Here is a 144,179-nt window from a genome sequence, read left to right as displayed (position 1 = left end):
GGTTGACACTCTGTACTAGACGCCGTGTCGCTGAATCATGGCCACATAGCCTAAAAGTGAGACATTTGTTGCTACAGCAACATTTTTGTGAAGTACCTGTGGATTCAAAATGCTTACTATACTCCTGAATAAAATCCAGTTTCCAAAATGGAGTCACTTGTGGGGGGTTTCTGCTGTATAGGTACCCAAGGGGCCCTGCTAATGTGACATGGTGCCCGCAATTTATTTCAACTTTTCCAGAATTCAAATGGTGCTCCCTCCATTCCAAGCCCTCCCATTTATCCAAACAGAGGTTTTTGGCCACATGTGGGGTATCCCTGTGCTCATAAGACATTGGATAACAACCTGTGGGGTCCACGGTTTGTTGTTGTCTCTTGAAAAAGTGAGAAATTTGATGCTAAAGCAACAGTTTTGTGAAAAAAATGAAAATTTTCAATATGGCAACCTAAGCTTATCAAATTCTGTGAAGTACTCGTGGATTCAAACTGCTCACTATACACCTAGATAAAAGCCTTGAGGTGTCTTGTTTCCAGAATGAAGTCACTTGTGGGGGACCGCCACTGTTTAGGCACCTCAGGGGCTCTCCAAATGCAACCTGGCGTCCGCTATTGATTCCAGCCAATTTTGCAGTCAAATGGCACTCCTTCCCTTCCGAGCCCTGCCATGCGCCCAAACAGTTGATTTCCACCACATATAAGGTATCGCCAAACTCAGGAGAAATTGCACAATAAATGTTATGCTGAATTTTTTCCTTTTACTCTTGTAAAAAAAAAAGCTACCTGGTTGAAATAACAATTTTGTGGTAAAATTTTATTTTTTTTTTTTCATGGCTCAACGTTATAAAATTCTGTGAAGCACCTGAGGGTTCAGGGTACTCACCAAACATCTAGATAAATTCCTTGAGGGGCCTAGTTTCCAAAATGGGGTCACTTGTGCGGGGTTTCTGCTGTTTAGGTACCTTAGGGGACCTCCAAATGCGACATGGTGCCCGCAATCTTTTTCAGGCAAATTTCCTTTCTAAAATTCAAATATTGCTCCTTTCGTTCCAAGCCCTCCCATTTGTCCAAACAAAGGTTTCAGACGACATGTGAGGTACCACCGCGCTCATAAAAAAGTGGGTAACAAACCTTGAGGTCAAATTTTTGGAATTACCTCTTGAAAAAGTGAGAAAATTGATGCTAAAGCAACATTTTTGAGAAAATTATTAAAATTTTCAATATGACAACGTAACGTTAACAAAATCTGTGAAGTACCTGTGGATCTAAAATGCTCACTATACCCCTAGATAGAAGCCTTGAGGGGTCTAGTTTCCAAAATGGTGTCACTTGTGAGGGATTTCTTCTGTTTAGGTACCTTAGCGGACCTGTAAATGCAACATGGTGCCCGCAATCTATTTCAGCCAAATTTGCTTTCCAAAATTCAAATATTGCTCCTTCTGTTCCGAGCCCTCCCATTTGTCCAAACAGAGGTTTCTGACCACATGTGGGGTATCGGCGCGCTCATAAGAAAGTGGGGAACAAGTTTTGGGGTCCATTTTGTTGTGTTATTTCTTCTAAAAGTGAATACATTTGGGTTAGAGCAACATTTTTAGGTAAAATTTATTTTTTGCTTTTTTTCATTCCACATTGCTTTTGTTCATGTGAAGCACCTGAAGGGTTAATAAACTTCTTGAATGTGGTTTTGAGTACTTTGGGGGGGTGCAGTTTTTAGAATGGTGTCACTTTTGGGTATTTTCTGTCATCTAGGCCTATTGAAGTCACTTCAAATGTGATGTGGTCCCTAAAAAACTGGTTTTGTAAATTTTGATGTAAAAATGAGAAATTGCTGATAAACTTTGAACCCCTCTAACTTCCTAACAAAAAAGAATTTTGTTTCCAAAATTGTGCTGATGTAAAGTAGACATGTGGGAAATGTTATTTATTAACTATTTTGTGTCACAGAAATCTCTGGTTTAACGGTATAAAAATTCAAAAGTTGAAAATTGCTAAATTTTCAAAATTTTTGCCAAAATTCAATTTTTTTCATAAATAAACACAAAAAATATTGTCCTAAATTTGGTACTAACATGAAGTCCAATATGTGACGAAAAAACAATCTCAGAATCACCGGGATCCGTTGAAGCGTTCCAGAGTTATAACCTCATGAAGTGACACTGGTCAGAATTGCAAAATTTGGTCTGGTCATTAAGGTGAAAATTAGCTCCGTCACTAAAGGGTTAAGCTTCCGGCTAAAATCACAACAATGTCATCGGCTCCACGGGATCACAGACAAATCAAACCTACAATAACCTAAAGTTTACAGCACAACTGGTAGACTACCTGGGAATTGGAAAGCAATAGGAGCGTCCAGACACTTTCCATAGGGGCTGCCTGTCTTCAGTCTATCCTTCCCCTATACTTACGCACATCAGGTTCAGATGAGCATCAATGTGTTTTCAGTATAAAGAGGGAAAGTTGGCATCAAACACCTCTGGTGCCATCTTATCTCCTCTTAAAACAAAACGATTGGGCATGTTCAAATCTAAAGGCCACGTCTCACTAAGCGACATCGCTAGCGACATCGCTGCCGAGTCATGGTTTTTGTGACGCAACAGCGATCTTGCTAGCGATGTCGCTGTGTGTGACATCCAGCAACGACCTGGCCCCTGCTGTGAGGTCGCCGGTCGTTGCTGAATGTCCTGGACCATTTTTTGGTCGTTGCTTTCCCGCTGTGAAGCACACATCGCTGTGTTTGACAGCGAGAGAGCAACGATCTGAATGTGCAGGGAGCCGGCTTCTGCGGACGCTGGTAACCAAGGTACACATCAGGTAACCAAGCAAAGCGCTTTGCTTGGTTACCCGATATTTACCTTGGTTACCAGCGTCCGCAGCTTCTAGAAGCCGGCTCCCTGCACACGTAGCCAAGGTACACATCGGGTAACTATAAGCAAAGCGCTTTGCTAGTAACCCGATGTGTACCATGGTTACCAAGCACAGTGTCATTACACAGGTCGCTGGTGGCTGATCTCTGATCGCTGTGGAGATCTGCCTGATTGACAGCTCACCAGCGACCATGTAGCGACGCTCCAGCGATCCCTGCCAGGTCAGCTTGCTGGTGGGATCGCTGGAGCGTTGCTTAGTGCGATGGTACCTTAACTGCCTAATCCTATTGGTTTCTAATGCCAGCCATTGTGAGACCTAAAACTTATTAGATGATTGTCCTGTTCCATAAAACCGGCAGGTACAGTCAATATAAATCGAATGTGTATAATGTCATAATTAACACCCTTTTGGTTTCATATAGAAAGGTCTGACCATGTAGTACAGGGTTGTAGAACCGGCATGAGCCACTGATCCGTGCAGAATAGATTCCCTCTACAGCAATGAATTATATATTAACAGGTATAAAAAGGTTTTGTCCCTCATAAATGCACCAAAATTAAGAAATGTGCTCCTCTTAATAATTTTCACCAACTACTCTTTTCACTACTAGTAAAAATGGGACAATAAGCATCAGAAAGCTGCGCCATGGTCAAATTCCTGTCTTGGGTGCCATGTTATTCACTGATGAAAAGACACAAACGTCAGACCTACATTTGCATAAGAAAACACAAATCTATAATGCTAGTTCAGACAGATCCTCCGGAAAATCATTACTTGCTTCACATATTTCATGTAGCTCTGGTTGGAGGAGGTTTACAGATAAAATGCAGACCTACACTATCGAAATGACCACAGGCCTTCCATAAACTCCAACATTTGGAGTTATATATATTTAAAGCACCACTCCAGTTTTTTTTTTTGCAGCACTGGAGTGGTGCTTTAAGGCCCTGTGCGCACTGGAAAATGGAATTTTCTCAAGAAAATTCCGCAGGTATTCAAAGATTACCGCACCCGCGGTAAAAAACCGCGGCAAACCGCACCCGAAAACCGCATGCGGTTTGCCGCGGTATTGTTCGCGGTATTGCCGCGTGTGGGTTGGTATGTGCTTTATTGCATTCAATGCAATAAAGCACATTGAAGAAAAAAAAAAAAAGTAATTTCATTCTAAGACAGAAGAATAGATAGATAGACAGACAGAGGGATAGATAGAAGGATAGATTGATAGAGGGATAGATAGATTCCCTGTGAGCACACTCTGCATTTCCCACGGTCAGCAGTGAGTTCACATTACCGGCCGTGGGAAATGACCGGTAATTACCTCTGCTGTCTCGCTGCAAGGCTGCATTCATTCAGCGCTGTGACAGTGCCAGTCGCGGCTGGATGTAAGCAGTGCAGGACCTGTGGATTACGTCGGAGCTTTGTTTCGGGAAGGGTTAATAAAAGGGTGAACGAGGCTTGTTTGTGTTTTATTTAGAATAAAGGATTTTTCGGTGTCTGTTTTTTCACTTTACTTACGGGTTGATCATGTCAGCTGTCACATAGACGCTGCCATGATCAAACCTGGAGTTAATGGCGGTGATCCGCCACCATTAACCCCTTGTATTACCTTGACTGCCACTGCTACACGGCAGCAAGAAGAGCCGGGGACACTCCGGTACTGCCGCATAATGCATGCGGCAGTCCCGGAGCAGCTGCGGCTGATATTCTCGGCTGCGGGAGGGGGAGTGAGGCGGGAGACATTAACCCTGCCCCTCGTCCTCCCCAGCCTGAGAATACCGGGCCGCCGCTGTGTGCTTACCTCAGCTGGACGGTAAAAATACAGGGGAGCCTACGTGTTTTGTTTTCTATATTTCCGTTTGATTTCAATGTGTATTCTATGTGTCTGTGTCCTGTGTCTGTGATGTCTGTGTGTGTCTGTGATCTGTGTGTGTTTACTCTCTGCTTTGCTTCCTCTTCCAGTAATGACATCACTTCCCTGAAAAACCGCAGGCAGCGATGTACATTACCGGAGGTAAACCGCGAAATACCGCAGGGAATAACGCAGGAAACCGCACAGAATTTGCTGCCTGCGTTATTCCCTGCGGGATTTCCCGATTACAATGCAGTCAATGAAGTGAAATCCCGCAGCGATGTGCGGAAAAGAATTGACATGCAATTGTTTTTGCTGCGGGAATCCCGCAGCAAAACATGCAGCTGTCAAAATCCGCCTAGTGCGCACAGGATTTTTTTTTCCCATAGGTTTTGCTGGTGATTCACTGCAGAGATGTTATGAACATTTTCTGCAGCGAAACATGCAGCAAATCCGCAGAAAATCCGCGGCAAAATCCGGTAAGTGCGCACAGGGCCTAAATGTCTTATACTCACCTGCCGCCATCTTTTATTTTACTTATTTTACGCACTTATATAGCTCTATTAATTCCACAGCGCTTTACAGAGGTTAGCATCACTGTCCACATCAGGGCTCACAATCTAAGCTCCCTATCTGGAGGTGTTTGGAGTTTCAGAGGAAATCGGAGAACCCGGAGGAAACCCATGATAACAAAGGGGAGGCTCTGCTCGCCCGATGTGGCCAATGGCTGCAATATTGCGAATCTTAATCTTGTGGCAATTAGCCATAGAGGTGGATGGAGTCTGGGTTACAAGCGGCATATGCACAGTCTGATCGGACCTTGCGTCTAGCGCTGCACGGCGACGTGTCACATTACAACATCACATCTAATGACTCGCTGTGGTGTCACACTGCCACGTCCAGCTACAGAGACACATGACTCATCTGCCATAGACTTCAATGCAAATTATATGTGACTAATTTTTTTTGAGAGATAGTCATATATATACACACACACACACACACACACACACATACCATATATATACCAACACATTTTGAGCAAACTGACAGCTCTAAAATAGCTGTGAGATGGCGAGTTAGGCCGGTTTCAGGTGTGTGTGGTGTGTGATATCCATTTTTAACTTGGATGTCACACATACCCATGTTATTCTAGGGTGTTACTCACACGACCGTGTTCTCACATGGACCGTGTGACCCCGCACGCAAACATGGAGGCATGTCCATTTTTTCTCCAGCAGCACTGATGTCACACGGCCCGCACACTGATGTGATCCGTGTGACATCAGTGTGACACGTACCGGAGAAAACACAGGTCTTTAAAATAAAAAGATTTTCTGTATTCACCTGTATCCAGTGAGGCTTTCCTCGGCTCTGCTGTCTCTTGCTTCTGACCCCCACTAATTATGCTCATAGAATATTCACTGCACTTCGGACCTGGAAGCAGGAGCATCGCCGGGACAACATCGGGGACTGCATTGCCAAGGACAGCATCACCGGAGACTGTGTCGCCGGAACAGGTGAGCATTCAGCAAGCAAGCAGTGTATGTGCAGTGACGTCCAGGAGGTCACCGGAGTTCCCAATGAACTCTGATGAACCCATGAAGTCACCATCGTGACACCCGCTGTAGCTCGGATGTCGCTGGGGTGTAATCAGGAGGTCATGAGAGTTGATTGGGAACTCCGATGACCTCCTGGACGTCAGTGCACACACACTGCTTGCTTACTGGCTACTCACGTGTCACCAGCGCCGTCAACGGCGATGCCGTCCCCGACTGTCTCCTGCGATGCTTCGGCTTCCAGGTGCATGGAATATTCAGGGAGTATAATTAGCGGGGGACAGAAGCGGGAGGCAGCAGAGCCGAAGAAAGCAGCTCTGGATACAGGTGAACATAGAATTTTTTCAAAGACGCATGTTTTCTCCGGTACGTGTCACACGTATGCAAGCACAGATATCACATGTGTGACACACATATGTATGACCATACCCATGCATGTGACTTGCACCTGTTTAAACACGGACGTCTGAAAGGGGCCTTACACTATTTTTTTGTCTGAGAGTTACAGTCGCCATACAGCTTTATTGCGGTTGTTAATCCTCATTAGTATGGACTTTTTTGTTTTTTAAATTCTTTCCCTCCCAACACACACAACTTTGGGGAAACTTAGATGCGGAGCACTGGGGGTAGAAATGTTCCCTGATTACACATGTGCCAGTCCAACCTAACAGTGCCCATTGGATCCTGCACTGAACCACAATGCAGATGTGATCAGAACAAAGTGAAGTATAGTAAAGTGGCAGACTGAGGATTTATAAATGACAGAAGATCAAGACGCTCTGATCAACCACACGTTATAATCTGCACGGCAATCATCAAAAAATTCTCAAAACAATGGTGCAGGGAGGAAAATTGGTGCAAATGACAATGGAATATGCTCCACACTACTGCCGGGCAGACGGGTGCAGCTGTGGACCCCAGGTACCTGGCTCTGTGGCCCCACGGACTTGCAGGGTGACTTGGGAAGTGCTCATGGTGCTGATTTCTTCCTATGACGTCCACACATAAAAGCTTCTTCTCTGGAGAAAAAAAACAAATAGTCATCAATACGATGGCAAGGCACGACTACGCGGGCAAGGCACGACTACGCGGGCAAGGCACCACTACGCGGGCAAGGCACCACTACGCGGGCAAGGCACCACTACGCGGGCAAGGCAGGACACCATGGCAGGCAAAGAGGGCAAGGCAGGACACCAGGCAGTATACACGGGCAAGCAGGAAGGGCAACACACCAGGCAGTGTACACAGGCAGGCATGGCAACGCACCGCTATTCCTAGACAGCTCCTATCGGGGTCACCTGGGGTCTTCTAGGAAGGTGACGGACTCCCCGGCCGTGACAGCAGCTCAGGGACACGAGCCTCTCACAGCGCAAACAATCCCACGTCCGTCCCCGCGTAGCCAGAACCGGTCCGGACCGGTATGAAGCCGCTCAGCTCCGTACAGCGCACTGAGCACCGGAAACTGTGACAGCATTGAATCACAGAGCCATACTCTACCCTGCCGCATCGAGCTCCGCCCAGCTGCAGCCCAGAGCCAATAGCGAAGCTCTGAGCTTCTATCCAATAATAGTGAAGCTACTGTCGCACTCTTCTAGTGAGGCATGAAAGAGCGTCTGTGATTGGCTGGATGCTGCTTCCTGGCTAGACACGGTCCCGGTTCCTCAGAAAGCGGTTTTCATAACTGCAGTCGTCACGTGACGCTCAGAATCGCGTCCTGCCGTCTGTGGGGAGTGCGATATATAACGGGTCTACATAAAACTAACCCGTCTGTGAAGCAAACTGTGTCAGAGCTGTAAACTGTGGTGTGACATGATAACTATTGTAATAAAGTGACCATTAAATGTGTCACTAGAACAAAGCTGTGTCATCACTACGTGCTACAAAATGACATTGTGTGTTGTGGAGCTGCGTTTTTTATAACAAAAGGGCCCAAAATGGCCCTTGTGACATTATGGCCAATACAGTGGATGCTTGGATTACGAGCAAAATTCGTTCCGGGAGTGAGCTCTTAAACCAAGTTACTCTTATATCAAAGCAAATTTTCCCATAGGAAATAACTGAAACGGAGACAATTCGTTCCACAACTCAAAAATATTTACTGTATTTATACAAACTTATTACAGTAATACAAGATAATGTTCTGTATTCATATAAAATTATTACAGAACACTAACACAAAATACTGTACAGTAAAAACATAAAAACATTAAACTGCACTTTAGCTTACAATAGAATTTTTGGCGTGCGGAAAATACACTATAGAGAGAAAAAAATGGTGTATAAATATGGTAATCTTTATTCTAGTACAATACACAAAAAACACACCCCAAACCTATTCTCCCCAAAATAAGGGCAGAACCAAGCCAAATGTGGGGTAGTGATACTGCACAGGCAGATTACAGTACAAGCAATGTGCTCTACTGGTTAGCAAAAAGAAAGTACAATACTGTATCTACAAATGTAAATTGATAGACATGCTATATAGTATATACTGTACAATGATATACAGTACATACAGTATGTATAGAGAGTTACCTCCAGAGCGGGTCAGTGCGCAGTGAAAGGATGGAACCGGAAGTATGAGCGGTGAGTATTTGCTCTTATTGCAAAGCATTGCTCTTAAACCAAGTTACAAATTTCTTTGTCGCTCCATTGGGAGACCCAGACAATTGGGTGTATAGCTTCTGCCTCCGGAGGCCACACAAAGTATTACACTTTAAAAAGTGTAACCCCTCCCCTCTGCCTATACACCCTCCCGTGCATCACGGGCTCCTCAGTTTTATGCTTTGTGTGGAAGGAGGCACACATCCACTCATGCATTCTCATTTTAGTTATATAGGTTGGAAGAAAAGTGGGCCCCCACGGGGCCCCCGGCATGTTCCCTTCTCACCCCACTATGTCGGCGGTGCTGTTAAGGTTGAGGTACCCATTGCGGGTACAAAGGCCGGAGCCTCATGCCGTCTCCTTCACCATCCCTTAGCGGCTCTGGGAGAAGTGGGATCCTGAGCGGTCATCCATTCACTGGGACCGTGCTCCCTCCGCAGCCCCTGTGGGAATCTGTCGGACAGGAGTCTATTTATCCTCAGGGACCGGGCCCTGCATCACTAAGGTACTCTGTGTCCCCATGGGGGATGTGCATGGAGCGCCTTCATCCCGGACGCTGCAGCAGCTGCTTATTTGTGACGGCCGGCGGACTTCCGCGCCAACCGCGCCTGCTTGTCGGCCGCGGTCTTAAATTTAGTCCCCGGCTTCAATTGCGGCCTAGTAGCAAAACTCCCGCCCCCGGGCCTGTCTATCAGGGGTAAGGGCGGGACTGCCGACCTGACGTCGGATGTGAGGGCCGGAGCATCCTGTATGTTTCCTCCCCCCTCACTGATCACTGTGGGGACTCCAGATTCCCGCACTTTTCTAGCGCCGCCCACGGCCCCACTCCTCCCCAGAGAGCTCTGGCAGCCATTTTTTTTGGCATTCTGCCGGTGGAGGATTTCCAGGAAAGAGCTCTGCAACGCTGGGAGACCTAAGGCAGGGAATCTGGAGGACACAATCTTCTGGTCAGGGCACCCTCCCAGATGGCGTGTCAAAACAGCCTTTCCGTCGCTCTGGCGACTCTCCAGCAGTTCGGGTGGATCATCAACTTCCCAAAATCCAAGTTGACACCGACCCAATCACTGACGTACCTTGGGATGGAGTTTCATACTCAGTCAGCGGTAGTCATGCTACCGCTGGACAAACAGCTGTCGCTGCAGGCAGGGGTGCAATCTCTTCTTCGGGGTCAGTCACACCCCTTGAGGCGCTTTATGCACTTCCTGGGGAAGATGGTGGCAGCGATGGAGGCAGTGCCCTTTGCGCAATTCCATCTGCGGCCACTCCAGTGGGACATTCTCCGCAAATGGGACAGGAGGTCGACTTCCCTCGACAGGAATGTCTCTCTTTCCCTTGCAACCAAGACGTCACTTCAGTGGTGGCTCCTTCCCAACTCTCTTTCGCAGGGAAAATCCTTCCTACCCCCAACCTGGGCTGTGGTCACCACGGACGCGAGCCTGTCAGGGTGGGGGGCGGTTTTTCTCCACCACAGGGCTCAGGGAACCTGGACTCCGATAGAGTCATCCCTTCAGATCAATATTCTGGAGATAAGGGCAGTGTATCTAGCCCTATTGGCCTTTCATCGGTGGCTGGAGGGCAGGCAGATCCGGATCCAGTCGGACAACGCCACTGCCGTCGCATACATCAACCACCAAGGCGGCACTCGCAGTCGTCAAGCCTTCCAGGAAGTCCGACGGATTCTGCAGTGGGTGGAAGCCACAGCTTCCACCATCTCCGCAGTTCACATCCCGGGTGTAGAAAACTGGGAAGCAGATTTTCTCAGTCGTCAGGGCATGGACGCGGGGGAATGGTCTCTTCCCCCAGACGTGTTTCCAGAGATCTGTCGCCGCTGGGGAACGCCGGACGTCGACCTCATGGCGTCACGGCACAACAACAAAGTCCCGGCATTCATGGTCTCAAGATCACAGAGCTCTGGCGGCGGACGCATTTCTAGTGGCAGTTACATCGCTCCGTAGAGTGTCGGAGCTGGCAGCGCTGTCATGCAAAGCCCCCTTCCTGGTTTTTCACCAGGATAAGGTGGTTCTGCGTCCTGTTCCGGAATTTCTCCCTAAGGTGGTATCTCCTTTTCATCTCAATCAGGATATCTCCTTACCTTCATTTTGCCCTAATCCAATTCACCAATGTGAAAAGGATTTGCACTCCTTAGATCTAGTGAGAGCACTCCGACACTACGTGTCTCGCACGGCGCCCCTGCGTCGTTCGGATGCGCTCTTTGTCCTTGTCGCTGGCCAGCGTAAGGGTTCGCAGGCTTCCAAGTCAACCTTGGCTCGGTGGATCAAGGAACCGATTCTTGAAGCCTACCGTTCTTCTGGGCTTCCGCTTCCTTTGGGGCTGAAAGCCCATTCTACCAGAGCCGTGGGTGCGTCCTGGGCATTGCGGCACCGGGCTACGGCTCAGCAGGTGTGTCAGGCAGCTACGTGGTCTAGTCTGCACACTTTCACAAAACACTATCAGGTGCATACCTATGCTTCGGCAGACGCCAGTCTAGGTAGGCGAGTCCTTCAGGCGGCGGTTGCCCACCTGTAAGAGGGGGTCGTTTTCGGCTCTTTTTATCGAGGTATTCTTTTACCCACCCAGGGACTGCTTTTGGACGTCCAAATTGTCTGGGTCTCCCAATGGAGCGACAAAGAAGAAGGGAATTTTGTTTACTTACCGTAAATTCCTTTTCTTCTAGCTCCTATTGGGAGACCCAGCACCCGCCCCTGTTCCCTTCGGGCTGGTTGTTCTTTTGTGTATACATGTTGTTCATGTTGAATGGTTCTTTTGGTTCATGGTTTCAGTTCTCCGAACATCCTTCGGATTGAATTTACCTTAGACCAATTTATAAGTTTCCTCCTTCCTACTTTTGCACCAAAACTGAGGAGCCCGTGATACACGGGAGGGTGTATAGGCAGAGGGGAGGGGTTACACTTTTTAAAGTGTAATACTTTGTGTGGCCTCCGGAGGCAGAAGCTATACACCCAATTGTCTGGGTCTCCCAATAGGAGCTAGAAGAAAAGGAATTTACGGTAAGTAAACAAAATTCCCTTCTTTGAAAGGCTTTGCTTGTCTTGCAAAACGCTCTCAAACCAAGTTACTCTTAATCCAAGATTCCACTCTACACATTTGACAATCACAAACCTGAACTTTCGCTTGTCAGAAACGTCTTATAATACGATGACGCTACATTCACAAAGACTTTTTCACCTCAGAAAATTGTGCTGTTTATTGACAGTAAAGTTCATGGTAAAAATACAAGCTGTCCCTGGCTTTTCTGCTACACATTTGCCCTTTGAACAGGTCCACGTCTCAATAACAGGAAAGGTTGTGGCCGGGTGCTCAGTGGTCGGGTGGATAGCTGACAATGATATAGGAAGGATCGCACTTCATAAAATGGCCAATGTTTCTGTCCAACCGGAGATTGGGCACGGCCTGTATACGTCCACGTGCACACGTTGAATATTTGGTGAGTTTTTCACCTCAGTATTTGTAAAACAAAACCAGGAGATAATCAATCAGAGGAAAAGTATAATAGAATCACGGGCACCACTTCTGAATTTTTCACAAACTCCTGGTGTTGGCTACAAAAACGGAGGTAAACAAACTGACCAAATACTCAACATGTGCGTGGCCTTATGAGAAGTGTACGCTCAGTGGAGGAGCTGATGTCATACGCTGTCAGCCTCTCCACTGAGCGCCCACCACAGTGCTCCGAACAGGCCGTGACCAAAGTCTGGGCGGACCGAAATATTGCCCATTTTGTAAAATAAAGTGCATCTGAAAATGACATGCTGACAGATCAATAAATACCATTTTCTTCACAGCAACTGAGGAGTGTCAAGGTCTTTTCTATGTCACACTCTCAATAAGGTCTCATTCACACATATACGTTTTTTGCTTATGAAAAAACAAAACCCATTTTTCATCAGTGTCTAGAATCTGATTTATTCCATTTTTAGTCCATGTACCATTTTTTTACCATCAAGGTGAGAAAAAATACTAAACTTCTCCAAGCAATTTAAGATTATAAATATACCGACGGCCATATGTATTTTGACTGACTCATTCCCTTAAATCCGAGTGAACGTGACTATAATGAATATGTGTTTTATCTGGAAAACACGGACTAAACATGTCTGTAAATTTAATGTTTGTGCACCTATATGCCTAAGAGGCTGTATGTTCGAGTCATGAGACCCATGGTCACTCTGAGCATTGTAATCCGTGGAATACGGATATCTGAATAAGGCCAGGGTCACACTATCATATAGCATTGGATGCGATATCCTAATAACACTCAGCTCAAACTCTGCTGCGAGTGTAATCTGAGATTCATTCACTGTGCTCCGACTCTTCCAAGAATCAGATCACAGGTGCGGAGAAGATGGAGAGATTAATGTCTCCATCTGCTTCATTTCCTGTCTCTGAGTGTATCAGGCTGCACTTGGATTACATCTGAGTGCAGTCCGATGTTTTATACGCACTCATAGACTTGTATGGGTGTGAATGAGCCCATGACAAATTGGCATGCGAAAAAAAAGTCGCAGATCTGCTCTGCCTCACATTGACTAACATTGGTCCCAGTGCAAAGCAAGATTTTCTTGCTAATGTGAGTGAAAAAAAGAAGAGAAAATAGTTATCAGCTACCGTGAAGAATCAAGTCCTGATAGAGAAAGGTATTGCACGGAAATGAAATTCAGCTGGTCACCAGATAAACATAGTCCAAGGAAAAGGTTAAGGTCTCTTTTCCACTTGTGTACCGCCTCCGACACAGGAGCATCGGAAGCAATATGCTAATGACCCTCTGCTGCGGTATCAGCCGAGAGTCACGCGGCTGTGATCTTGTGATCGCATCACAGGAACTGAAAAGATGGAGGGAGCACTTTCTCCCCATCTCCTCTGCTGCATGTCTATGGCGTGCACCGCACTGCAGTCGCATAATATGCGAGTGCAGTGCGATTTTACACACACATGAGCCAAGACTCGGTGAAAATCGCAGCATGCAGCGATTGTACCGAGAGCCCGATTCGTGTGGAGAAAAAACGGGACAGAGGAAAGTGCCTCATTGATTAACACTGGTGCGAGTGCAATCAGATTTTTATCGGATCGCACTCGCACAAGAAAATCACAGATGGAAAAGCGCCCTAATTCCAGCAATCCACTTGAATAAAATATGTGTTTATTTCATAATAATTAAGATCAAAATGGAACAAAAATATTAAAAATCAAGGAACAGATGGCACGTTTTAGATCTACTGTGATGTAAAGATCTACTGTGATGTAAGGACCACAGTAGATCTGAAACATGTCATCAGTTCCTTGTTTTTTTAATATTTTTTTTCCATTTTGATCTTAATTATTAAGAAATAAACACGTATTTTATTCAAATAGATTGCTGGAGTTAACCTTTTCCTTTGGTTAGTGTGAATGGCTACCTGCCGCACTTGACTGGCAAAATCTGTACAGAAACCACATACACTAGATATGTGACACTTTACTTATTGAAGCCGTTTAAATAAAAAAAATAAAAATGTGGTGGAAAAACATATGGTCACATGAGCAACAACACAGGTAAAAAATAATAAAAGACGTTTTTGAATAGTTTTCAACACTAGATTTTGGATTTCTGTCACAGATTTACAGTTTGAGCTGCCATATGTACTCACACAGATTGGTCCTACCTGGTAGGGTAATAAGTATATGGCTACTACCTGCTGTTTATACATGCCTAGCTATGTGCATGTAGCGCCCAGAGAAGGGGGTACTTGGTCCCGGGCGGTAACAAATGGGAATGTCACTCTGGTGGCCATTGCCCGGTCCCGTGCTCTGGGCCCCTTTTGTTAATGGGGGGTATTTCCAGGGGAGATAAGAGTTTTTGTCATGTGACACCACCTGCGGGTTGCGGTTAATGATGGAGAACCTCCGCTGCTCAATGTGGGTACTCCCAGGGCTGGTGGTAGTGGCAGCTGCGATGGTAGGCCCTCCACAGGAACGGCTGTGCCTGGGAGATGTAGCGGGGCAATAATGGAGACCACAACAGTGTCTACTCACTGTGGACCCAGGGGTTGCTAGTTCAGATCCCCGGAGGATCAGTGCCAATGTAATGACCCAGGTTGCTCTGTCCCCGACACTCTCTGTAGATTGAGTCTCCGTAGCGTGGAGCGTTCGGGGACCCCGACTGTCCTTGTGGGGTACAGTCTTCTTCTTGGTACGGCGGGCAGTGCGGACCCTGCGGGGAGGTAAGTGTCCGAACCCCGATCCTAGTTTACTGCTGATGTCCCCGGATTATTTGGTTTGGTGAAGTCCGTGAAGATGTCCTCACCGGGCAGGTATTTGCCAAACAGTCTAAAACTTGCGCTTGACCTAGGGCCCTGTGCCCTGTGCGTGCTCTGGTCCCAGCGGTATCTTGGTACCCGTCCTGGCGACCTCTGTCCTGTGCCCCTGGGTCACCGTTACACGGACCCAGCTCCGGCACGTCCGCACACCTCTCCTGTGTGCTACTCCACTCTCGACTCCTCTCTGACTGACTGACCCATCCCACCAGGCTGGCTATACCCAGGGACTCGTTCCCATGGTGACCATCCCCTTACTTGGTTAACCCTCTATTCCCAGTGTGGAGAAGAGAACTAGGATTTAGATTGTGTTTTGGTGGAAAAGGCACTGGTACTCTAGGTCCCAGGGGGTAGGTCCTGCATCCCCAAGAGGATGCAATTCCCTGTAGTGCCCTGAGGGTCTCAGGGGCGCTACATGCACATCACTTCAAGTGACAGAAATGTTACTTATTGAAGTAGTTTTCAAGTGCAGTGGAATAATCCGTACCTGTTTGGGTAGGTTCCAAAGGGGGGGGGGGCTTTCTATAGATGGCGATAAGTATATTTTAGTATTGCACACCTGCCCAAATCATATATATATATATTATATATATAAAAACTGTGAAAAAAAAACTTGTGTAAATATACCCTGATTTTATAGAGAATAACATTTTATTAAAACAGACATGTCAGGAGACATGACAGATTCTCTTTAAAGGGTTTTCAAAGCATGTGCTATTGTCCTACCCTTAGAATAGCCCCTCAATATCACTTCAACCCAGCACCCCTCCGGTCAGTTTATTTCCCACTCCGGCGGCGTCCTGATGAAAACTGGATGAAGCTGAAGCAGCACAGCTCTGCTCACTGCATAGTTGTAGTTGAGCTAAGCTGTATTCAGAATACGGCCGCTATACATTGAACAGAGCTGTGCTATTTGAGGTCTCTCCACTGTTTATATTCAGCCTCCCCTGGAGCTGTAAACAGCTGTCAGATATTGATGAGCTGTGGATTCCACAGATAGGTCATCAATATCATAAACTGCACACTTCTTTTAAATTGCAAGTTAACACTTGCACATTTGCTCATCTCTGTGGAGCTCATGGGCTCATTGACTCTTACCGATCATAAGTACAGGTGTCCTAAATTCTCATTTTAGGCTAATAGTGGTCGAGCATGTGCACTGCTAGTAGACTCAAAGACATTGCGAGTGCCAAATATAGCATAGAATAGAATCAATTAACCTATAAACAAAAGAACAAGCAGGCAAAGGGTTAATATTACTGGCAGCTCTCTGGTATTTGTTTGCCTGGCACCAAGTTTGTAGTGGTATTAGGGCGATCACACACTGTTCTCAGGATTATCCGGTCAGTAAAAGAGAAAAATCAAAACAAAACATGAGGTTGCCAGGGGTGGGGTCATATAAGGATACGTGTTCTTGGAAACTTGTTTAGCTATGTCTTGGCTAAGAAGGGATACATTAACGTCACTGGGAACTGGTACAAGACAGAAGGGAAATGGCTGTGCCTCAATTATGAGAAAGTCAGACTTGTCAAAAATATGATTACTCATCTTGTATGAATATTTTCCTGTTTCCTTAAAATGAAAACATTTGCCCATCATATTATTATTGTTATCTGAAAGAAATCTAGGCCAATTATAGGGCGCTTTCACAATGAATATATAGTATATACACACCCGAATGAAACCCGTATTAAAGTCATTCATTTCTGTACTGTTTCTATGCAATCACAGAAACTCCCTTAGGATACCACTTTTTAGGGGTCAGGGTGATTGCTATTCCAAATCAGGAAAGAATTAGTAACTGTAGGTTTTCTGAACACTTTTATCCTCAAAGTCCTGCCATCTATTTTGCTGATTAACGGTAAGGAGTTGTTGCTCATCTCAAAGGTGAATTCATGCTCCCAACAAAGGAAGCAAAATCTGGTGCAGATCCCTTCCAAATGACTAGAATGTCATCTATATATCGACAGCACATTTTGATCTTGTTCACCCTTTAATTGCCTTCTGTACCAAAGAATACAATATCCTCCGACAAGCCCAGAAGCAAATTAGCATACGAGAGAGCACAAGGGCTGCCCATTGCTGTGCCCCTGAGCTGGTGGAAGATCCGCCCATCAAACAAGAAGTAATTCCTTGTGAGACAGAATCACAGGAGCTTTCACTCAAATTTCTGCACCAAATCTTCATCTCCTGACAGAAAAATGCATTGCGTTTTTGGTGTGTTTTTCTGCCAGCAGACAAAAATTTGGTGCAGATTTCTGCTCAAATTTCTGCACCAAATTAGCATTTCCGGTAGAAAAACGGATCAAAACCGCATTGCGTTTTTGGTGCGTTTTTCTGCCAGGAGATGCAGATTTTCTACAACCAAATACTCAACGTGCGCACATAGCCTAAGCCAGTAATCCGGCATTGAGTTTATTGAATTCACATCAGGTGAGTTTATAGAGTTCACCTAAGGAGAGTTCACTGAGTTAATTGAGTTTACCTGCGGACACAGCTGGGATACCGTGGGAACAACCAGCTGTGACCTCAGGTGAACTCACTGACATCACCGCTCTCACAGCTGTGGCTCCATCAGTATGTCTCTCAGCAAGCAGTGATCAATCAGTCACATTTTCTAATGTGACCGCACACTGCAACCTCAGGATTTAGCAGAGCTGGGATGGTCATGGGACGTCGTGGTTTGGATTACGTCAAACCTGCAGGGGTGTTTTGGGGGTTAATAAATCAGAGAAAGAGGGTGTTTTTTGTTAGTTTTTTAAATAAACGATTTTTCTCTGTGTTTTGTGTTTATTTCTTTTTACTTACATAAATAATAATGGGGTTCTCCTAGAGCGATCCTAGATTTTGGCTCGTTTTGTAAAGGTAATCATTTGATCAGGGCCTTCCATTGGAGGTTTCCTGGAAAACCTGGGGTCTGGTGGTCCCTGCTTTGAAAAAGGGGTACTGCTCAATTCCTCCACTCACTGATCAGGGCATGATGAGCTGTTAATTGGGTGAGTGACAGCTCAGTCGTGCAACCTGGAGCTGTGGGCGTGTTGAGCTATCAGTGTTTTGAGTGACAGCTCAGTTGTCCAGTCTCATACTGGGAGGTGCTGGGTTTCTGCAGGTGTTCCCTTTTCACAGTATTTGCTCAGCTACTTAGCTGAGCAGTTTTTCCCAGAGCACTGCCAATCGTAGCTTTCTGTTTAGTGGTTCTTTGTGGCCTCAGTTCTGTGCTCTGTGGATTGATCTTTTGCTACCAGATCTCTGTCTTCGTTTGAGTGTCCTTTTGCCTTGCCCATTTGTTCTGATCTGCTACTCTCCAGGATCTGACTCCGGTCTGTGGTCTGACTACTAGAGATGAGCGATGTTCGATTCGAACCGTTCGCCAATTTCAAACTCGAGTAATTTTGGGTGGTGTTCAAGTCGTTCGACAAACTCGAACGATTTGCTTCAAGTTTGGCCGTTCGAGTTACCATTCGATAACGGTTCGATCACCAAAAGCGTGGCTTTTCACAGTAAGGCTATGTGCGCACGTTGCGTATCTGCATGCGTCCTGCGTCCCCAGCACAATCCCTCTCTCTTTCCTACTCACCGATCACGGGCGCGGCGCTGCACGGCTGTCACAAAGCTCCGGCGGCTTTTCCTCTTTTGAAAATGGCTGCCGCTCATTATTCAATCTGTTATTCCTTGCTTTCCCCGCCCACCGACGCCCATGCAGTCAGACACGCTCCCACAAAGAGTGACAGCTGTCTCACTGCAACCAATCACAGCCGCCGGCGGGCGGGTCTATATCGTGCAGTAAAATAAATAAATAATAAAAAAAAAACCTGCAGTTCCCCCCAATTTTGATACCAGCCAAGATAAAGCCACACGGCTGGAGGCTGGTATTGTCAGGATGGAGAGCGCCATGTTATGGGGAGCCCACCACTCTAACAATATCAGCCAGCAGCCGCCCGGAATTGCTGCATCCATTAGATGCGACAGTCCCGGGACTCTACCCGGCTCATCCCGAATTGCCCTGGTGTGGTGGCAATCGGGGTAATAAGGTTAGGTTAATCATGACAGGCGTCTCCCCGAGATACCTTCCATGATTAACCTGTAAGTGAAAGTAAATAAACACACACAACGAAAAATCCTTTATTTGGAATAAAAGACAAACACCCCCCCCTCTTTTACCACTTTATTAATCTCCAAACACGCATCCAGGTCCGAAGTAATCCACACGACGCTTTCAGCACTGCTACATCAAGCTGACAGGGAGCGCCGTAGAACACGAGCGCTCTGTGTCAACTCCACGCAGCAACGTAAGTGAGCCGCGGTGTCACCGGAGACTTGACTCATGTAGTGCCTGTGTGTGTGCGAGGATGATGATGGGGGCGGTAGTGCATGTGTGTGCGGTGATGATGATGAGTGCCGTAGTGCCTGCGTGTATGCGGGGATGATGATGGGGCGGTAGTGCATGTGTGTGCGGTGATGATGATGAGTGCCCTTAGTGCCTGCGTGTGTGCGAGGATGATGATGAGTGCGGTAGTGCATGTGTGTGCGGTGATGATGATGAGTGCCGTAGTGCCTGCGTGTGTGCGAGGATGATGATGAGTGCGGTAGTGCTTGTGTGTGCGGTGATGATGATGATGAGTGCCGTAGTGCCTGCGTCTGTGCGAGGATGATGATGAGTGCGATAGTGCTTGTGTGTGCGAGGATGATGATGGGGGCAGTAGTGCATGTGTGTGCGGTGATGATGATGAGTGCCGTAGTGCCTGCATGTGTGCGAGGATTATAATAAGTGCGGTAGTGCTTGTGTGTGCGGTGATGAGGATGGGGCAGTAGTGTCTGCGTGTCTCTCTCTTCTCTCGCTCTTCCCTGTCTCTTTCTCTCTTTCTCTCTTTCTCTCTTTCACCTGGCGATGATCAGCTGATGCGGTCACCTGACGGCATCAGCTGACACTGTAAGTCGAGCGGTGAGGCCGGCTTTTTACCGCCCGGTCGGCTAAACTGTCAGCTGATGCTGTCGTACAAGAGTCTGCACAGAAGTGTGTAGCTTTTGGGGGTTTTTTTTGGCACTGATGCATCAGCTGATTGTATAAAAGCCGTTTATACAATCAGCTGCTGTGTCATGTGATTCAGGCCCTTGAACCTGACACATCATCTGATCGCTTTGCCTTCCAGCAAACCGATCAGATGATATTGGATCCGGATTGGATGGCACGGGACCCTTGACCCAGGATTACTGCGGAGGAGGGGAGGGGTTATTTCAATAAAGATGGAGTCACTCATTGTGTTGTATTTTATTTCTAATAAAAATATTTTTCTGTGTGTTGTGTTTTTTTTATCTGTACTAAAAATTCATGGTAGCCATGTCTAATATTGGCGTGACACCATGAATTTCGGGCTTAGGGCCAGTTGAAAATATACAGCTAGCCCTAACTCCATTATTACCCAGGGAGCCACCCATCACCAGGGCAGCTGGCAACTTCAGCTGGAAGACACATGCCACCCACAGTCAGCCAGCGGTACTGCAGATCCCAAGATAACCCATACCAGTGGATGATCGGAGCCTGCGCCCACCGGTGCTGCTGGCATCGACTCCTCTCCTATCACCAGCACCATCCACGGCAGGAACACGGCGTCGCCTGGCGATCGGAGCAGAAGTCGCTGGAGTAGCCAGGTACAGCGGGCAGCTACGGGCTGCTCCCAACCCCCAGCTGCCTATTTGTACCCAGCTGGGAACCAAAAATATAGGGAAGCCCTTTTTTTTTTAATTATTTCACGAATTTCATGAAATAATTAAAAAAAGAAAAAAACGTGGGCTTCGCCCAATTTTTGTGTCCAGCCAGGTAGAACTAGGCAGCTAGAGATTGGAATCCGCAGTGCAGGGTTCCAAAACTTTCTGGGCACCCCTGCTGCGAATTGCAGTCCACAGCCACCCCAGAAAATGGTACTTTCATAGAAGCGCCATCTTCTGGCGCTGTATCCAACTCTTCCAGCTGCCCTGATGCCGGGTGGCTTGCTGGGTAATAAAGGGTTAATACTAGCTTTGTTTTACTAGTTAGTATTAAGCCAGAGATTCTTAATGTCAGGCAAGTTTGACCCGGCCATTAAGAATCTCCAATAAAGGGTTAAAAAAAGACACCACACAGAGAAAAAATACTTTAATAGAAATAAATACACAGACACACTTAGAGACTCCATGTTTATTACTTCCTCTCACCCCTCCATGATCCTGGTCTTCTGTCTTCTTTCTCCTTCAACCCATGCAGCTCTGCTACATCAGACAGCAGTGCATGGGAGGAAGACGCTGCTGCTCCCGTGCAGTCTACTCACTCAGTGAGTGAGCAGAGGCTGCGGGGGGTGTAAGCGGTGATGTCACCGCTGCCACCGTTGCTAAAGTCATCTGACAGGCGGGTTACTATAGCAACGGTGCTCCGATCACCTAAAGATTCCCAGTGCCGCAATTCACCGGCTGTGGCAGCCAGTCCTTGCATGTGGGCTGACTCTGTAAAGAGCGCCGACATGCAGGAAGGGGGAAGCTGACCATGTGCCAGAGCATCTCACCGGTACATGGAGATGCTCAAATGAGCACTGCGTACCAGAGAGATGCACTGACAGGACCTAGCATGACGTCTAGCCATGTGACCAGTCTGTAGCCAATGAGATAATAGACACGTGAGTGGTCACATGCTATGATGACGTCACGGAAGGTCCTATCATCAGTGCTGGTTACCGGGAGCACGCAGCGATGATCGGAAGGAAAAGCGGCGGGAGACAGAGTGCAGGACGCGTCGCGGGGACCTGTAAGTGTAATGGCAATGTTTAGTAACTGTATGTATACATGTATAATGTGTTTGTATGTGTTTGTGTTTGCCTGCCATTGTTTTCAATGGGGTTCGAAGGTGTTCGTTGAACGTTCGCCGAACTAAGCCGCCGTTCGACGAACCGAACCGAACTCGAACACTAGGGGAGTGGCTCAACACTAGTAATGATATTATATCTCACCTTGTCGTACTGGATTTTTTGATTAGGGTTTAGGTTATACTTAGCCCTTAATTTGTCCTTATCCAGCCATGTAGTTTCCAGGGGGTGCAGGAGATGGAAGACTGTCTGTATACCCTTCGCTCTCCACTTCTCAAACAGTTTGTTGTCGACCCTCTGTAAAAATTCAGTATTTCCCCAAATAAGTAGGTAGGTATTTATATCTTTTATGGGAGAGTTTATGCCTCCTCACCACTTTCCTTGTCGCGATCGTGTCTTTAAATAGGGAAGACTGTTTGATATTAAGTGGTAATTTGGCCTGGCTGGTATGAAGCAAAGCCTTGAGATCCCACGGCTGTGCATAATCTTGTTCAAGTTCTAGTGCTGCATACTGTTTAGTCTTTAATCCAATCTAGCATATATCTAGTTAAACAGGGAATGTTATATCCCCTAACATAGCGGTCCTGCCTAAGTTACACTCTGGCAGTCACTGTCACTTTCGTAGTACAGGTGGACTATGTGCATGGCCGTGGCCGTCACATCCCGCAGTCCGCCCACACTTTGAGGGTGAGTGCCCACGTTCATTAATAGCAGCATTTTGGACACAGAGTGGTTCTGCTGCGTCCAAAATGCTGCATTGTACAGCAGAAGTACAGTAGATAGGATTTATAGAAATCCCATGCAGACTGTATTTTTTTCCCACAGCATAAACTAACATGTGGCACGGCTCTTAGAGAATATACCGAAAGAGTGCAGCGCCCCGAACCCCAATCATGGGCACGGGCAGCTGCGGTCTCCTGCGGAGGACACTCACTGTCCCCCACAGAAGGACACGCTGCGTCAAGGACGCAGTGTGTCCTGAACATGTGCACAGACACTGAAAGTGAAAGTCAACGTCGGAGTGCAGGGCACAGCCGCAACTCACACTCTGGCAACACTTTCACTTTAAAGCCGCTGCCAGACTGTTGGAAAGCAGGTCATCTCCTGGCAGAAAAATGTGTTCTTTACTACTCTATCCCTCCCTGGGGAGTACTACAGTAGTATTTCTCAAGAGTATAGAAAGGCATAGGACTCTGGCGTCTCCACCATTAGGGGTAATTTGGAGATGAGTGGTAGCCTAGGGTTCCCTAGTGTAGGAGCCCGTGTCCCTTGCTATCCCACAGTAACATTGTGACATAGGACGAATTGCTTACAGTTTCATTAACCTTCATTGGCATTTCATGCTCACAGATTTTATTACTATAGCCACATGAAATTACATAAATTACATGAGAGAAGCAGGTCCCAATTTCTCCTGTTAATTTTTACAGCTCCCATACAAATGATTGGAGAGAGCCTTGCACCTGCAGCCACCACCACTACACGGAATAGTGTTTGATTGGGCCCATTCTTGAGATTGATATGCCAAAAATGTAAGATACAGTATATGCATGTTCCACATCTAACTCGTTAAAAGGGCCCTGTTTCGTGCTTGTCCCTTTTCATTTTGTGAGGAATTCACATTGAATGTACATTTATAGAATATTCTGAGGATGTGCTATACATGTACATGGAGGGACTAACCCTTTTATAAAGTTATGACATAACATGAATATTAATCTCTCATAAGTATGGAATAGATATCAGAGACATCCAAGTGTAACTGTGACTGAATACCTTTAAAAAATTTCATGAAGAAAGAAGCATTTCTGAGTCATACAGTTTCATCTTTTATTATCACCTCCCAGGCATCTTTCCAGCTCAGTCAATAGGATTTTCATTATCAGGTGCCTGGCACACATGATATGATATTAGCATACCTGACAAATATTGGCTGCTAGAATATTGTGTTTGCAGTCAGAATGAAGGAAACCAGCAGGTTCAATTCTTCAAAATACCTAAAAGCTAAACACTTACAGATGGCAGCCACATACTGTCCAAGTGCTGGTTGTTAAATGTGACGGTACAATTCCTGTCCACATGGCATACTGTCCACTACTTGAGACTCACTGCTTTGAGCCATTATTTTTTTTTCTGTGATTTCTGCAAAACCACTGCAAATATTTGCACCTGAGGTTACACAACAGTTGCTGGTTTTGACATTGTATAGCAAAAAACTGTGAAGCAAGTGTGTGCTGCAATTTTACAAAAATTATATTGCTACTGAAGACACATAGAGCAATTCTACAGTCATGGCCAAAAGTTTTGAGAATGACACCAAAATTATATTTTCACATGATCTGTTGCTCTCTGGTTTTTAATTGTGTTTGTCTGATGTTTACATCACATACAGAAATATAATTGCAATCATATTATGAGTACCAAAAGGTTATATTGACAGTTAGAATGAGTTGATGCAGCAAGTCAATATTTGCAGTGTTGACCCTTCTTCTTCAGGACCTCTGCATTTTCCCTGGCATGCTCTCAATCAACTTCTGGATCAAATCCTGACTGATAGCTGTCCATTCTTGCATAAACAATGCTTGCATTTTGCCAGAATTTGTTGGTTTTTGTTTGTCCACCCGTCTCTTGATGATTGCCCACAAGTTCTCAATGGGATTAAGATCTGGAGAGTTTCCAGGCCATGGACCCAAAATCTCTATGTTTTGTTCCATGAGCCATTTAGTGATCACCTTTGCTTTATGGCAAGGTGCTCCATCATGCTGGAAAAGGCATTGTTGGGCACCAAACTGCTCTTGGACAGTTGGGAGAAGTTGCTCTTGGAGGACATTCTGGTACCATTCTTTATTCATGGCTGTGTTTTTAGGCAAGACTGTGAGTGAGCTGATTCCCTTGGCTGAGAAGCAACCCCACACATGAATCGTTTCAGGATGCTTAACAGTTGGCATGAGACAAGACTGGTGGTAGCGCTCACCTCTTCTTCTCCTAATAAGCTGTTTTCCAGATGTCCCAAACAATCGAAAAGGGGATTAATCTGAGAAAATGACTTTACCCCAGTCCTCAGCAGTCCACTCCCTGTACCTTTTGCAGAATATCAGTCGGTCCCTGATGTTTTTTCTGCAGGGAAGTGGCTTTTTTGCTGCCCTCCTTGAAACCAGGCCTTGCTCAAGCAGTCTCCGCCTCACAGTGCGTGCAGAAGCACTCACACCAGCCTGCTGCCATTGCTGAGTTAGTCCCTGGAGCCTTTTTGGCAACAATGGAAGCTCTCTCCTTGAAGTTCTTGATGATGCGATAGATTGTTGACTGAGGTGCAATCTTTGTAGCTGCGATACTCTTCCCTGTTAGGCCATTTTTGTGCAGAGCAATGATGGCTGCACGTGTTTCTTTAGAGATAACCATGGTTAACTGAAGAGAAACAATGATACCAAGCACCAGCCTCCTTTTAAAGTGTCCAGTGGTGTCATTCTTACTTAATCATGACTGATTGATCGCCAGCCCTGTCCTCATCAACACCCACACCTGTGTTAATGGAACAATCACTAAAACAATGTTAGCTGCTCCTTTTAAGGTAGGAATGCAATGATGTTGAAATGTGTTTTGGGGGTTAAAGTTCATTTTCTTAGCCAATATTGACTTTGCAAGTAATTGCTGTTAAGCTGATCACTCTTTATGACATTCTGGAGCATATGCAAATTGCCATTAGAAAAACTTAAGCAGTAGACTTTGTAAAAATTAATATTTGTAGCATTCTCAAAACTTTTGGCCATGACTGTAGATAAATAATGGTGGAATCTCTTTTAGCTTCACCATGCCATTTCTGTCGGATATACTCTCCTCAATATTAAAGATCAAGAGGTAAAAGCTGTAGAATCATAGAAATGATTAGATGGATGGACATGTTAATGATATGCAAATGATGAAAAAAGGAAAAACTAATTTTTCAAAACATCTTGATTTATTAAAGGTGTTTTCCCATGACCAAACTTACTTTTAATCAATAGATCTTAGAATAATAAGTACCACAATTGGATGTGTTTTGAATAAATGTTCCTGTGCTGAGGTAATTTTATAAAAGTGCCCCTATGTTCTGTGTAATATATGGAGAGAAGGTATGAACACCAGTGACTATGTAAGGGGAATACATGTAATATCAGAAACTGCTGTGTGAATACTGGCCTGAAAAGTACAATAGCTATATGCAAAAATGAGAAAATGACAATGGAATCTGCATTACTGCTATGAAATATGAATAAAGAGAAATTTAGCTATTGAATTGATCAATGCAACAGAGCCCCAAAACCTCGTCATGGTACTCTCTTATTTTTGGGGTCCCTAGCTAATGTGGGTCCTCTCATGCAGTTAAAAAACTCACCGTGTATGGGAAGCTGAAACCCAGGCTATATATGTATAATGTGGACCGGCAATAGGTGTGGGTGGGGTCGGGTTCACAAACGAAAGAATACTAACAAATAAGGAAATAACGTTTGGAACACCATTCCAAGTCTAAACAGGGTACAAAAACCATTGTGTGCCAAACGTTATTTCTTTATTTGTTAGTATTCTTTCGTTTGTGAACCCGACCCCACCCACACCTATTGCCGGTCCACATTATACATATATAGCCTGGGTTTCAGCTTCCCATACACGGTGAGTTTTTTAACTGCATGAGAGGACCCACATTAGCTAGGGACCCCAAAAATAAGAGAGTACCATGACGAGGTTTTGGGGCTCTGTTGCATTGATCAATTCAATAGCTAAATTTCTCTTTATTCATATTTCATAGCAGTAATGCAGGTTCCATTGTCATTTTCTCATTTTTGCATACAGCTATTGTATTTTTCAGGCCAGTATTCACACAGCGGTTTCTGCTATTACATGTATTCCCCTTGCATAGTCACTGGTGTGCATACCTTCTCTCATATAGTGTATTTTTTTAGATTTTTGCACCCTGTTCAGACTTAGAACAAACGTTACTTCTTTATATGTTCTGTGTAATGGCCGTGTCTGACCATACAGGGACATGGTCTAATCATACCACATCTCCTAGGCCGGGGAGGAAGTAATAAAGTATACAGACATTACAGCATATAATCGCAAAAAATCCTTTCTTTGAGGTAAAACATTTTTTAAAAAACAGTCAGGGAAATGGTTTACCGCACAAAAAGAATCATCTATGATTCCCTGGTGTAATGTCTGTATACTCTCTTTTACGTCCTCTCCTACCCAGGAGATGTGATATGATCAGACCATGTCCCTGCACATTGCACAGTACATAGCAAGGGCACATATATAAGATTATCTGTCACGGGTGTGTCACTTGTGACAGACAGTCATGTGGTTTTTGATCATAGAAGGTCACAGCATCTGGCTGCACAGAATGCTTCCTGACTTTCTATTTTTCCTGCTGTCAGTATTCATTAGTATAGGTAGCTTTCCTGCTGGACTCATCTCTCTTCTTTTTGGACACAGCAGGAGCTCAACTCCACCCAGCCGTTGATCATATTCCCTTGGTGTTTAAATACTTCCTTCCTTTGGTCTCGTGCTGGTGATATTTTCAATCCCTTCAAGGCTAGGTTGCAAGCAGGTGGCTTGTACTCCTCTGTGGCATCGCTGCAGAAAATTCTGCTGAACTTCTTTCTGAGTTATCTTATGATAAGTAGTTCATGCTTTTCCCCTGTGTGTCACCCTTGTGTCTTCTATAGTTGTTTAGTGGGTTTGATGAAAAGCTCATCCCATCCGTTCCCTATTTAGAGCCCAGCACTTGGAACCTAGAGTTAGGTATCCGGCTCGGTGCATAGATGAAGAACCTATCTAGGGTGGTGAGGGACCCCAGGGAGCAGTTGTAGGTTTGGTCAGGGGTCTCATCTTCCCTTTCCCTAGATACAGGATTTCCCTTCTGTTTCCTTTCGCCGTGTGCTTGGTACTCCTCCGTACCTAGTGTGACATTATCTCAGCACATGAACATTTTTTTTAAACACATCCAATTGTGGAACCAATTATTCCAATACCTATTCAGTAAAAATACCTTTAAAATTATCTTTGTTCTTGGGAAAACCCCTTTAAGTATTGAGGATCAGCGTCACATGAAGAAATCCCCGTACTTACACTCTTTGGCTGCTGTCACGCTCCCCGGGTCCCCTGCTCTGCTCCCCGGCTCACCTGCCACGCTCCCCGGCTTCCCTGCGTCGCTCCCCGGTTCTTCTGTCCGGTCTCCGCCGCTCCCCGGTCTCCAGCCTCCATTGCCTGCGCTTCCCAGGCGTCCTGGTCCCCGCTCCCGGCGCCCGTCGGCTTCTCAGCCCCAGCCCGGCTCTGCTGCTTCCTCCTCACCGCTTCCTGCTCTGGCTTCTGGCACCCGGGACTTGCGCATGCGCATTAGGGCGCGCGCGCGCCGTCATTGACCCTTTCTTAAAGGGCCAGCGTCCACTGACAGGAAATGAAGCACACAGGTACAGGGTATAAAGGGGTTTAGTGTCCAAGTGGGCGGAGCCTGTTCTTCGTGTTTCCCAAGCTAGGAGTCAGGTCTCCTTGTGTTCCTGTGAGATACTCACCTCTCTCTCTTCTAGAGCCGATCCTGCCTTGCCATCCGGTCCTGCCGAATCCCGAACCCCGAACGCTGCCTATCTGCCATCCTGACAGTCCGTACCATCTCTGATCCCTGCGGTGACCCGTCATCTCGCTCCATCGGTTCCGGACTCCGCCTGACAACATCTCGGCTTCCGAACCTGAGCTCCGTCACCCGGACTACCATCAGTGACTCCGTGGTCCCAGGGACTTCTCCATTCTACTCTTGTGCACGGACTGTCTTGCTACCTGTAGTGCTCCAGCTACCGGACCCCTTACCATCATCAAGGAGCTCGGCCCAGTGGATCCACCTCCTGGGTCTGCCCGTCCACCTGGCCCTAACAGCTGCTATCAATTAGAATATTAATGGTTATCCGAGGAATGTTCTGCTACTCTGAATGCACTTAAGGGGGTGTTACACGCAGCGATATCGCTTGCGACATCATTGGTGAAAGCACCCGCCCCCGTCGTTTGTGCGTCACGGGCAAATCGCTGCCCGTGGCGCACAAAATCGTTAGGAGCCGTCACACGTACTTACCTGTCTAACGATGTCGCTGTTGCCGGCGGACCGCCTCCTTTCTAAGGGGGATGGTTTGTGCGACGTCACAGCGGCGTCACTAAGCGGTCGCCCAATAGAAGCGGAGGGGCGGAGATGAGCGGATGTAACATCCCACCCACCTCCTTCTTTCCTCATTGCCGGCGGCCGCAGGTAAGCTGTAGTTCGTCGTTCCCAAGGTGTCACACGTAGCGATGTGTGCTGCCTCGGGAACGACGAACAACCTGCGTCCTCTACAATCAACGATTTTATGAAAATGAACGACGTGTCAACGATGGACGATTTGGTAAGTATTTTCCATTGTTAATGGTCGTTCGTGCATTTCACACGCACCGACATCGCTAACGATGCCGGATGTGCGTCACGGAATCCGTTACCCCGGCGATATATCGTTAGTGTAACGGGGCCTTTAGGCAAATCATCAAGATCCGCTGTTGGCAGCTCCCTTTACAATTTCTGACCAATGATGTCCCTGATGTACTCAATGGGAGAAAAGTCCGGAGACAATGCATTCCAAATTAGTATGTTTAGGCCGTGCGGCTGCTCACAGTAGTACAAGAAACATGTGTACTGGCGTTGTTATCGAAAAATAGCTCCTTGAGATTTTTTGGATTATGGAAGTGAAGTAAATGTCTATTATTAACAGTTGTAGAGATCAATGTGTGCTCTGGTCTCCTTTCCTCTTGTTTATCTAAGAAATGCTGATTCCTCTGTGGACCTGTTTAGTAGTAACTTTCAATAATGACCCCTTTGAGACTTTTCTGCAAATAGTGTGCCCACAACCAGAATGAATTTTCACACATGCTATACAAACCAGAGAGTTAAATGTACAGATGGGAAGCGGTATTGTGTCTTATGTAATTCCAGCCCTGCAATGCAGTCCCCTGCCAACACGTTCTTGCCCTTTCCAACAGTAAAAAGGTTACAGTTAAAATACTCATTTTGTGTGGGAGATTTTTCCACTGTTGTCACCTACTTAATTAAATAAACTGAAATTTGTATAATAGTTCCCGACTAATGCCAATAAATAAGCACATTTTAGCCAAGAATAAATTTGTCACGTATTTATGTAACAGCCATGCTGTGTGCAGTAATGTGCTACATTGGAAGGATCACAAGAAATACATCAACCTTGAGGCTTCTTGAGTTCTTTTTTCACTGACTGTTTTAGGCAATTACCAGTGAGTAATGGTGTGAAGAAGTGTCATATAATTTTACATTCATTTTTACAGCCTTAACTAGATTTGTACAATAATTGTAACAAAAAAATGTGTTTGCTTTTCATGCTAACGAGGTTTGTTAATAATTTAGGAGCTATAACATATACAAATGTTTCATTTCACACCAGAGAAGTGGATCCTTTTATCCCAACCAGTGGCGGACATATCGCATGTGCAGCATGTGCAGCCGCACAGTGGCCCCGAGCGGGAGGGGGCCCCTAGGTCCTGAAAACATATGGAGATTTACTTTGCCTACGGTAGCTTGGACACTAACAGGAGAAGCAGAGGCTCGATCAGCTGAACGTATATCATTATGCTGAGCTGACACGGGCCCCTTCCTCACCTGTTAGGGGCCTGCAGGAGGGAGAATTCATGTCTTCAGAAGCTTGCGGCCAGCGCGCAGAGGATGATGTCATTTCTCAGAGACAGAGGAGACTCCGCCCACCAGCTCCTTCTTCGACTCGTAGAGCAGGGGCCTCTGTATACAGATATGGCTCCCTGCCCCCCTTATCCCTGAGCTGCTCTCCCCCTGCTGCTCTGGACTTATTGAAAGAAAATACAGAAGTTGTGTCCCAGGAGGAGGAGGAGGAGAGGCTGCACCACAAGAGAAGATGGAAGGACCTTCCCTCATGGGCCCCATGTGCAATCATCTGCAGGAGGGTGAGTCCATGTGTAATGTGTGCAGATCTATCTATCTATTATATGTGTATCTAATCTATCTATCCCTCTGTCTATCAATAAATCTATTATCTGTGTATGTACTCTATCTATTATATGTGTATCTAATCTATCCCTCTGTCTATCTATATATTAGCTATGTATCTAATCTATTATCTGTGTATCTAATCTATGTGTATCTAATCTATCCCTCTGTCTATCTATATATTATCTATGTATCTAATCTATCTATTATCTGTGTATCTAATCTATCTATTATATGGGTATCTAATCTATCTATCCCTCCATCTATATATTATATATGTATCTAATCTATCTAAGTATTATCTGCGTATCTAATCTATTTGTCTATTATCTGTGCATCTAATCTATCTATACCTCTATCTGTCTATCTATATATTATCTGTGTATCTAATCTATTTATTTATCTATCCCTCAATCTATTATCTGTGTACCTAATCCATTATTGGTGTACCTAATGTATCTATCCCTCTGTCGATCTATATATATATATATATATATATATATATATATATATATATATATATATACACATATACTAGCTCTAGTAACCGGGCATTGCCCGGGATAGTAATTGTCTCTCTGTCTCTCTCCCAGTCTCTGGCTCTGTGTCGCTGTCTGTCTGTCTCTTTCCTTGTCTGTCAGTGTCTGTCTCTGTCTGTCTGTTTCTATCTCTCTGTCTGTCTTTGTATCAGTCTATCTGTCTCTATCTCTGTGTCTCTGTATCTGTCTGTCTATCTCTGTGTCTGTGTCTAGCTCTCTCTATCTCTGTGTCTCTCTCTGTGTCTGTCTGTCTCTCTCTTTCCCCATCTGTCTCTTGCCCCGTCTGTCCCTTGCCCCGTCTGTGTCTTGCCCCATCTGTTTCTTTCCAGGTCTGTCTCTTTCCCCGTTTGTCTCTTTCCCAGTCTTTCTCTTTCCAGGTCTGTCTCTTTCCCCGTCTGTCTCTTTCCAAGTCTGTCTCTTTCCCCGTCTGTCTCTTTCCCATCTGTCTTTGTCTGTCTGTCTGTCTCTTTCCCCGTCTGTCTCTTTCCAGGTCTGTCTCTTTCCCCGTCTGTCTCTTTTCCCATCTGTCTTTGTCTGTCTCTTTCCTGGTCTGTCTCTTTCCCCACCTGTTTATTTCTCCATCTGTCTCTTTCCCTGTCTGTGTCTTTTCAGGTCTGTCTCTTTCCTCGTCTGTCTCTTTCCCCATCTATCTCTGTCTGTCTCTTTCCAGGTCTGTCTCTTTCAAGGTCTGTCTCTTTCCCAGTCTGTCTCTTTCCCCATCTGTCTGTCTTTTCCCGTCTGTCCCTTTCCCCGTCTGTTTTGTCTGTCTCTCTGTCTGTCTTTTTCCTCATCTGTCTATTTCCAGATCTGTTTCTTTCCAGAGCTGTCTCTTTCCCCATCTGTCTCTTTGCCCATATGTCTCTTTCCATGTCTGTCTCTTTCCCCGTCTTTCTCTTTCCAGGTCTGTCTCTTTCCAGGTCTGTCTCTTTCCAGGTCTGTCTCTTTCCCCGTTTGTCTCTTTCCCCGTCTGTCTCTTTCAAAGTCTGTCTCTTTCAAAGTCTGTCTCTTTCAAAGTCTGTCTCTTTCCCTGTCTGCCTGTCTCTGTCTGTCTCTTTCTTTGTCTGTCTCTATCTCTCTGATTCTTTCCCCATTTGTCTCTTTCTAGGTCTGTCTCTTTCCCAGGGCTGTCTCTTTCCCCGTCTGTCTCCCCGTCTCTTTTTCTGTCTCTTTTCCTGTCTGTCTTTCTCCATCTCTTTGTCTGTATCTTTTACTGTCTCTCTCTTTCCAAATCTGCCTGTCTCTGTCTGTCTCTATTTCTCTGTCTCGTTCCTCGTCTGTCTCTATCAAGGTCTGTCTCTTTCCCTATCTATCTTTGTCTGTTTCTCTGGCTGTCTCCTCTTTCCCTATCTGCCTGTCTCTTTTCCTGTCTGCCTGTCTGTCTCTTTCCTCATCTGTCTCTTTCCAGGTCTGTCTCTTTCCAGGTCTGTCTCTTTCTAGGTCTGTCTCTTTCCCCGTCTGTCTCTGTCTGTCTCTTTCACCGTCTGTCTCTGTCTGTCTCTTTCCCTGTCTGTCTCTTTACTGGTCTGTCTCTTTCCTGATCTGCCTCTTTCCCCACCTGTCTCTTTCCCTACCTGTCTCTTTCCCCGTCTGTCTCTTTCCCCGTCTGTCTCTTTCCCCGTCTGTCTCTTTCCCCGTCTGTCTCTTTCCTCGTCTGTCTCTTTCCCCTTCGATTTCTGTCTGCCTCTTTCCAGGTATTTTTTTCTCTATCTGAGATTATCCTATGTATTGTCTGGTGGTGTTACATACTGGTGTACTCAGGCCCTGATTTGGACCTTATCCTGTTTTTTACTGTTTAATGTATGGACATTCCATCACTCCACTAGCCCAGGGGATATACTATTGATATCTTTTGGTTACTTATATGCCCCCCTGAGATATAGTGAAGTGATGAGCCAGGGGAGCCTCCGGCCTTGTAGTCGTGGCGGTAGTTTTCAGGCTGGTCCCTGGCTGCACCACTTCTTCAAGGTCGGGGACTGACTTGGTGGGGCAGAGTGTGATAGTGCATTCGCCGGACGTCGTACAAACGATCTTCAGACAAAGGGTGCTGCTTACAAACGACATACTTTATTGCACGACAGGATCCGGAAGTAAAATCAGGCACTTTCGGTGGAGCTGGGGGCAGCCTGCCCTGACGCACCCTCTGGTGGGGATATGCCCGGGGTACTCCACTTCGCCGGGCTCCCACACTTTGGTTTCATGCACACCGGACCCACACCAGTGGCTTCACACCCTGAGGTTACGTTTTCCTCCTTGTTCTCCGGCGCCCCCTGGTGGTCCCGCTCACACACTCTGCCCCTCGATGTTCACACTCTGCCGTCCCGGATCCGACTCTCTCTCACACACACACACACTCCCCTAAGATTCAGCCGGCTCCTCCTCCCCGGTGGCGACAGCCGTCCCACCCGGCCACTAGGGGTGCCCTAACACAACATAAAACAATAAAAGTCAACATTTTTATTAACCACAATTCCGGGCCATCTATGCTGGTACCGGTAGGGGGTAGGCCCACCCACTACATGCCTCCCCTCTTAAAATCCGAGCCTCCCGGCAAGGCTCTATCTATAAACATATAACTAAAAACAATGAACATAGCATAAAAATACCCTTCAGCCCAGTCCACAACAGGCGACCCGTACGAGAAAAAGGCACCAGTTCAGCGCCCGGCGACTTAACAGCGCTCCCGGTCTTTGCTGGCGCCCGGAGGCTTAGCAGCGCTCCCGGTCTTTTGATGGCGCCCGGAGGCTCAACAGCGCTCCCGGTCTTTTGATGGCGCCCGGAGGCTCAACAGCGCTCCCGGTCTTTCGATGGCGCCCGGAGGCTCAACAGCGCTCCCGGTCTTTCGATGGCGAGCAACAGGCATATAAACTTGTATCAACTGTAAACTCTTTGCCCTGCGGAGGAGTTCCTGACTCAGTCTGACAGCGAGCTCTCTCCGGGCTTTATCAACTGAACCTAAACTTTTGCCGGTCGACCAACAATACCGGTCTTCAAACAAGCCAGCTCGGGTGATCTACTCCGGAGGCCAGGACCGCTTCCATTCGGCCGCCTGGGCCTGGATGTAGGCGCCCAGGGACTGCCCAGGTTGGCGGCGGACCCTCCGGAATGAAACAGGAGCGAAAGGCGGCTCCGATGGCGTGGCCTCTTTAGTTTCCGGTGGAGGCGATGGAGTCGCCACCCGGGGCGGTTGAGACACAGGTTGCGGCACGTCCAGGACTATTACCGGTCTGTTGGTGACACTTTGGTTAACCGCCACCACCGGGGTACCCTTTTCCGGGTCAGCGGTCGGGCCAGACTGCACCTCCGGTGGGACCGCCAGGGTGCGCCGGGAATGGGAGGCATCCATCGGCATCGGTTTCTGCTGGCTCCGGCGCCGTTCCTGATGCTCCTCCCACTCCAGCTCCTGTTGCCACTGGGCCGCTTCCCGGGCGGTCAGCGTCCGGGTCACGCCAACCGCGAACAGGCCGCAACTTCCCGCCTCGGGTAAGAATTGCACCTTCTCTCCCGGGTAAAGAGTGTGAAGCCTCTTTGGTAGGCCCTCCACGTCCAGGTGGACCCAATTATAAAAATAATCGTCTCCGGGGCTCGCTTCACGGATAAACCCGTAGCCCTCCTGCTGGTTGAACTTCACCACTATACCAGTGGTGAATTGCAGGGCCAGCTCCTCACCGCCGGGACCGGACATCATTTCCCGGACGATAGTCTCTGCAAGCAGCCGCTCCTGGACGGGGTCTGGCACCGGAGACGGAGCCCTTGGATATGAGGTAGAGGACGGGACTACAGGGTCCCAAAAGAAGCCCCGGTGATCTTGCTCCAGCCGCTCGGCATACACTTCGGCCGGTTCCCTCACGGGGACAGATGGTGCTGCGGCTGTGGGTGCTGCGGCTGTGGCGACGTGCTGAGGTGTCTCCACAGGGGAATAGGTAATCCCCAGGGGGCGGTTCCCCACCGGTAGCTGGGTGGCATAAGTTGCCCGTACCTCAGTGGTCGTGCCTCCGGTTGCCGCGTCCCAGGTGGTCAGCCAAGTCACCTTCTCCGGACGTGCTGGGTCTCCTGGCCCGGTCGGGATCTCTGGCAAAAACGCCCCTGCTGTGGCAGCGTGTTTGGGACGCTCCCGGCTTAGGCTGGTCAGGGCCATGGCGGTGGCGAGATCCTGCTGTTGGCCGGAAGTCTCCATCTCTTTCTCCTGCTGTGTAGTTAGAAATGGCGGCGGGGTCAATGCTGAGACTGGAGGAAGTGTAGGCGGGCCTATGTTTCCCGCTCTTGAACAGGCTCCACCCCCAGCCTCACACATCATCTTGACTCCTCCGCGGCGGTTCTTCTTTTTCTTTACAATACCGCCCACTTCATATTTCTTTCTTCGTGCCCGGGGACTGGCGCCTCCCCTCTTTAGGCGGAGTACTCCGTACCTCTTTCTCGGCACCGGCCAGCCCCAGGCTCTTCTTTTGGCGCCAATTTTTCGCGCCTTTTCTTCCTCAGCTTCATAGACGGCGGCCATCTTGCCGCCATCTTGTGCCCGGTCCAACGCCTTGGGCACTTCTTCCTCCCACCATGGGACTGGAAATCTTCTCTCATAGCCCGGATACGGTGCACTCGGCACCACTTGATCTCCGGCTTCTTGGGTTCCTGGCAGGGGAATCGCATCCTGCCGACTACGCCACATGAAGTGATGAGCCAGGGGAGCCTCCGGCCTTGTAGTCGTGGCGGTAGTTTTCAGGCTGGTCCCTGGCTGCACCACTTCTTCAAGGTCGGGGACTGACTTGGTGGGGCAGAGTGTGATAGTGCATTCGCCGGACGTCGTACAAACGATCTTCAGACAAAGGGTGCTGCTTACAAACGACATACTTTATTGCACGACAGGATCCGGAAGTAAAATCAGGCACTTTCGGTGGAGCTGGGGGCAGCCTGCCCTGACGCACCCTCTGGTGGGGATATGCCCGGGGTACTCCACTTCGCCGGGCTCCCACACTTTGGTTTCATGCACACCGGACCCACACCAGTGGCTTCACACCCTGAGGTTACGTTCTCCTCCTTGTTCTCCGGCGCCCCCTGGTGGTCCCGCTCACACACTCTGCCCCTCGATGTTCACACTCTGTCGTCCCGGATCCGACTCTCTCTCACACACACACACACTCCCCTAAGATTCAGCCGGCTCCTCCTCCCCGGTGGCGACAGCCGTCCCACCCGGCCACTAGGGGTGCCCTAACACAACATAAAACAATAAAAGTCAACATTTTTATTAACCACAATTCCGGGCCATCTATGCTGGTACCTGTAGGGGGTAGGCCCACCCACTACATGGTAATACCACTTTCTTCCCAGTTTTAGCTAAGGGTTAGTCTGTCTCCCTCCTTGGGACCTTTTTCTCTCTCTGTCTCATCTAATTGGATTTTAACTATGTATGTCTAACTACTAACTGTCATCACATGTGATTTTGATATTTGCACTTTTTGTAATAATAAAAACTGTATACTTTTTCACAACTGTGGTACAGTAGTTTTACTTCAAAAACATGATAAATACCCCTTCTTGTCCACAGGTTTCTGTATGTATTCTATGGGGTCTATGTATACTACAACAAATATGAGGTCCGCTCTACTTGGTCTTTGTTTTTCTCTCTTTCCAGGTCTGTCTCTTTCCAGGTCTGTCTCTTTCCTGGTCTGTCTCTTTCCCCGTCTGTCTCTTTCCCTTTCTGTTTTTGTCTATCACTTTGTCTCTTTTCCTCATCTGTCTGTCTCTTTCCCTGTATGTCTCTCTCTCTGTATGTGTCTCTGTCTCTCTCTGTCTCTTTCTCTCTCTATCCGTCTCCCCACCGACATCATATTACCTCACACATAAGCTTCTTATACTAACAATGTCTTTTGTTCCTATAGCAACCAATCACAGCTCCTACTAATAACCTGTAGTTCCAGGCTCCATTTACTTTAATGGAGGCATGTTTTTTGGAGAGTAACTGTAAAGCGCAGGGTTACATTTTCCTGTCAAAACATAATCTACGACATTCCCTGGGTCACATGAGACATCTCTGCAAAATTTTGTGATTGTAAATGCGACGGTGCAGATTCCCTTAGCGGAAATACACACATACATACATACATACATACATACACTGAACTTTATATATCACTAGCTGTACTACCCGGCTTCGCCCGGGTTAATAACTGCTGTTAACAAAATAGAATGTATTAACAAAAATGTATTCTGCACACAAAAACCACAAAACAAATAGATAGAAATGTAATTATTAAAAGGCAAAAACTAAGCTAATAGAAGCATTTCACAACATATATTTCAACATCACAGATATTCCACACAGATTTAACTAAATTGGCCAAGTAATGTGCTCCGTCTGTCTCTTTCCCCATCTGTCTCTGTCTGTCTCTTTTCCCTTCTGTCTCTTTCCAGGTCTGTCTCCTTCCAGGTCTGTCTCTTTCCAGGTCTGCCTCTTTCCAGGTCTGCCTCTTTCCTCGTCTATCTCTTTCCCCGTCTGTCTCTTTCCCCATCTGTCTCTTTCCCCGTCTGTCTCTTTCCCTGTCTGTCTCTATCTGTCTCTTTCCCCATCTGTTTTTTTTCCCGTCTGTCTCTTTCCCCATCTGTCTCTTTCTCCGTCTATCTCTTTCTCCATCTGTCTCTTCCTTTGTCTGTCTCTTTCCCCGTCTGCCTGTCTCTGTCTCTTTCTTTGTCTGTCTCTATCTCTCTGTTTCTTTCCCCATCTGTCTCTTTCCAGGTCTGTCTCTTTCCAGGTCTGTCTCTTTCCAGGTCTGTCTCTTTCCCAGGTCTGTCTCTTTCCCGTCTCTTTGTCTGTGTCTTTTCCTATCTGTCTCTTTCCCTGTCTGCCTGTCTTTGTCTGTCTCTATTTCTCTGTCTCTTTCCCCATCTGTCTCTATCAAGGTCTGTGTCTTTCCCCATCTATCTTTGTCTGTCTCTCTGGCTGTCTCCTCCTTCCCTGTCTGCCTGTCTCTGTCCCTGTCTGCATGTCTGTCTGTCTCTTTCCACATCTGTCTCTTTCCAGGTCTGTCTCTTTCCAGGTCTGTCTCTGTCTGTCTCTTTCCCCATCTGTCTCTGTCTGTCTTTTTCACCGTCTGTCTCTGTCTGTCTCTTTCACTGTTTGTCTCTGTCTGTCTCTTTCCCTGTCTGTCTCTATCTCTCTGTCTCTTTCCCTGTCTGTCATTCTGTCTGTCTCTCTGTCTGTCTCTCTCTATCTCTCTCTATCCGTCTCCCCACCGACATCTTATTACCTCACATATAAGCTTCTTATACTATGAATGTCTTTTGTTCCTATAGCAACCACTCACAGCTCCTACTAATAACCTGTAGTTCCAGGCTCCTTTTACTTTAATGAAGGCATGTTTTTTGGAGAGTAACTGTAAAGCGCGGGGTTAAATTTTCCTGTCAAAACATAGTCTACGACGTTCCCTGGGTCACATGAGGTGTCTGTGCAAACTTTTGTGATTGTAAATGCGACGGTGCGGATACACTTTTCGTTTCACTTTTTCCCCATTATGTAGATAGGGGCAAAATTGATTGGTAAATTGGAACGCGTGGGGTTAAAATTTTGCCTCACAACATAGCCTATGACGCTCTCGGGGTCCAGACATGTGAGTGTGCAAAATATTGTGGCTGTAGCTGCGACGGTGCAGATGCCAATCCCGGACATACACACATACACAAATACATACACACACACATTCAGCTTTATATATATATCTATGTATCTAATCTGTCTATTATCTGTGTATCTCATCTATATATTATCTGTGTATCTAATCTATCCCTCTATCTATATATTATCTATGTATCTATCTGTCTATTATCTGTGTATCTAATCTATTATCTATCCCTCTGTCTATCTATATATGATCTGTGTATCTAATCTATCTATTATCTGTGTATCTAATCGATTTATTGATCCCTCTGTCTATTATCTGTGCATCTATCATTGGTATATCTAATCTATTTATCCCTTTATCTGTCTAGCTATTATCTGTGTATCTAATCTATCTATTATCTGTGTATCTAATCAATCTATTTATCTATCCCTCTATCTATTATCTATTCCTCAATCCATTTATTACATATCTATCTATTTATATATTATGTGTATCTAATCTATCTACTATCTATGTATCTAATCTATCTATTATCTATCCATCCATCTATCCCTCTATCTATCATCTATTATTAGTGATGAGCGAGTACTAAAATGCTCGGGTGATCGAGGTTCGGGCCGAGCATCTCAAAATACTCGTGTACTCGGCCCGAGCACCGAGCCCAATGTTATCCTATGGGAGACCCGAGTATTTTTGTGAAATGACCCCCGGCAGCATGTAGAAACCATAAAACTGTAAATTAAAAAAAAAAACGTGCGTGTGTGTGTAAGCGTGCATATATATATACACGCGGAGTGGAGTGCGGGAGGGGCCGTAGCCGAGCGGGGAAGTGTCGGGCTAAAGGCACGGTCACGCTGTGCGGGCCGGCCAATCACTGCAATTCCACAACAGGGCTGTGGCATTGCAGTGGTTTGCAGCCAATCCCTGCATAAGGGATGGCTGTAAAAAGAGCGCCAACATGAAGACCACGAGTACAGCACGAGTATCGCGAGATTACTCGGTCCCCGCCGAGTAGCCCGAGTACAGTGATACTCGTGCGAGTACCGAGTAGTAACAAGCATGCTCGCTCATCACTATCTATTATCTATCTATCTATCTATCCATGCATCTATATGTCTATGTTTGTATATGTGTCATTGTTTACCCTGGTTACAGCTTACCGCAGCTGCCAGACGCCGGCTCCTGCTCCCTGCTCGCTTCATTTCGTCGCTCTCTCGCTGTCACACACAGCGATGTGTGCGTCACAGCGGGAGAGCGCCGACCAAAAAATGAAGCTGGACATTCAGCAACGACCGGCTACCTCACAGCAGGGGCCAGGTCGTTGCTGGATGTCACACACAGCGTCAGCGACGGGACGTCGCTGCAACGTCACAGAAAATGGTGATGTAGCGGCGACGTTGTTGTCGTCGTCGCTGTGTGTGACACCACCCTAACTGAGAATCTGTCCCTGAGCTCGTTCTGATAGTCTACCAGGAGAACTTGTAACTCTTTTATCCATCTTTCTCTGAGCTCCTCTCAGATGATTTATGGTCACAGACTGCATTAAGGCCATGTGCGCACGTTGCGTTCAGTTACTTGCAGAAGAAAACGCATCCTCTGGCAGAATTTGTCATTGTCAAATTTGGTTTTGACCACATAAATGCAGAAAATACGCAAGCGTTTTTATAGCGTTTTTATAGCGTTTTTATAGCGTTTTTGCCGCGATTAGACCGCATTTTACTTGCATTTTCTCTGCTTAAATTGATTTGCGTTTTCAATACAAATACACATCTAAATAAAGATTGACCATTCAAACAGTATGAAAAATTGTAAAAAAAAATAAAAATAATAAACTTTAATGCATACCCTATAATGATAATTTACCGCAAATAATTAATGTGTTTTATTAATAAAGTTCATAATTAAGTAAAAGTATTGTATGACTCATGTTTTGTTGTCGGAATGGATGTGTGGGCAAATGTAAACCTCTTGACAACACTATAATGTCAGAAACGCATGCTTTGTTTTTGTCAAACAAAGCATGCGTTCTGCATCAATAAAGCATGTAAAACGCTTCAAATTTCTTTAAGGATGTGTTTCTTTATCGTTCCTTTGGGAGACCCAGACCATGGGTGTTTAGCTTCTGCCTCCGGAGGACACACAAAGTACTACACTAAAAAGTGTAGCTTCTCCCTCTGAGCTTATACACCCCCTGGTGAGCAGACCCAGCCAGTTTATCGCTTTGTGTTCAGGAGGCATACATCCACACATGCATTCTCATATGATTTTTTCCTTTTGGAATGAGATTGAAGAAGTGCGGGTCAACGTCTGGACCCCCGGCATGTCCCTTCTCACCCACTGTGTCGGCGGTGTTGTAAGGTTGATTTCCAAGGCTGGAGCCTTACATGCCGTACTCCTTCACCATCCCTCCTGGGCTCTGGCTTGAAGTGGGAGCCAGCACGGTTTCCCTGCCTGGCAGGAGACCGGTCTCCATCCGCAGCCCTTCAGGACCCTGCTGGACCAGAGCACTCATCCCCAGGGACCTGGCCCTGCTTCTCAGCAGCTAAGTACCTGAGACGTTTATATTTTGGGGGTCCCTGTGATTGATTGTTTGGGGAGAGTGTGCTTACTGTATTTATTGGCATTTCCGGCGGGTTCTCTAGCTGTCGCCCGAGAACCGCGCCGATGGTGCCTGCGCGTCGGCCTCGCCGCTCAAATTTATGCCCCGGCTTTGCCGGAGGCCTAGTTTCTGTTCTCTGCCCTCGCATGTCATTCATGCAGAGGGACAGGCTCGGCTCCTCCCGGCGGCCATTCTGCACAGGGGAGGGACACTCCCCACTGCTGTGCGTGTCTCCTCCCCTGTAGGTCTCTATGGCCCTCCAGATCCCGCTCTCACAGCCAAGTCCTGTCCCCTCTCTTCGCTCCGGCGGCCATTTTCTCAGACAGAGTTCACTCGGCGCTGGTCTGCACTCTGCATCCCTGCTGAAGTGCTGTGCTTGGGGGTCCAGGCTTCGGGATCTGGAGGGCACACAACACCGCTCTAGCGGTCTGGTAAGTCACAACCGGTCTCTGGTTGTGGACCTCTGTATATACTCTCTGGGGTTCATTCTCTTGCAGAGCCCCCACTCCAGCAGCATGTCTCACACGAGGAGCAAGGGTCCAAAGCTTTATTCTGTATGTGCTGCATGTAAGCTCCTGCTGCCTGAACTGAGCACCTATCCTCATTGTGATGTCTGCTCTAACTTGGCGGTGCCACAGCCTGGAGTCTCACCCCCAGTGGTCTCTCAGGCTGCTCCTGCTCCTGTGGCTGAACCCCCGGCTTGGTTAGAATCCTTTTCTAGGTCTATCTCCCAGTCTTTTGCTGAGTCCATGGGACTTCTGTCCAGGACTTTGATGAATATGCATCAGCCCCCTTCACAGGGTGCCCCTACTGCTAAGGGTCCCTTAGGTTCGGAGCTCACAGAGGATTCATCATCAGGGCCCAGACCCCGTCCTCCTAAGAAGAGACGCAGGGTTCCCTCTCCCTCCTCCTCCTGCGGCTCTGATTCAAGAGCTGATTCGCAGGATGACAAGGATGCCTTTACAGGGGGCTCGGAGGCTAACTCCATGTACCCCATTGATCTGTCCGAGGGTGACTCAGATCTTAGTGACTTGATTGCTTCTATTAATTCTGTACTGGATCTCAATCCGCCAGTATCAGAGGAGCAACCTTCTCTGGCAGAAAAGCACCAGTTTACCTCGCCTAAGAGAGCAAAGAGTGTGTTCTTTAACCACTCCAGTTTTCAGGCCGCTGTGACCAAGCCCAGGGCCTGTCCTGACAAACGCTTCCCAAAGCGTGGTTCTGATGACCGTTTTCCCTTCCCACCTGAGGTGGTCAAGGAGTGGGCTCAGTCCCCAAAAGTAGACCCTCCGGTGTCTAGGCTCTCAGCCCGGACCGTTGTGTCGGTGGCTGATGGCACCTCCCTTAAGGATTCCACTGACCGTCAGATTGACCTTCTGGCCAAATCCGTGTATGAAGCGGCGGGGGCCGCGTTTTCCCCGACTTTTGCAGCAGTGTGGGCTCTCAAAGCCATCTCTGCTTCTGTAGAGGAGATGCATTCCCTCACCAGGGACTCTATGCCCGAAATGGTTGCCTTAACTTCCCAAGCTTCAGCTTTTTCATCTTATGCCATGTCTGCCATGCTGGAGGCTTCTCACCACACTGCGGTGGCTTTGGCTAATTCCCTCGTTATCCGCAGGATCTTGTGGCTTCGAGAGTGGAAGGCAGATGCTTCTTCTAAGAAGTACCTTGCTGGGCTCCCTTTTGCTGGGTCCCGGCTGTTCGGAGAACAGCTGGATGAAATTATTAAGGAAGCTACTGGCGGGAAGAGTACTTCCATGCCACAAACCAAAACCAGGAAACATGCCCGGGGTAGGAATCAGTCGAGGTTTCGCTCCTTTCGTTCCTCCAACTCGTCGTCCTCTAAGCCCTCGGCCTCATCCGCTAACTCAGCCAAGGACCAGAAATCCAACTGGCGCCCAAAAGCTCGTCCACAGAAGACCGCAGGAGGTGCTGCCACTAAGGCAGCCTCCTCATGACTCTCTATTAAACCAAAAAAGGAACCAAAGATCCATATCTGTCTAGACATTAAACAACGCAGATCCCACCATATTAATCATATATAGAATCGAAAAAAGTGTTTCTGCAAATAGAGGTTTTTCAATAATTCATAAAGTATCCATCATGATTAGAAAAAGTATCAAATTTTATTCCATCATATTCAAAATACAATATTTCTTTATTAGATGCTGGTGTACACAGAAATTTAAAAGAACCCTACCCCATAAAACCATACAATGAAAAAACTGGTGCGTTGTGGAACAGCCATAATATCAATAATTAATATATCATGTATACATATAAATTCCTGGGTATAAATGAACAAAGACACATCCGATGATCTCACACAGCTATAGTAAGGTGCCAATGTAGCTCAAAGGGTTGAATATTCAACCTGCAACTTGCATTTCATATTGCAACCAAATCTATAATCCAAACCGTATGGACGGAAGCAATAGTAAGGTTAAACTATTTTCCAAGTTACATGATAATGCATTATTCAAAGAAAGCAGATCACAGCATTCAAAGACAATATATATAACAGTCCAATATCAGCAGCACAAAGCTTCCTGTTAGAGGTTAAACTGTTTTCCAATATTTATGAAATTGCATTATTCAAGAAAGCAAATCCCAACATTTCAGAGACATTATATATCAAACTGGTGTCAACCTAGTATCAGGAGCAAGGAGGAAGGAGCTTCCGTTAAAGCTGGGAGAAGTCAGGGAGCCACAATTTGTATACCCAGATGGCGGACCACAACGCCCAGCACCTCGACGCGCGTTTCGCCTCTCGCTTCATCAGGAGGTGCTGGGGTAGCTGTGGGGCCACTTATATATACCAGAAGCCCACCTGATGTCTAATTTTCGGCGGGCGGCACGGTGGAAGATGAAGGCAGGGGGACCACACAATGGGACGGAAAAAACAGGGGGAAGATCTTATAAAAAGGGTTTAAAAGAAATGAAATCATTTAACCCCCTCGGCTTCTCCGTCTCCAAAACTGTGATCCACCTGACCTCCCTCTGCGCCAGAACTCTCTTAGGATTACCCCCCCAGGACTCAAATATACTCTATCAATACCACGAAATTTAAGAAGACGCCAATTGCAATTATGGCTCTCCTTGAAGTGCTTTGGGATGTTCAATAACTCAAGTTCCTCAGGTTTCACCACCCCAGCAGCCCTCTTTATATCCCTAATGTGCTCCAGGATCCTTACTCTTAACTCACGGGAGGTGAGCCCCACATATATAAGTCCACATGGGCATTTTGCCCAGTAGACCACATACGTCGTCTTGCAGTTGATGTTATGAACAATTTTAAACTCTTTATCATTCGCAGAATTGTGAAAAGTGAAAGTCCTCTCCATTTGTGAGCAAGCCCCACAATCTCCACAACTGGAAGAACCCCATCTAGGACCCCTAGTTCTCTCCAAAAAATTAGAGGGTGGTGGTATATAGTGACTCTTCACTATCATGTCCCTTAACGTTTTGGATCTCCGAGGGGTAATCAATGGTCTGTCTGACAAGACAGATTTCAGATCTTTGTTCGATAATAGTATGGGCCAATACCTCTCTACTACTTCTTTCATTTTGCGCCATTGAGAGTGATAAGACGTAATTAACCTCACTTGGTCATCTGTTTTTTTCTTTTTTGCTGAAGTCAAAAGGTCGTCCCTAGGGGTTGCTCTGGCCCTGTCATATCCCTGTTGGATTGCCCTATCAGTATAGTGCCTGTTCTTAAAACGTTTTTTCAATTCCAGGGCTTGCCCCTCAAAGAGGTCAACATTTGAGCATATACGACGGGCCCTAAGGAACTGACCTGTTGGGATTGAGTTGATAACCTGTGGCGGGTGAGATGACTTGGCACTCAGGAGAGAGTTCACAGCTGTGCCCTTTCTGTAAATATCCGTTTTGATGGAGCCGCCCTCACTCTTCACAACCCTTACGTCCAGGAACTCAATAGAATCCGTGCTGGAATGATAGGTCAAGTTTATATTTAAATTATTATCATTCAATGCCAACATAAACAAATCAAGTTTCTCCCGCTCACCCTGCCAGATAACAAAAACGTCATCGATAAATCTCACCCACATTAATACTGTACCACAATCCTCCTCAGGGAATTGTATCAGACGGTCCCAATACCCCAGGAAGAGGCACGCATACGAGGGCGCACAAGACGCCCCCATAGCAGTGCCCCTCTCCTGGAGGTAGTAGCGTCCCCTGAAGAGGAAGTAGTTGTGGGTGAGAATAAATCTGAGCAGGGTGAGAAGGAGATCAATTAAAGACCTATCGAGGAATGTAGTGCACAAAAAGAATTCCACTGCCCTTAGCCCATCCCTGTGAGAGATGGACATATATAGAGACTCTACGTCTGCGGTAAGCATTATGGTGTCACTATCCAGATGTAAATCCTGCAGACGGACCAGAAAGTCAGTAGAGTCTCTTATATATGAGGGCAGATCCATCATTAAGGGCTTCAAATAATAATCTAAAAAGACACATGTAGGCTCACACAGGCCATTGATGCCCGAAACGATGGGTCTACCGGGCGGGTTTTCAATGTCCTTATGGACCTTTGGTAAAAAATATATGGTCGGTGTTGTTGAGAGCCTAATAATCAATCCATCAAAAACTGATTGTGGTATGATGTTATCATCAAGGGCTTTTTTCAAAATCCCCTCCAATTCATTTTGGAATGAGACAGTTGGGTTGCTATCCAGTTTCCGATAGCATGATCGGTCATTCAATTGTCTGAATGTCTGAATCCCTCACGCTCATATTTTACAGTAGGCCAGACCACGACGTTGCCCCCCTTGTCGGCCTGTTGGGTAGTTTGCTTTCCTCATGGAGGAGTTGCGTGTCATTATTCCACCCATAACGGGTCTTTCAGGGGGGTCGTTAGATGGTACATAGTCTGAGTTGGGGTGTGGGCTCCTTGAGCGGTCATCAGAAGAGAAAGAGTTATTTCTCTGTTGAGATCTTGATCTAGATCTTGAACCGAATCTCCTCGTCCGATATCATCTAAACACATTATTAGTTTCATGGTCCGTAATGTCCCGCTGGAACTTTTTGAGTTTAAATTGTTTTATATCATTCTCCCATTCTGCACTTTCTTTATGTATGTCCTTCTCAAGGGAATCAATGGCCTCCTTATACATCTTAGATCTAATTTCAATATTTATTTGTTCAATTTCGGCTTCAAGAGATTCTATTTTTTTCTTTTCCAAACCGATCAAGAGTTCAAGCATAGTACGAGAACAAAGACTATAGGCTTCCTCCCATCTTTTCTTAAAAATTACATCCGAAACCTCGAATGAGGGAAAAACCTGAATTCTGAGGCCCCTGGGCGTGATCCCTCGAGATAAGTATTGTTCCAGGGATGCTTTGTTCCACCATGCCCTCTTCCGCCTCTTCAAGAGGTCTTTAATTTTGGTCTGCAACTCACGGTTTGGCAATGAAAACTGAGCGTTACTCTGTCCGGCGCTGCCACCAAATATCTCACCGATCTGTGAGGCCCAGCAACCATCACGACTTTTGTAGTCCATTTTAGGATCTAGATCCAAAAAAGATAACAGAATATTAAACCAAAAAAGGAACCAAAGATTCATATCTGTCTAGACCAGGGGTGGGCAATTAATTTTCCCATGGGGCCGCATGAGAAATTGGGATGGTTTTAGAGGGCCGGACTAATATAATTAACTCGGTTCTACATATATATATATATATATATATATATATATATATATATATATATATATATATATGTGTATATGTATATATATTGTGACGACCTGGGCCCTGAACGTCTTGGGGCACGCGTCTGGCAGCGGGATCAAGACACACACGAGCACTTTGTCTCTTAAACAATGTCGGTGATTTATTCACATTCTCATAAACCACGCAGTGTAACAGGTCACAGCCACTCTCCCGCAGGACCACGTCTCACTGTCTGTTTAAACTGCCGAATGTTCATACAGTTCGTTCTCTGGCATCAGCCAGTATAGTCCCCTTTCTGGGGTGTTACCTGCCAGTAGGTTTGCAGGCTGTCAGTCTGCCTCCATCCAGTCCAGGGAGACTCTCACACTGGGCTCACCATCCTGGCCCTTGTACACGTTCCAATTCCTCACAGCCTCAGTGGATTCTGCAGCTCCCTGACATTTCAGAGCCCTCACTAGCTCTGTATGCATAGGATCTCCTGCTCATGTGCTCCAACCAAGATGGCTCCCACCAGCACACAGAGAGCATGTGACAAACGACAGCTCCATTAAATCCCATGAGACACACCTACGTATGGGAGGTATGTGGATGGTCAGTCCCGCCCATCACTTCTGACCATCCCATGAACCCAGCCCTGAATGTGTACAACAATCCTCATGGAACTACAAGTCCCAGAGAAACATTCCAGGTTCAGATCACAGAGGATTTCCCCCTCTGTGACACATACCGGCCATCTACCACATTGCATCCTTACATATCCCCCCCTCTGTTCCAACTTGTAGGGTGGAACACTCGACAACCTACAGGGACCCTGAGACAGGGCATTAGGGAAACCATACCCTACCAGTCGAATGGGCCCTCTACGAAAACTTTGAGTTTCTGCTCCTGACCGACCATCTGCCACTGTCAACAAACCCTCCTCAGTGAACCCTCTTCTCAGACACGTCCGCCGGTCCGACATATCGTTCCATAACTGTCTCCAACGGTCAGTGTGGTAGTGAGACACCCCATCAGTCAAAACTACCGTGCGGCCTGACTCTGCGCTAACCAGTCCATTAGAGGGGCTCTTGTCCAGGTACCTCACAACCGAGCCGACAGGAGATCTCCCACAACTAGACCCTGCACACTCACTGTTTGCCAATCTACTATGGCCTCTTTTCTCATGACGTCTTAGGTCACCTTTCCATCTCCGCCTTTTCCCACCACCACTTTTGGCTATGGACCAGTCACTCCCTCCATCTTTTCTTTTAGATTTTGTTTTAGAGGGCTTGGACCCTTCAGAGTCTGTGCCATAGCCTGATTTATACGTAGGTCTTCTATGACCTAGGCTCCTTTCCCTACAGGACCTACTTCCCTTGCCAGTGAAGGCAACACGTTCATCAGGTGAACCACACTCACTTCTTCTCTGGGCCCTGGCCCGAAAGCGGTCGTGACCTCAAGCTCACTTGACAAAGTGTCTCTGCAATCTTCTGTCTTTCAAGATCCATTTGCTTTAGTTCTTCCAGGTATCCCAGGCGGTATTCTAGGAGAACTCGTACGTTTTCAACACACTCCTTTGTTCCCGCCATGACACATGGAACCATACCAACTTCACAGGGTAACCTGGCTTTATGATAAACCTTAAGTCTTACTCTCGTCACACCGGATGTATCAACCATCTCCTGCATGACTCTTCCATTTCTGCCAATCAGTTTCTTGACAAGTTCTCTGGGCACTTGTGTGACCTCTTCCACAAAGTCCAACAGCCTTCGAGCTGTTTTCACTGCTTCTTCAGTTTTCCCATAGATTTGGAATGTTCCACTGTGCTCTTCTAATTCAATCGCTGTAATACCTGGAACCTTCCTGGCTTGCTGAATGTTACTTCTCAGCGCTCTTAATGCGAGCCCAATTAATGATTTCTTCACCACCACAACTTCCTGAAATTCTGCAGTGAGCTGCTTCATACACTCCAAGCGCCCGGTGTCTTCTTCCATCTGTGCCGAGATGAGCCATTTCGTACGAAGACACTGCAGGTGCATGTCACTCAGGATAGCCACTCGCTTCTTTGTGACATTACTGGCAGAGCACACCACCAACTGACAAGTCTCTGGGGCAAAGTACACTTCACAGGCCCCTACAGCCTTCTTAAACGTCTTATGCATCGACTTATGGGCACAGGCTTTTCTTAGGTCTTCGGGCACATCTACCATGCACTTAAAGAATGGACAGGTTTCTTGACCTTCAAGGAAATTAGACCATTCCTTTGGTCTCTTGCATCTATCTTTTTCTCTCATGCACGGCTCCACCTCTTGAGTTACACACTCTTCCGGTTCAGCTCCAGCCTCAGAGCCTTTGGGTTTGCTATTGTTCTTAACCAAGACCATCTCTATGTCTTCCATCTTGGTCTTACCAGGCAGGTCACTCAGGCTATCAGTTCCTGATAAGACCTCGGGTCCAGACTTCACCTCATCAGAGACTCTTTTCACTTTTGCAGCACCAGCTGTCTCTTGGGTCCTCACTGCGTTACCTTCAACTTCCTTGCGGGTCTCTGCAGTGTCACCTTCAGTCCTCTTTTTTCCTGCCAGGGTGTCACACCCTTCAGCGTGGTACTCTGTTCCTCTTAGACCTTTGGCCCCGTTTTCACCCTTCATCACCCCAACACTGGGTAATTTACCGGTCAGCTCACCATGACCTCTATGGATTTGTACTTCACCAACTTTCTCCAGGATTCCTTGTCCTGTATTACCCTCTAGGATTTCACCTCCTACAGTGCTCTCGTCCGACAGACCTTCTGCTTCATGCTTGGAATCTATAGGAGACACCACCATTACTGCTTTGGTTGGCTCATTTTTTGACATTTCACCCTGCTGATGTCTGTCGTTACAATGTGTCAGTTCAGTTTCTGATACCTCTTTCTTGTGTAGGACATCGCTGTCTGACTCTACCTTAGCAGTTGCTACTGGCAACGTGTTTTCCTCGACCAGGTACTTCACTTTCTCTGCACCCTCAGACGGTATACCTTGCACGAGCTTTTGGCGCTTATTACGTCTCCGGCGTCTGGAGGAGGTTTTACCCTTCTCAATTGTCTGTACCTCACTGCACTCTCTTGTCCTTTTATAAGAGTCAGTGTCCATTCTGGAGTCATCGTCACTCCCCCTGGCGTCCTGGACTATCATGTCCCCACTTAACCAGATATCTGCCTCCCTTTCTGGAGCTACCCCGTTTTTAACGGTCACACTATTGGTTATTCCCTTAGTCCTTATGTCACTAAGTTGGGTCCGTCCATTTTCTTTGGTCACCCCTAACTTAGGACAGTCAATTTTAGAAGGTACTATCTCCTCCTTACCACACATAACTCCACAACCAGGACCCCGTTTCACCTCCCAATGTGGTAGGGTTTCCTTTGGGCTGTTCTGGCTCTTACACAAGCAACTGGATATGTCCCCCTGCTTCCACAAGTGCACAAATAATTTAGAGTCCCAACCTATAATAATTGGGTGCAGTAAATCTGAGACTACACCAACATCATGAGAACCACTGTCCCTGGCTGTCTTAATGACCACGCTGGATACCGGGTATTCTGTCTCATTGTTGTGGGTGCAGCCGACGTGGATCTTCCTTCCAGGAATCAAGTTGACATCAGAAGTGGCCCTCACCAGGGTCACCAAGCTCCTTGAGTCTACGACCCCTGTTACAGATTCCCCATCCACTTCCACGGAACACAGACGTGGCTTCTCGTCGGATGGGTGGTCTATACCGCAAACCGGACACTTGTGGCATGAACACTGTTGTCCCTGGCTACAGTCCATCTGCGCCACTTCACCCTTGGATTTGGGATGCTCTGCACCATTTTGGGGGACCACCGCTTTCTGGGACTCCTCCCCCTTTTGGGCATCCACCCGTTTATGGGACTCCATCCCCTTATGGGCAACCACCCCTTTATGGGACTCCACCCCCTTATGGGCAACCACCCCTTTATGGGACTCCACCCCCTTATGGGCAACCACCCCCTTATGGGCAACCACCCCTTTATGGGACTCCACCCCCTTATGGGCTTTCTGTGGCTTCCTTGCAGTGTCCTTAGATCCCAGTTCACACCGTTCCCCTTTATCTCCCTGGGTACCCTGTGCCCGTACTGGCCCCAGAAGGGAACTCACAAACTGGTCCACTGCTGCCACATCTCTGCGCACTGACAGCTCCTGCTGTCCACACACAAGGAACTGGTACAGCTCCTCCATAACGTCCAGGCTTGCGGCTCCACTCATGGTCGCTCAGCTTTCCCGGAACTTCGTGGACCCGCCGATCCACCGCAAGCTGCTTGAGTGCGCCGTCAGTTTTCGTGGACCCGCCGATCCACCGCAAACCGCTTCAAAAAAATTTATTTCGTGGACCCGCCGATCCACAGCAAGCAGTCCGTATCCACAAGAATATGTCCTAGGCCGTTGCCCTTAGCAACCAGGCTGCGTTGCCCCTAGCAACCAGGCTGTGTTGCCCCTAGCAACCAGGCCATATGCCCGCATTCTCCACCATAATGTGACGACCTGGGCCCTGAACGTCTTGGGGCACGCGTCTGGCAGCGGGATCAAGACACACACGAGCACTTTGTCTCTTAAACAATGTCGGTGATTTATTCACATTCTCATAAACCACGCAGTGTAACAGGTCACAGCCACTCTCCCGCAGGACCACGTCTCACTGTCTGTTTAAACTGCCGAATGTTCATACAGTTAGTTCTCTGGCATCAGCCAGTATAGTCCCCTTTCTGGGGTGTTACCTGCCAGTAGGTTTGCAGGCTGTCAGTCTGCCTCCATCCAGTCCAGGGAGACTCTCACACTGGGCTCACCATCCTGGCCCTTGTACACGTTCCAATTCCTCACAGCCTCAGTGGATTCTGCAGCTCCCTGACATTTCAGAGCCCTTACTAGCTCTGTATGCATAGGATCTCCTGCTCATGTGCTCCAACCAAGATGGCTCCCACCAGCACACAGAGAGCATGTGACAAACAACAGCTCCATTAAATCCCATGAGACACACCTACATATGGGAGGTATGTGGATGGTCAGTCCCGCCCATCACTTCTGACCATCCCATGAACCCAGCCCTGAATGTGTACAACAATCCTCATGGAACTACAAGTCCCAGAGAAACATTCCAGGTTCAGATCACAGAGGATTTCCCCCTCTGTGACACATACCGGCCATCTACCACATTGCATCCTTACAATATATATATATATATATATATATATATATATATATATATATATATACACAAACACGCATATATACTGTGCGTGTATAATATATATATACACATACACACAATGTATACATACACACACAATCCCCATATACTACATCACTACACCCGCCACATACTACACCTGTAATATACATCAGTATACACTACACCTGTAATAAACTACACCTCTATATACTATACCACTATATATTACATCACTACACCCCTATATACACCTGTAATATGCTACATCACTATATACTACACCTGTAATAAACTGCAGCACATCACTATATACTACACCTGTGATAACCTACATCACTACACCCCTATATACTACACTTGTATTATACTACATCACTACACCCCTATATACTACACTTGTATTATACTACATCACTACACCCCTATATACTACACTTGTATTATACTACATCACTACACCCCTATATACTACACTTGTATTATACTACATCACTACACCCCTATATACTATACTTGTATTATACTACATCATTACACCCCTATATACTACACTTGTATTATACTACACTCCTATATACTACACCTGTATTATACTACACCCCTATAAACACCTGTATTATACTACACCACTACACCTGTAATATACTACACCACTACACCCCATATACACCTGTAATATACTACACCACTACACCCTTATATACACCTGTAATATACTACACCCCTATATACACCTGTATTATACTACACCCCTATATACACCTGTATAATACAGGTGTATATAGGGGTGTAGTGGTGTAGTATAATACAGGTGTATATAGGGGTGTAGTATAATACAGGTGTGTATAGGGGTGTAGTGGTGTAGTATAATACAGGTGTATATAGGGGTGTAGTATAATACAGGTGTGTATATAGGGGTGTAGTATAATACAGGTGTATATAGGGGTGTAGTGGTGTAGTATAATACAGGTGTATATAGGGGTGTAGTATAATACAGGTGTATATAGGGGTGTAGTATAATACAGGTGTATATAGGGGTGTAGTGGTGTAGTATAATACAGGTGTATATAGGGGTGTAGTATTATACTACACTCTTATATACACCTGTATTATACTACACCACTACACACCTATAAAACTACACCACTACACCCCCCCCATATACCACACCTGTAAAACTACATTCCCATATACTAAACCAGTACACCCCAAATATTTGTCAAAAGTTACCCCTCTCCCCCAGCCCCCCGCCTGCCCGCCCCCATTGTCCCCGCAGGTTACTAATAACCACTCACCTCTCTTCTTATCGTTCCCGTCCTCAGACACCTCCGTACGAGCCCCCCGCTGAGCTGCTTCTCCTTCACATGGCCAGGCTGCGCCGACGCTGTATTCCTAGGAGCCCCCGCCGCTGCCTCTCTCCATACGGCCCCCGCCTCTGCAGCTTCTCCTGCCGGGCGGGAACTTTTCAAATGACACACGCGCGCCGTACTGACGATATCAGGGCGCGCGTGTGTCACAGAGAAAAGTGTCGGGCAAGGAACAGAGGAGAGATTCCTGCGCTCCGCTGCCTACACTGTGCAGAGCTTCAGGATCTGTCCTCTGTTTCCTACCCGACACGCAGCGTGTGATGAGGGTCAGGGCCGGCTCCAGGTTTTTGTGGGCCCCGGGTGGAAGAGTCCCAGTGGGCCCCATCAACACGCAGACACACATACGTACACATACATATTTAAAGACAAACTCACAAAAATACATATAGAATGGACACATCTATACAGCCATATACACTGACATACATAGATACACATCATACATGCATGCATACACACACAGCTCTGCTGCATACATACAGACACACATAGCTCTGCTACAGACACACATAGCTCTGCTGCATACATATACACATAGCTGTGCTACAGACACACATAGCTCTGCTACAGATACACATAGCTCTGCTACAGACACACATAGCTCTGCTACATACATACATAGCTCTGCTACATACATACACACATAGCTCTGCTACATACATACACACATAGCTCTGCTACATACATAGCTCTGCTACATACATACACACATAGCTCTGCTACATACATAGCTCTGCTACATACAGACACACATAGCTCTGCTACATACAGACACACATAGCTCTGCTACATACAGACACACATAGCTCTGCTACATACAGACACACATAGCTCTGCTACATACAGACACACATAGCTCTGCTACATACATACACACATAGCTCTGCTACATACATACACACATAGCACTGCTACATACACACATAGCACTGCTACATACAGACACACATAGCTCTGCTACATACAGACACACATAGCTCTGCTACATACAGACACACATAGCTCTGCTACATACATACACACATAGCTCTGCTACATACATACACACATAGCTCTGCTACATACATACACACATAGCACTGCTACATACACACATAGCACTGCTACATACAGACACACATAGCTCTGCTACATACAGACACACATAGCTCTGCTACATACATACACACATAGCACTGCTACATACACACATAGCACTGCTACATATATACATATATACACATTGCTCTGCTACATACACACATAGCTCTGCTACATACATACACACATAGCTCTGCTACATACATACACACATAGCACTGCTACATACACACATAGCACTGCTACATATATACATACATACACACATAGCTCTGCTACATATATACATACAGACAGACACACACGCGGCTCTGGGGCACAGCACATACGGCACCGGGGAGAGGGGGGGGCAGGGCATACACCTAGGGGGGGGAGAAGAGCCCATACAGCTCACCAGGGCCCATAAATCGGGGGGTGGGGAGGGCACATACCGCTCAGGTCACGGTGGAGAGGGGGCCCACACAGAGCCGGAAAGAAGCACTGTGCTGGGGGTCGCTGGCTGGCACTGCAACTCTCATCTGTGGGATGAGCAGGACGCCGGCCGGTAGCTCCGCCCACAGATTAAGTTCAACCAGGAAGTCTTTGCTCCTTAAAGGGACGGCGCTGCAGATTCCTGCCGAGGACTGCGGTCCCCGGGGGAAGCAGAACTAAGGCGAGTGGGCCCCGGCCAAGGGGCACCAGAACTGACGAGGCCGAGTGAGCCCCCCCGGCTCTCCAGGGCCCCGGCATTTGCCCGGGCACTGATGAGGGCAATCTGACCACGCGCCTCCCGGAGCCTGGAGCTCCGGACAACAGGTCAGATTCCCCTCATCAGTGACCAGCCAGCAAGGACGCCCTGAGCCAGGCGGGCCGGTCACAGAGAGTAGGCGGGCCGGATGTGGCCCGCGGGCCGCCCCTTGCCCAGGTCTGGTCTAGACATTAAACAACGCAGATCCCACCATATTAATCATATATAGAACCGAAAAAAGTGTTTCTGCAAATAGAGGTTTTTCAATAATTCATAAAGTATCCATCATGATTAGAAAAAGTATCAAATTTTATTCCATCATATCTAAAATACAATATTTCTTTATTAGATGCTGGTGTACACAGAAATTTAAAAGAACCCTACCCCATAAAACCATACAATGAAAAAACTGGTGCGTTGTGGAACAGCCATAATATCAATAATTAATATATCATGTATACATATAAATTCCTGGGTATAAATGAACAAAGACACATCCGATGATCTCACACAGCTATAGTAAGGTGCCAATGTAGCTCAAAGGGTTGAATATTCAACCTGCAACTTGCATTTCATATTGCAACCAAATCTATAATCCAAACCGTATGGACGGAAGCAATAGTAAGGTTAAACTATTTTCCAAGTTACATGATAATGCATTATTCAAAGAAAGCAGATCACAGCATTCAAAGACAATATATATAACAGTCCAATATCAGCAGCACAAAGCTTCCTGTTAGAGGTTAAACTGTTTTCCAATATTTATGAAATTGCATTATTCAAGAAAGCAAATCCCAACATTTCAGAGACATTATATATCAAACTGGTGTCAACCTAGTATCAGGAGCAAGGAGCAAGGAGCTTCCGTTAAAGCTGGGAGAAGTCAGGGAGCCACAATTTGTATACCCAGATGGCGGACCACAACGCCCAGCACCTCGACGCGCGTTTCGCCTCTCGCTTCGTCAGGAGGTGCTGAGGTAGCTGTGGGGCCACTTATATATACCAGAAGCCCACCTGATGTCTAATTTTCGCCGTGCACCGCACAGCGGAGGCCGCGTCATCCACTTCCGCCGGCGTCCCGGAAGGCGTCCTGCGCATGCGCAAAGAACACCCCACGATTGGGCGCCGGCAGAAGGGGAGAGGTAGGCTCCGATATGCAGAGCGCACTCTGACATCAGTATGGCCAAGTGGCCATATTGAAAGAGGGCACAAGTACTGGAAACATTCAGACAGAATACATAGCTTTCAGGACGGGATTATAGTGAATTTATTAAGCAAGATTGCATGCTAAGCAAGCTAATAGTATATGGGTAAGAGCACACACACTTTTTGGGATGTAATTAGCTCACTATAAATTGTTAGAATAAGGCAGTCAGAAGTATTTATGAGAATCTGACATCTAGTGGACAAGCCCCTATATAGCATTGGGATATACCCAATGATAGACAAAAGGACATAATACACAAGTAAGAGATCTCATATAATAACAGATATTGATTCCGGCAGAAAGTCTAGCCCCATATTACTGTATATAAATACATTCACAGAATCAAACATGGACATTGATTCCTAAGAGGTAATTCTTGCTTTCATTTCCTCCAAGATATAACTTTCATAATCCAGGGAGAACCTTCCCATGTTTTTAATGCTTCATCCCGTCCCTATGCAATATACATATATAAAACATTGCATAGGGACGGGATGATGCTTAGCATGCAATCTTGCTTAATAAATTCACTATAATCCCGTCCTGAAAGCTATATATTCTGTCTGAATGTTGCCAGTACTTGTGCCCTCTTTCAATATGGCCACTTGGCCATACTGATGTCAGAGCGCGCTCTGCATATTGGAGCCTACCTCTCCCCTTCTGCCGGCGCCCAATCGTGGGATGTTCTTTGCGCATGCGCAGGACGCCTTCCGGGACGCCGGCGGAAGTGGATGATGCGGCCTCCGCTGTGCGGTGCGCGCCGAAAATTAGACATCAGGTGGGCTTCTGGTATATATAAGTGGCCCCACAGCTACCCCAGCACCTCCTGACGAAGGGAGAGGCGAAACGCGCGTCGAGGTGCTGGACGTTGTGGTCCGCCATCTGGGTATACAAATTGTGGCTCCCTGACTTCTCCCAGCTTTAACGGAAGCTCCTTGCTCCTTGCTCCTGATACTAGGTTGACACCAGTTTGATATATAATGTCTCTGAAATGTTGGGATTTGCTTTCTTGAATAATGCAATTTCATAAATATTGGAAAACAGTTTAACCTCTAACAGGAAGCTTTGTGCTGCTGATATTGGACTGTCATATATATTGTCTTTGAATGCTGTGATCTGCTTTCTTTGAATAATGCATTATCATGTAACTTGGAAAATAGTTTAACCTTACTATTGCTTCCGTCCATACGGTTTGGATTATAGATTTGGTTGCAATATGAAATGCAAGTTGCAGGTTGAATATTCAACCCTTTGAGCTACATTGGCACCTTACTATAGCTGTGTGAGATCATCGGATGTGTCTTTGTTCATTTATACCCAGGAATTTATATGTATACATGATATATTAATTATTGATATTATGGCTGTTCCACAACGCACCAGTTTTTTCATTGTATGGTTTTATGGGGTAGGGTTCTTTTAAATTTCTGTGTACACCAGCATCTAATAAAGAAATATTGTATTTTGAATATGATGGAATAAAATTTGATACTTTTTCTAATCATGATGGATACTTTATGAATTATTGAAAAACCTCTATTTGCAGAAACACTTTTTTCGGTCCTCATGACTCTCTGCCCGCTCCGGCGATGTCCTTAGTCGGTGGCAGGCTCTCCCACTTTGGTGACGCTTGGTTTCAACACGTCTCCGATCAGTGGGTGAGAGATATCATCTCCCACGGCTACAGGATAGAATTCTCTTCCAGCCCGCCAAACAGATTTTTTCTCTCAACTCCCCCCTGCTCCAAGGCCGCCGCCTTCTCACAGGCCGTGGCAGCCTTGCAGGCCAACGGAGTAATTGTACCAGTTCCCGCCCGGGAACGGTTCAGAGGTTTCTACTCAAATCTCTTCCTAGTTCCCAAAAAGGACGGTACCTTCCGGCTCATCCTGGATCTCAAGCTTCTCAACAAGCATGTTCAGGTGCGGCACTTTCGCATGGAGTCTCTGCGATCAGTCATTGCCTCAATGACCCAAGGGGATTTCCTGGCATCCATCGACATCAGAGATGCCTATCTGCATGTGCCAATTGCAGTTTCACACCAGCGTTGGCTACGTTTTGCAATCGGAGAAGATCATTTCCAATTCGTGGCTCTCCCCTTCGGGTTAGCCACAGCCCCTCGGGTATTCACCAAGGTCATGGCAGCAGTGATTGCGGTTCTGCACCTCCAGGGGTTGGCAGTGATTCCTTACCTGGACGACCTTCTAGTCAAGGCTTCATCCAGCGTAGACTGTCAGTGGAGTGTCTCGCTCACTCTCGCCACTCTAGCCCAATTCGGGTGGCTGGTCAATCTGCCCAAATCCACTCTAACTCCGACCCAGAGTCTCACGTACCTAGGGATGCAGTTCGAGACTTTGCCGGCACTTGTGAAGTTGCCCTTAGTCAAACAGCAGTCCCTCCAGCTAGCGGTGCGCTCTCTGCTGAGGCCCCGCCGTTATACTCTCAGGCGTTTGATGCAGGTGCTGGGTCAAATAGTGGCGTCCATGGAGGCTGTTCCCTTTGCCCAGTTCCATCTGCGCCCCCTGCAGCTGGACATTCTCCGCTGTTGGGACAAGCGGCCTTCCTCCTTACACAGGTTAGTGGCTCTGTCGCCACAGACCAGGAGCTCTCTTCAGTGGTGGCTTTGGCCCCTGTCCCTGTCCCAGGGGCGCTCCTTCCTGACCCCGTCCTGGGTGATTCTCACCACGGATGCCAGTCTATCCGGCTGGGGAGCGGTATGTCTCCACCACAGAGCGCAGGGCACTTGGACTCCGTCCGAGTCAGCCCTTTCAATCAATGTGCTGGAAACCAGAGCCGTGCTTCTAGCTCTCCTAGCTTTTCACCACCTGTTGGCGGGCAGGCACATTCGAGTTCAGTCAGAGAACGCGACAGCGGTTGCCTACATCAATCACCAAGGCGGGACACGCAGCCGCCTGGCAATGTTGGAGGTACAACGCATCCTTCAATGGGCGGAGGACTCCAAGTCCACCATATCCGCAGTCCACATCCCTGGCGTGGAAAACTGGGAGGCAGATTATCTCAGCCGTCAAACCGTGGACGGTGGCGAGTGGTCCCTGCACCCGGCAGTGTTTCAGTCAATCTGCCGCAAATGGGGCACTCCGGACGTGGACCTAATGGCATCCCGTCACAACAACAAAGTTCCTGTTTACGTGGCTCGCTCCCACGATCCTCAGGCATTCGCCGCGGACACTCTGGTTCAAGACTGTTCTCAGTTTCGTCTGTCCTACGTATTTCCCCCTCTAGCTCTCTTGCCCAGAGTCCTGCGCAAGATCAGAATGGAGGGCTGTCGAGTCATCCTCATTGCACCGGACTGGCCCAGGCGAGCTTGGTATCCAGACCTGCTCCATCTGTTCGTAGAGATGCCGTGGCATCTCCCCGACCGTCCAGACCTACTCTCGCAAGGTCCGTTTTTCCGCCCGAATTCTGCGGCTCTCAAATTGACGGCGTGGCTCTTGAGTCCTGGATTTTGACAGCTTCTGGTATTCCTCCTGAAGTCATCTCCACTATGACTCGGGCCCGTAAGTCTTCCTCCGCTAAGATCTATCACAGGACTTTGAAAATTTTCCTGTCCTGGTGTCGCTCTACCGGCCATCCTCCTTGGCAATTCTCCTTGCCGACCCTTCTGTCTTTTCTACAGTCCGGTCTGCAGCTAGGACTGTCCCTCAACTCTCTCAAGGGACAAGTCTCAGCTCTGTCAGTTCTGTTCCAGCGGCGTCTCGCTCGGCTGGCTCAGGTCCGCACCTTCATGCAAGGCGCGTCTCACATCATTCCGCCTTACCGGCGGCCCTTGGATCCCTGGGACCTTAACTTGGTTCTCACGGTTTTGCAGAAATCCCCCTTTGAGCCTCTTAGGGAGGTTTCTTTGTATCGTTTTTTACAGAAAGTGGCCTTTCTGGTGGCCATAAGTTCCCTCAGGAGAGTCTCTGATTTTGCTGCGCTCTCTTCGGAGTCACCTTTTTTAGTTTTCCATCAAGACAAGGTGGTTCTCCGTCCGAATCCGGACTTTCTTCCTAAGGTGGTCTCTCCTTTCCACCTTAACCAGGACATTACCTTACCTTCCTTTTGTCCGGCTCCTGTTCATCGCTTTGAAAAAGCGCTGCATACTCTGGATCTGGTGCGTGCTCTCCGGATCTATGCTGCACTTAGGCGGTGCACTTCTCTTTTTGTGCTAACCACAGGTCGGCGCAAGGGCCTTTCTGCTTCTAAGCCGACCTTAGCCCGTTGGATTAGATCGACCATTTCGGACGCCTACCAGAGTACTCAGGTGCCTCCCCCGCCGGGGATCAAGGCACATTCGACCAGAGCTGTCGGTGCCTCTTGGGCTTTCAGGCACCAGGCTATGGCTCAACAAGTCTGTCAGGCTGCCACTTGGACTAGCCTGCACACCTTTTCGAAGCACTACCAAGTGCATGCTCATGCGAGCTTGGGCAGACGCATCCTTCAGGCGGCTGTCGCCCATTTGTGAAGTTAGGTTCTGCCTACTTCTTAGTTTTTCTGTTTATTTCCCACCCAGGGACTGCTTTGGAACGTCCCATGGTCTGGGTCTCCCAAAGGAATGATAAAGAAAAAGAGAATTTTGTTTACTTACCGTAAATTCTTTTTCTTATAGTTCCGTATTGGGAGACCCAGCACCCTCCCTGTTGCCTGTTGCCAAATTCTTGTTCCGCGTGTTATCACCGGCTGTTGTCGTGGACAGAGTCTCCGGTTGTTCCGGCTCTTGTTCTGTTCTACTTGTGGGTGGCTATTCTCCTTCAGCTTTTGCACTAAACTGGCTGGGTCTGCTCACCAGGGGGTGTATAAGCTCAGAGGGAGGAGCTACACTTTTAAGGGTATAACTTTGTCTGTCCTCCGGAGGCAGAAGCTAAACACCCATGTTCTGGGTCTCCCAATACGGAACTATAAGAAAAAGAATTTAAGGTAAGTAAACAAAATTCTCTTTTTTGATGATTCTCATTGACTTCAATGTTAGCAAAACGCTGCCAAAATGGCAAAAACAATTGACATGCTGCTTCTTCAAACGCAGTTTTTGACATATTTTAGGCAACTAAAACGCAGCATTTTAAACAGCATCGTGCGCACAAGAAAGCCCTATTTCCCATAGACTTTGCCTGGAAATCCAAACGCATGCAATTTTGCATTAAAACGCTGCAGCTCAAAACGCTCCGGAAACGCATGAAAAAACGCAACGTGCGCACACAGCCTAAAGGTGAATATGCAGAGAAACAAAAAGCCAGTAAAAGAAAAAGGGTGCAAAATGTGAAATGAAATCCAATTGCAGAAATGATTTGTGGCCCTACTATAATCATTTATTAAACAAAAAAGTGCCTTCAAAAGTGACCAACCCCACTATGTCTTTAGCAATCTCATCTTTATAGCATTAATGACAATAAAATGAGATTGTTTCAAAGAAGCAAATGTTTAAAGTCCAAATGTTATTTATAGTGCAATTCCTGGAAATATAGAGTTGGAACAAAATAATCACTTGTTAGGAGAAATCATTTGTAGATTACTTATTAATCACATGAAAGCTATTATATAATATTTTGTACACCATGCTACTGTATGACATCAGTCATAAAAATGAAAGTTATGATACAGGAAAATAAAACAGAGTTTAATGCTCATACTTTGTAAGGCCTCTGTCACACTCACATGAAAATCACGCAAGTGCTGCGAGACACGTATTTTCCTTGCATGTTGCGTTTGGTAAGTACGTGTCTCTGGTACGTGCAGGCCACGTGTGTTCTCCGTGTGCTATCCGCGATAACACACAGAGAACCGGTAATTTACATACTCACGTGGTCCTTGCTGCTGTCCAAGGTACTGATCTTCGGCTCCAGCCATGCCCACTCCCCGCTGATGATGCTTCCGGCCGAGCGGAGGGGCGTAGATCAGCGCCCATGACATCACGCCCACCTCCTTAACATGCTCATAATGAGCGGCGGACGGCAGCAACTGTTTACAGCGGAAGATTCTGTAGGGCTGAAGGAGGTGAGTATTTGTTTTTGTTATTTTAAAATAATGACGCGCGTGTCACATGGGACCGCATCCACACTACATCCGTGTGGTACGGGTGCGGGCCGTGTGACACCCGTGCTGCCGGAGAAAAACGGACATGCCACCGTGTGGAGCACACGGGCACATGTACAATCCACACGGACACACGTTCCGTGTGGATTAACGTTAATGTGCCATAGGATAACATTGGTGTACGGGTGTACGTGTCTCCGGTACATGAAAAAACTGCCAAACACGTACCAGAGGCACGAACGTGTGACAGAGGCCTCAGGTAAACCATGGTAAAATTAGCACTGAGACATCAGGTGAAGAGAGAGCCATGTTCATGCCCTATCCTTAGGCTCAAACTCATAAGTCTTATGGAACACTTTTTCGGGGCTGCTCCTCAATGAGATTGACCAGCCAAGTTATGTAATCCAACGCTCACATTTCCATTTGGATATTCAGTATATTTGTTCCATTTTGAGGAACAGACAAATGGAATTAAAGGGGTTGCCCACTACTTTACACATCCCTTTCATGTGAATTAACTGCCATAGGTAAGCATTTCACTAAATACTTTGCTTTGCCAAATCCTGTTGTAATTAAAAATAACCAAATATGAAGCATGCATTACGACTGAGAAATCTTAAAAATTAGTCTAGGGCCCCCTTCACACGTCCGTGAAGATCATGCACGTGTACCACCCAGCGATCGGCTGCAGCCGAGCCGCTCGGATCCGGGCTCGTTTGTGGGTGGCTCGAGCGCCTCCGGACCTGGGGTCACTTCGCTCTGAAAGGGGCTGGTGCTTTGAAGGGGTTAGGTTTATGGCCGGAGCCATGGTTGTGGGTTAAGTTCGTGACGCCACCCACGGGTTGTGGTGATTGTGGACACCACCGCTGCTGTTTACTAGGGACCCCGGGGGAGAGGTTGCGCAGCAAAGTTGTTAACCCCTCCGTGAGTAGGGGTGATGGCCCCGGGACCCGATTGGGATGGTATGTCGGTGCTTGGCGGTGCAGGGCGGTGTGCGGCCCGAGGGCACAGTTGTACTCACTATGATTGATGCACAAGAGTCTCTGGTAAACCAAGATGATGGTGGTCTCTGCCTTTCTCCTGGACCTTGTACTGTAGCTCTGGGCTGCCTGTGCTTCAGCAACGGGAGCCCGCTCCCCAGCGTTGTGTATGTTGATAAAGCCCGTTTGCCCGCAGACGCTGGCCCGTGGGATCTCTCTTTCTGTGCGGTGGATTTCTATCCTCCTCTGTGGCCTGTTGACTTCAGTCGGGACTTGGGTGGGAAAGGACCAAAAGTCCAGACCTCAATCACTTAATTGACTTGGTCCGGTAGTTTCGGGACCTAGTTTCAGGGTCTGAGTACCCCCTTTTTGCTCCGGTTTCCAGTCGGTTCCCCGGTTCGGTACCGGCGAGCCACTACCCTGTCCTGGTCCCTTACGGTTTCACTGAGCCATTTTCCCGGCTCCTGCAGGCTGAAGCCACCGTATGCCTTCTAGCCAGAGGTGGCTGGCCTCCGACTGAGACACCTGTTATTGTTAGACTGCGGCAGACCTGGGCACAGGTCTGCCTCTGCACTTGAACCTCACTCCTCCTCTCCTCAAACTAATCTCAGACTAACTTGTTTTTCCTGCCTCAGGGTGTGTGAACTCCTCGGTGTGCGTGTCCAACCACCTGGTGTGTTCATCAAACCCTGAGAGAGGTGACTAGGGTTTTAAGGTTGGCTGGTGACACCTTTTTAGGGGACGGGTGTTGTGCAAGGGCCTACCTGTGACTACCTGGCTAGTCCAGGGCATCACATTCCCCCTTGGTTTAATACAGACCGTCCGCGGGCTGTCCGACCACCACCGGTTTATTTATTTTTAAACTGGAAAAGATAAAAGGAAAAACATATACAAGTATAATAAACGTTTTACATTTCAAGTAGGTTGGTTAATCATCCCTTACGGGAGGCATTTTGCTTAAACGTTGCAAAAAAAACCAAAACAACATTTTTTATTAAACGGGAACGGGACCGGGTCCTTTCATTTGCCCACCCAAGCAAACCTACACATTGATGCTGCCTCTAAGAACAGGTCAGCACCCCTTTTTCCCCAGTCCAGGAATCGGGTTCAGGTCCAGGTATTGCCCACTACGGGCCGGGTACAAAGTTCCATACCCGGCAGTCTCTCAGAGGCCCCACGACCAGGGGACCCCTGGCTCCGGAGGGTAGTCACCGGTTGCCATGGTGACGGGACCCCGGCCTACTCCACCGCAGGCCCTTCCTCCAACCAGCCTCTCCGGAGACCGTAGGCATGCAAGGGTTGTTCTGGGGCTATTTACAAAGCCCAAAATTTATTGGGTGGCCTGCACGTTCTCGGCTTTATAAAAAAGAGCAAGTTGTGATATATTATTCATATTAAGACACTAGAATAGGGTCAATCATGATAAATAGGACTTAAATGATTATGGGCAAAAATCGCAGGACAAGTTAGAGAAAAAAGAGGAGAAAAAAGCGATCATAAAAGCCCAAAAGACCAACAGACAAGAATTACAGTACAATGTACTTTTTATTAGTATTTTATTATGTATTTTTCATATAAATACAACAAGTGTAAGTGTGGGCAGAAAAAACATACGCCAATGTATACATACAGCGGGATATATCATAGTTTGTCAATACAATTCATTACATAAGGCTGCACATTCCTGCAACTTGCATGAAATATTCAAAGGGAGGACTCTAGTACCTGTACATACAAGGCACTCCAATTAATATCATGTACATATACAAATCCAATAGCACGGTCCTTATGATGTGTATATATATGCCAAGGATACATAGATAACCATATATTTTATATTGGAGAACCTAAAAGCATGTAAAAGTACAGAGTCCCCCATCTCATTCATGGTTACAACTCATGGTTCATAAAGCAGTCATTTTACGGGACGCCACTAGGTGTCACTATAACCATGTGAGTGTATATAACTCTCACCTGGTTAGTAGTAGCTCCCTATCTAACACCTATCTAACCTATCTGATGGTGATAAGGCTCCCGACACGTGTTTCAGTTCACTACCTTCGTCAGGGGGCGTCCCCTGACGAAGGTAGTGAACTGAAACACGTGTCGGGAGCCTTATCCCCATCAGCGGGAATCTACTCATTGTAAGTAAATAGATTGTTTTTTATGGCTGCTCTTCTGTGTATTATCTAGCGGTTAGCTCGGTCCATATTGACTGATCGTATCTATTGATGCAAATACGCTTAGTGTTAGATAGGGAGCTACTACTAACCAGGTGAGAGTTATATACACTCACATGGTTATACTGACACCTAGTGGCGTCCCGTAAAATGACTGCTTTATGAACCATGAGTTGTAACCATGAATGAGATGGGGGACTCTGTACTTTTACATGCTTTTAGGTTCTCCAATATAAAATATATGGTTATCTATGTATCCTTGGCATATATATACACATCATAAGGACCGTGCTATTGGATTTGTATATGTACATGATATTAATTGGAGTGCCTTGTACTAGGTACTAGAGTCCTCCCTTTGAATATTTCATACAAGTTGCAGGAATGTGCAGCCTTATGTAATGAATTGTATTGACAAACTATGATATATCCCGCTGTATGTATACATTGGCGTATGTTTTTTCTGCCCACACTTACACTTGTTGTATTTATATGAAAAATACATAATAAAATACTAATAAAAAGTACATTGTACTGTAATTCTTGTCTGTTGGTCTTTTGGGCTTTTATGATCGCTTTTTTCTCCTCTTTTTTTCTCTACGTTCTCGGCCTTGTCTATAGCATAAAACTTTAAAACAGGAACATAAAATTTTAAAACTTTCGGCGGGTTCCGGCTCCTTCAAGCCACTCCCGGGGCACGCACTGTCAAAGTGCCCGGGCAGCTCACAGTGCCGGCAAAATGGCACCACCACCCCCCCGACAGCAGACAGGGCTTCATCCTCCGAGGTGGATTCTGCTTCAGCCTCATACATTTCCAACGCATAGCAAACACGGTTGGAGAGGACCATCCGGTATCCATTCCCGCCGCATTGCAGGATATACGTGGCTGCCGGGGCGTCGACACCGAGGCTGCTCTTACCCATCTCCTCTGATTCCGAGCTGATGGTCGCAGGATCTTCCAAACCAGACTCCGGTCCCGTCGTGGCCGGGCGGGCTGCCGGGGCCGACATCCTTCTTGCGGCAGGCGGGTCGCCGCCAGCTGTCGCACGGGGAGTCACAACCGGAACCTCTGGATTCCCCGCTCCTGCGATAAGAGCGGGAGCTGCAGCTTCTTCTTCCTCGCCGGTGGCTTCCCCGACGGGCGCCGCCGCTCCAGCGGTCGGCGGGGGCCAGCATCAGGCTTGAGAGCAGACATCCTCCATCTGCTCCCCCTTGGTCTTTTCGCGGCACGCTTCTTCTGCTCGGCAGTTTCGCTTTTCGACTGTTCGCTTTGCTGCACGGCTGAGTTCCCAGGGGGCGGGGCTTCAATTATCGCGCTTTTTTCGCGGTGAAGAAGGCTTTGGCGGGAATCTTTGCGCCAGAAGATGGCGGCAAGATGGCGGATTCTGAAATTTTTCAACGGGTCACCGCTGACTTCCACTTCAAGGCGCACTTCACCAGGTAGGTGATTAGGCACAGTCATATGAAAAAGTTTGGTCACCCCTATTAATGTTAACTTTTTTTCTTTATAACAATTTGGGTTTTTGCAACAGAAATTTCAGTTTCATATATCTAATAACTGATGGACTGAGTAATATTTCTGGATTGAAATGAAGTTTATTGTACTAACAGAAAATGTGCAATCCGCATTTAAACAAAATTTAACCGGTGCAAAAGTATGGGCACCTCAACATAAAAGTGACATTAATATTTTGTAGATCCTCCTTTTGCAAAAATAACAGCCTCTAATCGCTTCCTGTAGCTTTTAATGAGTTCCTGGATGAAGGTATATTTGACCATTCCTGTTTACAAAACAATTCCAGTTCAGTTAAGTTTGATGGTCGCCGAGCATGGACAGCACGCTTCAAATCATCCCACAGATGTTCAATGATATTCAGGTCTGGGGACTGGGATGGCCATTCCAGAACATTGTAATTGTTCCTCTGCCTGAGTAGATTTGGAGCGGTGTTTTGGATCATTGTCTTGCTGAAATATCCATCCCCTGTGTAACTTCACCTTTGTCACTAATTCTTGCACATTATCGTCAAGAATCTGCTGATACTGAGTTGAAACCATGCGACCCTCAACTTTAACAAGATTACCGGTGGCGGCATTGGCCACACAGCCCCAAAGCATGATGGAACCTCCACCAAATTTTACTGTGGGTAGCAAGTGCTTTTCTTGGAATGCCCTGTTTATTGCCTCCATGCATAACGCCTTTTTGTATGACCAAACAACTCAATCTTTGTTTCATCAGTCCACAGGACCTTCTTCCAAAATGTAACTGGCTTGTCCAAATGTGCTTTTGCATACCTCAGGCGACTCTTTTGTGGCGTGCTTTCAGAAACGGATTCTTTCGCATCACTTTCCCATACAGCTTCTCCTTGTGCAAAGTGCGCTGTATTGTTGACCGATGCACAGTGACACCATCTGCAGCAAGATGATGCTGCAAGTCTTTGGAGGTGGTCTGTGGATTGTCCTTGACTGTTGTCACCATTCTTCTCTGCCTTTCTGATATTTTTCTTGGCCTGCCACTTCTGGGCTTAACAAGAACTGTACCTGTGTTCTTCCATTTCCTTACTATGTTCCTCACAGTGGAAACTGACAGTTGAAATCTCTGAGACAACTTTTTGTATCCTTCCCCTGAACAACTATGTTGAATAATCTTTGTTTTCAGATCATTTGAGAGTTGTTTTGAGGAGCCCATGATGCCACTCTTCATAGGAGATTCAAATAGGAGAACTACTTGCAAGTGGCCACCTTAAATACATTTTCTCATGATTGGATACACCTGCCTATGAAGTTCAAAGCTCAATGAGGTTACAAAACCAATTTAGTGCTTCAGTAAAGCCTGCTTTACATGTTATGATTTCGCATACGAAATCGTATGCGATCGTAACTGCCCCCATCGTATGTGCGGCACGTTCAATTTTGTTGAATGTGCCACACAAACGATTAACCCCCGTCACACGTACTTACCCGTCCATACGACCTCGATGTGGGCGGCGAACGTCCACTTCCTGGAGTGGGAGGGACGTTCGGCGCCACATTGACGTCACGCGGCAGCCGGCCAATCAAAGCGGAGGGGCGGAGATGAGCGGGACGAAAACATCCCGCCCACCTCCTTCCTTCCGCATTGCCGGCCAGGAGCCGCAGGACGTAGGTAAGATCTGTTCAGTCGGTTCCCCGGTTCGGTAGCCGCGGGCCACTACTGGCTGGCTCCGACCCAGACACCTGTTGTTAGACTGCGGCAGACCTTGGCACAGGTCTGCCGCTGCACTTGAACCTCACTCCTCCTCTCCTCAAACTAATCTCAGACTAACTTGTTTTTCCTGCCTCAGGTCCTGTGAACTCCTCGGTGGGCGTGTCCAACCACCTGGGCACGCCCCCTGGTGTGCTCATCAAACTTTGAGGGAGGTGACTAGGGTTTTAAGGTTGGCTGGTGACACTTTTTTAGGGGACGGGTGTTGTGCAAGGGTCTACCTGTGACTACCTGGCTAGTCCAGGGAGTCACACACGTGTCATGTGGAACGTTTTTTATATTCGTGTTGCGTTTATGATATCCGTGTTTATGTTCCTTGTGTAATCCGTTTGTCGTCCGTATATACATATGCAATGTACGTCTGTGCGTGTGTTACGTCCGTATGTCATTCGTGTGTCGTCCGTATTTTATCCGTATGACCAATACGTGTAGTAGTAATCATGCTGTAATCAAAGGTCTTAATTTGTCCTAGGTGTGTTAAAATGCTTTAAAATTAATTTATAAGGGCCCAGACACGTGTTTAAACTCCGCCTAGGTATACTGGTGTATGTGTTTGTCCTTGGTGTATGATAATGTTTTTATCCAATGAAGCATTAATATTTTTGAGCTGGCTGGTGTCACGTCGCTTTGGCGTTCATAGGCATATGCTTGATTATGAACCACCCAGGCGGAAAAGATTCCGCAGATGCGCTGTGCAGGATGCCCCATCTGTTCACCAAGTGTACCCCATCTTAAATGATGAGAGGTCGGCCTGGAAGACGTCCGGTAGATCTGAAGATGGTGGTTGAATTGCCTGAGACCTACACGCCCGGAGAGGATTGGGACGTCGCCAAGCCCAGTACAAGCAGATTCAGAAGTGTGTTGAAGAGAGTCTGAATCAGACCCGGGAATGGCAAGAAAGGAACTTTAACAAACAAGCAAAAGCAACCCCCTTTGCCCCTGGCGAGATTGTGTTAAAAAGAAAGAGAAAGCAGCACAAGTTAGATGATCAGTGGGAAAAGGAGCCATATCTGGTACAACCGTCCAACTTTGATAACCAAAAGACCTGCCTAATCAACAAGGATCAAGGGAGGACTAAGGCTTCGCTATCCCGAGACCATCTGAAATAGTGCCCAGAACCCTTAAGAGTGGCAGATGTACCTCAGCCCCGAACTTCAGTGGTGGAAAAAAGAAAGAGCGTGATCCATACTATTCTGGGTGATTTTCCAGCAGATTGGCCTATGCAGAATGGAGCAGTAATAGTCCCTGTGTTAACATTCCCACAACCTGTGTAAGAACCAGAACAGGAAAGGCTTACTGACACTGCACCCACTCCAGCACCCAGAGTAGCGCCGGTCCCCTTGCCACGCACACGTAGGGTCCTACCAGCCACGCCTAGCACTGAGGGCGAGGAACCTGTAGAGAGTGTTGCCATGCCACCAGAGGGGGATGAGGGTCCAAAGTTAAGGAGATCGACCCGTGTGAATTTCGGTCAGCCTCCACAGAGGTACATTGAAGAGTATTGAAAAATACCAGTAGTTTAACAATGCCATAGAACTGTTAGGTATCGGTGTTTTCGTTTATTGTTTTCCATAGTTTGTTATTTTTCATATAGAAATGTTAGTAAACAAATGCCTATTAACCACAGTTTTAATGAACAGAGTGAAAATAACCAGATTTGCTAGAAAATTGCTAAAATGTGTACACCCGGTACATGGACTCCGTTAAGTTTTATTATATAGTAAACATGGACCATGGTCACAGGACTGGCGTGATCAACACAAACTTATGTATTGTATATAGTTGCACCTCATGTGCCCACCAGAGTCGTCTAAGACAACGTCCGGGACCTTAACCTGGTCACAGACCCACCATAGGTTTCCAGGGGTTCAGGTTGTTTGGGTGGCGGGTTAACAGGATCTGGGACATTGGGACTGGACTGTCGTGGATAGAGGCTGCAACGGAACAGGTTGAGTCTCCGCTACCACCAAAACCAGTAGCGTCCAACCGTTGAGAGATGAACTCTTTAAATTTGGTAATGTTTAAGAAAAGTGCCTCCCCTGCGTGGGATGAAAATACAAATAAAAATGTTAACTTTTTCTTACTTTCCAATAGTTAAAAAAAAAAATAATAATAACCCTCTGGTCTCCTGTAGCTTGGGGATGAGCTACGTTTAACCAAGGGGGAATGTGACGCCCTGGCCTATCAGATCTTCACAGGGTATTATGCAATCTGCCCTTCTGCATGATATCCATCTCCTCATCGGTTACGGGTCCCTAACCTTTGGTGTTGCTAAGAACAAGCTAATCAAACCCTAGGAACACTCTGCCCAACACCCACCAGACACACCAGTGGACAGCCTGAAGGGAATGGGGTTGGCCACTTGGGGGGTTGGTTAAGGGGAGGTCAGGAGTGTTAGGAGACAGTTAGTTGTAAAGTGACTTGAGAGAGAGGTCAGGAGCTGGGCTAGTACTAGGTGGCAGACGTTGGTCTGGGCCTGGTAGGAGCTTGAGCCCGGTCGCAGGGGATCGTGACAAGGGGCACGGACTGTTGAGGAGGACAGCCGGCGGCCTTGTGCCATTACCGGGCAGGGGCCAGGGCACGACGGGTACGTGGACCCTAGGCCAGGAAGTAGCTTCAGGCGTCCTGACAATTTACCCAACGAGGACGGAGCCTTCAAGATAGGACTTTCCCACTACATAGTCCAGAAAATCCCAAGCGTGAACCCTGAGAGCAAGCTCACTAGTTAGCCATACTGGTGAGCAGGACCCGACTAGTTTTATGCTAAAGGGACCAACTACAGACAAGAGGTGCCAAGGTTAAGGTCACAGGCTAACAAGCAACACCAACGGGCACGGGACCCAGGCGTGCTCCCTCCCTGCTACAGTGGGATCAAGAACTTTAGTTTACCACGACTGTCAGCGTCAGCGTTATTTCACTGAGTGAGTGCGCAATTAACCCTTACCGGCCCGACGGCACCACCCCGACACCATCACCGAGTCCTGGGGCATCCCCCTACCTGTGGAAGGGTTAAACACCTGGCTGCACACTCCATCGCCACCGGGTACTCCCAGCTCAGACATAGAATGGAGTTCCAAACGTTATTCCTTATTTGTTAGTAGTTTTTCGTTTGTGAACCCACCCCACTCACACCTATTGCCAATCCACATGATACGTATATATAGCCTGGGTCTCAGCTTCCCATACACGGTAAGTTTTTTAACTGCATGAGAGGACACACACAAGCTAGGGACCCCAACGTAGAGAAATACTTTGGCGTAGTGTTGTCTATTGCATTGATCAATTCAGTAGCTAAATTTCTCTTTATTCATATATTCATGGCAGTAATGCAGGTTCCATTTTTCCCATTTCTTTCTTACATATAGCTATTGAATTTTTCATGTCAGTATTCACACAGCAGTGTCTGCTATTACATGTATCCCCCTTGCATAGTCACTGGTGTGCATACCTTATCTCCATATAGTGATGTTTTTTTTTAGGTTTTTGCACTCAGTTCAGACATAGAATGGAGTTCCAAACATTATTCCTTATTTGTTAGTAGTTTTCCGTTTGTGAACCCACCCCACTCACACCTATTGCCAATCCACATGATAAGTATATATAGCCTGGGTCTCAGCTTCCCATACACGGTAAGTTTTTTAACTGCATGAGAGGACACACACAAGCTAGGGACCCCAACGTAGAGAAATACTTTGGCGTAGTGTTGGGGCTCTATTGCATTGATCTGTGAAGCCCCACAGGTGTTGTGTCGGTGCATTACCTTCAGGGACTCCACTCAGCTGGATCTGGTCACAGGTAGGAGATCTTCTTCTTGTCGTGACGCCACTCTCAGTATTGCGGTCAGTGGGGACCGCCACTGCAGGTTGAGGGACGCCTGGGGCTGATGGTGAGTGCAGTTAGTTGGAATAGCCTCCTGAGAGTGAGGCAAGCCCCAGGGCCCTGTGTAGGTGCGTAGTACCACAAGGCGCAGAATAACTCCACACAGGCAGAATGTCTTTCAGGGTTTTTACTCACTTCAGGTGGCAGGGTGAGTAACCCGGGCGTAGCTGGGATGAACCAGGCGGGAACCAGGTATCCTTCAGGCTGACTTCTGAGGGTGACTACTAACTCGCCTTCCTTAGCCCTTGGTGGTTTGGGGTGACCCCGACTTTTAGTCCCTATGGGGGTCACCCAGGGAAGTTGCTGAAGCCTCACTCCCCTTCGTTTGCCGTTTGCTTGTGGCCTGGACCAGCTCACTCCAGCTGCTTGCCTCCTGTGAGCTATGGGCCCTAACTGTGGCTACGTGGCTGCGGCTTTTGTGGTGTTGTGGCGTGGGCTTTGAGAGCCCCACACCGGCAGGTTTAGCAAAAGAAAGCTGGATCTATCTCCGCTTCGGGATCTGCCGCCCGTTTGGGCCTGGTACTCTCCAGCAGTCTCCTTACTTCCCACTCCGTGCTCTTCTCTCTAGCTGAGATGGGTTTCGGGTAGCACTCCTAGTTGACCGTTCTCCCCCGTCGGTAGCCACTGCGCGGACGCTGTCAGACTACAGCAGCCCAGGGGAAGGGGTCAGCTCTCCTCGGAGCTCCCTGGACTCTGCTCTGAACCGGCTCACATCTGGGACCTTCACTGCTGCTCCTGTCAGAGCCTCACTTTCCTGCTCCTCACTCTTCCACACTCTGCTGCAGACTCTAGACTGTTTACTCCTCCTTCTCTTTTCCCTTTTGTGCCTGCCTACGCCACCTAGCAACCAGACTCTCTTACCACACCCCTTGAGAGGAGATGGAGGCTTTTGGCCCCCTCCACTATTCCAGTGAAGGTGAAGGCTTTTCCCCCTCCTGGGATCCCCAGGGGTCCTCTCATGGGTACATGTGTGAGACCTGATCACTATGCGTCTGTGTACCACACCCCAGTCAGCCTTCTGGATTACCTGTATTGTACTGTCCCCAGCATGGGTGCAGTACTCAGTGGTGCCTGACCAGGTCAGGGGCGCCACATTCCCCCTTAGTTATCACCAGCACGTCCTCGGGCTGCAAGACAACATTTTAAAATGCATAAAACATTAAAACATGTTAAACATTTAAAAGCACCAGGTACCATACATCACCACCCTCCACCCACAAGTCCGTTAACCCACCCAAAACCCTTTCACGTTGGCCGCGGCTTCAGCCACTTCTGGCAGGATGTAGAGGCGGCTTACATGGGCTGGTGGTTTCAGGGTATACCTGGCCTGGTGGATCCGCGCCTTCAGCCTCTTCTGGCAGGATGCAGAGGCGGCCTCCACAGTTGGTGCTGACCAGGTACCCTCTTTGTGGTGGAGAGCCAGGCCCCATAAACAGGCATGCTCTCTGGTCGCAGGTGAGCCAAGGCCCTATATACGGACGGGCTCCTCCTGGTTGCAGACGAGCCAAGCCCCTAAACAGGCTGACTCTGGTGGCGGTGGTGCCCTCTGGTGTAACTATTTACACTGCGAGAGTTTGTGGCTATAGCCAGTTCATAGCCTTAAGGTTTATTTTCTCACAATAGTTTTTGTGGGCACATTCTTGAACTTTAAAACGTTGCAAAACAAACTTTCCAAACTGGTCAAAACTTGCTGTACTTTACTTAAACTTATGCAGACTCCTCTTCACCAGGGCTTGGGCCTGTAGGGCTGCGGCACCTGTTGGTTTCTTGACCTTTTTCCTCATCTGTAGTGGTCTCTTCATTAGGTCTTTGGTCTTTTCTTTCTTTATGGCTGTCTTTCCTTTCTTCTTTGGGACATGGCACTACATCTAGCGCATACCACCCTCTTTCTCCTTGGTGCATGGTGAACTGTACGGAGTCTCCCATCTTTAAGTTTCTGCCAGGGTGTCCTCTGGGCAGATTAGCTCTGACGTCTCTCCTATTGACAAAAATGCCTTCTTTGATACCAGGTGCTACGATGAACCCATATCCTGACTTGAGGCTGAAGTCCTCCACTACTCCTCTGCAAAGGGGTCCTCGGACCTGTGCTTTGGCTCTTCTCAGGAACCTTTTTTCTTGTAGGTCTCTGGCCGTGATGTCATCTCTCTGCTCTGGGGATGGCGGTGCAGGGGAAAACTGAGTTCTGCTGCGGCGCTGTGTCTTGCGGGCTGGATTCTGCGAAGTGCAGCTTACAAGCTCCCAGGTAGGGCGGTTGGGCAGGTCTTCTTCGTCAGCAGGAGGTGTCAGGTCTTCCTCGTCCCAGCGGGAATATGGCAGCATCTCCGGCTCTGGGACTAGCACTGCTGCTGGCTCCTGAGTCAGCTCCTCAGTTTCCTGGCCTCCTCTCCCCCTTAGTTCTTCTTGGCACTCCTTTGGTGGCAGTGCTGGGGATGGGCTTTCTTCAGCAGGCCCAGGCGGGGGACTCTTTGGCGTGGTTGCTGCAGGGGTTGCCGGAACCCTCTTGGGGGTGTGCAGAGGGAGCAGATACCGATCCACCATCTCTTGTGGGAACTGGGCCTCTAGGTCAGCCTTCAGCTTCCAGTATTCGGGGTCCTCTCCTATCAGGGACTTCCTAGCAGGGACCTCTTTGGACTGGGGAGCGGTGTCTGCTCTGGCCTTGCAGGCCGGGGTAAATGGTGATGCAATCTCTTTGCGGGCCGCGCCCTGTATGGCGGCGGCCTGGTCTTGGCGGGCCGCGCCCGGCATGGCGGCGGCCTGGTCTTGGCGGGCCGCGCCCGGCATGGCGGCGGCCTGGTCTTGGCGGGCCGCGCCCTGTTTGGCGGCGGCCTGGTCTTGGCGGGCCGCGCCCTGTATGGCGGCGGCCTGGATCGGCGTCGCAGCTGTGATGGGATCTGTGCAGGCTGGGCTGGGCGTCGCTGCAGGGACCGGGTCTTGGTGGGCCGAGCAGGGCATCGCTGCGGCGGCCGGGGCTTGGCGGGCCGCGCCTGGCGTGGCTGCGGCCTGGTTCAGCACCTCACTTGCGGCGCGGACGAGCGTTGCTGCGGCGGTGGGGTCTTGGCGGGCCGGGCCTAGCAGGGCGGCGGCCTGGGTCAGCGTTACGCCTGCGGCGCGGATGAGGGTCGCGGTGGCAGCCGGTTCTTTGCGGGCCGGGCAGGGCATCGCTGCGGCGGCCTGGGCTTGGCGGGCCGCACCTGGCGTGGCTGCGGCCTGGCTCAGCGTCGCCGCGCCGGGCGCCTCTTCAGGGACCGCGAGCGTGGCAGCAGGGGTCAGGGCATCCGGGCCGGCAGGGGTAATACTGGACTCACCCATCGGTGGCAGCATCGGGGTCTGAGTCGTCGCCGTCCGGTCTGGCACTCGTCGTGCGGTTCCCCTCTCATAGGCCTGAACCGCGGCAGCCATCTCCAGAAGTTCCATACGTTCTTCTCGGATCTGCTCCACGACCCGGGTCTCCAGTCGGTCGCAGAACTGGGCCAGCTCCCGATACCACCAGGCAGCGGAGCCCGGTTCTGGATTTCTGCGGTCAGACGCCATTTCTTCTGCGCCCTCTTCTGCACGACTCTCCAGCTGTGGACTCGCCGTTGCCTCTAATAGCAAGCTGTTCAGTTTCCGCTCTGCCTCTTTCAGCAGCTCCTCTCCCAGCAGCAGGCTTGTGGCTCCCTTTCTGTCCCGACGTCTCTGAACGCCTCCGCTCTCTTCACAAGCGAGGTCAGAACTCTGCAAGGGATCTCTGGGTAGCCACACCTCTTCGTGGGCGGTAACTTCTCCCAGCGCGGGCTGCTGTTGTTTTTCAGCGCGCTTTTCATGGTGGCAATATGGCGGCGCTTCCAATTTTTCAAGCGGACCGCCCAGGCACATGGTCACCTGTCTGAACAGGTCTAGTCCTTATCCTGTTCGTGACGCCAGATGTGAAGCCCCACAGGTGTTGTGTCGGTGCATTACCTTCAGGGACTCCACTCAGCTGGATCTGGTCACAGGTAGGAGATCTTCTTCTTGTCGTGACGCCACTCTCAGTATTGCGGTCAGTGGGGACCGCCACTGCAGGTTGAGGGACGCCTGGGGCTGATGGTGAGTGCAGTTAGTTGGAATAGCCTCCTGAGAGTGAGGCAAGCCCCAGGGCCCTGTGTAGGTGCGTAGTACCACAAGGCGCAGAATAACTCCACACAGGCAGAATGTCTTTCAGGGTTTTTACTCACTTCAGGTGGCAGGGTGAGTAACCCGGGCGTAGCTGGGATGAACCAGGCGGGAACCAGGTATCCTTCAGGCTGACTTCTGAGGGTGACTACTAACTCGCCTTCCTTAGCCCTTGGTGGTTTGGGGTGACCCCGACTTTTAGTCCCTATGGGGGTCACCCAGGGAAGTTGCTGAAGCCTCACTCCCCTTCGTTTGCCGTTTGCTTGTGGCCTGGACCAGCTCACTCCAGCTGCTTGCCTCCTGTGAGCTATGGGCCCTAACTGTGGCTACGTGGCTGCGGCTTTTGTGGTGTTGTGGCGTGGGCTTTGAGAGCCCCACACCGGCAGGTTTAGCAAAAGAAAGCTGGATCTATCTCCGCTTCGGGATCTGCCGCCCGTTTGGGCCTGGTACTCTCCAGCAGTCTCCTTACTTCCCACTCCGTGCTCTTCTCTCTAGCTGAGATGGGTTTCGGGTAGCACTCCTAGTTGACCGTTCTCCCCCGTCGGTAGCCACTGCGCGGACGCTGTCAGACTACAGCAGCCCAGGGGAAGGGGTCAGCTCTCCTCGGAGCTCCCTGGACTCTGCTCTGAACCGGCTCACATCTGGGACCTTCACTGCTGCTCCTGTCAGAGCCTCACTTTCCTGCTCCTCACTCTTCCACACTCTGCTGCAGACTCTAGACTGTTTACTCCTCCTTCTCTTTTCCCTTTTGTGCCTGCCTACGCCACCTAGCAACCAGACTCTCTTACCACACCCCTTGAGAGGAGATGGAGGCTTTTGGCCCCCTCCACTATTCCAGTGAAGGTGAAGGCTTTTCCCCCTCCTGGGATCCCCAGGGGTCCTCTCATGGGTACATGTGTGAGACCTGATCACTATGCGCCTGTGTACCACACCCCAGTCAGCCTTCTGGATTACCTGTATTGTACTGTCCCCAGCATGGGTGCAGTACTCAGTGGTGCCTGACCAGGTCAGGGGCGCCACAGATCAATTCAGTAGCTAAATTTCTCTTTATTCATATGTTCATGGCAGTAATGCAGGTTCTATTTTTCACATTTCATTCTCACATATAGCTATTGAATTTTTCATGTCAGTATTCACACAGCAGTTTCTGCTATTACATGTATCCCCCTTGCATAGTCACTGGTGTGCATACCTTATCTCCATATAGTGATGGTTTTTTTTTTAGGTTTTTGCACCCAGTTCAGACATAGAATGGAGTTCCAAATGTTATTCCTTATTTGTGGAAGGGTTAAACACCTGGCTGCCCACTCCATCGCCACCGGGTACTCCCAGCTGCAGCGGTGGTACTTCACCCTTACCACACACCCCGGGTGGCGTCATGAACTTTAACCAAACAGCCCCATGTAAATATTTCCCCCTTTTATTTAAGTGGCCACGCGACCCCGACCCCCGGGTCCGGAGACCCCTCGAGCCACCGCGGATCCGGATCCGAGCAGCCACGACTCCTGACGCGGGGGCGGCACTAAAACAAACCTTAACATTTTTGGCTATATGAATAGGCTTTTTCTGGCCACTCTTCCATAAAGGCCAGCTCTATTGAGTGTACGGCTTATTATGAGTGTATGGACAGTTACTCCAGTCTCTGTTTGGGAACGCTGCAGCTTCTTCAGGGTTACGTTTGGTCTCTGTCCCTTCATTATGCTGCTCCGAGAAAAAAAACTGGTGACAGATTCTTTTTAAAGGGTTATCTCTATTTCAGCCTTTTATGGCTAAGACAGAAATAATTGCTTCTAGGTGCCAGCCACCGGGGTCTGTGAAAGCAGCAGAGCACCACTAATATACGTAAAAGGAGTTACAGAAACTAGCTTTACTATGCAGTACTGTACTGTAGATCCTATTAATTTCAATGGATGTATAACTGTATTGTAGCTGTACTTGGTTGTTCTCATAGTCCTTGTAAACAGCTCAGCAGGGGTAGAATTAATTAAAAAATAACATTTAAAGGGAACCTGTCATCAGAAATTTAGCTTTAAACCTAAAAGTTTCCCCCTCTGGAGCTTGTGGGCTGCATTCTAGCAAGGTTCCTGTACTTTTTGTGCCCCTTTTGAAACCAAATTAAACACTTTATAAAGGGACAGCAACGGACGCCAGAGAGCCCGCCCCCATGGATAATTTACAAGAATTGCACAGAAAAAGGTACAACTTTATAAAGTGTTTAATTTGGTTTCAAAGGGGACACAAAAAGTACAGGAACCTTGCTAGAATGCAGCCCAGGAGCTGCAGAGGGGGAAACTTTTAGGTTGAAAGCTAAATTTCTGATGACAGGTTCCCTTTAAGGCTGGAGTCACACTTGTGAGAGACTCGCGCGAGTCTCGCATCGCATCACCCGGCACGGCCTGATGCTCTCCGGACAGGCGCTTCTCAGCTGCATAGAAATACATGCTGCCATCCCGCTCCTGTCTGGGGAGTGTGCGGCCATGCCGGGTGATGCGATGCGAGAATAGCGCAAGTCTCTCACAAGTGTGATTCTGGCCTAATAAGAAAGTTAAAGCGATGCAAATTTAATCAACCTCCAAAAATGCTTTCACATATACCACCAATTTCACATATTGCTGTATTAAACAAAAAAACCAAACAGCAAGGTGCAGAATGAGACAATATGTTACTTAAATAAATAGGGACATATGTGAAAGCATTTTTGGGAGTTGATTGCATTTTTGACAAACAGATGTTTGTTTGTTGGTTTGCCAATTAGGTAATTGTATGTGACCATTGGTCTGTTTTTATAACTTTCTTAGTAAAGGTTATGTTTTAATTAATTCTACCCCTGCTGATCTGTTTACACTGCCTTTTGGTAGATTTATTCACTCTGCTGAATTGTTCTCATAGTCCGGCCTCTAATGGCCAGTACCTATAAGCAGTTATTCCTGTCTTGGCAGGAGCTACACAGAACAGGCCCCTATGCAAGAACAATACATAGGCCCTCTGCAGTCCAATCACTTATCACATTGCACAATTCCACCTGCTTTGGAGGTGCTTGTGGACCTTCTTGCCTCTTGTGACCCTCTGCAGATGAAGGGATTGTGTGGCGCTCTGAGGCTCCAGTTACCACAGAGTATTGCACCTGATTTAAGTTGTAGTGCTGCACCCGGATCCAGAGGAGGTCGGTACCGGTTTCACCACTTACACACTCAAATACAAAACCAGGTTTCCCTCCCCAATGGGGACCAGGCTAGGGTAGGGTCATAAGATAGCCTTGAAACATGGGGGGCACCACAAACTAGTGACAGGGACCCGGGGGAGTTAGGAGCCAACACAACAGTTTAGGAAGAGGTCTCCGGCAGGAGAGGACAGGAGCAGATGTGGCTTGCCGGTGCTCTGGTGGGACACAGGAGTTCAAGCGGTTGCCAAAGGGAGAGCTTCATTGCTCTCTCGGAACCGGCACCACGCAGGGTGCAGGACCCTAGGGAAGACCATTCTCCAAGTTGTTTTTCCAGATTCTGCCAGGACGGGGAGGTTTCAAGCTTCCCTGGCCACACAGAGCCCTAAGGGTGGCTTTACACGCTACGAGATCGCTACAGCGATCTCGTTTGGGTCACAGATTTTGTGACGCACATCCGGCCGCTGTAGCGATCTCGTTGTGTGTGACTCCTAGGAGCGATTTTGGATCGTTGCAAAAACGTCCAAAATCGTTCCTCATTGACATGGGGGTCCTCTCCCAATTATCGCTGCTGTCGCTTGGGCGAAGTTGATCCTCGTTCCTGCGGCAGCACACATCGCTACGTGTGACACCGCAGGAACGAGGAACATCTCCTTACCTGCCACACGCCAGCAATGAGGAAGAAAGAAGGTGGGCGGGATGTTCGTCCCACTCATCTCCGCCCCTCCGCTTTGATTGGGCGGCCGCTTAGTGACGTCACTGTGACGCCGAGCGAACCGCCCCCTTAGAAAGGAGGCGGTTTACCGGTCACAGCGACGTCGCCGAGCAGGTAAGTACGTGTGACGCTGCCGTAGCGATAATGTTCGCTACGGCAGCGATCTTCACATATCGGCATAACGATAGGGGCGGGTGCTATCACGCTCACCATCGCTAGCATCGGCTAGCGATGTCGCAGCGTGTAAAGCCCGCTTAAAGCACAGTGTCAGATATAATCCGGGGCCTTGGACTGCACCAGGCCCCAGTGTGGAGCAGCGGCACCTGCAAATAGTACTACTACTCGAGACGAACTGGTGTCCCCAAGTAGCTTTAAGCCACGGGGATCCAACACACATGGTACTAGGAGGAAGAGACACCGAGCACCACACCGGACTGACCTTCATGTCAATTGTTTTTGCCATTTGGGTTTTGTACTGCAAAGTTGAGTTTTTGACCAAAGTTCTGCAACAAAAAGGCTGCAGTTTGAACTGCATAGTGCGGACAAGAAACCCAACTTCCCATAGACTTTGCTTGAAAAGCAGAACACAACCATATTGGCATTAAACGCTGCAGTTGAAAAAGCAGCAAAAAAGCAGGTAAAAAGCAACGTGCGGACATAGCCTTCAAGACATTTCTAGCATTTTACATGCTTTTTTGATGCTAAACGCATGTGTCACGCTCCCCGGGTCCTCTGCTCCGCTCCCCGGGTCCTCTGCTCCGCTCCCCGGCTCACCTGCCACGCTCCCCGCTCCCCAGCCTCCAGTGCCCGCGCTTCCCAGGCCTCCTGGTCCCCGCTCCCGGCGCCCGTCGGCTTCCCAGTCCCTGGCCGGCTCTGCTGCGTCCTCCTCTCAGCTTCCTGCCCTGGCTTCTGGCACCCGGGCCGCGCGCATGCGCATTAGGGCGCGCGCGCGGTCACTGACCCTTTCTTAAAGGGCCAGTGTCCACTGACAGGAAATGATGCATACAGGTACAGGGTATAAAGGGGGTTAATGTCCAAGGGAGCGGGGCCTGTTCTTCGTGTTTTCCCAAGCTAGGAGTCAGGTCTCCTTGTGTTCTGTGAGATACTTACCTCTCTGTCTTCTAGAGCCGATCCTGCATCGCCATCCGGTCCTGCTGTATCTCGAACCCCGAACGCTGCCCATCTGCCATCCTGACAGTCCGTACCATCTCGGTTCCCTGCGGTGACCCGTCATCTCGCTCCAACGGTTCCGGCACCCGCCTGACATCATCACGGCTTCCGAACCTGAGCTCCGTCACCCGGACCACCATCAGTGACCTCGTGGTCCCAGGGACTTCTCCATTGTGTTCCAGTGCACGGACTGTCCTGCTACCTAAAGTGCTCCGGCTACCGGACTCCTTTCCCTCATCGGGGAGTTCGGCCCAGTGGATCCACCTCCCGGGTCTGCCCGTCCATCTGGCCCTAACAGCATGCTTTTTTGTCAAAATCAAAGCATACGTTTTTGGCATTACAGCGAGGTCAAGAGGTGTACATTTGCCCACACATCCATTCCGACTTTAAAAAATAAGTCAAACAATACTTTAACTTTATTTTGAGCATAATTATTAAATCTCATTAATCATTTACAGTAAATTATCATTATTGTGTATGATTTAAGGGTTTGTTTTTTTTCCATTTTTTACTACTGTTTGAATTTTCAAACTTTATTTAGTTGTGTATTTGTATTGAAAACGCATCTCAATTTAAGCACTGAATATGCATGTAAAACGCGGTCAAAACGCAGCAAAAATGCTATAAAAACGATTGCGTATTTCCTGCATTTATGTGGTCAAAACCAAATTTGACAATGACAAATTCTGCCAGAGGATGCGTTCATTTCTGCAAGTTACTGAACGCAACGTGCGCACATAGCCTAAAGGGGGCTTTACACGCTGCAATATCGCTAATGATTTATCGTCGGGGTCACGTCGTTAGTGACGCACATCCGGCGTTCTTAGCGACATCGCAGCGTGTGACACTTACGAGCGATCTTAAACGATCGCAAAGCAGCCAAAAATCGTTGCTTTTGGAGAGGTCGTCCTAAAACCAAATATCATTGCCTGTTTATTAGCGATGTTGTCTGTCGTTCCTGCGGCAGCACACATCGCTATGTGTGACACCGCAGGAGCAATGCGGAAGGAAGGAGGTGGGCGGGATGTTACGTCCCGCTCATCTCCCCCCCCTCCGCTTCTATTGGCCTGCTGCTTAGTGACGTCGCAGGGACGTCGTGGTGACGCTGAACGCATCTCCCCCTGGAAGGAGGTATCATTCGGCAGTCACAGCAACGCGCCGACCATGTATGTGCGTGTGAAGCTGCCGTAGCGATAATGTTCGCTATGGCAGAGATCACCAGATATCACATATACGACGGGGGCGGGTGCTATCGCGCTCGACATCGCTCGCCGATGCCAGCGATGTTGCAGCGTGTAAAGCCCGCTTAAGTCCTGAATATTTTCTTTAAGAAGCTCAAACAACTGTTTGATCACTTCACATGACCAGCTCAGTAGCACTTTTTTTTCTTTGGTAAATGTAGTTTTCAATATTACATTTTCCCCTACTTTGATACTAAGAGGCTTTTCTCAGCTTTCTCATACATGGGGTTACTTTTTTTTTTTTAGCTTTCTCATATGCAGTAACTGCAATACCATTTTGATCATATACTGTAGATACATAAATATGTGGGAAGCGAGGGTGATTCAAGTTTATGTAATCACCTCACACAATGAGAATAGTAAAAGGCTACAATAATTCAAAGGGGTGGTCTGAATGTCAAAGGAATTTCCATCTAAATCCCTAGCTATTTAGTGCCATAATTTAAACTAATTTCTGACATGGCTGCATTAAAACTGTCCTACCCTTCCCTGACTACACTATCTAACTGATATTGATTTGTTCCCCACGTCCTGTCTGATGAGGTTTCATTGGAGAATCCCAGTGCATGCTGGGACATGTGGCACCCCTGACCTCGTCAGGCACCACTGAGTACTGCACCCATGCTGGGACAGTACTTCCAGGTAATCCTAAAGGCCAGAATGAGGTGTGTACGCACAGACACATAGCCACCAGGTCTCCCACATCAGTAGATGGGACCCTTGGGCAGTCTCTGGAGGAGGCTGGCCTTCAATTCTTGTCAAGGGGTGTAGTGGAGAGGCTGGGAGCTAGAATGCAGAGGCTTCCAGGAAAGTAGGAGAGTCAGTCTGGTGGTGCGCGGCAGTCGCGAGGTGGATCCGCACGCTGCCACTAGTCAGACCCTGCACGTGTGGTAGCCGTTAGTGGGGGAGAACGGTCACTTGGTGGAGGACGCAGAGAGAGAAGGTGCCCCTGCTGACTAGGCACGTACTTGGAACAGGTCCCTAGAGCAGACTCCAGTTTAACTATCTGCTAAGCCTGGCCGGTGAGGGGAACTACAAGTACCTCACCAACCTCAAAGAGTCCGAGCCTCAGCAGCAACGCAGGGACCCATAAGGAGACAGAGCCTGGAGCCATCTCACCTGGTCCATGCTGCCGGCAAATGGACCAAACACAGGGGAGGAAAAGCAGTAGCGACTCCCTGGATAGACCCCCATGGTAATTCAGGTCAGGAGGTTATCCGAAAACAGAAGTGCTAGGAAGGCGAGCTAACAGTTACCCTCAGACTCGCCCGAGGGATACCTGGTCCTACCTGGTTGATCGCAGCATCGCCCAGGTCCGCTCACCATAACAACAAAGAGTGAGTAAAAACCAGTTAAAGACTTTTGGACTCTGCCTGTATTATTCCGAACCCGCTACTCTGCTCATCCGAGCCCCTGGGGCCAGCCTCACTCACAGGAGGCTACATCAACTGGCTGCAGACTCCATCAGCCCCAGACGCTCGTAAAACCTGCAGCGGCGGTCTTTCAGATCCCTGACTGCAAACCGTGAGTGGCGTCATGATACATACAAAACTGACAATACCTGTTGCCATATCGAATAAGCTCTGTGGCGTACCTGAAAAGGATCAGCATCGCTGGGGTGTCACAGACACCCAACGAAGCGTCATCAGGAGCAGAGGCTGCAATCACTACAGCAGCCTTTGCCTCCTCCCTGTAACAAAGAGTCATCAGTGATGCTCGTTTCAGGGGCTGGTCATGTCCCTGTGCTGTGCACTGTGTGATGTGCACAATGACAGCGCACTCTCTGCTGCTGGTTCAGATCATCAGTAATGAGCCAGCAACAGAGCAGAGCGTACTGTCAGTTGGATTGTACTGGTATTCTGAAACAAAGTGTCACACAGTAAGTAGTAAAAAAAACCAACATAATCTGATCTGCGGTGCATTTGAAATGACATAAGAAAAAAAAACACAAAAAAAAGCAATGAAAAAAATGTAAGTAACCTAATAGGTGTAGTCAGAAATTCTGAAACATCAAAAACTCAGCAAACACTTATTGTGGGAACATAGCCTTAGGACTCACTCACACGAGTATATAAATCGGACGAGTGCAATCCCATAAATAATCGGTCAATACTATTAAATGAGGCAGTGCAGATCTGCGTTTTCTTTCTCAGTTTATTTGGCTTGCTGAAATCGGTACAGTGCAAGAAAGAACTTGAACGCCTTAAAGACCATCAGTATGGATTTTTATGGATACATTACAATTTTGTAAAATGGGAAACTGTAACTGCTCCTGTAAAATAGTAATAGCTGTTTTGTTAAAAAATTGGATTGTATACATACGGCACATGGACAGCACACAGATGACAATCGAGAAAAAAATTGTCCCACTTTTCTGCATCAGAATGAGACCGAATTTTTACAGGCTCGTGTGACCCCAGCATTATACAAAAACTCCACATGGCTTGGATGAAACCGGAGGGTCTATATAAACATTACGGGCTCGCTTCATCATTGTGCTTTTTTATCAAAAATTGAAGCATAAAACACCTTAAAAAGCTGCAAAAAGTTTACAACTTTTGACACTTTTACACTAGCACTAATCAAGTCAAGTGAGTTACGTTAATAATATCTTTACAATGGCAACTGTAGAGTGCTGCAATATACAAGTGCATCTCAATAAATTAGAATATCATCAAAAAGTTAATTTATTTCAGTAATTCGATACAAAAAGGGAAACGCATATATCATATAGAGTCATTACACACAGAGGGATCTATTTCCATATATTATATAGAGTCATTACACACAGAGGGATCTATTTCAAGTGTTTATTTCTGTTAATGTTGATGATTATGGCTTACAGCCAATGAAAACCCAAAAGTCATTATCTCAGAAAATTAGAATATTATATGACCAACTGAAAAAATGATATTAAACGCAGAAGTGTTGGCGCCTACTGAAAAGTCTGTACAGTAAATGCACTGGATACTTGTCCAGGGCTCTTTTTGCATGAATTCCTGCATCAATGTGGCGTGGCATGGAGGCGATCAGCCTGTGGCACTGCTGAGGTGTTATGGAAGCCCAGGTTGCTTTGATAACAGCCTTCAGCTCATCTGCATTGTTGGGTCTGGTGTCTCTCATCTTCCTCTTGACAATATCCCATAGATTCTCTATGGGGTTTACGTCAGGTGAGTTTGCTGGCCAATCAAGCACAGTGATACTGTGGTTAGTAAACCAGGTATTGGTACTTTTGGCAGTGTGGACAGGTTCCAAGTCCTGCTGGAAAATGAAATTTCCATCTCCAAAAAAAGCTTGTCGGCAGAGGGAAGCATGAAATGCTCTACATTTTCCTGGTAGATGGCTGCGCTGACTTTGGTCTTGATAAAACACAGTGGACTTACACCAGCAGATGACATGGCTCCACAAACCATCACTGATTGTGGAAACTTCACACTAGACCTCAAGCAGCTTGGATTGTGGCCTCTCCACTTCCTCCAGACTCTGGGACCTTGATTTCCAAATGAAATGCAAAATTTACTTTCATCTGACAACAACACTTTGGACCACTGAGAACAGTCCAGTTCTTTTTCTCCTTGGCCCAGGTAAGATGCTTCTGACGTTGTCTATTGGTCATCAGTGGCTTGACACAAGGAATGCGACAATTGTAGCCCATGTCCTGGATACGTCTGTGTGCGGTGGCTCTTGAAGCACTGACTCAAGCAGCAGTCCAAACCTTGTGAATCTCCCCCAAATTTTTTAATGGCTTTTTCTTAACAATCCAATCAAGGCTGCGGTTATCCCGATTGCTTTTGCACCTTTTTCTACCACAGTTTTTCTTTCCACTCAACTCTCCATTAATATGCTTGGATACAGCACTGTGAACAGCCAGCTTCTTTAGCAATGACCTTTTGTGGCTTACCCTCCTTGTGGAGTGTGTCAATTACTTCCTTCTGGACATCTGTCAAGTCAGCAGTCTTTCCCATGATTGTGTAGCCTACTGAATCAGACTAAGGGACCATTTTAAATGCTTACGAAGCCTTTGCAGATGTTTTATGGTAATTATTCTAAATTTCTGAGATAATGACTTTTGGGTTTTCATAATCATCAACATTAACAGAAATAAACACTTGAAATAGATCCATCTGTCTGTAATGACTAATATATAATATGTGTTTCCATTTTAGTATTGAATTACTGAAATAAATTAATTTTTTTATGATATTCTAATTTATTGAGAAGCACTTGTTTAACAGTAACTTACCACGTAGTGAAAACTTAGATATTCCATTTATGCTGTGAGAATTTCACTTTTGCGATGCTGAAGTGTCTCCATTGTGAGAACTTACCCTCAGGCTGTTCTGGAAGTTAATATTCCTTCTGGCTTCTGCTCCTAGGTGCCAGGTTTACCAATCATCCAGAAATTCCAGGACATTCCAGAAAAATGGCGTACTTTTTTGCGTTGTCAGCAAAAACAATTTGAGGCTTATATGATTTTTTTTTTGTGGCTGAAAAAACATATACAAACTATTTTGACTGCATTTATCATCATTTTGTAGTTTATAAATAATTTAGCTAATGTCTTCATATAAGAGTTATGAGCGGAAGACATGCAGGACTTGTAATCATAATGATTTATTGAGGTTTCCAATTTGTCAGTAAAAAATATTGTCTGTCTGGAACTTTTTTGATAAGTTGTCCAGAAAAAATAAAAAGTCAAAGTTGGCAACCCTGCTTGGGGGTGCATCTCCTCTTGCAGAGACGTGTTCAACGCGCTATGGTCTCTATCCCAGGTCTTCCAGGTGGCAGCACAGATCTTCCGAACCTCCTGGTAGCAATGGAAGCAGACTATATAAATCAGAAAAATTGGCTGATTACAGGTATTGTTGGTTTCTTTTGTGCTTGATATTACTACTTTTGATTGTTCACTGTTATAACTGCTGAACTGTTTATGGACTCTGCTTCTGCTCAACCCTTGGCTTGCTGTGACTTGTTGCTTTATGGATTTGACCTTGGCCTATTTTTCAAACTTTAGGCTCACTCACACTTGCGCTATTTTGACGCAAACGGAATCCGTCACTAAGGCCTCTTTCACACGTCAGTGATTCTGGTACGTTTGTGCTTTTTTTTAAACGTACCAGAATCACTGACATACGCAGACCCATTATAATGAATGGGTCTGCTCACACGTCAGTGATTTTTCACTGCACGTATCTCTGTGCGGCGTACCCGCGTGTGCGTGATTGCCGCACGGAGACATGTCCATTTTTTTCTGGCATCACTGATGTCCCACGGACCACGCAGTGGTGTGGTCCGTGAAACACGTGCCAGAAAAAAACGTGCTTTTAAAATAAAAAAAACATTTTAACTCACCCGGCGTCCAGCGATGTCCTCTGCAGCCCGTGCAGCCTGCTGCTTCTGAGCCGGCTCATTATTGTCGCGCATATTCATGATGCGCGACACAGCCGACCCGGAAGCAGCTGCTGCGGGGGTCAGTGCCGGCCGGATGCTGCACCGCGGGAGCGATCAGCACCATGGAGAGCGGGAGCGGGCGCAGGTGAGTTGATTACTAAGTGCAATCACGGGCCACGGAGAACGGAGCCCGGATTGCACTTAGACAACCCACGTGTGCCGTGATTCACGGCACACGCAGGGACATGTGCGTGTTTTATACGCCAGTGAAAAACGTTAGTGTTTTTCACTGACGTGTGAAACGGGCCTAATGTAGTACAGTTCATTTATTTACAGTGGAAGCGCGACATCATGTGGAGACAAGCGGGTACTGCATGACACACACATGCGCCATAGTAACGCGCTTCCACTGTAAATAAATGAACTGTACTACATTAGTGACGGATTCCGTTTGCGTCAAAATAGCGCAAGTGTGAAACTAGCCTAAGTCTTCTCTTGCTACTCTAGTACCTCTGATGACCCATGCTTGTTTGACCACATTATCTTATAGTTACCTATCATTATCGCCATGCCAGACACCACAAACGTAAGGGTTCCTTGTGGTCAATATCTCCATGAGAAGGTTCAGAGGTCAAATCTACATAATTCCTTACACCCTGTGCCCTGTTTAGCCTTTGCAAATTGATAACACTCCTTGGTATTCCTTTTATAGCATGGCCAGCAGCCCTTTCAGCTTGAATGACAGACCAAAGTAAACCATGTATGGTACCAGAATAGCACTGCTCCCTACATGGTTTAGTGATAACAGCAGATCAGGGGTTATGACAGGTGTTGAATCCACACTCCAATTTTGATAACTTATCCTCAAGGTAGGTCATCAATGGAGATTGGAAAATCCATTTACAGGACACCAGTCCAGTGGCAAGGGCAGTAATCTGTGACCATTGGATGGGAGGCCTGCAAATCACCTTATTCCCAGCTCCTCTTGATTAGTTGAGCTGGCGTCATGTGTCTGTGTCATCTGTATATGTAATAAAATACCCTGGGAACAGGGAAAAACAGAAAGAGACAAACGCATTGCCAATCTGAGTGTAGTGAGTTTTTTATGATGAAAAAGTTTAAATAGTAGGAACTCTCACCTGGTTGAGAGGTTAATAAATCTGGAATAATCCAAGAGGAGTTGATCTACTTTCCAATAGGGTTATGGTGCAATATCCAGCAATCGCACTGGATACTATCGAGGAGCCCTCCAGCAGGTCCACTTTAGTCAGTAAGGTCCAAAAGCAATTACCAGTCTTGTGGCGCTCCTGCTACCTGTGCCGCCCCGTGCCAGCAGCTGACGCTGCTCGAGTCCGGACCTTCAGTGGCGGTGGTGGCTCGAGGGTCTCCGGACCTGGGGGCCTCATGGACACGCCGAGTGAAAAGGGGGATGATGGACATATATGTACGTTGTAAGTACCGGCTGGTGGTCTCTATCCTTTTCCTGCACTGCTCTCTTAGAGAATGACTTCCCCGTATATAATGTAGGAGTCCGCTCCCGGCTGGATGTAGCCTAAGGAGCCGTGCCCGCAGACGCTGGCCCGTGGGATCTATGGGCCTTGGCGGTGACCTCTTATCCCCAATCGGTGGGCTGTTGTCTTCTATGAGGGACTTTAGGTGGGACAGAACCTCTAGTTCTAGCCTTAATCGGTTAATTAACCAGCTCCAGTCGATTCTGGTTTCTGGCTTCAGGGTCCTAGTACCCCCCTTAGTGCTATGGTTTCCGGGTCGGTTCCCTGTGTTGGTACCGGCGGGCTACAACCCTGGCCCGGTCCACCTCGGTTCCACCGAGCCGTCTTCCCATCTCCTGCTGACGGAGACCACCATCTGCCTCCTAGCCAGTGGTACCAGGGCTCCAACCCTGGCACCGTCAAATTGAACTCTCTCTCCTGCTGCTGGGACTACACCTAGCCCCAGCTCCTCTCAACTTGAACTTCAACAGAATCTGTCTACTTTCCCGCCCCGGGCTGTCAAAACCCCTGGGTGGGTGTGCACCAACCGCCTGACCACGCCCACTGGTGTGTCTATCTGTCCCTAAGGGGGTCGACTAGAGTTTAATGGTTGGTTGAATGTCTCCTAGTGAGGGAAGGTGTTATGCAGGGGCCTAATTGTGGCTACCTGGATTCTCCAGGGCGTCACACTACCACTGATGGAACATATTGGAAGATTTTCAGTCATATGACTAGACTAATGTATGAATAAGTGAAAAAATATATTTTTATTTGCAAATTAAATATGATTAATTATACAGTAAGTTTCGTCTCAGATGTTTTATCCTTCAGCCTTCTTTAGGTATAATTGAGAGAAAAAAAAGATGTATATGTGAAGCCCCACAAGCATTGTGTCGGTGCATTACCTTCAGGGACTCCACTCGGCTAGATCCTGTCACTGGTAGGAAAATCTTCTGTTTTGATTGTCGTGACGCCACTCTCAGAATTGCGGTCAGTGGGGACCGCCACTGCAGGTTAAGGGATGCCTGGGGCTGATGGTGGGTGCAGTCAGTTGTAGTGGCCTCCTGAGAGTGAGGCAAGCCCCAGGGCCCTGTGTAGGTGTGTAGAACCACAAGGCGCAGAATAACTCCACACAATCAGGATGTCTTTCAGGGGTTTTACTCACAGTTGATGGCAGGGTGAGTAACCCGGGCGTAGCTGGGATGAACCAGGCTGGAACCAGGTGTCCTTCAGGCTGACTGATGAGGGTGACTACCGACTCGCCTTCCTTAGCCCTTGGTGGTTTGGGGTAACCCCGACTTTTAGTCCCTATGGGGGTCGCCCAGGGAAGTAACTGCTCCCCTCGTTTGGTTGCCGTTTGCTTGTCGCCTGGACCAGATCACTCCAGCTGCTTGCCTCCTGTGAACTATGGGCCCTAACTGTGGCTACGTGGCTGCGGCTTTTGGGTGTTGTGGTGTGGGCTTTGAGGGCCCCACACCGGCAGGTTTAGCAAGGAAAGGTGGATCTATCCCCGCTCCGGGATCTGCCGCCCGTTTGGGCCTGGTACTCCCTAGCAGTCTCCTTACTTCCCACTCCGTGCTCTCTCTTTAGCTGAAGATGGATTTCGGGTAGCACTCCTAGGTGACCGTTCTCCCCCGTCGGTAGCCACTGCGCGGGCGCTGTTAGACTGCAACAGCCCCAGGGGTCTGCTCTTCTCTGAGCTCCCTGGACTCTGCACTAAACCGGCTCACTGCTCCTCCTCTCCTGTTCTTGCCTACGCCACCTAGCAACCAGGCTCTCCACCACACCCCTTGAGTGGAGATGGAGGCTTTTTACCCCCTCCACTATTCCAGTGGAGGTGAAGGCTTTGCCCCCTCCTGGGATCCCCAGGGGTCCTCCCAAAGGTACATGTGTGAGACCTGATCACTATGCGCCTGTGTAGTCACACCTCGGTCAACCTTCTGGATTACCTGTATTGTACTGTCCCCAGCATGGGTGCAGTACTCAGTGGTGCCTGACCAGGTCAGGGGCGCCACATATACATCTAAATTCATGAAGAGGCATGCTTCTATAGAGACTAATCAGCATGCCTCTTCATTAATTTAGATATCTACATCTTTTTTCTCTCAATTATACCTGAAGAAGGCTGAAGAATAAAACATCTGAGCCGAAATGCATTGTAAAATTAATCATATTTTAATTTACAAATAAAAATATATTTTTCCCTTATTCATACATTGGTCTAGTCATATGACTGAAAATCTTCCAATATGTTCCATCATTGGTAGCAGGAGCGCCGCAAGATTGGTAATTGCTTTTGGACCTTACTGACCTGTGTATGTGTCACACTACAATCATGATGTGGCGCTAATCAAAAGAAGTGTTGGGAAGTAAAGGGATTCACAGGCCTCCCGTTCATTGGTCACAGGCTACTAACCTGACTGATAGTTTGAAGTCACGTGAATCAATTCTCCTATGTTTAGTAGAGATGAGTGAACCTGAAAAGTTTGGTGGTCTTACTGAACACGGACTTCACTAAAAAGAATCAGTGTTTGAGTTTGTACACTTTAAGTATGCTGACCACTCGAACGAGCATCGCTGTGCTCGGGTACACTCGGTGCTCAGTCCAGTGCGAGCTGCTTGCAAGTGTTTGATCGACTCACCCTGGGGGTGACAACAGCGTGATAGGATGTAGTATGCACCCCCAAAAAAATAATAATAGTAAAAAATAAAGTAAACTCCGCCCTCCCGTCCCTTGAAGTGCTCGGTTTATGGCTGGCTGCATGTGGGTGGAGACCTGAACTGCCTAATTGGTGACTTCCATTGGGGTTCAGGTCAAGTCCGGGTTCTGAACAGAACTCTAATGTCCGGCTGAACCCGCTGAACAGAACTTCCATGGGTTCATTCATCATTAGTCGTTAGTCATCAATATGTACCTAGTAGACCACTCAATCACCGCTATCGCTGATGATTGTGTAACGGGGAGCCAGGGGTGCCCCCGTTCTTGTAGTCGTGGCCATGGTTACTGTAAGGCTTACCCCTGGTTCCTCTGTTACTTCAAAACCGGGAGATGACTCCGTGGGGCAGAGTGTGGTGGTGTAACGATCATCCGGCGCATAAACACGCTTCAGGCAGGGTTCAATGCAAATAAACGACATGTTTTATTTTCACACTTCTTCTCCAGTAAAAAAACACACAGTGCAGTTATGAATACTGGGTACACTTGCTTGAGCTGGGGGACAACCTGCCCTGACGTACCCTCCAGTGGGGTGTGACCGGTTACTCCACTTCGCCGGGCTCCCACTAACAGCTACCCACAGGCCGGACCCACACCGGCTGCTTCACTCGCTGAGGTTCCGTCTCCTCCTGTCTTCTCCGGCGTCCCCTATCAATTCAGCTCCCACACTCTGCCCCCTTGTTGTTCACTCGCTCCTCCCGGGCTCAACTGCCACTTTCTACCTCACACACCCTGTTTATCTCCCCCTGTCTTCTGCCGGCTTCTCCTCGTTCCCTGTGGCGACAGCCGTCCCACCCGGCCACTAGGGGATGCCCTAACACAATACAATATCAGTAAAACACTTTTATTAAAACAACAACATTAACATTTCCGGGTGACTATGCTTCCTTTGTAGGGGTCTGCCCACCCACTACACTTGTACATTGTTGGACTCAATAAATATTCAAAGGTGTGTGCATAGTGATGGAGGCTGCATAGCAAAGATCCAAAGAGGTTCTCATAGTGATGCACAGGTAACTACTACCCAAAGGATCATTTATGTCTGCCCCTCCCCCCTTTCCAAGGGGCCCCATAGTAACTATATGGAGTACTTCTAGGGTATATACCCTTGCTAAGAGTATAGAATGTAATACACAAATACCCACTGATTACTCAAATTATTTATTTTGTTTAATACAATTTACAATTGTTTGATATTAATATAGTACAAATAATAAAGTTCATTGTCAAATTTGTACAACTATTTGCCATATTTTATGTGTTTGTTAATATGAGACAACATTTTAGATTGCCTTTCCTTCCAGCCAGGCTCAACAACAGATTTTCGCTCTTTCTAGTGAGGTATTTTGCCTCAGTTGTGACACCGTAGGAGCCATGTTTGAAGAGGGCAATGTTGTGGAAGCACTTCCTGGAGTGTTTTGCACTCGTCAGCCACATGGAGCTCTGGTGACAGGTAGGAGAGGCTTGTGCAGCTGCAGCTTCCCAGTATTCAGCAATGTTTGCACCATTACAGAGACAGCTGTGATAGTTTCTGCTGTGTCTATACATTAGGTTGTGGCAGACTATGATTTGCTGGTATAGTGTGGTAAGGGTGTGCAGAATTATATGTATAATGAATACTTTGGGTGTATGAGGACTGCACTGCAGGACAATAAGTAGCATTTCTTTCCTTTCTTAAGGTTCCCAGCAATTAGGGGTTGTGGAGCTCTGCTTAAAACAAAATTCAACCAGTAAATAAGGTGATCAAGATATCGAAAATTATATTTTAAGCTGTCTATACGGGCACCGAGGTCATAGAAAGCTTAATAAAATTATATCTGCAATCCCATGAATGCAATCCTGAGAAATCCGTGAACTTAAATCAGGTGCAATATGCACCCCGAACTACAAGAAGTCCTGGGTGCATATCGCACCGGACACAGGTTCACTTTAAGGCTATGTTCACACACTGCGTTTTTTACCTGCGTTTTGGGTCAGTTTTTGCTGCAGAAATTTCTTGAGAAATTCTTGTAACCTTTCTGCAGACATTCCCCAGCAAAACCTATGGCAAAAAAAAATAGCTGTGCGCACACTGCGTTTTTTCTTAAGAAAATTCTTTCAGAAAAAGAATGAGCATGTCACTTCTTTTCTGCAGCTAACTGCGTTTTTTGCCATAGATAATTGGCACAATAACGCAGGGAGCAACCAGCGGTAAAAACGCACCAAAAACGCACCGAAAACGCGGCAAAAACGCAGGTGCGTTTTTTAACGCAGGTGCACTAATCCTTCACTCTTAAGAAATTTCTTAAGAAAAATCATTTTTCTAGTGTAAACATAGCCTAAAAGATCTTTGTGCCAGATTATTCTTGCAGCAGGTCTTTTAGCGCTTACATATTGAAAAAAAAACCCCGTGGATTTCTCTGGCATAATCAGATTGCAGATTTCATATTATCAGTGGCGTAACTGGAGTTTAATGGGGGCCCTGGTGCAAAGTTTGGACATGGGCCCTCCCCCCAACTGTACACCTACACGCGGGGTACGGAATAATGACACCAACACTCAGGGTACGGAATACGCTGACGCTCGGAGTACGGGATAGTGTTGCTGACACTTGGCTCTTTCCCTCAGCACCCAGCTTTCCTATGTTCTGATATCCATCTTGTCCTCAGCACGCGCCTTCCCCATGCTCTGCTAAACCTCTTTCCCTCTGCATGCAGCTTTCCCATGCTCTGATATACGTATTTCCCTCAGCACCCAGCTTTCCCATGATATTAGAGCATGGGAAAGCTGGGTGCTGAGGAGTCGATTTGCACAACTCTACCAATAAACAGTTTCTGGTGACACATTCCTTATAAACATTGGTTATTCAAGAAAGTACTGGAGATTTCAATACTATATGTCAAGAAATGTTTTATCATGTCTGCGTCTGCTTGCGGGTTCTTGCACAGGCTGAATACAAGGAGTTATATGTTTGCAGCTTATATAGTAGTTATTTTGATGGGCTGCGTTTTGTAACGTTGCAGAGTATATCCATCCTTATAGGCTGGTACTGGAGAACTCAACTTGGGGAAGATGCATATAGAAATGCTGCCTTATGCCGGCGTCACACGGGACGATCTATCGTACGATCGCACGAGCGATCGTACCTGCCCCCATCGTTTGTGTGTCATTGGCCAATTAGTTGCCCGTGGCGCACAAAGTCGTTAACCCCTCGTCACACGCACTTACCTCCCGGGCGATGTCGCTGTGGGCTGTGAACATCCACTTCTTGAAAGGGGAGGGACGTTCCGTGTCACAGTGACGTCACACAACAGCCGGCCAATAGAAGCGGAGGGGCGGACATGAGCGGGACGTAACATCCCGCCCACCTCCTTCCTTCCGCATTGCCGGCGGGATGCAGGTAAGCTGTGTTCGTCGTTCCCGAGGTGTCGCACGTAGCGATGTGTGCTGCCACGGCAACGATGAACAACCGGAGCACAGAAGGAAGACCGACATTTTGAAAATGATCGACGTGTCAACGAGCAACGATAAAGTGAGTAATTTTGCTCGTTCACAGTCATTCGGAGGTGTCACATGGTACGATATCTCTGACGATGCTGGATGTGCGTCACTAATGACGTGACCCCGACGACATATCGCCCGATATATCGTACCGTGTGACGCCGGCACCAGGCCTCCTTCACACATACGTGTCTCCAGTACGTGTGAGGTCTGTTTTCAAACGTACTGGAGACACGGACACACAAAGACCCATTAAAATCAATTGACTTGGTCACAAATCCATGTTTCCATACGGACACATGTCCGTTTTCTGGCGGTAGCACGGGTGTCACACGGCCCACACACTGATGTGATCCATGTGACATCAGTGTGACACGTACTGGAGAAAACGTGTCAAATAAAAATAAAGAATTTTTATAGTTGCTGTCTATGCCTCTGCAGTTGCTTCCGGGCCCCTTCATTATGCTCATTGCGTATTCACTGCACTCATTGCGTACCTGGAAGTAACTGCAGCTCCGGGGACAGGTAAGTATACCAGTTCGTGCTGTCCGTGTGCTATCCGGATGATGCACACGTAGAACGACACACATCTGCACCTTCACCACGGCCTGTGCAAATGTTTGTGTTTTGCATGGCCGTGTGAAGGAGACCATAAAGGGAATCTGTGACCAGGTTTTTGCCACCTAATCTGAGAACAGCATAATGGAGGGGCAGAGATCCTGATCCCAGGGGTGTGTCACTTACTGGGCTGCTTAGTGTAGTTTTCTGGCACTCCACACTCAGGAATTAGCCGACAGACCTCTTTGGCGTGTCCTACTGCTTGCTTCTCCTGGCATATGTATTCTTAAAGGGAATCTGTCACCAGGTTTTTGTAGGGCCAGAGATCCTTATTCCAACGATGTTTCACTTACTGGGCTGCTTTGTGTCATTTCATAAAAATCACTGTTTAATCAGCAGTAGATTATCATTACAGGACTACTTGGCGTTCTGGCAGGTAGTCCACTATAATCATGAGCTCTGTATACCTGCTAGATCTGCAGCGGAGAAAACAGTGATTTGATCAAAATGACAGCAAACAGCTCAGTAAGTGACACATCGCTGGAATCAGGGTCTCTGTCTCTACATTATGCTGCTCTCAGATGGGGGAGCAAAAACCTGCTGACAGATTGCACTGGCTTATTATTTAACTTGCAACTATGATATGCAGGAAGAATAAGTTGGTTGCAAACCTAACAATTTGTAGACCAAAAACAAAGTTTCATTAATATGCAAATAAGTTGGCAGACGGTGATCTATGTGGTGTAATAACATCGAGGGTAACTTTCAGTAATGTTTTTAGTGTATGGGAGTGCGGAGGGTTATTCTCCCATCTAGTGGTCTTTGTAGGAATTTCAGCAAGCCAAAGCTAAAATGCAGCGTTCTTACTGACTTTCTCATGTTATATACCTATACATCTTTATAGGGAAAGCCAAAAAATCAAGATAACTGGCATTTTATGATTGGCAATGTTTACTACCAAAATGATTGATGTGTGAAGGATTATGTATGATAATGCAGCCCGGGGCTATCGTGAATCCATGTTGGACGGGATTCCTAATATGTCATGGATTGTGGCATTATTTATGTTAAGCGACATTACTCCAACCGAGATGGATGCTCCTATAGTCGTGTATAGAACGTAAGATAAACGAAAATGGATGCAGACTTTGGTTTCCGATTTGTATCTATGGCTGCTTTCACACTTCCGTCTTTCTTTGTCGCTCCATTGGGAGACCCAGACAATTGGGTGTATAGCTTCTGCCTCCGGAGGCCACACAAAGTATTACACTTTTAAAAAAGTGTAACCCCTCCCCTCTGCCTATACACCCTCCCGTGGATCACGGGCTCCTCAGTTTTATGCTTTGTGTGGAAGGAGGCACACATCCACTCATGCATTCTCATACATAGTTATGTCGGATGGAAGAAAAGAGGTCCCCAATGGGGTCCCCGGCATGTTGCCTTCTCACCCCACTAAGTCGGCGGTGCTGTTAAGGTTGAGGTACCCATTGCGGGTACGGAGGCTGGAGCCACATGCCGTCTTCTTTACCATCCCTTATGCGGCTCTGGGAGAAGTGGGATCCTATGCGGTCATCCATGTGCTGGGACCGTGCTCCATCCGCAGCCCCTGGTGGCTCCTGCCGGACCGGAGCTTCTTCATCCCCAGGGACCGGGCCCTGCAACTTGAAGGTACTCTGTATCCTCATGTGGGGACTGTACAGGGGTCGCACCTTCTCCCCGGAAGCCGCGGTGGTTCCGTCCGTTATCTTTTCGGCAGACTTCCGCGCCGACCGTGCCTGCTTGTCGGGCGCGGCCTTAAATTTAGCCCTTGGCTTCGCCGCGGCCTAGTCCGAAAAATCTTGCCCTCGAGCCTGCCTGTCAGGGGTAAGGGCGGGATTGCCGACATGACGTCGGCCTTGAGGGCTGGAGCATCCTGCATGTCTCCCTCCCCCCTCATTGACCACTTGGGGACTCCAGATTCCCGTTCTCTGCTAGCGCCGCCCTCGGCTCCACTCCCCCCCCTGAGAGCTCCGGCAGCCATTTTTAGCATTCTGCCGGTGGATGCTATTCAGCAGCAAGGCTCTGCAGTTCCAGGGGATCCACGACAGGGAATCTGGAGGACACACTCCGCTCGTGAGCGGTTGGTAAGCCACACCGGTCACCCGGTGCTGGTCCCCCCTAAGGTGCCGGGATATATATATCTATATATATATATATATATATAATAGATATATATATCTGTTCGGAAAGGCGGTATACCCTTTTCCCATATACCCGCAGTGGTCACTCTCCTAAGAGACAACAACATGTCGTCCACAAGGAGCAAAGCTACTAAGGCACAGATTTTTTCGCGGCCTGTACCTCTTGTGGGGCTATGTTGCCTGCGGGATCCACCTACCCTCACTGTGATCAATGCTCGACTCCTGCCACGCTTGCTCAGCCGGAGCCTAGGGCAATTGTGGGCCCCTCGGCTCAGGTAGATCCCCCTGCTCCCCCTGAGCAGGCTGCAGGGACAGAGACACCGGCGTTGGCCTCTTTCGCTGAGAAACTCTCTCAGTCACTTTCTCAATCCATTGCTCAGTCTATGGACAAATGGTCATCTAAGCTGCTTGAGGCATTGCAGTCCAGACCTGAAGACGAGGCGGACGTGGAAGCTCAGGGCTCTGACCCTGACTTCGCCCTTAACCTTGATACCCCTGAGGGGGACGCCTTAGTAAATGATCTTATCTCGTCCATCAACCAGGTGTTGGATCTCTCACCACCACCTCCTCCTGCAGAGGATTCGGCTTCTCAGCAGGAGAAACACCAATTTCGATTCCCCAAACGTACGCGCAATACGTTTTTTGATCACTCTAACTTCAGGGACGCTGTCCAGAAGCCCACAGCGGTCCCGGACAAGCGCTTTGCTAAACGGCACACTGACACGCGTTATCCCTTTCCACCTGAAGTCGTTAAGGGCTGGGCGCACTCTCCCAAGGTGGATCCTCCAGTCTCTAGATTGGCTGCTAGGTCCGTTGTGTCTGTTGCCGATGGCTCATCCCTGAAGGATGCCACTGACAGACAGATAGAGCTCTTGGTGAAGTCTATTTATGAGGCCACGGGCGCGTCTTTTGCCCCGGCCTTTGCGGCTGTGTGGGCTCTCCAAGCAATCTCGGCATGTCTGACTGAGATTAATGCTGTCACGCGGAATTCTGCTCTGCATGTGTCTTCCTTGACCTCTCAGGCATCAGCATTTTCGTCCTACGCCATGAACGCCGTCCTGGACTCCGCTAGCCGTACGGCTGTGGCATCCGCTAACTCCGTGGCAGTCCGCAGGGCCATGTGGCTGCGCGAATGGAAAGCAGACTCTGCTTCCAAAAGGTTCTTAACTGGTTTGCCTTTTTCTGGCGACCGTTTATTTGGCGAACGGTTGGATGAGATTATTAAGGAATCCTCGGGAAAGGACTCCTCCTTACCCCAGTCCAAACCTAAGAGACCTCAGCAGAGAAAAATCCAATCGAGGTTTCGGTCCTTTCGTCCCTCCGCCAAGCCCCAATCCTCTTCGTCCAACCGGCCGGAGAAAGGCCAGAGGAACTCGAAGACGGCCTCCTCATGACTCTCGGCCTCATCTAGCCACATCCTCGGTTGGTGGCAGGCTCTCCCGCTTTGGCGATGCCTGGTGGCCACACGTTCAAGACCGATGGGTGAGAGACATTCTGTCTCATGGTTACAGGATAGAGTTCAGCTCTCGACCTACGGCTCGTTTTTTCAGAACCTCCCCACCCCCCGCACAGGCCGACGCACTTTTCCAGGCGGTGGACGCTCTAAAGATGGAAGGAGTTGTGATTCCCGTTCCCCTTCAGGAACGTGGTCGCGGATTTTACTCCAACTTGTTCGTGGTGCCAAAAAAGGACGGGTCATTCCGTCCCGTTCTGGACCTCAAGCTGCTCAACAGACATGTGAGAACCAGACTGTTTCGGATGGAATCTCTCCGCTCGGTCATCGCCTCGATGTCACAAGGAGACTTCCTAGCATCGATCGACATCAAGGATGCTTATCTCCATGTGCCGATCGCACCCGAACATCGTTTCCTGCGTTTTGCCATCGGGGACGAACACCTCCAGTTCGTCGCATTGCCCTTCGGCCTGGCGACAGCCCCACGAGTCTTCACCAAAGTCATGGCATCCGTCGTGGCGGTCCTGCACTCTCAGGGCCACTCGGTGATCCCATACTTGGACGATCTCCTAGTCAGGGCCCCTTCTCGGGTGGCGTGTCAACGAAGTCTTACCGTCACTCTGGCGACTCTCCAGCAGTTCGGGTGGATCATCAATTTCCCGAAATCCAAGTTGACGCCGACCCAATCACTGACTTACCTCGGGATGGAGTTTCATACCCTTCCAGCGTTAGTCAAGCTACCGCGGGACAAACAGCTTTCTCTGCAGGCGGGGGTGCAGTCACTTCTTCGGAGTCAGTCACACCCCTTAAGGCGCCTCATGCACTTCCTGGGGAAGATGGTTGCAGCTATGGAGGCAGTGCCGTTCGCGCAATTCCATCTACGGCCACTCCAATGGGACATTCTTCGCAAATGGGACAAGAGTGCTGCTTCCCTCGACAAGAACATCTCTCTTTCACTTGCAACCAAAACATCACTTCAGTGGTGGCTCCTACCCACATCTCTGTCTCGGGGAAAATCCTTCCTCCCCCCCCAACCTGGGCCGTGGTCACCACGGACGCGAGCCTGTCAGGTTGGGGAGCGGTTTTTCTCCACCACAGGGCTCAAGGAACCTGGACTCCAATAGAATCGGCCCTTCAGATCAATATCCTGGAGATAAGGGCAGTATATCTAGCCCTATTGGCTTTCCATCGGTGGCTGGAGGGCAGGCAGATCCGAATCCAGTCGGACAACGCCACTGCCGTCACCTACATCAACCACCAAGGCGGCACTCGCAGTCGTCAAGCCTTCCAGGAAGTCGGGCGGATTCTGCAGTGGGTGGAAGTCACAGGCTCCACCATCTCCGCAGTTCACATCCCGGGCGTGGAAAACTGGGAAGCAGATTTTCTCAGTCGTCAGGGCATGGACACGGGGGAATGGTCTCTTCACCCAGACGTGTTTCGAGAGATCTGTCGCCGCTGGGGAACGCCGGACGTCGATCTCATGGCGTCACGACACAACAACAAGGTCCCGGCCTTCATGGCACGGTCTCAGGATCACAGAGCTCTGGCAGCGGACGCGTTAGTCCAGGATTGGTCGCAGTTTCGACTGCCATATGTGGTTCCCCCTCTGGCGATGCTGCCCAGAGTACTACGCAAGATCCGGTCCGACTGCCGTTGCGCCATTATCGTCGCTCCAGACTGGCCGAGGCGGTCGTGGTATCCGGATCTGTGGCATCTCACGGTGGGTCAACCGTGTGCGCTTCCAGACCGCCCAGACTTGCTGTCACAAGGGCCGTTTTTCCATCTGAATTCTGTGGCCCTCAACCTGACTGTGTGGCCATTGAGTCCTGGCTCCAAGCGTCTTCAGGGTTATCTCAGGATGTCATTGCCACCATGAGACAAGCCAGGAAGCCTACGTCCGCCAAAATCTATTACAGGTCTTGGCAAATCTTCTTATCCTGGTGCTCTGATAACGGTTTTCCTCCATGGCCGTTTGCTTTACCCACATTTCTTTCATTCCTACAATCTGGAATGGACAAGGGTTTGTCCCTCGGCTCTCTCAAGGGCCAAGTGTCGGCGCTCTCCGTGTTTTTTCAAAAGCGTCTAGCCAGGCTTCCGCAGGTCCGCACGTTCCTGCAGGGGGTTTGCCACATGGTCCCACCTTACAAACGTCTGTTGGAACCTTGGGATCTTAACAGGGTTCTGACGGCTCTTCAAAAGCCGCCTTTTGAGCCGCTGCGGGATGTCTCTCTCTCCCGTCTTTCTCAGAAGGTGGCCTTCCTGGTGGCGGTCACATCACTTCGGAGAGTGTCTGAGCTTGCAGCGCTGTCATGCAAAGCCCCATTCCTGGTTTTCCACCAGGATAAGGTGGTTCTGCGTCCTGTCCCGGAATTTCTCCCTAAGGTGGTATCCCCTTTTCATCTAAATCAGGATATCTCCTTGCCTTCCTTTTGCCCTAATCCAATTCACCAGTGTGAAAAGGATTTGCACTCTTTGGATCTAGTGAGAGCACTCCGGCTCTACGTGTCTCGCACGGCGCCCCTGCGCCGTTCAGACGCGCTCTTTGTCCTTGTCGCTGGCCAGCGCAAGGGCTCTCAGGCCTCCAAGTCAACCTTGGCTCGGTGGATCAAGGAACCGATTCTCGAGGCCTACCGTACTTCTGGGCTTCCGCTCCCTTCAGGGTTGAAAGCCCATTCTACCAGAGCCGTAGGTGCGTCCTGGGCTTTGCGGCACCGGGCGATGGCTCAGCAGGTGTGTCAGGCAGCTACGTGGTCTAGTCTGCACACTTTCACGAAGCACTATCAAGTGCATACCTATGCTTCGGCAGACGCCAGTCTAGGTAGGCGAGTCCTCCAGGCGGCGGTTGCCCACCTGTAAGAGGGGGCCGTTTTCGTCTCCTTTTTATTGAGGTATTCTTTTACCCACCCAGGGACTGCTCTTAGACGTCCCAATTGTCTGGGTCTCCCAATGGAGCGACAAAGAAAAAGGGAATTTTGTTTACTTACCGTAAATTCCTTTTCTTCTAGCTCCTATTGGGAGACCCAGCACCCAGCCCTGTGCCCTTCGGGCTGATTGTTCTTTTGTGTACACATGTTGATGTTGATTTTGTTCTTATGGTTCATGGTCTTCAGTTCTCCGAACATCCTTCGGGTTGAATTTACCCTAGACCAATTTATAAGTTTTCTCCTTCCTGCTTTTGCACCAAAACTGAGGAGCCCATGATCCACGGGAGGGTGTATAGGCAGAGGGGAGGGGTTACACTTTTTTAAAGTGTAATACTTTGTGTGGCCTCCGGAGGCAGAAGCTATACACCCAATTGTCTGGGTCTCCCAATAGGAGCTAGAAGAAAAGGAATTTACGGTAAGTAAACAAAACTCCCTTTTTTTCCATCAGTTGCAATCCGTCGCCTTGAGAAAATACGGTATGCTGAAAAATATTTTGCAGGATTCAGTTTTTTAGTAACTGACGGATCAGTTGTTTAGTAACCGACGGATCAGTTGTTTAGTAACTGACCGTGGGGCGGAAGCAACACAGAATGTAACGTTTTTTTCTTCTTTCCAGCAAAAAAACGGAAAGCGACGTATGCGTCGACGACCGTCGTGTGTTATAATGGAAGCCTATGGGCTGCAGAATCCGTCAAATGACTGATTCCGGTGACGGATCCGTCTTTTAGCAATCGAGCATGCTCAGATGTGTAAATTCCTTTGTAGTTAAAAAAAAATAATCTTTCTTTCTCTCTCTTTCTCTCGCTCTCTCTTTCTCTCGCTCTCTCTTTCTCTCGCTCTCTCTTTCTCTCGCTCTCTCTTTCTCTCGCTCTCTCTTTCTCTCGCTCTCTCTTTCTCTCGCTCTCTCTTTCTCTCGCTCTCTCTTTCTCTCGCTCTCTCTTTCTCTCGCTCTCTCTTTCTCTCGCTCTCTCTTTCTCTCGCTCTCTCTTTCTCTCGCTCTCTCTTTCTCTCGCTCTCTCTTTCTCTCGCTCTCTCTTTCTCTCGCTCTCTCTTTCTCTCGCTCTCTCTTTCTCTCGCTCTCTCTTTCTCTCGCTCTCTCTTTCTCTCGCTCTCTCTTTCTCTCGCTCTCTCTTTCTCTCGCTCTCTCTTTCTCTCGCTCTCTCTTTCTCTCGCTCTCTCTTTCTCTCGCTCTCTCTTTCTCTCGCTCTCTCTTTCTCTCGCTCTCTCTTTCTCTCGCTCTCTCTTTCTCTCGCTCTCTCTTTCTCTCGCTCTCTCTTTCTCTCGCTCTCTCTTTCTCTCGCTCTCTCTCGCTCTCGCTCTCTCTCGCTCTCGCTCTCGCTCTCTCTCGCTCTCGCTCTCTCTCTCTCTCGCTCTCTCTCTCTCTCGCTCTCTCTCTCTCTCGCTCTCTCTTTCTCTCGCTCTCTCTTTCTATCGCTCTCTCTTTCTATCGCTCTCTCTTTCTATCGCTCTCTCTTTCTATCGCTCTCTCTTTCTATCGCTCTCTCTTTCTATCGCTCTCTCTTTCTATCGCTCTCTCTTTCTATCGCTCTCTCTTTCTATCGCTCTCTCTTTCTATCGCTCTCTCTTTCTATCGCTCTCTCTTTCTATCGCTCTCTCTTTCTATCGCTCGCTCTTTCTCTCGCTCGCTCTTTCTCTCGCTCGCTCTTTCTATCGCTCTCTCTTTCTCTCGCTCGCTCTTTCTCTCGCTCGCTCTTTCTCTCGCTCGCTCTTTCTCTCGCTCGCTCTTTCTCTCGCTCGCTCTTTCTCTCGCTCGCTCTTTCTCTCGCTCGCTCTTTCTCTCGCTCGCTCTTTCTCTCGCTCGCTCTTTCTCTCGCTCGCTCTTTCTCTCTTTCCACAGCAAACAACCTTTCCAGGCTTAAAAACACTATAAAACGCACCGATTTTTTTCCACAGGATCCGTGGCATCACTTTTACCACTCTCTGCAACGGATCTGTCACAAAACAGATTGTGACTGATGGAAAAAACGGAAGTGTGAAAGCAGCTTATTTTTGTTCTTCTTGTAGTAGATCTATTTTTACTAGCGATGTCTCTGAACACCTCTAGTGTTGATTATATTTATAGAGCAGCATTGACTCCATGTTTTCAAGATATGCTGTGCTTTAACCCCTCCAGAACCAATATTCAGATCTGTTAGGGAGATGATCTGGTCTCAGCTTACTGTGTTCTCTCTTTACAACGCTCGCTGACAGTGCACTCACTTGCTGGCTTGTTGCTTCTCATTAGAGCTGGGAAGGGAGCTCACTGTGTCACTGTGCATTGAAAGTACTATAGCACAGTGAGCAGGGCGCTCCTGCTGAAGATGGGTCAGAATTGACAACCAACCCATACTCTGTATAGCAGGGACTAGTCCAGCCCCTGGAATGGACATCACCGACTCTTAATTTTGGGGTGGGGACAGAGGCTGTAGCTGTGCCCCTCATGACGTCACATTTGTGTATCCCAGCATGCACTGGGGGTTCACAAAACTTCATCAAAGAGGAATTTGGAGAAAAAATAAAAGTTGTTAGATGAGAAGAGTGGGAAAGGTAGGGATTTTTTAATTAACATATATTAGAAAAGAGATGGCCATTTAGGAATTAAATCAATATTTTTTTAGGACCACCCTTTTAAAGGGACCCTGTCACCAGATTGGTACCCTATAAGCTGCAGCCACCACCAGTGAGTCCTTATATACAACATTCCAGTCTACTGAATATAAGAGCCCAGGATACTCTGTATAACTTAAAAAGACCTTTATTATAGTCACCTGTGGGGCTGTCGGGTCTGATGGGCATTGTTGATCTCTGTCCGGCGCCTCCTCTATCCTTACAATCACTATCCTCTTTCCCTGCTTCATGTGGATGATGTGTCCTACGTCATCCACACAGTGTCCTCCATTGCGCTCCTGCACAAGCAAACTTCTCTCTACCCTGTTATGGGCAGAGCAGAGAACTGTAATACACAGGTTGGGGAAAGGTGAAAGACTGCATGTGCACTACAATACTTTGCTCTGCCCACAGCAGGGCAGGGAGAGGTGCACATGTGCGGGAGCTCAATGGAGGACACTGTGTGGATGATCTAGGACGTGTCATGCACATGGAGCAGGGAAGGAGGACGGTGATGGAAGGGAGAGAGGAGGCACCGAACCCAAGAAGAGTGACACCCATCGGACCCGACCGCCCCTCAGGTGAGTATAATAAAACTGTTTTTATGTAATAGAGATCAGCTTGGGCTCTTATATACAGTATTCTGGATTACTGTATATAAGGGCTCACTGGTGGTGGCCGCAAAAGACAATTGTGCAGACGAAGACCCTACATCTTCAAAGCGATTACACAAAGCTCTTGGAAGAGTTACAAAATATTTGTGTAACACGGAGTTGCAAAAAAATGTGCAACTTTTTGCAGTTTTACTCCACAAATCTTACTTCATGGAGGCACACAACGCTTAAGATTTTCCTGGCTCATTGAGCTCCTTTTACTGAATCAGGCGTGCTTTGCTCCCACACAGCCAACTCAAGAGGGAACAACGCTGATGTTTGATGAATCGGGGTCAGTGTTTTTCGATTCAGCTAAAAAACAGATTGCAGTCAAATGGAAGACATTTCTGTCCCCATTAAAATGAATAGATCCTTTTTTATTTTTGTTTTTTTGCCAACAAAAATGGCTAATGGACATGAGCATAGTCAAAGACAGGGGTCCCCAGCCGGTGGCTTGCGGTACTGATGTGTGGCTCGTGGTTATCTTGTCAGCTTTGTTGTCTTAGCACCAGATCTGGCAACCAGCTATGAAGAACAGGTCTGGAGATGGTGAATAATGGGAGTAGCCCCTCACCGAAGAGCAGATCTGTATGCCTATATACCGGCCTTGAGGGTTTAGAGATAATTGAGTATGGTAGGCTGTAGAGAGGACGATACTACCTGTCCGATGAGGTGCGGGATGTGACAGTTTGGTGGAAGCGCTTGATGCGAGAATACTGAATGGGGGTATTGTGGGAACCGTTGGATCTTGGTATACCTCCTCCAGTGTGATTTCTGTGGGGAAGCTTTGGCTGTCATTATACCGGTAATGGGGGCTCTGGGTGTCACTATTGTGACGATAGAGGGGCTCTGGATGTGGCGCGCGACCATCTACAAGGGCTGAATGTGTCTTTCACGGTCCGAAAGGTTGGGGACCACTGGTCTAAGAGAATCTGAAATAAAAAAAATAAAAGCTCTTTTAGATTAAAATATTGTTTACATGGTTTCTATTAATAAGAATGAATCTAGTTGATCCGTTCCGTTTTCGGCAGCTGTGCAGATGAGCGCAGCAGCTTTCACTCAAATATATGGATGTAGGTTACAGCAATAGAGGGAGATATTTTTCTTATTTGAATGTTCAGTGTCGGAGCTGGTGAGGAGGAGGGGGGCTGGCAGCAGAGACTCCTTGTCAGGCGTTTTTTCTTTAACTTTTTTTTTGCTGATTTCAGTAGACTGCAGCCTTGATAGAATTGAGGTTTATTTAATCAGTGATTACAAAGCATTGGCTAACGCCTAACCTCAGCTCTAGCACAGCACAATGCTTTATAGCTATATCATTCCACTTAGTTTTATTACTGCTATTAATGCTCTGTGTCTTCAATGTAAATAAAGTTAGTTCATACATTTTACATTTCCAGCCGGAGTAACGAAGATGATACGGTTATTAAAATGCTGGGGTCCTAGTCTACAAGTGAAATTTTTAGTAGAGATGGTCCTCCATGTTAAAAAAGGGAAAAAAAAAAAAAACCAAACAAACCTCAAACACTGATATACAGTATACACATCTGTTCTTGCAATAGTTTTCCTTGTTCTTATTGATATTTGCACGTTGTTGATTCAGACTCAAGACAGCAAAACCATGAATGAGTGTATGTGGAAACAAATAGTGAAGAACGGGTGTGACACAAACCAGAGTGCACTAAGTCTGTGCCCACGGGACTCTGTTCCGCAGAAAACCTGCAGCTTTATCTGTATTTTCTAGATAAATCCGCAGGTTTTAGCAAGTACAGACACTCCCCATGTTATCCTATGGGACATGGGAAGTGCTGTGTCCATGCTGCGGAATGTGCGGCTGCGGAACATGCTGCGGATGTCCCACAGCCGCACATAATTGCATGTCAATTATTTATGCGGAAATACCTGCGGAATTCCCGGACCTCCACTATGGAGATAGAGGCCTGGACGTCCGCAGGTAAGCCGCATGAATGTCCGCAGGTTTACCGCAGCTATTTCACTGTTCCAGGGAGCAGCTGCGGTAAACCTGCGGACGTACCTGCGGTACAAAGTCCCGTGTGCATAGGATGTGTGCCCACGATCAGGAATAGCAGCGTTTTGGACTGTGTTTTCACTGCTTTCAAAATGCGTTGTACAGTAGAAGCACAGTGGATGGAATTTAGAGAAATCCCACGTCCACTGTGCTTGTTTGCTCCACAGCGTAAACTGACCTGATGCACGGCTTTCCTAGCCGCAGCATGTCACTTTATGTTTGCAGAGATGCGAGTGTTCTCCACAGGAAGAATACAGCGAAAGTTCGCAGTACTCAGATTCCTGCTCATGGGTATTGGCAGCTATGTTCTCCTGCGGACAACACTCGTGTCTCTGCAGGAGAATACACGCAGCGTGTGCGAATCATGGGCACAAACCTTTAGATTCCTTACTGTGTTGCCCTTTTACTTTTATGACAGCTTTACACATGTTTTTCAAGCAACTTTATCGGGTACTCATCTAGAATGGTTTCTAATGAACAAGTAAGCTTCATCAGGAGTTCATTTGTGGAATCAGTGGCTTTCAAAAAGTGTTTTCAACCTTCAGCTGTGTTTTGGAGAGGCAGTGTTGGTACATCGTTTCATACAGTGCTGAGCCCTATTACACAACTGTTTTGAAGAAAATACAAGAAAAATTTCAGTCCAATATTACTTAAAGACAGATAAAGGGGGGGTACTCCACGGTATATTATTTTAACAATACCTGTAATTCAGTGTGACAGGAGCTGCTCTTTCTGTTCCCCCTTACCTCTGGGATGCTACATCACACAGCAAGGTGTGGTCTGCTGTTAGTAATAGCCAGTCTACTGATAATAAGTCTTCTGTTCAAGAACATGGGGTGTGGCCACAACCCCTGTTCTGAGTGCAGAAAAGCAGCTATTATCAGGCGACTGGCTGTTACTCACAGCAGACCACGCCCTGCTGTGTGACGTAACGTCTCAGAGAGGAGGGGGAGAAGAAAAAGCAGCTCCTGTCACATTAAATTACAGGTATTTGTAAGGATACACTGCACTGGACATATCATCCATCTTTATAGTTTTGAGGGCGAGGCCCATGGAAGAACTTTTTTTTTTTTTTTTTAAATCTACCTAGAGTACCCCTTGAAGCCAGAAAATTGCTAGAACATTGAAGAGGTCCTCAAGTACAGTCATGAAAACCATCAATTGCTATAATGGAACTAGCTCTCATAAGGCCTAAATCATGAGAAGAAGACTAATGCCGGCGTCACACGCTACGATATATCGGGTGATATGTCGTTGGGGTCACATCGTTCGTGACGCACATCCGGCATCGTCAAAGATATCGTACCATGTGACACCTCCGAACGACTGTGAACGAGCAAAAATACTCACCTTATCATTGCTCGTTGACACGTCGTTCATTTTCAAAATGTCGGTCCTCCTTCTGTGCTCCGGTTGTTCATCATTCCCGAGTCAGTACACGTCGCTCCGTGTGACACCTCGGGAATGCCGAACATAGCTTACCTACGTCCCGCCGGCAATGCGGAAGGAAGGAGGTGGGCGGGATTTTACGTCCCGCTCATCTCCACCCCTCCGCTTCTATTGGCCGGCTGCCGTGTGACGTCGCTGTGACGCCAAACGTCCCTCCCCCTTCAGGAAGAGGATGTTCGCCGCCCACAGCGACGTCGCCCGGGAGGTAAGTGCGTGTGACGGGGGTTAACGACTTTGTGCGCCACGGGCAACTAATTGCCTGTGACGCCGGCATAAGAATTACTTTTCCTTCCTAGGATAAGTTCACCAGTTGCTATAATTGGTGCATGACCTCAAGGAGCAGACATGTCGGCATCAACTATAAACGGGATACTGCGAGAAGCAGGTCTGTATGGTCAAGTTGCTGCAAAGAGGACACTACTGAGGCCCGCAAACAAGGATTGAACATTAGATAAGTGGAAATTTGTACTGTGGTCAGATGAGTCAAAATTTGAGACTTTTGGTACCAACTTCCATATCTTTTGAGATGCAGAAAAAGTGAACCTATGGTTTCACCATGTGTACTACCCACCATGAAGGAAGATGTGTGATGGTGCCTTTCTTTTGTCAGTGATGGTGATATATTGCAAAGTTAATGCACACGTACCTATCATGGCTACTATAGAATTGTGCAATGACAAGTTATACCACCTAGTTTGCTCCTGTGATGCAACAGGACAATGACCCAAGCACAACTACTGTATGTAAGGGCCGTGTAACCAAGAGAGGGTGGGATGGAGAGCTGCTTCAGATGACATGACACCTCTGGGAACTCCTTCAAGACTTTAATATTTTTAATAGTATTTGCATGACAGACAGTACTACAGCCTAAGCTGGCCCAACATCTGGACTTTAAATGACTATTTTCTGGACAATGTTCAGTTATGCGGGCGTCACACGATACGATCTATCGTGCAATCGCACGAGCGATCGTACACGCCTCCGTCATTTGTGCGTCACGGGCAAATTGCTGCCAGTGTCGCACAAAGTCGTTAAACCGGTGTCACACGTACTTACCTGCTGAGCGATCTCGCTGTGGGCGGCGAACATCCTCTTCCTGAAGGGGGAGGGACATTCGGCGTCACAGCGACGTCAAACAGCCGCCAGCCACTAGAAGCGGAGGGTCGGTGATGAGCGGGACGTAAACATCCCGCCCACCTCCTTCCTTCCGCATTGTCGGCGGGTGCCGCGGGGCGCAGGTAAGCTGTGTTCATCATTCCTGGGGTGTCACACGGAGCGATGTGTGCTACCCCGGGTACGATGAACAACCAGCTGAAAGAAAAATAAACGATTTTTTAAAAATGAGCGACGTGTGACAAACTATTTGAAACGTTTTGCGTCGCTCGTAGGTGTCACACGGGACGACGTCGCAAATGATGCCGGATGTGTGTCACAAAACCCGTGACCCCGACGATGCATCGCACGATAGATCGTCTCGTGTGACGCCCGCATAAGTCAGACCGTTTTAGGTTTGGCTATCAAAGCCATAAATTAGGCTGTTTTTACATTGTGTTTGATAGTGTCTGCTTTTGTGCTAGGAAAATTCCCACTGCATAAACTTAAATATACCAATGTGATTCCATCCACACATTTATGCTGTACAGTTAAAGAAAATCCTGTTTTTTTTTTTTCTTCACTTTACACTTATAAGTGTGCAATGGACACTGTAAAATGCAGGGTTAAAAAAAAATAATAATAATAAAAAAAAGTCTTAATGAAAAATTGCGGGTCTGTGGTCCAGACGGGCTTTCCTGTGATGGGATACCGATCTATCTTTCCACGAACTGACTTTCCAAGTACAATATCCAGTAATGACCAGAAAGTCCAACAAAGCAGATTAACTTCTCCATATATCCTTCTGCGGTTGGCATTATTCAAGCTTGTTCATGGAAAAGGTGCTGACATTTGGCCAACAATCTCCCTTTTTCTTCTTCTGTCCAAATTCTTTGGTGTATGGCCAGCTTTAGTCAGCGTTACTGATTATGATCTGCCAGTAATAGAAAATCATTTTGACGTAATGTAAGCCATCCATTAATAGTTAAAGGGAACCAGTCAGTTGCAATATGCACCCAGGACCACGAGCAGTTCTGGGTGTATATTGCTAACCCCTGCCTAACTGTCCCTGTATACACTAGCATAGGTAAAGAGATCTTTAGAAAAAGTATTTCTAAAGATCTTTTATCTTATGCTAATGAGGCCAGAGACTAATCGCAAGGGTGTTAGTTCCCCTGACTAGTCCACCCTCTTAGCATGTTCGCACGCCCTCAGGGGTGTACTAACATGCTATTCAACGCCCATTGCCCAGCGTCATCATCAGTGATGTGCGTACCTATGTCTGTTGTTACCATTTCAGACACCGGGTTTAGTGTCAGTGTGCATAATCATAAGTCCCGGCACTTCTGGTCATGCGCACTAGACCTCTCTTAAGCTGGGACGCCTACACCCGGCTTCATAGTGTGCATGACCGGAAGTGCTGAAGCGGTGACAAGGCCGACAACAATTAGAAATGTACACCCAGAACTGCTCATTGTTCTGGGTGCATATGTAAGGGCCCAGGGACAGAGGACCTCAAATGTTCTATATGTCACAGTTGCTGTTCTGGCACAAGGTTGCAGGGGCCGTGTTCCCTGGGTGGTCTACCAGGCCCTGATGTTCCCTGCTATCCACCCCCACACAGTATCCACAGCTGATGGACAGTCCACAGACACGGTCTTCGGGATAACAGTTGCTTTAATACAGCGGGAACAAAGGAAAACAACACGGAATATACTGTATGTTTCAGTCTTTTGTGGGTAGGCCACGGAAAATACAGCTTGGAGTTGAATGCTGAAGTGCAATTAGGGTTCTGTAGCTTTTAAGAGCACGATTTGTTTCAGATTTAATTCTGGTATGCTTTTAGCAGGTTCAGAGTCTCTTGAGCTTAGAGGGTAGATATGATACAGTAATAAGATTGTACAGACCTGGAGTCCTGGGGTTGATTTCACTGCTAGTTAAGACACATGCAGTACTTGTAAGCAAATGTAGAAAGTTGCCCAGCGTGCTACGGTAACCGGACGGCTGGTGCGTGGACAATGGCATGCAAGCCACTAATATTGCAATGGGGTGGGAGACCCTCAAACTTCCCCAAGCTGCGTGCAGTAGGGTCTGGTATATACTCAGTATGCCCTACTGTCTGAAGAGATGTATATCTGGCCAGTGAGGATTCAGGATAGGAAGCCTTCAGTATATTGGCTGTAAAAATCAGTAAATGGTGAAATTCTAGGCATCGGGCCTAGTAGGAGACTTGTGGTGAAGAGAAACTCCACATAATGTCTTCCCTCAGAGGAGACTCAGCCAGAACCAGAACATTCCAGTTCTTTCCAGACAGAGGCTGGAGAATAGCTCCACCTATTGAGCCATGTGACCAAGAACTGGCCAATAGGAAAACACCCAATGCACACTTCAGATTCTTACAGTTTTCACCAGTAGATGGTGCTAGAACACAGCAAATGAAAAATTCTTTACTTATAACATATAACATAATATTACATATAAATAAATGTACTTAAAGAAACACACAATATGGACCGGGCCACTACATACTCCCCCTCTGAAGGTGAGCCGTCCTCGGCGATTGTGCAAGTAGAGGACTGCTAAGAAAGGAAGAAAATATATGTGTAACAATAAGGCAAGAATATGCAACCAGACGGAAGAACAATAGGCAATGAAAAAATGCAAAACATGAATGTGGTAGTGCCAATATGAGATAGTCTCTTTCCGCAATATACTATCGTCCATATGAAAGGCTCTGGAAAGGCACTTTAGTGGCAACAAACAGTCCATAAGTCCATAGCTGTATATAGAAAATTGTGCAAATAATAAACCAGGTGCTTGGTATTACCCAGGTGCAGAGGCTTAAACATTTACTAAACTAACTATCCAGCTAAATAAATAAACAAGATTATATACTCATGGAAAAGGATATGACCTTTTAGTCTCTGTAGCGAGCTGGAAGTTCTCCTTTTGTGCTTCGCTCTGAACGCCTCAACACTTGATCTTCCTCTTGAGCAGGAATGATATTGTTTGCTGGCTCAGTTGAAGTTGGCAGAGGAGCAGCAACTGGAGCAGGAACCGAGATGGGGACATATTGATAGCATGGAAGGATAAATTGAGTGTTGTAGAGGGATTCTTCCACAGTAGGTTGTCTGGCTGGTGTTTCCATTGCAGGAATTGGTGTGTAGACCGACATAACTTGTGGAGGAGGTGATGACATCACCAGTAGATCCTCTTTGGTGCATAGCTTCATGCAGTTTCTGTGCACAATCTGTGGGGCCATTCCGGGTTTCTTCACTTCATAGACATCTGACTCAGGATATGGGATAGCTATAACGGTGTTTGGCTCTGTTTCCCAGAGTGAATCGAGTTTTCTTGTACTGTGGTACTTCTTTAGCTATACCTTGTCTCCAACTTGAAGTGGGGAAGCATTAGCTCTTTGATTATAGCTCTTTTCTTGTTGACGGCGAGCTTCACCCATTCGGTAATCAACAATCTGTTGGGCTTCATGTATTCTTCGCTGATGCTCTGAGACCCAATCAGTTTTTGGCAGGGGATTGATCACGTCAGGGACTTGGATTCCAAGAGAACGATCTTTAGGGAGTTGACCTTGTCTTCCAAACATCAGATAATATGGCGAGTAGCCTGTAGGAAAGTGGACCGTATTGTTGTAGATTTCCACTAACTCGTCAAGCAATTGAGGCCATTCAGCTTGTTTGGTAACAGATGCTGTTCGCAGCATATTGATGAAGGTCTGGTTGACTTTCTCGCAGAGGCCATTTCCTTGGGGATGATAGGCGGTTGTTCTCAGCTTTTTGCACTCATGGAATTGGCAGAGTTCTTGAAATAATTGTGACTCAAAGGCAGATCCACGATCTGTGAGGACTACTTCAGGGCAACCGTAATGTCTCCCATATTCACGGTAGAAGGTGATAGCTGTAGTCCGAGCTGTAAGGTCTTTTACCGGCACAACAGCAACCCACTTAGTATAGTGATCCACCATGGTTAAGGCATACATGTAGCCTGAATGAGTTGGTGCTAGCTTCACATGATCAAGAGTGACTAGCTCGTTTGGTTTCTGAGAATGGATTGGATGAAGAGGAGCTCTGGCATCTTTCTTACCGACTTTGGTGAGGTTGCAGGCTGGACATTCACTACACCAATTTTCTATGTCTGACCGCATCCCAATCCAATAGAAGCGTTGGCGTATGGTGGCTTCAGTTTTGTGCACGCCAAAGTGCCCAGACTGGTCGTGGTAGGCATCAAGAACAATTCTGGCATCTTGCCGTGGGATTAGAATCTGATGTAGCCTTTCACCTGAAACTGGGTCTAGGGCAGTGATGGCGAACCTATGGCACGCGTGCCACCAGGGGCACGCTGAGCCCATTCTGGTGGCACGCGTGCTGTCGCCCGATGCTGCAGGTTTGATCTGCTAGTGCAGTCGCGCCGGCAGATCAAATCTGTGTTGGAGCGGAGGAGACATTTCTCCTCCGCTCTGACACTCCTCCCCCCCCAGGCTGCAGTGGGTTGCCTAGGAGACGGAGGAGCGTCAGAGAGCAGCGCCGGCGCCGTCTGCTGGCCGCGTGGGAATTGAGGACCCAGCAGCGCGCAGCGGGGGAGCGTGTGCAGGTAAGTTGTATGTTGCTTTTTTTTTTTTTTTATAACTCTTGTGCGGCAGCGCCAGCATGGGGTGGGAGAGGGGCAACGCACATGGCAGCGTGGGGTGGGAGAGGGGGAACGCACATGGCAGCGTGGGGTGGGAGAGGGGGAACGCACATGGCAGCGTGGGGTGGGAGAGGGGGAACGCACATGGCAGCGTGGGGTGGGAGAGGGGGAACGCACATGGCAGCGTGGGGTGGGAGAGGGGGAACGCACATGGCAGCGTGGGGTGGGAGAGGGGGAACGCACATGGCAGCGTGGGGTGGGAGAGGGGGAACGCACATGGCAGCGTGGGGTGGGAGAGGGGGAACGCACATGGCAGCGTGGGGTGGGAGAGGGGGAACGCACATGGCAGCGTGGGGTGGGAGAGGGGGAACGCACATGGCAGCGTGGGGTGGGAGAGGGGGAACGCACATGGCAGCGTGGGGTGGGAGAGGGGGAACGCACATGGCAGCGTGGGGTGGGAGAGGGGGAACACACATGGCAGCGTGGGGTGGGAGAGGGGGAACGCACATGGCAGCGTGGGGTGGGAGAGGGGGAACGCACATGGCAGCGTGGGGTGGGAGAGGGGGAACGCACATGGCAGCGTGGGGTGGGAGAGGGGGAACGCACATGGCAGCGTGGGGTGGGAGAGGGGGAACGCACATGGCAGCGTGGGGTGGGAGAGGGGGAACGCACATGGCAGCGTGGGGTGGGAGAGGGGGAACGCACATGGCAGCGTGGGGTGGGGGAACGCACATGGCAGCGTGGGGTGGGGGAACGCACATGGCAGCGTGGGGTGGGGGAACGCACATGGCAGCGTGGGGTGGGGGAACGCACATGGCAGCGTGGGGTGGGGGAACGCACATGGCAGCGTGGGGTGGGGGAACGCACATGGCAGCGTGGGGTGGGGGAACGCACATGGCGGCGTGGGGTGGGGGAACGCACATGGCGGCGTGGGGTGGGGGAACGCACATGGCGGCGTGGGGTGGGGGAACGCACATGCCGGCATGGGGGGGGGGGACATGCATGCCAGCATGGGGGGGGATGACATGCATGCCAGGGTGGGGGGGAGGAACATGCATGCCAAGATGGGGGGGGGAAACATGCATGCCAAGATGGGGGGGGGAAACATGCATGCCAGGATGGGTGGGGGAAACATGCATGCCAGGATGGGGGGGAAACATGCATGCCAGGATGGGGGGGAAACATGCATGCCAGGATGGGGGGGGAACATGCATGCCAGGATGGGGGGGGGGGAAATGCATGCCAGGATGGGGGGGGGGGAAATGCATGCCAGGATGGGGGGGGGAAATGCATGCCAGGATGGAGGAAACATGCATGCCAGGATGGAGGAAACATGCATGCCAGGATGGAGGAAACATGCATGCCAGGATGGAGGAAACATGCATGCCAGGATGGAGGAAACATGCATGCCAGGATGGAGGAAACATGCATGCCAGGATGGAGGAAACATGCATGGCAGGATGGAGGAAACATGCATGGCAGGATGGAGGAAACATGCATGGCAGGATGGAGGAAACATGCATGGCAGGATGGAGGAAACATGCATGGCAGGATGGAGGAAACATGCATGGCAGGATGGAGGAAACATGCATGGCAGGATGGAGGAAACATGCATGCCAGGATGGAGGAAACATGCATGCCAGGATGGAGGAAACATGCATGCCAGGATGGAGGAAACATGCATGCCAGGATGGAGGAAACATGCATGCCAGGATGGAGGAAACATGCATGCCAGGATGGAGGAAACATGCATGGCAGGATGGAGGAAACATGCATGCCAAGATGGAGGAAACATGCATGCCAAGATGGAGGAAACATGCATGCCAAGATGGAGGAAACATGCATGCCAGGATGGAGGAAACATGCATGCCAGGATGGAGGAAACATGCATGCCAGGATGGAGGAAACATGCATGCCAGGATGGAGAAAACATGCATGCCAGGATGGAAAAACATGCATGGCAGGATGGAGGAAACATGCATGCCAGGATGGGAAAAACATGCATGGCAGGATGGGAAAAACATGCATGGCAGGATGGAGGAAACATGCATGGCAGGATGGAGGAAACATGCATGGCAGGATGGAGGAAACATGCATGGCAGGATGGAGGAAACATGCATGGCAGGATGGAGGAAACATGCATGGCAGGATGGAGGAAAACATGCATGCCAGGATGGAGGAAAACATGCATGGCAGGATGCAGGAAAACATGCATGGCAGGATGCAGGAAAACATGCATGGCAGGATGCAGGAAAACATGCATGGCAGGATGCAGGAAAACATGCATGGCAGGATGCAGGAAAACATGCATGGCAGGATGCAGGAAAACATGCATGGCAGGATGCAGGAAAACATGCATGGCAGGATGGGGAAAACATGCATGCCAGGATGGGGAAAACATGCATGCCAGGATGGAGGAAACATGCATGCCAGGATGGGGAAACATGCATGCCTGGATGGAGGAAACATGCCACGATAGGGTACATTTACCAGGAAGGGGTAAATTAACCAGGATTGGGAACATTTACCAGGAATGGGGTACATGCCGGGATGGGGGAACATTTACAAGGATGGGCAATATGTCAGGATGGGGTACATTTACCAGCATGGGGGAACATGCAAGAATGGGTAACATTTACCAGGATGGAGGACATTTACCAGGATGGGGCCATGATGGGGACAAATATACCAGAATGTAGGAAATCTATATCAGGATGGGGGACATGTTTACCAGGAAGTGGCCGAGGAAGGGGGACAGAACTACACAATGAAAGGGGAGGGGAGCCACTCGTATGTCTTTATGGGATTTCGAGATGTTCAGACTTTGAAATGTAGATGTGGATTACAGGGTGACCTCTGATTGCATTCCATGCTAAAATCTGTCTAATATGCTGCAATTTCTTTCCAGAAAGATCAATCCAACTGCTGTGTCTGGAAAGGGCAGGGGCTCAGCTTCAATGTGTGGTAAGCATGCATGAGCGTGATGCCCCTTGCTGAGGAGAAGACGGCAAAGGTAAGATTAAAATCAATTCTTTATATAATAGGATTGGTTGGCACTTCGGAAAAAAAATTGGGTTTAAGGCTACAGTTTGGGCACTCGGCCTGTAAAAGGTTCGCCATGACTGGTCTAGGGTATTGCGCAGGATCAAGCCCTTTTGAATGAAGAGTCTTTTGCGCTGTCTCCAGAGACGATTAAGGTCAACATCAGGACATCTTCTGCGTCGTCTGACAGGTATTCTCCCAGTAGTCAGGTAATCATAGATCTCACCTAGGACACGAGACTCATTTTGAAGAGTTTGCCATCTCGATGGATCTTGGAATAAGACAGGTTTCTGTTGAGAAACTTCATCAGTTTGTGTAGCAGCAACAGCATTCTGTGTAACAAACCTTTGATAGAAGGGAGGCATCTCAACATCTTCCCACAGATCTTCCTCAGGAGGCTCTTCTCCTTTGGGCAAACGGGGATAACACATCGGCATTGATGTTGATCTTGCCACTGCGATACTTCATATCAAAGCAGAAGTTCGCCAATCTTGAAGCCCATCTCTGTTCAAGAGCACCTAGCCGTGCAGTATTAAGATGAGCGAGAGGATTATTGTCCGTGTAAACTGTGAAGGGTGTAGCAGCGAGGTAATCTTTGAACTTCTCGGTGACTGCCTACACAAGAGCTAGCAGCTCTAACTTGAACGAACTGTAATTGCTATTGTTTTTCTCTGCACCTCTCAAGCTTCGGCTGGCATATGCAATGACTCTCTCTTTGTCATCCTGGACTTGTGATAGTACCGCTCCGAGGCCTTGGTAGCTGGCATCCGTGTAGACATGGAAAGGATGGCGGTAGTCAGGGTACGCCAGAATTGGAGGTGAAGTCAATAGACTTTTCAACATCTGAAAGGCAGTTTCTCGTTGCTCAGACCAATTAATTGGAAGTCTTCTGTCGTAGTTTTCTCTAGGGCAACCCCGTAGCAGCTCTGTAAGGGGTTCTGCTATTTGCGCAAAATGAGGTATGAAGCGGCGGTAGTAGCTCGCAAAACCTAGAAAACTTATCATAGTATCATAGTTTTTAAGGTTGAAGGGAGACTCTAAGTCCATCTAGTTCAACCCGTAGCCTAACATGTTGATCCAGAGGAAGGCAAAAAAAACCCAAAAAACCCAATGTGGCAAACAAGTTCCAATGGGGAAAAAATGTCCTTCCTGACTCCACATCCGGCAATCAGACTAGTTCCCTGGATCAACACCCTGTCATAAAATCTAATATACATAACTGGTAATATTAAATTTTTCAAGAAAGGCGTCCAGGCTCTGCTTAAATGTTAGTAGTGAATCACTCATTACAACACCATGCGGCAGAGAGTTCCATAATCTCACTGCTCGTACAGTAAAGAATCCTCGTCTGTGATTATGATTAAACCTTCTTTCCTCAAGACGTAGCGGATGCCCCCGTGTTCCAGTCGCAGGCCTAGGTGTAAAAAGATCTTTGGAAAGGTCTCTGTACTGTCCCCTCATATATTGATACATTGTGATTAGATCCCCCCTAAGCCTTCGTTTTTCCAGACTAAATAACCCCAAGTTTAATAACCTGTCTTGGTATTGCAGCCCACCCATTCCTCTAATGATCTTGGTCGCTCTTCTCTGCACCCTTTCCAGTTCAGCTATGTCCTTCTTATATATCGGTGACCAGAATTGTACACAGTATTCTAAGTGAGGTCGCACTAGTGACTTGTACAGAGGTAGAACTATATTTTTTTCATGAACACTTATACCTCTTTTAATACATCCCATTATTCTATTAGCCCTGGCAGCAGTTGCCTGACACTGTCCACTAAAGTGAAGTTTACCATCCACCCAAGTCTTTTTCTGTTTTACCCAGTGTTCTACAATTAAGTACATAATCATACATTTTATTTCCTCTACCCAAGTGCATGACCTTACATTTATCTACATTAAACTTCAATTGCCACTTCTCAGCCCAATCCTCCAATTTACATAAATCTCCCTGTAATATAAACTTATCCTTTTCTGTATTGATTACCCTGCAGAGTTTAGTATCATCTGCAAATCTGCAAATATTGAAATTCTACTCCGCATGCCCCCAACAAGGTCATTAATAAATATGTTGAAAAGAAGCGGGCCCAATACTGACCCCTGTGGTACCCCACTATGAACTGAGACCCAGTCCGAGTACGTACCATTAATAACCACCCTTTGTTTCCTATCACTGAGCCAGTTTTTAACCCAGTTACACATTTTTCCCTATCCCCATTATTCTCATTTTATGTACCAACCTTTTGTGTGGCACCGTATCAAAAGTCCATATACACAACATCCACTGCATTTCCCTGGTCCAGGCTTGAACTTACCTCTTCATAGAAGCTGATCAAATTAGTTTGACAGGATCGATCCCTCATAAACCCATGTTGATACTCTGTCATAAGGTTATTTTTCTTGAGATACTCCAGTATAGCATCTCTTAAGAACCCCTCAAGGATTTTACCAACCGTAGAGGTTAAACTTACCGGCCTATAATTTCCCGGCTCAGTTTTTGTCCCCTTTTTGAATATTGGCACCACATTTGCTATGCGCCAGTCCTGCGGTACTGACCCTGTTATTAAGGAATCTGTGAAGATTAAAAATAATGGTCTATCTATCACAGAACTCAATTCCTGTAGTACTCTGGGGTGTATGCCATCCGGGCCCGGAGATTTGTCAACCTTAGTGATTTCGAGGCGGCGGCGTACTTCCTGCTGGGTTAAGCAGGTAATATTCAATGGTGAATTTATGGCATCACTGGTCATGTCATCTGCCATGGCATTTTCTTGTATAAAAACCGTAGAAAAAAATTCATTCAGCAGGTTGGCTTTACCCTCATCCCCTTCCACCATTTCACCAAGACTATTTTTAAGGGGGCCAACACTATCGCTTTTCAGTTTTTTTACTGTTTATGTAGTTAAAGAATATTTTAGGATTATTTTTACTTTCTCTTGCAATGAGTCTCTCTGTCTCAAACTTGGCTAACTTAATTTGCTTTTTACATATTTTATTTAATTTTCTATAATTATATAATGCCTCATCACTACCTACCCTCTTTAATTCTTTTAAGGCTTTCTGTTTTTCTTTTATTGCTTCCCTTACAGCTCTATTTAGCCATAGGGGTTTCTTCCTATTTCTAGCATGTTTGTTCCCATAGGGTATATTTTCTGCACAAGCCCTATTCAGGATGCTCATAAAAGTCTCCCATTTGCTTTGTGTACTTTTATTACTTTTATTACTTAGTACATCATCCCAGTTTATTGCACTAAGATCATCTCTCAACCGTTTAAAATTTGCTTTCCTGAAGTTTAGTGTCCTTGTAGCCCCTCTACTATACATCTTACTAAAGAATACATGAAAACTTATTATTTTGTGATCACTATTCCCCAAGTAACCCCCAACTTGTATATTTGATATGCGGTCTGGCCTATTGGTTAGTACAAGGTCTAGTAGTGCTCCCCCTCTTGTGGGGTCCTGTACCATTTGTGAAAGGTAATTATCTTTCATTGTTATCAAAAATCTATTTCCTTTGCTGGAACTGCAAGTTTCTGTTCCCCAATTTATATCAGGATAGTTAAAGTCCCCCATAATAATTACCTCTCCGAGACTCGCTGCTTTATCAATTTGCTTTATGAGGAGATTCTCAACCTCTTCCATAATATTCGGCATCTTATAACACACCCCTATCAGTATTTTATTATTCATTCTCTCCCCCCTTATCTCCACCCATAGGGACTCTACATTCTCAGTACCCTCACATATTTTGTCACGCAGGATGGGTTTTAAGGATGATTTTACATATAGACACACACCTCCCCCTCGCTTATTTGTACGGTCATTCCTGAATAGGCTATAACCCTGTAAATTAACAGCCCAGTCATAGCTCTCATCCAGCCATGTCTCTGATATCCCCACTATATCATAATTTTCTTCCAACAATATTAATTCTAATTCCTCCACCTTATTTGTGAGGCTTCGGGCATTAGTGTACATGCACGTTACGTATGACTCTGTACCTGTATTCCTGCTTACTGTATTAACTGTCCTAACGCTTCCCCCCGTACCACCCACAATTTCATTACTTGTGCCCTGGTCACTATCTGCACTACATATCTATAAAGTGAATACCCTCGCCCCCCATTCCTAGTTTAAACACTCCTCCAACCTTCTAGCCATTTTCTGCCCCAGCAGAGCTGCACCCTCCCCATTAAGATGCAGCCCATCCCTAGCATAGAATCTGTAGCCAACTGAAAAGTCGGCCCAATTCTCCAGGAACCCAAAACCCTCTTTCCTACACCAATTCCTGAGCCACCTGTTAACCTCCCTGATTTCCCTTTGCCTCTCTAGTGTGGCTCGTGGCACAGGTAGTATTTCCGAAAATACAACCTTGGAGGTCCATGCTTTAAGCTTACAACCTAATTCCCTGAAATCATCTTTAAGGACCTTCCACCTACCTCTAACTTTGTCATTTGTGCCAATGTGTACAATGACCGCTGGGTCCTCCCCAGCCCCTCCCAGTAATCTGTCAACCCGATCAGCGATGTGCCGAACTCGTGCGCCAGGAAGACAACACACTGTTCGGCGATCCCTGTCTTTGTGACAGATTTGCCTTATCTGTCCCCCTAATAATTGAGTCCCCCACTACCAGTACCTGTCTTGCCTGCCCTGCACTCCTATTCCCCCCCTTACTGGAGCAGACACTCCTCTGGCATTCAGAGGTCATGCCTTGCTGCAGCAATGCTACCCCTGTAATGTCATCCCCCTCATCTGCCAAGTTTGCAAACCTATTGGGGTGTGTCAGTTCAGGACTAGCCTTCCTAGCACTTTTCTCTTTACCCCCCTTTCTAACTGTCACCCAGCTACCTACCTCACCGTCCTGCCGCTCCCTACTACGATGCTCCCCCACATCTGACCCAGCAAGCTGCTGGGTCAGACTTCTGACTTCTTTGACGGTTCTTGGGGTGTCCCAGTTGTTCACAGCTGAGATCTTTTCAGGATCAGGCTGGATACCTTCGGCACTTAAAACATGACCAAGGTAGTTGACCTTCAGCTTGAGCAGATGGCACTTTGACGGTTTTAGCTTCCGACCATGTTCAATAAGTACCTGGAATACTTCTGCAAGGTGGAATAGATGGTCTTCATAAGTGCGAGAGTATACGACAACATCATCAAGATATAACAGAACGCTCTGGTAGTTGAGGTGACCAAGACATCTTTCCATGAGTCGCTGAAATGTAGCAAGGGCGTTGCATAACCCAAACGGCATACCGTTAAACGCAAAGAGTCCCATTGGGGTGGTGAAAGCTGTCTTCTCTCTATCCTCAGGAGCCATGGGTACTTGCCAGTAACCGCTGGTTAAGTCGAGAGTGGAGAAGTATGCAGCTGAGCCAAGAGCGGTGATGGATTCTTCAATCCGTGGAAGAGGATAGGCATCTTTGTGTGTAACGTTATTCAACTTTCGGTAGTCGACACAAAATCTGATGTTAACATCCTTCTTCTTCACCAGGACGATGGGTGCAGCCCACGGGCTTTGACTTTCTCGGATTACTTCAGAATCTTTCATCTCCTTTAACAGCTTCTTTACTTGTTGATAGTTAGCAGGAGGTACTGGACGGTGTCTTTCCTTGATAGGAGGATGATCACCTGTGTTGATCTTGTGCTGGATCAGAGTAGTCTTGCCGAAGTCAAGAGGGTTCTTGCTGAAAGCTTGGCTGTGTCGCTTAGCAAGTTTAGTTACGCCATTGATGTATCGATAGGAGTGTTAGCATCTCCAACATTAAGTTCATTCCACCAGAAGGTAGTGGGTGTATTAGAGCCTCTGGGAGTGGCTTTTAACGACTTTTGATGAGCAAGTGTCTCTTCATCTAAGATGTCGTCTGGATCAAGGTTATACAGTTGAGCAACTGAATTAAACTTGTATAGCTCGATGGGCGCATCACTTAGGTTGATTAGCCGTACTGGTACTCTACCATTTGAGACGGTGACAATACTTCTGGCAGCGTTACCAGGGGCTGTCCTTCAATCTGGATGGAGTCAAGAAGAGCTACATAGTCCTCGTTGTCAATTCCTGGTCGAGCTCGACACCAGACTAGAGTCTCGCTGTTGCTGACAGGGTAACTGGTCGTGCGTCAGTGATACGCACACTGCAGATCTCACCTTTACTGTTGGCAAATTTCTGTTGGGCGCAGAGCACTTTGATAGTCCGCTGAACAGCTTGCCTGTAAGGGGGAGAAGCAGAAGGGAGAGAAGCATGCAAGGCAGCGAGCAATTCAGTAAACACATGGCGAATGACATTCATGCCTAACACTACTGCTGTTGTATCTCCCTCAGCCTCAGTAACAATTACACCTTGACCTGGTAACTTGCGATCACCAATTTGGATTGTGGGTTCCCAGTAGCGTAGCTGGGAAATAGGTTGACCATTACTTGCAATTAAGTCTAACTTTGCTTTACCCACTGGATTCAGGAGATCAAAGTCCCAATTCTTTTCAAAGGCTTGTCGCTCAATTGTGGTGACTTGTGAACCAGTGTCCACTAAAGCTTCTAGAGGTACACCATCAATCCATATGGTTATATACGGGCACTTGGAGATTAACCCGGGAAATCCATTGTGATTGTCCCTTTGGGCCCTTGGATTCACCTCCCGAGGGGCGGCTCTTGGCCTCGGGGGTGGCCCGTTTAACTTATAACATTGATACTTGTAGTGTCCAAGACACTCACAATAAGTACAGTACACACAATCACCAGATGGAGGCCTTCCAGGAGGGGGCCTATCAGGACTTGGCCTACTAGAAAGTGGCTCTGGGGACAATGTCCAGTTTACAGATGATTCACATGATGCAGGGGGTTGGCCTTTTAGCTCCTTAAAGGCTTGGAACACAGATTCAAGGACTTGGACAAGTGCATCCGTGGTAGGAGGTGCATGAATGAAAGTAGGGGCTTGCACAGACTGTGGCCTGCATAGGGGAAACAGGTGAAAGATTAGATACAGTAGAAATTCCAGCAGCAAGGTCGGAGGAACGAGGCGCAAGAGCATAGCTGGTACAAGGTGAGTAAGTACCCACTACTCGCAGGGCTAGAGCTTTAAAGTCTAAGAAAGTCATGTTTGGATTTTGTGCTGCTAGCATGCGGAGTTGACTTTGTACTAGCCTGGAGTCCAAACCTTCTATGTATCTGTCGGTGATTATGTTCTCTGCAGCAGCAGGATCTATAGTGTCTATTTGCTGTAAAGCCCTGTAGGCAGACTGAAGGGCTAGTGCGTAGTTCCTAAGAGTCTCACCTGCTCCCTGACGTCTGTTGTAAAATTTGAGACGAACCTTGGTGGGTGATTGGCATTCAAATTCTTTTCTCAGGCGGGTGAGGATCGCTTCCACACTGGTTTTCTCGGTAGATGGCCAGGAACGGACTTCCTCAGCAGCTGGTCCATCAAGCTGTCCCAGGAGAAGTTGTACCTGCTGATGGGGAGAAAGTGAGAAAAGGTCAAGAGTATACATCATCTTTTATTTGAACTCCGCAAGTGTATGAGGATCTCCTCTGTAGTTTGGGAGACCAGAGGTTCCAATGAAGAATAGCATGCTGGTAGCCATGACAGGGGCTGGAACTGGGTTGGCGGCACTAGCCTGTTCCACTGGAGCACTAGCTTCTGATGATGATGATGATGATGATGATACAGAGTTAATAGACTCAGCCTGGTGATTATGAAGAGGTTCAGACATTTTGGTGATGATGTAAGTACTGTTTCTTTAAGAATAATGACGACACTGTAGCTTTAAGGGATGCACTATTATGCACCAACCCAGTCTCTGAGATGGAAGGCTCCCCCTCTTGAATATAGCACTGCTGAGACTTGTAGTGCAGTAGGAGAAAATGGGCACAGAGGAATGATCCTGTTCGTGACGCCAAATTCGACCTTTGTAAGGGCCCAGGGACAGAGGACCTCAAATGTTCTATATGTCACAGTTGCTGTTCTGGCACGAGGTTGCAGGGGCTGTGTTCCCTGGGTGGTCTACCAGGCCCTGATGTTCCCTGCTATCCACCCCCACACAGTATCCACAGCTGATGGACAGTCCACAGACACGGTCTTGGGGATAACAGTTGCTTTAATACAGCGGGAACAAAGGAAAACAACACGGAATATACTGTATGTTTCAGTCTTTTGTGGGTAGGCCATGGCAAATACAGCTTGGAGTTGAATGCTGAAGTGTAATTAGGGTTCTGTAGCTTTTAAGAGCACGATTTGTTTCAGATTTAATACTGGTATGCTTTTAGCAGGTTCAGAGTCTCTTGAGCTTAGAGGGTAGATATGATACAGTAATAAGATTGTACAGACCTGGAGTCCTGGGGTTAATTTCACTGCTAGTTAAGACACGTGCAGTACTTGTAAGCAAATGTAGAAAGTTGCCCAGTGCGCTACAGGGACCGGACGGCTGGTGCGTGGACAATGGCATGCAAGCCACTAATATTGCAGTGGGGTGGGAGACCCTCAAACTTCCCCAAGCTGCGTGCAGTAGGGTCTGGTATATACTCAGTATGCCCTACTGTCTGAAGAGATGTGTATCTGGCCAGTGAGGATTCAGGATAGGAAGCCTTCAGTATATTGGCTGTAAAAATCAGTAAATGGTGAAATTCTAGGCCTCGGGCCTAGTAGGAGTCTTGTGGTGAAGAGAAACGCCACATAATGTCTTCCCTCAGAGGAGACTCAGCCAGAACCAGAACATTCCAGTTCTTTCCAGACACAGGCTGGAGAATAGCTCCACCTATTGAGCCATGTGACCAAGAACTGGCCAATAGGAAAACACCCAATGCACACTTCAGATTCTTACAGTTTTCACCAGTAGATGGTGCTAGAACACAAGAAATGAAAAATGCTTTACTTATAACATAAAGAATAATATTACATATAAGTAAATGTACTTAAAGAAACAGACACAATCTGGACCAGGCCACTACACATATTGCACCTGACAGGTTCCCTTTAAGGCTTCAGAGACAGAAACCCTCTATGTATATGACCGTAATATGGCTCTGTACACATCTATGGGCCAGTCTGTATGCCTTTTGTGCATTTGACTTTATGCTCATTTAGGTTGGCACCAAAGCACCAGCCATAGCACTTAAAGTGAACCTCTCAGGTGCAATATGCACCCAGAACCACGAGTAGTTCTGGGTGTATACTGCTAATCCCTGCCTAATTGTCCCAGGCTATAGTAGCATAGATAAAGAGATCTTTAGAAAAAGTATTTCGAAAGATCCTATATGAGATGCTAATGAGCTCAGGGACTAGTTGCAAGGGAGTTAGATGCTGCGCTCATTCCGCCCTCTTAGCATGTTAGCACACCCATAGTGGTGTGATAACAAACTATTCAATACCCACTGCCAGTGTTATCACCAGCAGTGACGTACGTACCTGTCCGTTGCTACAGCCTCAGACGCCAGGCACTGCGCATGATTAGGTCATGGCACTTGTGGTTATGTACACTATGAAGCCAGGTGTATGTGTCCTAGCTTCAGAGAGGTCTAGTTCGCATTACCGGAAGTGCGGTGACTTCTGATCATGTGCAGCGCCCGGCATCTTAGGCAATAGCAGCGGACAGGTATGTGCGGCACTGTTGGTGATGACGCAGGGCAATAGGCATTGAATAGCATGTCAGCATGCCCCTGTGGGTGTGCTACCATGCTAAGAGGGCGGAATGAGCTCAGTAACGAACGCCCTTGAGACTAGTCCCTTCGCTCATTAGCATATCATATAGGATCTTTAGAAATACTTTTTCTAAAGATCTCTTTATCTATGTTGGTGTATACAGGGACGGTTAGGCAGGGATTAGCAATATACACCCAGAACTGCTCGTGGTTCATGGTCCATTGCACCTGACAGGTTCCCTTTAATAATTTAATATTGATGACATTTCACTTGAGTGAAGGCTAATAGTTCATAGTATGTGGATGTCCTTTTGGATATCAAAATGGTGTTTTCTAGTCCTTAGCAGGAACATAATTATACTGGGTACATTGACTGTGAGCTATGAGATGGTAACACCGATAATTACAAAGATATAATAATTGGCGCGCTGTTGGACATTTTGCATTGGTGCCTATGATTTTAAAGTTCTGCCACTGGCGTAGGGAATCCCAGCAAGTCATCTTTTCAGGATCTTGCGCAGATGGAGCACCTAGGGCTTGTGTGGGTGTCAGGTTGGTGACATGAATAGATTGATGACATTTACCATGTAAATTTCTCATTACAAATGAGGATTATGTTGCATAATGAACCCACTTACAGTAGATTTGTTGTTATGCATGTGCAAACCATTTGTACTCTTGAAAATGTCAGATAATGTTTTATGCATTAAACTAATTTTATGACGCTGTTATATTTTCTGTTAAAGGGTCTAAATTATCATATCCCTAGGGTGCATTTACATTAGGCGACCTGCGACTGCTAATCGAACGTTGATCGGCTGCTTGTTTGCCAATCAGCAGTTGTTTAATAGCCTGTTTCATCAGTACAGGCCGATCGCGCTACTGATACGCACAGAACAATCATCAATGGATCATTCTGTGCGTATAGATAAGGGGTCTCAAACTCGGCTGGGTGTATGTGCCGCACAGAGGAAAAGAAATAATTTGGGGGGCCGCATTCTTTGCAGGACAAAGTGACATTTTTATTGGTACCATATATTTTTATTTACACACCTTTTGGATCACTGATTTTGAACATTTTTCAGTTGTTTATTATAACAAATGTGCAAATTCTTTGGTTAAATATAAAAAAAAAAATTTTGGTAAAAAAAAAGGCATGCCTTATTTTGTTTTTTTTTTTTTACATTTTATCCCTTTCTTGTAACTAATAGTGTTACAATTATCACTATATAGAAATTTTGGCCAACATCTTTTAGTAATGTTCCCCATTTTGTTGTAATGTGCCCATCCTTTTCCCCTTGTAGTATCGTGCCCCATCCTACTCCCCCATCCTACAGTAATGTGTTCATCCTTGTCCCCATCCTATAGTAATGTCCCCAGCCTTGTCCCCATCTTATCGTAATGTGCCCATCCTGTAGTAATGTGTCCATCCTTGTCCCCATCTTATAGTAATGTTCCCCATCCTTGTCCCCTTGTAGCAATCTCCCTATCCTGTAGTACTGTCCCCATCATATAGTTGTCCCATTCTATAGTAATGTGCCCATCCTACAGTATTGTCCCATTATATAGTAATGCCCCCAGCCTTGTCCCAATCTTATTATAATGTGCCCATCCTGTAGTAATAGGTCCATCCTTGTCCCCTTCCTATAGTAATGTCCCCAGCCATATCACTATCCTATAGTAATGTTTCCCATCCTTGTCCCCTTGTAGTAATGTCCCTATCCTGTAGTACTGTGCCCATCCTTGTCCTCATCCTATAGTAATGACCCCAGCCTTGTCCCCATTCTATAGTAATGGCCCCATCCAATAGTATTATGCTCATCCTAGTAATGTCCCCATCCTTTAGTAATGTTCCCAGCCTTGTCCCCATCCTATTGTCATGTGCCCACCTTGTCCCCATCCTATAGTCATGTGCCCACCTTGTCCCCATCCTATAGTCATGTGCCCACCTTGTCCCCATCCTATAGTCATGTCCCCATCCTGTAGTAGTGGGTGGGAGGGCAAGCAGCGGCAGCTGAAAGGGGGCAGTGACTATAACTTACCGATCGCTCTCCAGTCCTCAGCTTCCACAGACGCTGGAGTGAAGGTAAGGGTACTTGGGAGCGGTCTCCGGCCCCAGATCCACAGTGATTGGAAAGATCGGTCACAAGGCTGGTCTCTCCAATCAGAGCTGGGGGCGGGTGAAACAGAGGTCACCCAGCTCCAGCCAATGATTGGTGCTGTAGCTGCACTGATCATGGTTGGATTTCAATGTTTCAACCATTTTCAATGGCTGAAAAATTACAGTGGCTGTGATTGGCTGACGAACGCCTCTCAGCCAATCACAGCCTCCGTAGATCCGGGGAGGAGACACCACCCCTCCTGAGGTCCGCTCCGCTCCTCCCCGAATCTAAGGTATTTGCAAAGCAATCGCAGCCATCGGGGCTCCGGAGCCACGATTTCGCCATGACGTACTGGGTACTGGGTACGTCATGGGTCCTTAAGTACCAGAGAGCCATGACGTACCCAGTACGTTATAGGTCGCTAAGGGGTTAATGTGCCGTCCTTCACATACACACACAAAAAAAAAATATTCTTCTCACCTGTCCTGCATTCCCTCGGCTGCCTCACCTCTGCTTCTTGCTGTCTGCAGGATTGTGCCCCTGGTGACTATTGCGGCTGGTGCAGGGGCCGCAGTCCCTGGTAGCGATTTATGTCAGATGAATGTTTTGCCGACGCTGCGCGTGCAGAGCCCTTGACTCTGAGAGCACAACGCCGGCAAAACATTCATCTAACAAAGTGCAGACAGTGGCTGCGGCCCCTGCACCGGCCGCGATAGTTAACAGGGTAACGGGCCTGGGGGCCGCACGAAGCAGCCTGAGTTTGAGACCTCTGGTATAGACTGTCATAATTCTAATCAGCACATGTCCTCTATACACACAATGATTATTTTTATGCAATCTAAAAATCATTTCACCCAATTGCTTCTTTGTCGACCTCAATGGCAATAATTCATATACAGTGTCTAGAAAAAAAAGAAGAAATGTACCCCATGACATAAAGAAGTGAACTCAATGGAACCCTAAAAAATTATATAAGTAATTTTTACAGTAAAATATTAAAAGAATAAGATACCTCACAGATGGGGACAAAAAAAGAACCTGTGTAGTCAATAATGCAATATATACAGTACAATAAGGTTTTGGCAAGCACAGAGAATCTTTTCAAGAAAACACCACCCTCTTTAATTTCTATGCAGAAAACCATTAACTCAATATTAGTGCAGCATACTATATATATATATATATATATATATATATATATATATATATATATATATATATATATATATATATATATATATATATATATATATATATATATATATATATATATATATATATATATATATATATATACACACACACACCCCTGATTAATAGAAATAACCAACAGAAATAATACCTTGTTATATGGAGCTGTTACTACCTTCATGGATCTAATTCAGTGTCCCTCCACCTTTACTGGTGTTTCGCCCAGCTTCTTCTGGAGATGCGTTGCACTGCCTGATTATCAAGAAATTATGGTCACCATAATCATGAACTGTAAATGTACTCCAAGATAGATGATTGATATATATATAAAATAATATAATATACACACATATATAATATACACACAGTACAGGAATTATTACTTTGATCCCTTGCTGATTTTGTAAGTTTGCCCAATGACAAAGACATGAGCAGTTTATAATTTTAAGCGTAGGTTAATTTTAACGGTGAGAGATATAATATCCAAAATGAAATCCGGAAAAATAGATTGTATAAATTATATAAAATTATTTGCATTTTGCAGAGAGAAATAAGTATTTGATCCCTCTGGCAACCAAGACTTAATACTTGGTGGCAAAACCGTTGTTGGCAAGGACAGCAGTCGGATGGTTTTTGTAGATGATGATGAGATTCAAGGTTCGGGTCCAGGAACAGACTTCCAAAAAAAACAAAGTTCGAAGTTTAAGTAAATTGCCAGTGCGAACCACCTAAGTAAGGCGGGCTTCACATCAGCGGTATTCTGCCACAATGCCGGATCTGGCACAAATGCGTGTCACTTCAATGCATTTCCTATGGACTCGCAGCAAGTTCCGGTCACATGCGGTTGTGTATGACGCATGCAACTGCATGTGACCCGAACTTGCCGCGAGTTCATAGGAAATGCATTTGTGCCTGACCCAGCATTGCGGCAGAATACCGCTGATGTGAAGCCCGCCTAAGCATCGTTATGCTTGGGTATGATTGATGTTCAGCCCTGTTCGAGCCACTTAGTGTTTGAACGGCTTGCACTAGGGTTAAAATCAGCATGATCTGATCGAATGTGGCTGTCTGCATGTGGACAGAGACACAAACTTCCCAATTACTGACTCCCATTGAAGTTCGACTCAAGTCAGGGTCACAAACTGAACCTTATCTAAGGCCTTGTATGCACACTGCGATTTTATTTTTATTTTTTTGTTTTCCCCCTACAGGTTTTGCTGCAGAATTTCTGCAGCAAAAAGAATGTGCAGGTTACTTTCGCATCAATACCGCACCAAAACCACGGTAAAACCACATGCGGTTTTCGGTGTGGCTTGCTGCGTTTTTTTTGCCGCAGGTGCGGTAATCTTTCAGAGGGTGCAGAATTTTCTTAAGAAAACTCCATTTTCTAGTGCGCACAGGGCCTAAGGTTCGAATGTGCTCAGCGAACTGAACCTCCAAAGACCACTTATCTCTAGACGTAAGTGCTCCAAACCCCTTCATTCTAATGTTTGGTGGCAAGTCCTGCTATTCAGAAAATTATGGTGACTATTGGTTATAATAAGCTGTCCAGTTGCTAAAATTACTATCTGATGTGATGAATTTGTAATCAGACTATGGCTCTGTGCGCACTGGGAAATGGAATTTTCTTGAGAAAATTCCGCATCCTCTCAAAGATTACCGCACCCGCGGTAAAAAACCGCGGGAAACCGCACCCGAAAACCGCATGCGGTTTGCCGCGGCTTTACCGCGGTATTGTTCGCGGTATTGCCGCGGTTTTGCCGCGTGCGGGTTGGGATGTGCTTTATTGCATTCAATGCAATAAAGCACATTGAAGGAAAAAAAAAAAAAAATACATTTAATTCTGATAGTAGATAGACAGAAGAATAGATAGAGGGATAGATAGATAGATAGATAGACAGACAGAGGGATAGATAGATAGACAGACAGAGGGATAGATAGATAGATGACAGATCGCTGCATTTCCCACGGTCGGCAGTGAGTTCACATTACCGGCCGTGGGAAATGACCGGTAATTACCTCTGCTGCATTCAGCCTGTCTGTGACAGTCGCGGCTGGATGGAAGCAGTGCAGGACGTCGGAGCCGGAGCTGTGGATGTCGGAGCGGTGGATTACGCCGGAGCTTTGGTGCGGGAGGGGTTAATAAAATGGTGAACGAGGCTTGTTGGTTTTATTTAAAATAAAGGATTTTTCGGTGTCTGTGTTTTTTTCACTTTACTTACGGGTTGATCATGTCAGCTGTCACATAGACGCTGCCATGATCAAGCCTGGGGTTAATGGCGGTGGTCCCCCATCACCATTAACCCCTTGTATTACCTCGTCACCACTGCTACACGGTGGCAAGAAGAGCCGAGGACACGCCGGCAGTGCCGCATAATGGATGCGACAGTGCCGGGGCAGCTGCGGCTGATATTCTCGGCTGCCGGAGGGGGAGTGAGGCGGGGGACATTACCCCTGCCCCTCTCCCTCCCCAGCCTGAGAATACCGAGCCGCCGCTGTGTGCTTACCTCGGCTGGATGGTAAATATGCAGCGGAGCCCACGTTCTTTTTTTTCTATATTTCCGTTTTATTTCTATGTGTGTTCTATGTGTCTGTGATGTGTTCTGTGTGTGTGATCTGTGTGTGTTTACTCTGCACGACTTCCTGTTCCTGTAATGACATCACTTCCCTGCAAAACCGCAAGCAAGTGATGCACATTACCGGAGGTAAACCGCAAAATACCGCAGGGAATAACGCAGGAAAACGCAGTGAACCGCACAGAATTTGCTGCCTGCGTTATTCCCTGCGGGATTTCATGATTAACATTGAGTCAATGGAGTGAAATCCCGCAGCGATGTGCGGAAAAGAAGTGACATGCACTTGTTTTTGCTGCGGGATTCCCGCAGCAAAACATGCAGCTGTCAAATTCCGCCCAGTGCGCACAGGATTTTTTTTCTCCATAGGATTTGCTGGTGATTCACTGCAGAGATGTTATGAACATTTTCTGCAGCGAAACATGCAGCAAATCCGCGGCAAAATCCGCGAAAAATCCGGTAAGTGCGCACATAGCCTATGGTTGGTTTCAGTCGTCCGTGTTTTAGGTGCGTGTGACATCTGTTTTTAAAACGGATGCCACACGTACCCATGTTATTTGCTGTTACTCACACAGCCGTGTTTTCACGCGGCCCGTGTGACATCTCATGACCCCGCACGCACTCACGCAGGCATGTCCGTTTTTTCTCTGGCAGCACGGGTGTCACATGGATCGCACACTGATGTGATCCGTGTGACATCAGTGTGACACGTCCTGGAGAAAACACGGGTCTTTTTGATAAAAAGATTTTCTATGTTTACCCGTATCCAGCAGTGCTGTCTCCGTCTCTGCTGCCTCCTACTCCATATCGCCGCTCATTATACTCACTGAATATTCAGTACCCTGTGGAGCTGGAAGCCGGAGCAACGCCGGGGACTGCATCGCTGGGTGAATATACAGCAGAGTGTGTGAGTGTGTGAGTGTGTGAGTGTGTGAGTGTGTGAGTGTGTGAGTGTGTGAGTGTGTGAGTGTGTGAGTGTGTGAGTGTGTGAGTGTGTGAGTGTGTGAGTGTGTGAGTGTGTGTTTTCAATGTACACATGCATGTACGTTATGTGTGTGTGTGTGTGTGTGTGTGTGTGTGTGTGTGTGTGTGTGTGGTGAGAACCTGGAAGCCGGAACATCGCGGGGACTCATCACAGTTCCCAATGAACTCTGATGAACCAGTGAAGCTGTAGTGCGGGGGTCATCAGGATGTCATCAGAGTTCATTGGGAACTCCAATGACCTCCTGGATGTCACTCTGCTTGCAGAATACTCACCTGTCCCCACGATGTTGTCCTCGGTGATGCTTGCTGTGCCCGGCGCTATCCCCGCGCTGCTCCGGCTTCAAGGTCCTGAGTGCGGTGAATAATCGATGAATATAATGAGCGGCGGTCAGGAGCGGGAGGCAGCAGAGCCGGAGACAGCAGGTAAATATGGAAGATCTTTTTATATCACAGACCCGTGTTTTCTCCGGTACCTGTCACACGCATGGAAACACGTGTGACACACGTATGACACACGTGTAACCATAACCTTGCGTGTGACTGGTACCTGATTTAAACACGGACGTCTGAAACCGGCCTATAAAGAACTCCAACAGCAACAAACATGTAGATTCAAAGTGCAACTCGCTGATATGCTTTTAATTTCAAAGATGCTTTGATCTGACTGCTAATTTAGGTACCAGTGTAGCCTACATCGGTTATAGCTAATGCATGGACTGAGAAGGAGGCTAGCCTAACTTTTGAAATGAGCAGTCAGTCGTATAGGCGAGTAAGTACTCCTATAAGCAGGCACGCTGCTTTACTCCTCCAGCGTGGTCGGTTATATCCACCCATGATTCTCGCTGCACAATCCACATATCTTATAAAGGTCAAAGTTGATGACCAAAACATTAAACACATGCAGCATGTTTTGGAAGGTTAATACAATAAAACCATAATTTCCGCTTTTCTGAATTACTTAGTTCTTCTAAAGTTACTCTAGCTGGTAGGCCCATAGTGGTGCACAATTCCTTGGAGTGCCCATGGCAAATCTTGTTGTTTAGATACATCCACTCCTGTTACAGCATTAGTTTGTTCACATAAGGCTGGAGCCACACAGCGACTTTGGCCATGGCCAAACATTACTAGGTGTCGCTACATCACAATGCAATACAACTGAATATACACCCGTGTGCAGAATTATTAGGCAAGTTGTATTTTAAAGAATTTTTTTTATTATTGATCAACATTTATGTTCTCAATCAACCCAAAAGACTCATAAATATCAAAGCTTAATATTTTTGGAAGTTGTAGTGGGTTTTTGTTAGATTTGGCTATCTTAGGAGGATATCTGTTTGTGCAGGTAACTATTATTGTGCAGAATTATTAGGCAACTTAATAAAAACAAAATATATTCCCATCTCACTTGTTTATTTTCACCAGGTAAACCAATATAACTGCACAAAATTTAGAAATAAACATTTCTGACATGCAAAAACAAAACCCAAAAAATTAGTGACCAATATAGCCACCTTTCTTTATGATGACACTCAGCAGTCTACCATCCATAGATTCTGTCAGTTGCTTGATCTGTTTACGATCAACATTGCATGCAGCAGCCACCACAGCCTCCAAACAGTGCTCTGAGAGGTGTACTGTTTTCCCTCCCTGTAGATCTCACATTTTATGAGGGACCACAGGTTCTCTATGGGGTTCAGATCAGGTTGGGGGCCATGTCATTATTTTTTTTATCTTTTAGACCTTTTCCTGGCCAGTCACGCTGTGGAGTAGTTGGATGCATGTGATGGAGCATTATCCTGCATGAAAATCATGTTTTTCTTGAACAATACCGACTTCTTCCTGTACCACTGCTTGAAGAAGTTGTCTTCCAGAAACTGGCAGTAGGTCTGGGAGTTGAGCTTCACTTCATCATCAACTCGAAAAGGTCCCACAAGTTCATCTTTGATGATCCCAGCCCATACTAGTACCCCACCTCCACCTTGCTGGCGTCTGAGTCGGAGTGGAGCTCTCTGTCCTTTACTGATCCAGCCTCTGGCCCATCCATCTGGCCCATCAAGAGTCACTCTCATTTCATCTGTCCATAAAACCTTTGAAAAATCAGTCTTAAGATATTTCTTGGCCCCGTCTTGACGTTTTATCTTATGTTTCTTGTTTAAAGGTGGTCGTTTTTCAGCCTTCCTTACCTTGGCCATGTCCCTGAGTATGGCACACCTTGTGCTTTTTGATACTCCAGTAACGTTGCAGCTCTGAAATATGGCCGACCTGGTGGCAAATGGCATCTTCACGCTTGATTTTCCTCAATTCATAGGCAGTTATTTTGTGCCTTTTTTGCCCAACACACTTCTTGCGACCCTGTTGGCTATTTGCCATAAAACGCTTGATTGTTCGGTGATCACGCGTCAAACGCTTGGCAATTTCAAGACTGCTGAATCCCTCTGGAAGACATCTCACAATTTTGGACTTTTCAGAGCCCGTCAAATCTCTTCTGATCCATTTTGCCAAAGGAAAGGAAGTTGCCTAATAATTAAGCACACCTTATATAGGGTGTTGATGTCATTACACCACACTCTTCCTCATTACAGAGATGCACATCACCTGATTTACTTAATTGGTAGTTGGCTCTCAAGCCTATACAGCTTGGAGTAGGACAACATGTATAAAGAGTATCATGTGATCAAAATACTCATTTGCCTAATAATTCTGCACACAGTGTAAGATCGTGTGCCAGCCCCCAGGTTGATGTAACTGTGACAAGCAAGTCGTAAAAAGTTAAACCAAATCCAATAGTTTGCAATTTGCTTGTTGCAGTACCCTGTGGGTCACAACGTTACACAATTCACTTGTATTTGCTGCAGGTTGTGTTGCAGCATGTGATGCCTGCGCTATAGTTGGCTAGCAAGTGAGGGGTGTGTAGTATTAATTGCGCATCACCATATGGTTTAATAGTCATCCTATGGCTTAGATCTTCATTCTGTGCTGTTTGTCCCAAGTGAAAAGGCCACTTAACACACAGCGACATCTCTAGCGATGTTGCTGGTGAAAGCACCCGCCCCCGTCGGTTGTGCGTCAAGGGCAAATCGCTGTCCGTGGCGCACAATTTCGTTTTTCCCTGCCACATGTACTTACCTGCCTAGCGACATCGCAGTGGCCAGCGAACCGCCTCCTTTTTAAGGGGGAGGTTCATTCAGCGTCACAGTGGCGTCACTAAGCGGCCGCCCAATAGAAGCGCAGGGGCGGAGATGAGCGGGCCGAACATCCCGCCCACCTTCTTCCTTCCTCATTGCAGGCGAACGCAGGTACGGTGATGTTCCTGCGGTGTCACACATAGCGATGTGTGCTGCCGCAGGAACGAGGAACAACCTGCGTCCTGCAACAGCAACGATAATTGGGAAAGGAACAACGCGTCAACGATCAACGATTAGGTAAGTAATTTTGATCATTAATGGTCGTTCCTGCGTTTCACACGCAACGACGTCGCTAATGAGGCCGGATGTGCATCACGAATTCCGTGACCCCAACAACATCTCGTTAGCGATGTCGTTGCGTGTAAAGCCCGCTAAAGAGATGAGCCCACCTGCACGAGAGATCACAATCTTAGAGAGGCAAAAATTTCCACTGCAGAAGGTACTATAAAGTCCTGACTTTTAAATAGGATCTCTCACCAGGTTTTTACTCCCCATCTGAGAGCAGTATAAGATAGAGACCCTGATTGCAGTGATGTGTCACTTACTGAGCTGTTTGCAGTCATTTTGATAAAATCAATGTTTTCTCTGCTGAAGATCTAGCAGTTATACAGAGCTCATGAATATGCTGGACTACCTGGCAGCACGACAAGTAGTCCTCTAATGATGATCTACTGCTGATTAATCCGTGATTTTATCAAAACTACAATAAGCAGCTCAGTAAGTGACACATCACTGGAATCAGGAACTCTTCTCCTACATTATAGTGCTCTCAGATTATGTGGCAAAAACCTGGTGATAAGAATGCATCTTCCACCAGAAGCAAAGAGTAGGAAACACCAATGAGGTCTGTCAGCTAATTCCTGAGTGTGAAGTTGAAGGCCACATCTGAAGTAGGTAAGACCGGTGTCTGTCAATGTGAGGATCTGTAACATAACTGTAAAGGGCAGGTCACAAGTGTGTAAATTGACATGAAGCTGGAGTTTAAAGGGGCACGCCACCATTAAACTCAAGCATCCTTTACAAGCTGGCCAAAATCACACACAGTGATCAGACACTAAAGGAAACACCGTCCCGTGTCCCAGGGCAGAAAGTGCAACCACCAATTCCCAGTCCATGGCTGTAAGCTGAACACTGGTTTCATTCTTTGTTTTTAAACAATCTGTGTCCCCTATTGACAAGTTAATTTAGTATAACAAAAGTTATGTATTAAATAGTTTTTTAGTTTAGGAATTTAATTGTCTATGGTAAATTGTGTTTAGCACTGGTGCATCTGCACCATGTGGTGTACTGTCTAGAAGGATTCAGAAGTCTGCAGTCACATAGATTGACTGCACATTTTTAGCAGAAGACCAGACAATCTCTTTAAAAAAAAAAAAATAAATAAATAAATAATTAAAAAAAAAACGCAAGAGGGCACATACCATAATTAAGCTTTGTGTTTTCCAGGCAACGTTTACCTGTACCGCAGGATGGAGAGTGGAATTAATTTGTCAAACAGAGAGCCCAGCCAGACCTCTGATGGTAGCAGTGTTGTGGATCTCTCCTGCACATATAATTTATCCCAGAATATCTGCCTTCAAGAGCCTTCACTTAAACCATTGGAAGAAGATTTCTGCTCCACTGTAACCTCTGCTTCCTCGCTGACCTCAAACAAAAATACAGGTAAGCTGAACAATATCCTAAAATACTTTTCAAATAACACTGTTCTACATATTTTCAAAAGTTGTCAGGTTCATTTATGAAATGAGCCATTTCTTAATGATTTTGATTTTTCGAATTCACATCTGACAACAACTTTTTAGCTGGCTTTTGTTTCTATGTCAGAGAGTTTTCATTTTACAGCTACATATAATTAATGCATGAAAATTTCAGTATTTTGAAACATTATTATTTTTGCAAATATAAAGATGCAGAATTTTGTTATGCCAATTTTCTGTTATTTATTTAGAGGCAACTTTAGACATGTTTTTAGTTATTTGAATTACTGTAAACACTATTGCAAATTCTAAATACTTACAGAAATTATACTACAAAGTCGTTTTTGCTTGTCCCTTGTGCTCCTGCATCAAATCATCTCTTACAATTGTCCAACAGTAATCTGTGAACATTGATGGATTCCAATATCCTTGATATGTTTACGCCATAACCACAATATCTTTGGTGAAATTACTCACTAAGCTCGTTGCTCGCTGATACACAGTCTGGTGAAAAAAGGTCTAGATGCGAGTGTAAGAAATGAATCTTTAAGGACAAGTTCCAGCCAAGATCCTTATTTGTTTTGAGGATGTTTTCCACCAAATTGTCATAGTTATCTGCTCTTGAGTTTCCCAAAAAAATAGTTGCCATTAATGAGAAAGCTACACATGCGGCATTTTCCTTGCCCTGCAACAAATAGAGAAACTCATTTTGAAGAAGTTTACGAATCTGAGGTACAATAGAGACTCCTTTCTTTGTCTTTGCTTCACTGAACCTTGTAAATTTATCAATGAGATACTTGAATGCTTGTGCATTTTTATCCATTGCCTCTAAAAGCTCTTCATTAGGTCCATATTGATATGTAATGGTGGTAACAAAATCTTAAGTGCTGGATGCAGGACATTTTACTCCCTGGCTGAAGTGAATGTCAGAGAAGCCAGTCTCTTTTATTGTAGTGATATTGCACGACTATCACACTCACACAGAAAGCAGCAGAACTTTGTGTATTCACTTTGGAGAGCAAGTAAGAGGGCAACCACTTTTAGGTCACCACAGCGGGCCACAAATGTTGGGCATGGTTCAGATACTTCAACAACTGTTTCATGTTGTGACATGGCCAAGGTTTTGTTCATGTGTACTACATAAAAAAATGGAATTGAAGGTAGCGCATTGCCATTATGCAACAATACGACTTTTAGCCTTGTTTTAGATGATTTGATGAAGAGCTTCCATTGCTCTGGATTATAACTTATCTTCATAGCTTCCATTAAACTGTTGATGTTGTTGCATGCCACAAGAAAATCCCTTCATGAAGAAGTATTGGATAAGATCTGTATTACGGTTGCAGGAACAAAGAAATTCGAAGATCACCTGATAGTAGACTCCACTGCAGTAGCCTGGAAGTTAAGAGCTCAGCCTTAAGGCCACTTTAAACACAGCGACATCTCTAGCGATGTCTCTGCCGATCGCACCCGCCCCCCCCCGTCGTTTTTGCGTCACGGGCAAATTGCTGCCGTGGCGCACAATATCATTAGTCCCCTTCACACATACTTACCTGCCTAGCGACGTCGCTGTTGCCGGCGAACCGCCTCCTTTCTAAGGGTGCGGTTTGTGCAGCGTCAATAAGCGGCCGCCCAATAGAAGCGGAGATGAGCGGGCCGAACATCCCGCCCACCTCCTTCCTTTTTCATTGTGTGCGGCCGCAGGTAAGGTGATGTTCCTCGTTCCAGCGGTATCACATGTAGCGATGTGCGCTGTCGCAGGAACGAGGAACAACCTGCTTCCTGCAACAGCAATGATTATCGGGAAAGGAACGACGCGTCAACGATTAGGTAAGTAATTTTGATCGTTAACGGTCGTTCGTGCGTTTCACACGCAACGACGTCGCTAACGAGGCCGGATGTGCGTCACGAATTCCGTGACCCCGACAACATCTCGTTAGCGATGTCGTTGTGTGTAAATCAGTCTTTACTCTTGGACAGATCCAAATCTCTCTCAAGATCTTTCAGTTCACTTTGTGATATATGTGGTTCAGTTGAGGTTGCCGACAGAAAGTCTGGGTTGTGAGAGGAAAATGCTTAATGGCACCAAGTGCCCTCTTCTTTCTCACTTGACTCGAATGAAAATGTTTCTGGTGGTTTTGGAACCGGTAGTTCTTCTGTATATGGCACTGAGCGTATTGCAGATGGAATATTTGGCTACTGTAAAGTCCACTTCTTCTTTGAAACTCCTTTCCTAATTGGGTGCACCATATACAAATAGCAATTGTTATTGTGATCAGTTGGCTTTCTCCAGATCATTGGGATTGCAAAAGGCATAGATTTCATCTTTCCATGCAATCACTGATGCAACTGTAATAAGATTACGTCATCAGAGCTGAATTGGCGTTTTTTGATTGGTCACTCTTAGATGATAGACTACTGGAGGCTCAATAGACTAAATAGATGATTTAATAGACTAGCTACTAATCATGCAATAACCCTCTACGCTTCCCCCATGATGAAGCGGCCAGCAATTCGCTAAAGTGCCGCGAAACGTGCATCGGGCCTCCCGCCACCGGACTTGGTTAAATGCTTTGGTATAATGGGCATTTCTGATACGCTCGTGCTAGACACCTTTACTAACACCAGATGTTTATATTTAATCTTTTAGCATGCCACATGGCTTATATTCCCACAGGGCTTTCCCCTGCTAATAGGCATACACATATTGCTCTGGGATTTTCTTGATTTCTACCTGGTGTACCTAATTTACCCTCAGTGTCAGGCCACATATGAGCGTCTGTTATGAGCATTTTTCCTCTGCATTATCTTGTCCCCCATCTTCCTCTCATACTACCACATGCTAAAATCTATGTGTCATTATGTATTGCACTGTGCACTTTAATGATATGTCTTTAAATAAATTTTGAGTATTTATTCAGCAATTTGCTCAAGTTCCTCCATTCTATCATGTATTTATGAGCTGCTGCTAACCTGGTGTGGATCCTCCATACTGGTTTTTCTTCTTGTCTCTCTAATGGAATTTAAAATTCCTAATCATGCAATAAGGATGATGAAATAATAAAGACTCCAATTTTTCTATACGCCTCACACCTACTATGGATCTTGAAAATTAGAGGCAATCAGCAAATTTAAGAATCATATTCGTTTCCAGCATCACAAAATTAGTTCAACCGTTTTAGTCTCTGATCCAATTTGCCTGTAGAGCAGTGTAATTATATTGTACATTAGAATTTGGTTATCAGATTGCAGTTTCTTACATTTTCTTTTCCCTTTTGAGATTAAACTAATAGTGACTTTAAAACATGC

General features: G+C 47.3%; 1 protein-coding gene across 4 annotated transcripts in view; it reads right to left on the bottom strand.

Moving 5' to 3' along the window:
• The window catches only part of GPCPD1 (glycerophosphocholine phosphodiesterase 1), a 169,807-nt gene extending 162,036 nt beyond the window's left edge, over positions 1-7,771 (bottom strand). For 2 of the 4 annotated variants that reach the window (XM_075339317.1, XM_075339318.1), the window contains exons 1-2: positions 7,536-7,771; positions 7,195-7,288 (exon numbers count right to left, since the gene is read on the bottom strand). In XM_075339317.1, coding sequence (XP_075195432.1) covers positions 7,195-7,243 — 49 coding nt within the window. In that variant the 5' untranslated portion in view covers positions 7,244-7,288; positions 7,536-7,771. The remainder of the gene's footprint in view (positions 1-7,194; positions 7,289-7,535) is intronic. The other 2 variants (XM_075339315.1, XM_075339316.1) reach the window with 2 other exon arrangements.
• Between the last annotated feature and the right edge of the window lie 136,408 nt (positions 7,772-144,179).

The sequence above is a fragment of the Anomaloglossus baeobatrachus genome, chromosome 3 (genome assembly GCF_048569485.1).
Source record: "Anomaloglossus baeobatrachus isolate aAnoBae1 chromosome 3, aAnoBae1.hap1, whole genome shotgun sequence".
Taxonomy (NCBI): domain Eukaryota; kingdom Metazoa; phylum Chordata; class Amphibia; order Anura; family Aromobatidae; genus Anomaloglossus; species Anomaloglossus baeobatrachus.
This window is presented reverse-complemented; position numbering and strand designations above follow the sequence as displayed.